The 121,896-nt window shown below is 36.1% G+C and overlaps 6 protein-coding genes and 1 long non-coding RNA gene across 10 annotated transcripts; 2 read left to right on the forward strand and 5 right to left on the reverse strand.

The window, feature by feature from the left end:
• Positions 1–43,565: 43,565 nt before the first annotated feature.
• On the reverse strand, positions 43,566–52,314 carry LOC110804195 (uncharacterized). Its single transcript, XR_008927828.1, has 2 exons — positions 51,858–52,314; positions 43,566–48,399 (listed from the first exon to the last, which is right to left on the reverse strand). It is a non-coding gene; the product is annotated as an uncharacterized lncRNA (long non-coding RNA).
• Positions 52,315–68,436: 16,122 nt separating this feature from the next.
• LOC110804188 (leucine aminopeptidase) lies at positions 68,437–75,774 on the forward strand. Of its 2 annotated transcripts, none has more exons than XM_056836808.1 (5): positions 68,437–69,092; positions 69,883–70,334; positions 71,550–71,783; positions 71,877–72,203; positions 75,427–75,774. In XM_056836808.1, exons 1-5 carry the CDS (start codon positions 68,564–68,566, stop codon positions 75,628–75,630), a joined length of 1,746 nt encoding a protein of 581 aa, XP_056692786.1. In that variant the 5' UTR covers positions 68,437–68,563; the 3' UTR covers positions 75,631–75,774. The 2 variants fall into 2 exon arrangements, with proteins under 2 accessions (XP_056692786.1, XP_021865444.1); XM_022009752.2 differs by lacking the exon at positions 75,427–75,774 and adding an exon at positions 72,757–73,276 and having other exon boundaries at positions 68,442–69,092.
• Positions 75,775–76,191: 417 nt separating this feature from the next.
• Positions 76,192–83,957, reverse strand: LOC110804186 (probable LRR receptor-like serine/threonine-protein kinase At3g47570). 2 transcript variants are annotated; one of them, XM_056836813.1, is made up of 4 exons: positions 83,137–83,957; positions 80,701–80,783; positions 77,130–77,511; positions 76,192–76,881 (listed from the first exon to the last, which is right to left on the reverse strand). In XM_056836813.1, the coding sequence occupies exons 1-4, from the start codon at positions 83,327–83,329 to the stop codon at positions 76,631–76,633; spliced, it is 909 nt and encodes a 302-aa protein (XP_056692791.1). In that variant the 5' UTR covers positions 83,330–83,957; the 3' UTR covers positions 76,192–76,630. The 2 variants fall into 2 exon arrangements, with proteins under 2 accessions (XP_056692791.1, XP_056692792.1); XM_056836814.1 differs by having other exon boundaries at positions 81,424–83,278.
• Positions 83,958–84,103: 146 nt separating this feature from the next.
• LOC110804187 (50S ribosomal protein L10, chloroplastic-like) lies at positions 84,104–85,062 on the reverse strand. The gene has a single exon (XM_022009751.2). The coding sequence runs from the start codon at positions 84,959–84,961 to the stop codon at positions 84,263–84,265; it is 699 nt and encodes a 232-aa protein (XP_021865443.1). The 5' UTR covers positions 84,962–85,062; the 3' UTR covers positions 84,104–84,262.
• Positions 85,063–88,165: 3,103 nt separating this feature from the next.
• Positions 88,166–94,411, reverse strand: LOC110804197 (uncharacterized protein YKR070W). The gene is made up of 12 exons (XM_022009759.2): positions 94,255–94,411; positions 94,060–94,163; positions 93,858–93,893; positions 92,355–92,428; positions 92,187–92,227; positions 91,697–91,768; positions 91,402–91,603; positions 90,818–90,913; positions 90,117–90,184; positions 88,817–89,015; positions 88,639–88,722; positions 88,166–88,532 (listed from the first exon to the last, which is right to left on the reverse strand). Exons 1-12 carry the CDS (start codon positions 94,296–94,298, stop codon positions 88,458–88,460), a joined length of 1,095 nt encoding a protein of 364 aa, XP_021865451.1. The 5' UTR covers positions 94,299–94,411; the 3' UTR covers positions 88,166–88,457.
• Positions 94,412–102,570: 8,159 nt separating this feature from the next.
• LOC130465532 (probable aspartic protease At2g35615) lies at positions 102,571–109,549 on the reverse strand. The gene is made up of 3 exons (XM_056834329.1): positions 109,446–109,549; positions 103,647–103,782; positions 102,571–103,159 (listed from the first exon to the last, which is right to left on the reverse strand). Exons 1-3 carry the CDS (start codon positions 109,547–109,549, stop codon positions 102,839–102,841), a joined length of 561 nt encoding a protein of 186 aa, XP_056690307.1. The 3' UTR covers positions 102,571–102,838.
• On the forward strand, positions 109,370–119,146 carry LOC110804193 (protein TONNEAU 1b). 2 transcript variants are annotated; one of them, XR_002537654.2, is made up of 9 exons: positions 109,370–109,646; positions 110,216–110,348; positions 113,992–114,080; positions 114,196–114,318; positions 116,612–116,742; positions 116,846–116,871; positions 116,962–117,118; positions 118,735–118,861; positions 119,076–119,146. XR_002537654.2 is itself a non-coding variant. In XM_022009757.2 (8 exons), the coding sequence occupies exons 1-8, from the start codon at positions 109,560–109,562 to the stop codon at positions 118,781–118,783; spliced, it is 795 nt and encodes a 264-aa protein (XP_021865449.1). In that variant the 5' UTR covers positions 109,370–109,559; the 3' UTR covers positions 118,784–119,054. The 2 variants fall into 2 exon arrangements, 1 of the variants encoding a protein (XP_021865449.1); XM_022009757.2 differs by lacking the exon at positions 119,076–119,146 and having other exon boundaries at positions 118,735–119,054.
• Positions 119,147–121,896: the final 2,750 nt, after the last annotated feature.

Raw genomic sequence — 121,896 nt, forward strand, 5'->3', positions numbered from 1 at the left:
GGTTAGGGAATTTGTCAAATGTAAATGTAGAAAAGAGGTCACACATTTACAAAAGTCATTTTACTCCAAAAAAAAAGATTTCAAAGCTTAAATATAATTAACTTTAATCAAATGAATAAATTCTCTAACGATTTGATTTAGAAAATGTTTATTTAAAGAGAATCAATTAACGAAAATAATTTGTCACTAATTCGATTTTAAAACTTAAATCATAATTCATAATTAATCTTTGAGTTTAAACAAATTTTAGGAGAACATGTCATTTAATCCTTAAATGAATTATTTTTTCAAAAAATTTAAATTGGAGTGAAATTTGATACCTTAATCCAAAGAATAGTTTAGATTACGACCAATCAACCTAAATCTTAAGTTCGTTTCAAAGGAAGTATTTTGAGAGCGAGTTTAAGACTTAAATATACTTAGCACGAGATTACGAACTTCCTAAAAATCAGAGCTATTACAACAACAACAACAACAACGATAATAATAATAATGATAATATTATTAATAATAATAATAATAATAATAATAATAATAATAATAATAATAATAATAATATTCATCGTTGTTGCTTTTTGGGCCGGCAACGGTACTCACGGCGGGTCCAGGTGCGGTGGTTTCAGGTCGACTAGGGCAGGCAAGGTTGTGCGGTGGTTTCAGCACCAATTCAGCAGTGGTTTCAGTGGTGGTTAGAGGTGGATCGTCGGCTGTTGCATTTAAACGACGACAGTTTTGGGCAGTTTTCACGGCAGTTTAGGTTCGGTATCCAGGCCATTTATCGTCAGGGTCAGTTCCGAGAAGGTTACCGGCGAATTGGGGGTTTTTGTTTCAGTGATCAGTTTTAATTTCGGCGTCCGTTTTCACTGCAGTTTTGTTCGGTTTCCAGGCCATTATTCGTGAGATCAGTTTCGAGAAGGTCTCCGGCGACTTGGGAGTTCGTGTTTCAGGCAGTTAGTGATCAGTTTTATTTCCAGCAGTTGCAAGCGAGTTATTGGTGTTTCTGGTGTTGGTGTTGGTCGTTGCTGGTTCGTTCGCGTGCTGGAGTTACCGTAGTGATTGGCGTCGTTGCTGGTTGTTGGGGTTGGCGCCGTTGCTGCTTGTAGGTGTTGCTAGTTCCGGTGCTGCTTGTGTGGTGTGTGGTTGCAGGTTCGTGGGAGCATCATATCCCACGGTGCTGTTGTGGTTTTCGTTTTGTTGTTTGTGCTTTGTCTTGCTTCTAATTTGTCCTCTTGTTGTGGTTGCTTTGTCTTGCTCCTACTTTGTCCTCTTGTTGTGGTTTTTTTGGGTTGCTGCTGCTTTTCCTGGCTATTTTGACTCTGTGATTGGTTGTGCTACCACGGGCTACTCTACTGCCTACTAATGTGGTGCGTTTTTATTGCCCATTTGTGGGTCTTAATGGGTGTCAAGATGGCGGGGGAGATGGGCTTACTAGGAGCTCTTTGATAACTCATCTTCGTGATCGTCATTGTAGTGATGATGTCGCTAAAGCAGTAACACGACACTCTCTTACCACTGACTTGGCTATTTTCACTGAGCCTGAGTTGACCTTGGGTCGTATGGGGATTTGGCTTTGCGGGGATTTTTTTAAGACGCATGTTATACGTTTAAATGTCGTCATGGTGCAGGTTCTAATTTTGTGGCCCCACCTGATAATGGGGATGGTGTTGTTCGGTTTGTGCTCTATGGTCTTTCTAAACTGCAACTCAATTCCGATGTACCTAGTCATGTGGGTACTACGGTGCAAGAGCTTGATTGTGGTTTTACCGTCACTCTTCTTGACAGATTGCTTTCTACACGTCTTTGCACCGTGAAATCCATCCCTCGTAAATGTCGTTTGGGTTTTTCCCTGGTATTGAAAGGCGCGCTTGATAAGGTGATTTGCAAGCCTGGCGACATCTCTTGTTGGGTTAGTCTTCTCGTGTTGCCTCTGTGTATCCTTCGGACCTTTAGTCCGAGGAGTAATCGGGAGTGTTCTTCTACCGTCAGGCGGCAACTGAAGGAAATAATGCCCTTGGTCCAAGTATGCATTCTATGTTAAGTCTAATAAATGCGGTTCAGTATTAATTAACAAGTTAATAATTCAGTGAGATCAAGTGAGCTGAATGCCTAGCTAGAGGCCGCTTCAGTTCAAGTGGAATTAATGATATTAATCCACAGCTTACTCTTGACTGAACCCGTAGGGTCACACAAATAGTACGTAAACGGATCAAGTATTTAATGGCATTAAATACTCCATCTATGAATATTCGGAACCGACGGATCTTGGTTTCAGTGGGAGCTAAGATCGTCACAGGCAAGAAATGAATACTCCGGAAACGATGATATTGCCGGAAACGGAAATATGGATCGTATCGGAAATATGAATATTATCCAAGTCGTAGATGTTGCCGGAAACGGAAACATGGTACGTATCGGAAAATATTGTTGGAAATGGAAATATTACCAGAATCGGAAATATTGCCGGAAACGGAAATATTGTCAGAATCGGAAATATTACCGGAATCGGAAAATAATTCCGGAAACGGAAATATTAAATATTTGTTCGAAACGGAAATTAATTCCGGAATCGGAAATATTAAATATTGTTCGTATCGGAAATAGATTCCGGAAATGGAAATTTAATCGGAAGCGTATCGTACGAATTAGCATCGGACGAGGCCTGCCGGACGAAGGCCCAGCACGAAGCCAGGCCATCGCCCAGCAAGCACGCACGCCACAGCCCAGCGCGCACAAGGCCGCGCATACGTGGGCCGCGCTGCGTGGGCTGCTGCTCGCATGCATGGGCAGCCCTTGTGGCTGCCGTGTGTGTGTGAGTTTCAGCTCATGCGAGATTCCTGAATCTGCAAGAGTCAGTGTATGATTAAATGTCTATTCCTATTGGATAAATTGATTAAGTAGAATTCATGTAGAATTCTAATTCCAATTAATTCGCATCCTACTAGGATTACGATTCCTTTTCCATAACTCTATAAATAAAGGCCTAGGGGTCATAATTTATATACAAGTTTCAAAGTATTCAAAAGTGAGTTTTTTGAGAGAAAATTAAAACCCATCTTGCCCCAAAAGTGCCGAATTTTCTGAGTACCTTAAGGGCGATTCTAGTTGGTCAATCTTAAGGCGGATCCGGACGTGCTGTGGACTTTCTACGGAGGGACGACACTTGGAGTCCTAAAAGACTTGTTCTTGTTCGGTTCGGGCGCAGCTAGGGAAGGCACGCAACAAAGAGTATGCATCTAAACTATGCTAAATGATTATGTGTAAATAATATGTTTCCTGGGTTAATGGTTGTTTCCGCATGATTTATGTAAATGTCATATGTATCATAACCTAACAGTGGTATCACGAGCCCCTTATTATTTTCATAATCTAAATTGCATGAACATGGTTAAATATTACAAATTTGCAAGAATTAAAAGGGGTGATTAATTTTCGTAATTGTTAATTAATTGCAAATTGCGTTTATTTAATTATATGTACGCAGTTTTTCGGCAGTTTCTTCATTACTCATCCGAATTGAGTGATTTTTGTGTCAATTCCGCATGTAAAAGGCATTCTAAAATTTTGACAAAAATAGTATTTTTCTGCCGAACCCAGAATTCTCAAATTCGAAGCCTAACTATGACTTTTCGAAGGTTTTAGTTTTTCGGATGCAAAATTTCGTAAATTTAAGATGTTAAATTAAATATTTGCGATTCCTGTTGATAAATCTTGAATTTTTGATTGACCTACTGCATATGTTTAACAAGTTTGAATGCCTAGTCTTGTTAATTATGCAATCTAATTTGTAATTATGATTAATTTGTTGAAAATTAGAATAATTTAGAATTAATTTGATTTTCATAATTAATTGTAATTTAATTAGAAACCTATGATTAAAAACCACCATAAAAATTGTAAATTTACGATAAATTTTAAATTTTTATGACCTAGACTTGAATCCATATCAATCGGAAATCAATTGGATAATAAATTTTCGATTTTTTCGCCCTAAAATTATGAAATTAATATTATTTATTAATTTGTCATTAATTTTAAATATAAATTTTAAATTTTTATGCGATTCGTTCAAATAACTTGCACGCACGAAGCAATGGACGCTTCGTGTTACCCTTAAGGGGTGTTGTATAATGCGGGCATGCGACGACGAGCAAGGGAGCTCGTCGCCCGTGCGGCACGAATGCAATGAGCAAGGGCGTAGTGCACGAGCGCAAGGCAGCAGCCCTGCCTTGTGTCGTGTGCCACGAGCAATGAACGGATGGGCATGGGCGAGGGGCGAGCCAAGGCAGTCGCGTGTGGGCAGCAAGCGAGCTGCGCCACAGCGCGCGCTGCCTCGCACAACAGCGCGCAGCCTCGTGCGCAGCGAGCGCAAGCTCGCGTGCCACGAGCGCTGCGCCCAGCATCACTCGCGCGCACCAGCGAGCGATCTCGCGCGCCAGCGCGCGATCTCGCGCGCCAGCGAGCGATGCAGCGCCCCAGCGAGCGATGGCTCGCGCGCACCAGCGAGCGATCTCGCGCGCCAGCGAGCGATGGCTCGCGCGCACCAGCGAACGATCTCGCGCGCCAGCGAGCGATCTCGCGCGCCAGCGAGCGAGCCAGCGCGCCCAGCGAGCGATCTCGCGCGCGCACTGCGAGCGATAGCTCGCGTGCGATGGGGCGCTGTGCGGAGGCTTGCGTATGGGACAGCAGCAGCTATGCAACGAGCGCATGGGCTGCGCGCATATGGCCAGCAATGGCTGTGTGCGTACAGCCCATGGGCGTGCAACGCGTAGGGTGTTTGCGTTACGATTAGATCGTTTTGAATGTTTAATTTGAAAATTTCAGTTCACGTAATTTTAATTAATTTTAAAATTAATAATTTGAATTAATTTCTTGGATTTTAATTTTGAATATTATAATTATAATAAATGGAATTTATTCTAATTATTTTACTAAAATTAAAATCATGAATTAATTTAAATGCGACTGAAATTAAATTAAATTTTTGGATTCAATTATAAATTTATATGAGCTTTAAATTTTAATTAAATTTGTATGTTTCCGGTTAGACTAGAAATACAATTTTATGTTTAAAATTAGTAAAGCATATGAATTTATTGGTTTGAGTGGGAGCACTTTTTAGTCATAAACTCTTGATTAGGTCTACAAATCCTTAAGGTTAAAACAACTCGATTAGAATTAATAAGGACTGAATAATTGGTAGATTATTGGTGCCCTTGATTAATTGCTGCAAATGTTTACGTGATGCATAATGTGTTTTACTAACCAGCTATGTGGGCCATTCATGATAATGAATGGGTGAATGGTATATATTGTATATGTACTGTTTTGCAGGTTATGAAGTGACTAGTATGGCCCAAATAGGATAGAAAATATGGTCTGCGTACCATTAATTTGAATGTAATTGGTCTAAAGCACCAAAGTTATTTTTCAATTCAAAATGGTCTGCGTACCATCAAATAGTTGTAATTAGTTATAGCTTATCCTATTTGAAGAAAATGGTGCCTCCCACGGAGATTTTCAAGACGGACTTTGAAGTCAAAGCTTCAAGATGAAGTCGGGCCATACTAGATCACAAATATCTTATGCATGTTTTAAGTTATTTATTGCTTTAAATATGTCTTAAAATGCATGAGATCAAAAGCTTGATTATGTTGCATGATTAAGGATTTTAGTTCACTTAAAATCTAACCAACATAGTAAGAGCCTAAAGTTCCAAACTTAAAAATTGAGTTAAAAGGTGCCATGCCAAAATATACACTTGCTTGGATATCCTTTACATCAATCTAGTAATAGTTTTCGCTCAGCGAGGTGTTACTTATTGGTCCTAAAGGGGCAAGGTACACAAATAATTGTGAGTACATGTTAGTTTTGGTGAAACTCAACGATATAAGTAAGGAGTCCTTTTATGTCGTGGCAAATTCGATAGGTTTACCTAATAAGTTCTTAGACGTACCTATCAACCAAGAATAGTTTCTAGACTATTAGCAAAAGGCTTTTGCTTACCTAAGATGTTCTAGGATTAAGTCGACAAACTGTGCTTAGTTCTTCAATGATTTTAGGATCTTGGAATCATTTTATTCACACCTGCCGGAACAATAAAATCGAATAAAATGCTAATAACTTGTTTGAATTGCATGGTTGCTTTAATTTCAAGTTATTATTCATGATAAATGTTTAGACTTTGCATGCTTCAATGTATGTTTTAATTATTGTTTATAATTAAATATCTTGCACTGCAATAAATCCTTTTAGAAAGGTAACAGTAAATTTCCTCGATTGGTAGTGAATCCAAGAACGATTCACGGAAATGAGAGAAAGTGAGCAATTTAAAATGTACGTTTCTTATAACGACTTTTATGGTTGTTTTCGATTATCAAATTCGAATGGCAAACCAATTGGTGCTTGTGAATTCAAAATACACTGTAGTTTTGAGATCATAAAGCATTGAGCTTAAACGCTCAGCTTTACCAATGGTTAACAACCTAATATCTTTGTCCATTTAATTCTCGAATGTGTCTAGTCCCTAGACATTCGAATAGATCGATGCTTAGAGAACTTTAGAAGCTTCTGGTAAGATCATCTAGTTGAAACTTAATATTCAACATAAATTAAATGTTAAGAACCTTGTTGGGTGACATTGGACATGTCTAACAAGTATAAAAGTCAACACTAAAGAATTCAATTCTTAAGACTATAAGAAAGGGTACAAGAAATAGGAAACAAGGAACAAATGAAAGGAATTTACGATTCCGTCTCTACCTATAAATTTATGTTTAAAGAGAAGTGACCTAGCAATCAAACTTCCTTGGTATCATATACCGCTTGAGGTTCTTACTTCGGTAATAACTCAAACAATGGAAGCTAGGATACACTAATGACCTACAAGTGGGAAATGAAGCATGGCAATGCTACATTAGTTGTAGGGTCATCTAGTTTGTTTTAAGTCCTTTCAAAGGCTGGAACTTAATGGCTATTTTGTTCCATAATCAGCATACCTAAAATTCTGCTTCAAACACAGAAAGACTCACATTCAGAAGAACAAAAACAATGCTTGTTTGTTTGTTTATTTGAATGAAATGGTCAATTACAGGTTGAGTCAATATGCTTGATTAAAACAAACAACTCTTTAAAGAACTTTACTAGGTTCAAATCAAACCCTTGATTTGAGTTCCATTAAATCTTTGGCATTGTTGCTTAGACCATATCAACAAGTTAACATTCATAAGCTCTATTTTGATGGACTTTTGAAAGTTGGTTGATTTCTAGATCAACTTAAGACAAGCTAGTCTTACTTGTTGAAAGTAACAAAGAATATGAACTATTGTTAGAACGCCTAGACGATAGAGTTCAAAGCTAAAGAAAGGTTTTATGACTTTATTATTTCACATGGATTTGAGTGAATATAGGTTTATTTACTCAAATGTGATATAAGTTGAATCTGTTTGGCTAGTTCAAAGATTCAAAAGTATAAAATCCACTTGGCAAGAAATCATAAAGATCTAGGTTAGATCATGTTGATGATTACTTGAGACCAAATATGATCATCAATGATTGTGTGTTGTAATTTCACAATCTAGGTCCATAAGATATGGCATATCTTAGTTGGAATAATCGAAGTCAATTAGTACTTGATTCGATCAATGACGGATCATAAAGACTTTTCCTATAATTTCTAAAACAAAATGCTCAACTACCACCAAACTAAACCAATTTCGTCAAAGCTATTGAAAAGTAATTTCAGAATATCTTTTCATAATATATCTAAAGAGTTCCTAAACTCAGTGGGAGCTTAGTGTTTGTTATTCAACAAACTAAGGCCCAAGTATAGATATATGTTTCATTGTGATGAGACACAAGGGTATTGTTTCTACCACAAATTTTTGAGAACATAATGTTTGTTTGCTCGAAATAATGTCCTTTTGGAGATTCGTTTCCAAAATGACAAGTGGGAGAAAATAGACCTCGAAAGTTTTCGAGGCGAACAACAAACATAAACGGACATTCCGGAGGCTTTTCGAAGTGCTTCAGAAAATCCGAACTTATTCTTTAAGGACTTTAGAAGTGGCTTTAAAGAATAGATATCTCTTAGAAACTTTACAAGTGCTTCAAGGAGAACAGAATATTCAAAGGACTTTCAAGTGGCTATTGATATTCTATTGTTTGATGTTCTATACCCAAGAAGGCATAGAATTCAAGTCACTGAAACTATGAGATTCTTCTATTAGATAGTAAAGAAACATAGAGATCAGGTCAATGAAACTATGAGATTCTTCTATTAAATAGTGAAGAAACCTACAACTTGCAGTCAAACTATTATCATGTAGATTAATGAGTTTGTGACTTGTAAGAAAGCTATGACGAAACCTAGATTCCCTAAAATGGTTAGAGGCCATATATAGACTCAAATGTTTTAAATGGTTAGAGGCCATAAAACATACTCAATGTTTTGATAACAAAATTAAAATTTTGTTGATTTGCAAGAATAGTTTCACATCTATTGGTTGCAAGTTTGTTTTAAGGATAAAAACCATCAAACATGGAATTGTGTTCACACACAAAGCTAGATTAGTTGCTAAAGGTTACAAGCAAATTCATGGCATGGATTGTGTTGAAACCTCATGCAAAATCGTAATGCTTAAGTCTATAATTCAAGCAATGATTGCATATTGGTACATATGGCAATTGGATGACAAAACGTATTCCTCAATCAAATGTTGGAATAAACTATGTACATGGTATGTCATAGGATTTGTGGATCCAAATAAATGCTTGAAAAAGAAAGCTAGCTTATGAAATCTAAGTCCAGATTTAAGCAAGCAATTGGGAATTAGAACTGTATTTTAATGAAGCTAATAAGTATTTTAGTTTCATAAAATATACATGATTCTTATAGATATATAAGAAGTTTAGTGGGAGTACTTAAAACTTAATTGGTCCTATGTGTATTACACACATATCTCTCTATTGTGAAATAACATTCAAATGCTAATGACTTAGATTTGAAATTATTCATCAATGATGGACCATGGCGAAACTTAGTACATACTGGGTATTAAGATCTATTTACAAAGATCTTATGATATTGTTTTGGATTAAGTAATGGCATTTACTAAATCAAACACGAAAGTCTCCATTGGAGATATTCGACCCATGTGAATAAATCTAAGTAAAGGATGTTTGAACTATGTATAAGCATTTACTAAGTTAAACATCAAAGGATCTAAATAAGATTCTTAACCTATATTATATGTCAAAGAATTTAGCTGAATTTAGTATCTACTGAAACTAGATAAGCTAAAGTTACATGAATAGAATTCAATTGGGAATTATTCTGCAAAAGAATTTATCATGTATGATATAATATGAGGATCGCCAAAAACGTATCGTATGACTTTAGGCATGACGAACATATACCAGTCTCTATTGATCTAAGTGAAGATCAACTAGATTGAGATCAAGAATACTTATGGTACTTGAAAAGGTACATAGGAATAGTTCTTGATTCAAGGAAATAAAGATATGCTAAATATTGATGCTACACGCATAAACACTGGCAAAGGATCAAGCAAGACCCTTTGGAGTTAACCATTGATAAGGACGAGCTATAGAGCATCGTGTTTTGAAATGGCAACATGGGTTGGAGACCATGAGTTGTTGCGTGGGAAATTAAAATATTAATTTCTATGTTCTAAGATACAGCTGGAAAGTCTTCCACATATCTATGAACTGCTTGGATAAGTAAATCCAAACAAAGCATCACTAGCAACCTAAATAGTTGAAGTAAAAGTAATTATTGCCTAAGAAGCAATAAAACAGGGTTGTTTAAAGTTCTTCACTGAACTTGGGTAGATCACCTGTCTGCTGGCTCGATGGTTCTTCATTGAAAAATGCGTAGAACCACTCTTGAAGCAAGAAAAACGTCTGCTAACTTGATGGTTCTTCATTGCAAAATGAGTAATACCACCATCGAAGTAAGAAAGACTAGATCACATAATAAACAAACTCGAAAAGATCTTATCATCATATCTCAAAGAACATTCGATGAAAAGGATGTTAAGATTGGCAAAGCATGATAACTAAACCTATGCAACAAGTGAGAAGCAACACTCACATTGTAGCACTGGAAATCAAGCATAGCTTTGAATTCCATGAATTGTTTTAGAAGATGGGTTTGAGGCCCATGGTTATAAAACATTGGGGTTGAACATTTATCATATATGAAATGTATTTTCATATTCCATTTAATCTTGGTTTAGTATTAAATGATGAGTCCCTTCAAATTTGACGAAATATTCAAGATAGACTGTCAGGACCAGTCCTGTGACTAAGAAATGTCTATCAAGTGAACTTGAATGTCAAAGGTTGAAAATGGTCCCTAGTCGGAGTTTTCTATAAAATTGGACGCATAGAAAACGTTAGACGATTAGAATGCAAGATGACTAGTAGTTCTGTTTCTTGAACTATGTGGACATGGCAATGTCATAATCATTTGCATAGATACTTACTTTGGGAAGACTAGTATCGGACAAGACCTATGAAACTTTACTGTAAGAGATGAAAGTCTGTCATAAGTAAATTTCATTAAATTATTAGACACTAAATCCTCAATACCTGAGTGATTTGAGATTACTTGTTTGAGAACTGGTTGCTTTGACGTTGACCAACCGTCGCACCGTAAAAGGAGGCTATAAAGGCAACGCTCAGGTAATCACCTATCAAACGAAGTCTAATCTCAAGATCGCAAGATTGGGATTGTCCTCCCATAAATCGGGATGAGATGCTTAAAAGTTGTACAAGGCCACTCGGAGAGCTAGAAACTGTGAAATGCATGGCCGTGCTCGGATGAATCATAGGCTATGATTATCTGTTTATTTGATCAGTTGAACTCTGAAACCGAGGAACACCTCTGGACATAATAAGGATGACAACTCTTACCTTATGTTCAAGAGCAAGCATCGAGCGACAAAGGAATTAGGAAATGCACACTTGTCCCTAAGGACAAGTGGGAGACTGAAGGAAATAATGCCCTTGGTCCAAGTATGCATTCTATGTTAAGTCTAATAAATGCGGTTCAGTATTAATTAACAAGTTAATAATTCAGTGAGATCAAGTGAGCTGAATGCCTAGCTAGAGGCCGCTTCAGTTCAAGTGGAATTAATGATATTAATCCACAGCTTACTCTTGACTGAACCCGTAGGGTCACACAAATAGTACGTAAACGGATCAAGTATTTAATGGCATTAAATACTCCATCTATGAATATTCGGAACCGACGGATCTTGGTTTCAGTGGGAGCTAAGATCGTCACAGGCAAGAAATGAATACTCCGGAAACGATGATATTGCCGGAAACGGAAATATGGATCGTATCGGAAATATGAATATTATCCAAGTCGTAGATGTTGCCGGAAACGGAAACATGGTACGTATCGGAAAATATTGTTGGAAATGGAAATATTACCAGAATCGGAAATATTGCCGGAAACGGAAATATTGTCAGAATCGGAAATATTACCGGAATCGGAAAATAATTCCGGAAACGGAAATATTAAATATTTGTTCGAAACGGAAATTAATTCCGGAATCGGAAATATTAAATATTGTTCGTATCGGAAATAGATTCCGGAAATGGAAATTTAATCGGAAGCGTATCGTACGAATTAGCATCGGACGAGGCCTGCCGGACGAAGGCCCAGCACGAAGCCAGGCCATCGCCCAGCAAGCACGCACGCCACAGCCCAGCGCGCACAAGGCCGCGCATACGTGGGCCGCGCTGCGTGGGCTGCTGCTCGCATGCATGGGCAGCCCTTGTGGCTGCCGTGTGTGTGTGAGTTTCAGCTCATGCGAGATTCCTGAATCTGCAAGAGTCAGTGTATGATTAAATGTCTATTCCTATTGGATAAATTGATTAAGTAGAATTCATGTAGAATTCTAATTCCAATTAATTCGCATCCTACTAGGATTACGATTCCTTTTCCATAACTCTATAAATAAAGGCCTAGGGGTCATAATTTATATACAAGTTTCAAAGTATTCAAAAGTGAGTTTTTTGAGAGAAAATTAAAACCCATCTTGCCCCAAAAGTGCCGAATTTTCTGAGTACCTTAAGGGCGATTCTAGTTGGTCAATCTTAAGGCGGATCCGGACGTGCTGTGGACTTTCTACGGAGGGACGACACTTGGAGTCCTAAAAGACTTGTTCTTGTTCGGTTCGGGCGCAGCTAGGGAAGGCACGCAACAAAGAGTATGCATCTAAACTATGCTAAATGATTATGTGTAAATAATATGTTTCCTGGGTTAATGGTTGTTTCCGCATGATTTATGTAAATGTCATATGTATCATAACCTAACAGCAACGACAGGAAGAGAGCATTGGTAATGTTATTCGTACTTGGAGTGAGTCGGGTGGTAGTATGTTGCTTTTGCGGGAAGCTTTGGAAGCTGGATCCCCTACTTTGATGGATGTTGATGAGGATCTTGATTTGGCAGAGCGTAATATCAAGCAGTGTCGTACGAAGATTTGTGATGGTCATTACACTGCTGCAGTCCGTGTTCTTTCCTCTTCTGGCGTTGCGCCTTATAATGAGGCCACTCTTGCGGATTTACAATGAAAACACCCTTCTTCTCCAGCTCCGTCCTTGCCTGATATTCATGTTGATCACCATCATCTCATGGCTACTTCTGCTATTGTTTTGGACCGGATTAGGAGTTTTCCTCGTGGCACATCTTGTGGGAGGGACGGTTTGCGAGCTCAGCACCTTATGGATTGTTTGAGTGGTGCTGCTGTGGCTGTTTCGGATGAGTTAGTTGACTCCATTTCTGCGGTGGTTAATCTCTTTTTAGCTGGGAAATGCCCTATGGGTTTGGGTGAGTATGTTGCTAGTGCTCCCCTCACCCCTCTTGTCAAGCCCGGTGGTTGCATTCGTCCTATTGATGTGGGTACTGTTTGGCGACGTCTGGTTTCGAAGGTTGGTGCTGTTATGGTTGGTCCGTCTTTGGGAAGTTATTTTGATGGTCTACAGTTTGGTGTCGGGGTTCTGCGGGTGATGAGGCAATTCTTCATTCTGTGAACCGATTGATTGAGGATCGGGGTTCTGATGTGGGTCTTTCGATGTTATTGGTGGATTTTTAAAATGCCTTCAATTTAGTTGATCGTGCGGCCATGTTACGAGAAGTTCGCCTTCGTTGTCCGAGCATTTTGCGGTGGGTTGAATTCTTCTACTCTACTCCAGCCAGATTGTATTTTGGAGAGCACACGTTATGGTCGTCTCAGGTGGTGCAGCAGGGTGATCCCCTTTGTCCTCTGCTCTTTTCTTTGGTTTTACAACCCCTGGTTTGTAAAATGAGGGACTCTTTTGATGTATGTCTTCAGGCATGGTATTTGGATGACGGCACTATTATTGGTGATACCTTGGTGGTTGGGAAGGTGCTGTTGTTGATTATGGAGGACGGGTCTTGTCTCGGGTTACATCTTAACATGGAGAAGACCAAAGTTTTCTGGCCTACAGAGGACCCTCGAAGCAGGCTTGTGGGAGTCTTTCCCCCTGATATGGCCCGTCCTTTGCATGGTGTTAAGTTGCTAGGTGGTCCCGCTAGTTCCAATCCAGCTTTTAGTGGTGAGCTTGTGATGCAGAGGGTGACCAACACCATTGGGCTTATGGATAAGGTTGCTCAGCTTGATGGTCCTCAGTGTGAGCTATTGTTACTTAGAGCATGTACAGGAGTTTCTAAACTCTACTTTGCTTTGCGTACTTGTCCTCCTGGTATCTTTGAGGCGGCTCAGCGCACTTTCGATGAGGCTCTGCGTTCTTCCTTGGAGCGTATTGTTACTGCTTCGGGGCCTGGCTTTGGTGATTGGCAGTGGCGTCTTGCCACCTTACCTTTTTCCTTTGGCGGACTTAGTGTCTATTCCGCAGGTGATGTTCGTCATTATGCTTTTCTTGCTTCTCGTTTGCAGTGTTCTGGTTTGCAGACAAAGCTTCTACGGCATGCTGGTATTGTTGGTCCTGGTCGAGCATTTGAGGATGCATTGAGTCTATATAATAGAACGATGGAGTATGACATCCTGAGTAACCCTAGTGAGGTCGTTGCCCCTAAACTCATGAAGAAACTGGCAGATATATACTTCACAAAGGTTACTGCATCTGTAGAATCCACCTTCTCTTTATCTTCTCGACAGTTGGCGTTGTGGAAATCGCAGCAGGGAGATCACACCTCTGCTTGGCTTCGTGCGGTCCCCATATCAGGTTTGGGACAGACGATGAATGCTAAGGCTTACCGATGTGTGTTGTGTTACCGGCTAGGGGTTCCTTTGTTCTCTGTTACGGCGCCATGTTCTGCTTGTTCCAGGGTCTTTGCGGGAGACATCTTTGGTGATCATGCGGTGTCATGTGCTGGCATCGTGGGTATTAAACATCGGCATAATGTGGTTCGGGATACCCTTGTTGATGTTTGTTATCGCTCTGGGATTTCGGCGCGGAAAGAGGTTGATGTTGGTCTATCTGGAGGGAACGAGGGGGCACTCCGACCAGCAGACGTGTTGCTCTACTCTTGGGATCGGGGCTGTGACGTGTGTGTTGACTTGACGGGATCATCCCCTTTGACACAGTCTGGGTTGGCTGGATTTGTCCCGGGCCGGGTTGTGGCTGATGCGGCTATTCAGAAACGGGTCAAGTACGAAGCACGTTGCAGGGCCATTGGTTATGGCTTTCTTCCGTTCTCTTTCTCTTCTTTGGGGGATCTGGATAAGGATGATGTAGCGTTGCTGAAGCGGATTCAGAAGTTCTCTAGGACTCGGGACGTTGGGGCTCGTGCTGCTGCTCATATTTTCACCAGGATAGGCTTTGCTATAGCTAGAGGAGTGGGGGCCCAGATTGTATCTCGGCTTCCCACTAACTTTTTGTAAATTAGTTGACTTTGTTAGCATTTGATATAATAATATAATAATAATTATTATTATTATTATATGATTATTATTTTATTATTATTATTATTATTTTTTATTATTATTTTTATTATTATTATTATTATTATTTTTATTTTTATTATTATTATTTTTTTTTCTTTTTATTATTATTATTATTATTATTATTATTATTATTATTATTATTATTATTTATTATAAAGAAGCGATTACACAAAGTTGGATGGGAGCCTAGCCACTAATTGGGCTCCAATACCCTTATTCAAAGCAAAACACAAACGATGAAAAAGAAAAGAACGAATGTTAGCAGCAGCCGTGTTACTCTGAGCAACCCGTGAGACCCTAGCCATGAACTCGAGGGCATCACACCCTAGTTCTCCAAAGGTGGAGAAAGAAAAAGCGATAAAACCATATCCGTTGTCTATGCACTTCGCTTCATACTTCTTCTTCTTCTTCCTGGCAACAGCATTAGCGACAGCAACCCCAGGAGCAAAAGCATTAACTCCTGGCCCGGTGAATGGAGAGATACCTGTGACATCTAAGCATACATGTTTCCCTTTGTCCCAAGAGTAGACAAGAAGGTCTGCATGACGGAGATCTCTCCCTTCCTCGGACAGAAATCCCAAAGGCACCTCCTTCTGCACCACAACCCCAGCCTGCGAACAGATATCCCCTAACACATCTCGAACCAAGTTATGGCGGAATTTCAGGCCAACATCATTACCACAATGCACTGCGTGATCCCCGAAACGATCTATGACTTTCGACGAGCAGCAAGGACAAGTAAAGTCAGGAGGGAACATAGGAATCGCAAGGCGATAACACAAAACACACCTGAATTGTCTTGGGTGCATCGTCTTCCCTAACCCCTCAATTGGGAGGGCACTAAAGAAGTCTAAGGAGTGTGCCGCTCGGTTGCTAATAAGTATAGCCTTTTCTCTGGAACTCGGGTTGTGCTGTCCCATCATCCTCTTCTCTACCATAGCAAAGTACACTGTAGCCAACTTTTTCATAAACGGGGGGGCTGGTACCACACGGCAGAGATCGAGAGGATCGAAATGACACAAATCCCGAAAGCTATTTAAAGCTAAATCACAAGCAAGGCCCAAACCAGAGTCACCATGCCCAAGCAGTCTGTTCTGGAGACCAAGAGACTGGAGACGCGAGGCAACAAAAGCATATGCGGAAGAATCATGCGCGGTGTAGACCCCAAAACCACCCAACCGAAAAGGTAGAGTGGCACACCGCCACTGCCAATCTCCAAAGCCCGCACCACCATCTACAATAATATCCTGAAGAACCCTCCGTAAGGCGAGATCAAAGGAAATAAGAGCAGACCCGAGCATATGCGGCGGACAAGTCCGTAAAGAGAAGTACAGACGACTAACTCCCACACAACACCGCAGAAGAAGGAGCTCCGATTGAGGATCATGAAGCTCAGCCACGGCCTCCATCAAACCCACAGTCTTAGCGACCCTGTCCTCTATCAAACGGCTACAAAAGTCAGCTTTCAAGCTAACTAGCCCACCCAGAAGCTTGACTCCATCTCTGGGGCGGGAAATACTAGGAGGGAAAAGAGTGGAATCGTAGCTCCTCGGATCAGGAGTAGGCCAAAAGATTTCCGTTTTCTCAACATTTAAATGCAATCCCATTGTCGGACCCTCAGAAGTGATCACCTGCAAAGCCGAAGAAACCAGAGCAGTGTCCCCAATGATGGTACCGTCGTCGAGGTACCAAGCCATGAAATCAAGATTGCATTTGTCGTTGATCAGATGGACAAGCGGATGCAAGGTAAGCGCAAACAAAAAAGGCCCCAAAGGATCACCCTGCTGAACCCCCTGGGCAGAAAGCAAGACAGAGCCCTCATAATAAAACCTAGCCGGCCGGGCATAACAGAATTCAACCCAAGGAGCGAGCGGTGGACATCGACGTCGGACCTCTCTAAGCATAGTACTACGGTCTATCAAGTTAAAGGCATTGCTAAAATCAACCAGAAGCATAGACATGCTACTCACCTCTCCCTTGGCCTCGACCAACCTGTTGACCGCATGGAGAATAGCCTCACTCCCGTTAGGCACACCCACCCCAAACTGAAAATCCTCAAGATAACTACCAACCTCCTTTCCGACCACGACAGCAGCGACCTTGGATACAAGTCTCCTCCAAACCGTCCCAACAGCAATAGGGCGGATACCCCCATCAGGCTTAAGCAAAAGCGTAAGAGGGGCACTAGCAATAAACTCACCCAAAGAAGCAGGACACTTACCAGCAAGTAACAGATTAACCACCGCAGTAATAGAGGTGGCTAAGTCATCAGCCACTGCAACAGCAGCCTTACCAAGCGCATCCACAACATGCTGAGCCCGTAAACCATCACGCCCACAGGAGGTTCCCTTGGGAAAACTACGAATCCTGCTTAACGCAACATCTTTAGGGGCCGAGACCGCCTCGACATCAGCACAAAAGGGAGGCAGGACCGGACACGGCGCATCTGGGTGCTTCTTCTCTAACTCCCGCAGAGTCTCCTCAGTACCAGGTGCAACCCCCGACGAAGTCAAAACCCTAACAACAACAGTGAAATGACCATCACTGACTATTATTATTATTATTATCATTACTATTATTATTATTATTATTATTATTATTATTATTATTATTATTATTATTATAAATCAAATGCTAACAAAGTCAAATATTTTACAAAATAATTAGTGGGAAGCCGAGATACAATCTGGACCCCCACTCCTCTGCCTATAGCAAAGCCTATCCTGGTGAAAATATGAGCAGTAGCACGAGCCCCAGTGTCCTGTGTCCTAGAAAACTTCTGAATCAGCTTCAGCAACGCAACAACATCCTTATCCAGCTCACCCAAAGAAGAGTAAGAGAACGGAAAAAAGCCATAACCAATGGCCCTGCAACGTGCTTCGTACTTGACCCGCTTCCGATTAGCCGCATCAGTCACAACTCGGCCCAGAGCAAAGCCAGACAACCCAGATTGTGTGAAAGGAGATGATCCCGTTAAGTCAACACACACATCACAGCCCCGGTCCCAAGAGTAGAGCAACACGTCTGCTGGTCGGAGAGCTCCATCGTTCCCTCCAGATAGACCATTACCAACCTCTTTCCGCGCCGAAATCCCAGACCGATAACAAACATCAACAAGGGTATCGCGAACCACATTAGCCGATGTTTAATACCCACGATTCCAGCACATGACACCGCATGATCACTAAAGATGTCTCCCACAAAGACCCTGGAGCAAGCAGAACATGGCGCCGTAACAGAGAACAAAGAGACCTCCAACCGGTAACACAACACACATAGGTAAGCCTTAGCATTCATCTTCTGTCCCAAACCTGAAATGGGGACCGCACGAAGCCAAGCAGAGGTGTGATCTCCCTGTTGCGATTTCCACAACGCCGACTGTCGAGAAGATAAAAAGAAGGTGGATTCTGCAGATGCAGTAGCCTTTGTGAAATATATATCTGCCAATTTCTTCATGAGTTTAGGGGCATCGACCTCACTAGGGTTACTCAGAATGTCATACTCCACCATTCTACTAAATAGACTCGGCACATCTTCAAATACTCGACCAGGACCAACAATACCAGCATGCCGTAAAAGCTTTTTCTGCAAACCAAAAGACTGGAATCGAGAAGCAAGAAAAGCATAATGACGAACATCACCTGCAGAATAAACACCAAGTTCCGCCAAAAGAAAAAGGTAAGGTGGCAAGTCGCCACTGCCAATCTCCAAATGTTAGGTTATGATACATATGACATTACATAGATCATGCGGAAACAACCATTAACCCAGGAAACATATTATTTACACATAATCATTTAGCATAGTTTAGATGCATACTCTTTGTTGCGTGCCTTCCCTAGTTGCGCCCGAACCGAACAAGAACAAGTCTTTTAGGACTCCAAGTGTCGTCCCTCCGTAGAAAGTCCACAGCACGTCCGGATCCGCCTTAAGATTGACCAACTAGAATCGCCCTTAAGGTACTCAGAAAATTCGGCACTTTTGGGGCAAGATGGGTGTTTGAATTTTCTCTCAAAAAACTCACTTTTGAATACTTTGAAACTTGTGTATAAATTATGACCCCTAGGCCTTTATTTATAGAGTTATGGAAAAGGAATCGTAATCCTAGTAGGATGCGAATTAATTGGAATTAGAATTCTACATGAATTCTACTTAATCAATTTATCCAATAGGAATAGACATTTAATCATACACTGACTCTTGCAGATTCAGGAATCTCGCATGAGCTCAAACTCACACACACACGGCAGCCACAAGGGCTGCCCACGCATGCGAGCAGCAGCCCACGCAGCGCGGCCCACGCATGCGTGGCCTTGTGCGCGCTGGGCTGTGGCGTGCGTGCTTGCTGGGCGATGGCCTGGCTTCGTGCTGGGCCTTCGTCCGGCAGGCCTCGTCCGATGCTAATTCGTACGATACGCTTCCGATTAAAATTCCATTTCCGGAATCTATTTCCGATACGAACAATATTCAATATTTCCGATTCCGGAATTAATTTCCGTTTCGAACAAATATTTAATATTTCCGTTTCCGGAATTATTTTCCGATTCCGGTAATATTTCCGATTCTGACAATATTTCCGTTTCCGGCAATATTTCCGATTCTGGTAATATTTCCATTTCCAACAATATTTTCCGATACGTACCATGTTTCCGTTTCCGGCAACATCTACGACTTGGATAATATTCATATTTCCGATACGATCCATATTTCCGTTTCCGGCAATATCATCGTTTCCGGAGTATTCATTTCTTGCCTGTGACGATCTTAGCTCCCACTGAAACCAAGATCCGTCGGTTCCGAATATTCATAGATGGAGTATCTAATGCCATTAAATACTTGATCCGTTTACGTACTATTTGTGTGACCCTACGGGTTCAGTCAAGAGTAAGCTGTGGATTAATATCATTAATTCCACTTGAACTGAAGCGGCCTCTAGCTAGGCATTCAGCTCACTTGATCTCACTGAATTATTAACTTGTTAATTAATACTGAACCGCATTTATTAGACTTAACATAGAATGCATACTTGGACCAAGGGCATTATTTCCTTCAGTCTCCCACTTGTCCTTAGGGACAAGTGTGCATTTCCTAATTCCTTTGTCGCTCGATGCTTGCTCTTGAACATAAGGTAAGAGTTGTCATCCTTATTATGTCCAGAGGTGTTCCTCGGTTTCAGAGTTCAACTGATCAAATAAACAGATAATCATAGCCTATGATTCATCCGAGCACGGCCATGCATTTCACAGTTTCTAGCTCTCCGAGTGGCCTTGTACAACTTTTAAGCATCTCATCCCGATTTATGGGAGGACAATCCCAATCTTGCGATCTTGAGATTAGACTTCGTTTGATAGGTGATTACCTGAGCGTTGCCTTTATAGCCTCCTTTTACGGTGCGACGGTTGGTCAACGTCAAAGCAACCAGTTCTCAAACAAGTAATCTCAAATCACTCAGGTATTGAGGATTTAGTGTCTAATAATTTAATGAAATTTACTTATGACAGACTTTCATCTCTTACAGTAAAGTTTCATAGGTCTTGTCCGATACTAGTCTTCCCAAAGTAAGTATCTATGCAAATGATTATGACATTGCCATGTCCACATAGTTCAAGAAACAGAACTACTAGTCATCTTGCATTCTAATCGTCTAACGTTTTCTATGCGTCCAATTTTATAGAAAACTCCGACTAGGGACCATTTTCAACCTTTGACATTCAAGTTCACTTGATAGACATTTCTTAGTCACAGGACTGGTCCTGACAGTCTATCTTGAATATATCGTCAAGTTGAAGGGACTCATCATTTAATAAACCACAAATTAAATGGAAAAATGAATTCCTTTCATTTATTGTGAATGATTAACCAATAATGTTTTACAAAGATTTAAACTCTAAAACTTTAAAACATTAAACAGAGACATCAAAGCCATTCTCCAATATGCTTGATTCCCATAGCTGCAGTGTGCGAGTTGTGCTTCGCTTGCGGCAGAGGTTTAGTTAATGGATCTGATATGTTGTCATCAGTTCCAATTTTGCTTATCTCGACTTCTTTTCTTTCAACGAACTCTCGTAGAAGGTGAAATCTACGAAGTACATGCTTGACTCTCTGGTGGTGTCTAGGCTCTTTTGCCTGTGCAATAGCTCCGTTATTATCACAATACAGGGCTATTGGTCCTTTAATGGAGGGGACTACACCAAGTTCTCCTATGAACTTCCTTAGCCATATAGCTTCCTTTGCTGCTTCATGTGCAGCAATGTACTCCGCTTCAGTTGTAGAATCCGCAATGGTGCTTTGCTTAGCACTTTTCCAGCTTACTGCTCCTCCGTTGAGGCAGAAGACAAACCCAGACTGTGATCTGAAATCATCTTTGTCGGTTTGGAAACTTGCGTCCGTATAGCCTTTAACAATTAATTCATCATCTCCACCATAGACCAGGAAGTCATCTTTGTGCCTTTTCAGGTACTTCAGAATGTTCTTGGCAGCAGTCCAATGCGCCTCTCCTGGGTCTGACTGGTATCTGCTCGTAGCACTGAGTGCGTACGCAACATCCGGGCGTGTACATATCATAGCATACATTATTGAACCAATCAATGATGCATATGGAATCCCATTCATTCGTCTACGCTCATCAAGTGTTTTTGGGCACTGAGTCTTGCTTAGAGTCATTCCATGAGACATGGGTAGGTAGCCTCGCTTGGAGTCCGCCATCTTGAACCTATCAAGCACCTTATTGATATAAGTGCTTTGACTAAGTCCAATCATCTTTTTAGATCTATCTCTGTAAATCTTGATGCCCAATATGTACTGTGCTTCTCCTAGATCCTTCATCGAAAAACATTTCCCAAGCCAAATCTTGACAGAGTTCAACATAGGAATGTCATTTCCGATAAGCAATATGTCGTCGACATATAATACTAGGAAAGCAATTTTGCTCCCACTGACCTTCTTGTATACACAAGATTCGTCCGCGTTCTTGATGAAACCAAAGTCACTGACTACTTCATCAAAACGTATATTCCAGCTCCTGGATGCCTGCTTCAATCCGTAGATTGATTTCTTTAGCTTGCATACCTTTTTAGCATTCTTTGGATCCTCAAAACCTTCAGGCTGTGTCATAAACACAGTTTCTGTTAAAACGCCGTTTAAGAAAGCAGTTTTGACATCCATCTGCCATATTTCGTAATCGTAATATGCAGCGATTGCTAACATTATTCGAATAGACTTTAGCATTGCAACTGGTGAAAAGGTTTCATCGTAATCCACACCGTGGACTTGCCTGTAACCTTTTGCAACCAATCTAGCTTTGAAAACTTCAAGTTTCCCATCCTTGTCCTTTTTCAGTTTGAAAACCCATTTGCTTCCAATGGCTTGGTAGCCATCTGGCAAATCGACCAAATCCCATACTTGGTTTTCAGACATGGAGTCTAATTCAGATTGCATGGCTTCTTGCCATTGCTTGGAGCTAGGGCTCGTCATAGCTTGCTTGTAAGTCGCAGGTTCATCACTTTCAAGTAATAGAACGTCATAGCTCTCGTTCGTCAAAATACCTAAGTACCTTTCCGGTTGAGATCTATATCTTTGCGATCTACGCGGGGTAACATTTCTAGATTGACCATGATTCTCACCAGATTCTTCTAAAGATCTCTGAGTTTCATCCTGAATGTCATCTTGAGCATTCTCTAGAGTTTGTTGTTCGACTCGAATTTCTTCGAGGTCTACTTTTCTCCCACTTGTCATTTTGGAAATGTGATCCTTCTCCAAAAAGACACCATCTCGAGCAACAAACACCTTGTTCTCAGATGTATTGTAGAAGTAATACCCCTTTGTTTCCTTTGGATAGCCCACAAGGATACATTTGTCAGATTTTGGATGAAGTTTGTCTGAAATTAATCGTTTGACGTAAACTTCACATCCCCAAATCTTAAGAAAAGACACATTTGGAGGCTTTCCAAACCATAATTCGTATGGAGTCTTTTCGACAGCTTTAGACGGAGCTCTATTTATAGTGAGTGCAGCTGTATTTAGTGCATGTCCCCAAAATTCTAATGGAAGTTCGGCCTGACCCATCATTGACCTGACCATGTCTAGCAAGGTTCTGTTCCTCCGTTCTGACACACCGTTCCATTGTGGTGTTCCAGGAGGAGTCAATTCTGATAGAATTCCACATTCTTTCAGATGGTCATCAAATTCATAGCTCAGATATTCACCGCCTCTATCAGACCGCAGTGCCTTAATCTTCTTGCCTAATTGATTCTCTACTTCACTCTGAAATTCCTTGAATTTGTCAAAGGATTCAGACTTATGCTTCATTAGGTAGACATAACCATACCTACTGAAGTCATCAGTGAAAGTGATAAAGTAGCTGAAACCACCTCTAGCATTTGTACTCATTGGTCCACATACATCTGTATGGATTAAACCCAATAGTTCATTTGCTCTTTCTCCAACTTTAGAGAAAGGTTGCTTTGTCATTTTGCCAAGTAAACATGATTCGCATTTACCATAATCCTCTAAGTCAAATGGTTCTAGAATTCCTTCCCTTTGAAGTCTTTCTAAGCGTTTCAAGTTTATATGGCCTAATCGACAATGCCACAGATAGGTGAGATCTGAATCATCCTTTTTGGCCTTTTTGGTATTTATGTTATATACTTGTTTGTCGTGATCTAATAAATAAAGTCCATTGACTAATCTAGCAGATCCATAAAACATCTCTTTAAAATAAAACGAACAACTATTGTCTTTTATTATAAAGGAAAATCCCTTAGCATCTAAGCAAGAAACTGAAATGATGTTTTTAGTAAGACTTGGAACATGGAAACATTCTTCCAGTTCCAAAACTAGCCCGGAGGGCAACGACAAATAGTATGTTCCTACAGCTAATGCAGCAATCCGTGCTCCATTTCCCACTCGTAGGTCGACTTCACCCTTGCTTAACTTTCTACTTCTTCTTAGTCCCTGTGGATTGGAACATAAGTGTGAGCCACAACCTGTATCTAATACCCAAGAAGTTGAATTAGCAAGTATACAGTCTATAACGAAAATACCTGAAGATGGAACGACTGTTCCGTTCTTCTGATCTTCCTTTAGCTTCAAGCAATCTCTCTTCCAATGCCCCTTCTTCTTGCAGTAGAAGCATTCGGATTCAGAAGTGGGTTGACTGACCTTCCTCTTTGCAGATTTGGCGCCAGTTTGCTTAGTTGGGCTGGCCTTGTTGCCACCTTTCTTAGCATTCCTCTTCTTTCCAGATTTCTTGAACTTGCCCCCACGCACCATAAGCACATCCTGCTTATCACTTTTGAGCGTCTTTTCAGCGGTCTTCAGCATACCGTGAAGCTCAGTGAGCGTTTTGTCCAGACTATTCATACTGTAGTTCAGTTTGAACTGATCATACCCGCTATGAAGAGAATGGAGGATGGTGTCTATAGCCATTTCCTGAGAAAATTGCTGATCCAGCCGACTCATATTCTCAATGAGTCCAATCATTTTGAGAACATGTGGACTTACGGGCTCGCCTTTCTTAAGCTTGGTCTCAAGAATTTGCCTATGAGTCTCGAATCTTTCGACTCGAGCCAGATCTTGGAACATGTTCTTCAACTCACTGATGATTGTGAAAGCATCTGAGTTGATGAACGTTTTCTGCAGATCCGCACTCATGGTGGCGAGCATTAGACATTTCACATCCTTGTTGGCATCAATCCAACGATTGAGGGCTGCCTGAGTGATCCCGTCGCCTGGAGCTTCGGGCATCGCCTCATCTAGGACATACTCCTTTTCTTCCTGCATAAGAACTATTTGAAAGTTCCTTTGCCAGTCAAGGAAGTTTTTCCCGTTCAACTTCTCCTTTTCGAGAATTGATCGAATGTTGAATGAATTGTTGTTTGCCATATTAAAAACTACAATTGAAAAGAATAAACAAATAAATAACCATTCACAGTTTCTCTTAATAAACTTAAATTCTAGCATTCATGCATAATTCAATGTTTATTAAGCATTTTATTCAAGTTATGTGTTCCGGCAGGTGTGAATAAAATGATTCCAAGATCCTAAAATCATTGAAGAACTAAGCACAGTTTGTCGACTTAATCCTAGAACATCTTAGGTAAGCAAAAGCCTTTTGCTAATAGTCTAGAAACTATTCTTGGTTGATAGGTACGTCTAAGAACTTATTAGGTAAACCTATCGAATTTGCCACGACATAAAAGGACTCCTTACTTATATCGTTGAGTTTCACCAAAACTAACATGTACTCACAATTATTTGTGTACCTTGCCCCTTTAGGACCAATAAGTAACACCTCGCTGAGCGAAAACTATTACTAGATTGATGTAAAGGATATCCAAGCAAGTGTATATTTTGGCATGGCACCTTTTAACTCAATTTTTAAGTTTGGAACTTAAGGCTCTTACTATGTTGGTTAGATTTTAAGTGAACTAAAATCCTTAATCATGCAACATAATCAAGCTTTTGATCTCATGCATTTTAAGACATATTTAAAGCAATAAATAACTTAAAACATGCATAAGATATTTGTGATCTAGTATGGCCCGACTTCATCTTGAAGCTTTGACTTCAAAGTCCGTCTTGAAAATCTCCGTGGGAGGCACCATTTTCTTCAAATAGGATAAGTTATAACTAATTACAACTATTTGATGGTACGCAGACCATATTTGAATTGAAAAACAACTTTGGTACTTTAGACCAATTACATTCAAATTAATGGTACGCAGACCATATTTTCTATCCTATTTGGGCCATACTAGTCACTTCATAACCTGCAAAACAGTACATATACAATATATACCATTCACCCATTCATTATCATGAATGGCCCACATAGCTGGTTAGTAAAACTCATTATGCATCACGTAAACATTTGCAGCAATTAATCAAGGGCACCAATAATCTACCAATTATTCAGTCCTTATTAATTCTAATCGAGTTGTTTTAACCTTAAGGATTTGTAGACCTAATCAAGAGTTTATGACTAAAAGCACTCCCACTCAAACCAATAAATTCACATGCTTTACTAATTTTAAACATAAAATTGTATTTCTAGTCTAACCGGAAACATACAAATTTAATTAAAATTTAAAGCTCATATAAATTTATAATTGAATCCAAAAATTTAATTTTAATTTCAGTCACATTTAAATTAATTTATGATTTTAATTTTAGTAAAATAATTAGAATAAATGCCATTTATTATAATTATAATATTCAAAATTAAAATCCAAGAAATTAATTCAAATTATTAATTTTAAAATCAATTAAAATTACGTGAACTGAAATTTTCAAATTAAACATTCAAAACGATCTAATCGTAACGCAAACACCCTACGCGTTGCACGCCCATGGGCTGTACGCACACAGCCATTGCTGGCCATGTGCGCGCAGCCCATGCGCTCGTTGCATAGCTGCTGCTGTCCCATACGCAAGCCTCCGCACAGCGCCCACCGCACGCGAGCTATCGCTCGCAGCGCGCGCGCGTTACCGCGCTCGCTGGTGCGCGAGATCGCTCGCTGGGGCGCTGCATCGCTCGCTGGGGCGCTGCATCGCTCGCTGGCGCGCGAGATCGCGCGCTGGCGCGCGAGATCGCTCGCTGGTGCGCGCGAGCCATCGCTCGCTGGGGCGCTGCATCGCTCGCTGGCGCGCGAGATCGCGCGCTGGCGCGCGAGATCGCTCGCTGGTGCGCGCGAGTGATGCTGGGCGCAGCGCTCGTGGCACGCGAGCTCGCTTGCTGCCCACACGCGACTGCCTTGGCTCGCCCCTCGCCCATGCCCATACGTTCATTGCTCGTGGCACACGACACAAGGCAGGGCTGCTGCCTTGTGCTCGTGCACTACGGCCTTGCTCATTGCATTCGTGCCGCACGGGCGACGAGCTCCCTTGCTCGTCGTCGCATGCCCGCATTATACAACACCCCTTAAGGGTAACACGAAGCGTCCATTGCTTCGCGCGTGCAAGTTATTTGAACGAATCGCATAAAATTTAAAATTTATATTTAAAATTAATGACAAATTAATAAATAATATTAATTTCATAATTTTAGGGCGAAAAAATCGAAAATTTATTATCCAATTGATTTCCGATTGTTATGGATTCAAGTCTAGGTCATAAAAATTTAAAATTTATCGTAAATTTACAATTTTTATGGTGGTTTTTAATCATAGGTTTCTAATTAAATTATAATTAATTATGAAAATCAAATTAATTCTAAATTATTCTAATTTTCAACAAATTAATCATAATTACAAATTAGATTGCATAATTAACAAGACTAGGCATTCAAACTTGTTAAACATATGCAATAGGTCAATCAAAAATTCAAGATTTATCAACAAGAATCGCAAATATTTAATTTAACATCTTAAATTTACGAAATTTTGCATTCGAAAAACTAAAACCTTCGAAAAGTCATAGTTAGGCTTCGAATTTGAGAATTCTGGGTTCGGCAGAAAAATACTATTTTTGTCAAAATTTTAGAATGCCTTTTACATGCGGAATTGACACAAAAATCACTCAATTCGGATGAGTAATGAAGAAACTGCCGAAAAACTGCGTACGTATAATTAAATAAACGCAATTTGCAACTAATTAACAATTACGAAAATTAATCACCCCTTTTAATTCTTGCAAATTTGTAATATTTAACCATGTTCATGCAATTTAGATTATGAAAATAATAAGGGGCTCGTGATACCACTGTTAGGTTATGATACATATGACATTACATAGATCATGCGGAAACAACCATTAACCCAGGAAACATATTATTTACACATAATCATTTAGCATAGTTTAGATGCATACTCTTTGTTGCGTGCCTTCCCTAGCTGCGCCCGAACCGAACAAGAACAAGTCTTTTAGGACTCCAAGTGTCGTCCCTCCGTAGAAAGTCCACAGCACGTCCGGATCCGCCTTAAGATTGACCAACTAGAATCGCCCTTAAGGTACTCAGAAAATTCGGCACTTTTGGGGCAAGATGGGTGTTTGAATTTTCTCTCAAAAAACTCACTTTTGAATACTTTGAAACTTGTGTATAAATTATGACCCCTAGGCCTTTATTTATAGAGTTATGGAAAAGGAATCGTAATCCTAGTAGGATGCGAATTAATTGGAATTAGAATTCTACATGAATTCTACTTAATCAATTTATCCAATAGGAATAGACATTTAATCATACACTGACTCTTGCAGATTCAGGAATCTCGCATGAGCTCAAACTCACACACACACGGCAGCCACAAGGGCTGCCCACGCATGCGAGCAGCAGCCCACGCAGCGCGGCCCACGCATGCGTGGCCTTGTGCGCGCTGGGCTGTGGCGTGCGTGCTTGCTGGGCGATGGCCTGGCTTCGTGCTGGGCCTTCGTCCGGCAGGCCTCGTCCGATGCTAATTCGTACGATACGCTTCCGATTAAAATTCCATTTCCGGAATCTATTTCCGATACGAACAATATTCAATATTTCCGATTCCGGAATTAATTTCCGTTTCGAACAAATATTTAATATTTCCGTTTCCGGAATTATTTTCCGATTCCGGTAATATTTCCGATTCTGACAATATTTCCGTTTCCGGCAATATTTCCGATTCTGGTAATATTTCCATTTCCAACAATATTTTCCGATACGTACCATGTTTCCGTTTCCGGCAACATCTACGACTTGGATAATATTCATATTTCCGATACGATCCATATTTCCGTTTCCGGCAATATCATCGTTTCCGGAGTATTCATTTCTTGCCTGTGACGATCTTAGCTCCCACTGAAACCAAGATCCGTCGGTTCCGAATATTCATAGATGGAGTATCTAATGCCATTAAATACTTGATCCGTTTACGTACTATTTGTGTGACCCTACGGGTTCAGTCAAGAGTAAGCTGTGGATTAATATCATTAATTCCACTTGAACTGAAGCGGCCTCTAGCTAGGCATTCAGCTCACTTGATCTCACTGAATTATTAACTTGTTAATTAATACTGAACCGCATTTATTAGACTTAACATAGAATGCATACTTGGACCAAGGGCATTATTTCCTTCACCAAAGACTGGCCCCGAAGCAGTAACAATACGCTCCAAGGAAGATCGAAGAGCCTCATCAAAAGTGCGTTGAGCCGCCTCAAAAATACCAGGAGGACAAGTACGCAAAGCAAAGTAGAGTTTAGACACTCCGGTACATGCCCTAACTAACAATAGCTCACACTAAGGATCATCAAGCTGGGCAACCTTATCCATAAGCCCAATGGTCTTGGTCACCCTCTGCATCACAAGCTCACCACTAAAAATTGGATTGGAGCTAGCGGGACCACCTATCTACTTAACACCTTACAAAGGACGAGCAATATCAGGGGGAAATACTCCCACAAGCCTGCTTCGAGGGTCCTCTGTAGGCTAGAAAACCTCGGTCTTCTCCACGTTAAGATATAACCCGAGACAAGGCCCGTCCTCCATAATCAACTGTAGAACCTTTCCAACAACCAAAATGTCACCAATAATAGTGTCGTCATCCAAATACCATGCCTGAAGACATACACCAAAAGCGTCCCTGATTTTACAAACAAGGGTTGTGAAACCAAAGCAAAGAGCAGAGGACCAAGAGGATCACCCTGCTGCACCCCTTGAGACGACCATAACGTGTGCTCTCCATAATACAATCTGGTTGGAGTAGAGTAGCATAATTCAACCCATCGCGAAATGCCCGGACAACGAAGACGAACTTCACGTAACATAGCCGCTCGATCAACTAAATTGAAGGCATTTTGAAAATCCACCAACAACATTGAAAAACCCACATCAGAACCCCGATCCTCAATCAACCGGTTCACAGCATGAAGAATTGCCTCACCACCCGCAGATACCCCGACACCAAATTGAAGACCATCAAAATAACTTCTTAAAGACGGACCAACCATAACAGCACCAACCTTCGAAATCAGACGTCGCCAAACAGTACCCACAGCAATAGGACGAATACCACCACCGGGCTTGACAAGAGGTGTGAGGGGAGCACTAGCACCATACTCTCCCTGCCCCATAGGACATTTCCCAGCTAAAAAGAGATTAACCACCCCAGAAATGGAGTCAAATAACTCATTTGAAACAGCCACAGCAACACCACCAAACAATCCATAAGGTGCTGAGCTCGCAAACCATCCCTCCCACAAGACGTGCCACGTGGAAAACTCCTAATCCGGTCCAAAACAACAGCAGAAGTAGCCATAAGATGATGGTGATCAACATGAATATCAGGCAAGGACGGAGCTGGAGAAGAAGGGTGTTTTCATTGTAAATCCGCGAGAGTGGCCTCATTATATGGCGCAACGCCAGAAGAGGAAAGAACACGGACGGCAGCAGTGTAATGACCATCACAAATCTTCCTACGACACTGCTTGATATTACGCTCTGCCAAATCAAGATCCTCATCAACATCCATCAAAGTAGGGGATCCAGCTTCAAAAGCTTTCCGCAAAAGCAACATACTACCACCCGACTCACTCCAAGTGCGAATAGCATTAGCAATGCTCTCTTCCTGTCGTTGCCGCCTAACGGCAGATGAACACTCGCGATAACTCCTCGGACTAAAGGTCCTAAGGATACACAGAGGCAACACGAGATGACTAACCCAACAAGAGATATCGCCAGGCTTGCAAATCACCTTATCAAGCGCGCCTTTCAATACCCGGGAAAAACCCCAAACGACATTTAGGAGGGATGGATTTCACAGTGCAAAGACGTGTAGAAAGCAATATGTCAAGAAGAGTGACGGTAAAACCACAATCAAGTTCTTGCATCGCATAATCCATATGAACATCAGAAGCAAGTGACGGGTTAGAAAGACCATAGAGCACAAACTGAACAACACCATCCCTATCAACAGGTGGGACCACAAAATCAGAACGTTGACCATGATGACATTTAGAACGAAGAGAATGCGTCCTAAAACAATCCCCACAAAGCCAAATCCCCATACGGCGGAAGGTCAACTCAGCCGCATTAAAAATAGCTAAGTCAGTGGTCAGAGAGTGTCGTGTGACTACTTGAGCATCAATATTACAATGACGATCTCGAAGATGAGTGATGAAAGAGCTCTTAGTTAGCCCATTTCCCCCGCCATCTTTACACCCATGAAGACCCACAAATGGACAATGAAAACGCACCACATTAGTAGGCATTAGATTGCCCGTGGCAGTCCCAAACCGGAGAGAGGACAACAATACATCACCGCCAAGAAAGAAAGAAAGGCAGCAACAATAAATGGCAACACCAATAATATTGCTACGAAACAATTAAACCAACACTAAAATGGAAGTACCATACAATAGGAGGCTCCACGGGAAGGTTGTTGTTGGAATGGTATACCACTGTCTGGTTGTGGTTAAGGCTGCCCAACACACCACAATATCAACCCACTGCCGTCAACAATATCAGCCCTCCGCCATCGCAACAACACCTCGACAGAACCGAACCCAAAAATATCCAACACCCCTGACAATATCACAACACCGTCACTACCACACCGTCGCGACAACACCGTCACAACCACACTGTCACTACAACACCGCGCCAACAACCAGACTGTCGAGAAAAACCCCTGCAGCTATCGAACCAACCCACCACCCCTGCAGCTACGGAACCAGCCCACCACCGTACACAAAACAATATCGAAACCTAATATTGCTGATGCTTGGAGAATAAACCGCAACCCTTGCCACACCGACACCACCACAACGCCGACACAAAATCACCTCCACTACGAACATCGCAGCCTAACTCACGCAGCCTAACTCGTCGGATATCGGAAACCACTGACTCCTGAACACCCTTACCCAAATCGCGAGAAATACTGCACCAAAACGCGAGATAACTGCACAAAAAAAACCGCCTCCTGAGACTCACACCGCCGCCTACTTTCGCCGGGAACCCTTAGCCGAACCTACTAACGCCGGTATAGCCGTCGGACGTGGAACCTGCCCCTGCACCCTAATCGCAGTTAATAATAATAATAATAATAATAATAATAATAATAATAATAATAATAACAATAATAAAAGTAGTAAAAAATTTGTGACAATAATAGTAGTAGTTAAAAAATTTATTCAAATTTAACAATTATTTTCGGTTCGGATTACTTCGATTTCGGGTGAAGATCGTTTTGGGTTACCTCGGCTTTGGCCGATCCGAGTATTGGATCATTTCGGATTAAATCAATTCAATGTCGGTTTCGGTTCGCAACAATTTAGATTTCAAGTTGTTTTTGGTTCGTTATTTCAGGTTAAAATTGGATTGTGGATCGGGGCTATCTGATCAATTTTTTTGGATCTGGGTCGATTTTGTCAGGTCCAAGAGGAATCATCCAATGTTACACCAAGAAGTATATTGTAAGAAGATGATGATAGAGTATGATCTGATCCGTTTATCGGACCCGGGTCGATTTTGTCAAGTCCAGAAGGAATCATCCAATGTTACACCAAGAAGTATATTATAAGATGATGATGATAAGGTATCAATGTTTTTAAGCCAAAACAAATGGACCTACATGTTTTGAGTCTTTCTGACTGTGGCATTCACAAATTACCTGTAAGATACCCATGTCTCATGATTACTACTCTTAGATTAGCGTAAAACAAAACATAGAATGAATCCAAATAAAATTTAAAAGTGAATAATTAATGTCAGGCGCTCAGACCTGAACCGAAGCAATAGAATTCAGTTTACTCTTACCGAATTAACCCAAATGGCCAGAACCTAAAAACTAGTTAGTTTATCCAAAATGCTATATATATCCACTGGGTATGAAATAGTTTCATATCTTTGGCTGTGATTGGTCTAAAATTTTAAATTTCAATATTATTTGAAATTTTAGATTTAAATTTTAATCCCATGTAGGGTTACTTATGTGACAACAACCAATGGGAGCGCAAAGTATGTTACTATTTGGTACCCTGAGGGTACATGTAACAGCTTCCTTAGTTTACTAAGTAAAATATTATGTTTTCCCACTACAAAAAATTGTATCTTTAACGACAGTCTAATTATGACGGGTCAAAAATCCCGTCGCAAAAGCTTTTTGCGACGGGGCTAATAACCAAACAAAGACGGGAACAACCGTCGTAAATGTCTTTAACGACGGGATTTTTCATTAACGACGACCCCCTTTTATGACGGATTCGCGACAGAAATTCCCGTCATTAATCAACGATTATTGGCCTTTAACGACGGGATTTCCCATCGTTAATGGTACAATATTTTGTAGTGTCCCATCATTATTGCTACTATTACATACTCCGTATATTATTATTTAATATTTTTATAAACAACCGCATGATCTATCCTGGAAAAACTTGATTTTGTTGTGAATCGATCCTATATGACCTGAATGTTATTGACTCGAAGTATTGACCCCAACCAGACCCGATCCAATCATCATAATTGAAGAGACTCAATCCAAAGTTCCAAACCATACGACAATACCACATTCGACGTAGGAAACTACGAATGACCCATAATAACCCAATTTAAACCCGATCCAAATGACCATTTTACCAAAATTAAAGATGTAAATAGGATTCAATCTCACATCTCGAGTTTCTTTATAGATTTACTTTGGCTTGAGGACCTTTAGAGGAGAACAAAATACGAAGTACTCCTTATGTTTTAGTAATGTTTCAAGTACCATTAAAATAGATGTTTATCTTTTGGTGGGCCAAAGAATCCGTTTGTCGTTTTACCCAAACAATGCTCCCCTTATATAGGCTCCATTTTGGGCAGTGAGACTGTGAGAGTGACAAGCCAACTCATATATATCCCCCATTTATCCACACGATTAAAATACTGAGGTATTTATCTTTGTGTCTTCTCTTTGCCTTTTATTCTTTCCCCCTTTGGCCTAGTTTTAAGAATCCGACCTTTCCTTTAATGATCTTCTCTTCATTCGTGAAGTATTTTTTTAAATGCTTTCTTTTATGTATTTTTCTGCCCCCACACTATATAACGTGTCGACTATTGAATTAGAGAATCTACTACTCCCTCCGTCCCGGAATACTCGACCCGGTTTGACCGGCACAGAGTTTAAGGGACTTGAATTGACTTATTTAATTTAATAGGTAGTAGTTGATAGTGGGGTTTTATTTTAATGTAGTTAGTGGGAAATGTGTAAAGGGGTGGGGTTGGGGGAGAGTAGGGGTTGAATTTTTAATTATTTTTTGTATGAAATAGGGGGTAGGTGGGTTAATAGGGGTGGAGTGAGAAATAATATAATATTGTTAGAATATTTCCATTTTTAGAAACAGGTCAAGTATTAAGGGACGGCCCGATAAGGAAAACAGGTCAAGTATTCCGGGACGGAGGGAGTATGTATTATATATCCGGATATATTTGTGTTTGTACCTTCTTACATTTTCTTGCTCACATGCTTTGCACATGAGCACGTAAAGGTTGTTTACTTGTTTGTCCGAAAAAGAGCACCTTATTGGGTGAGATTTGATGCTAAGTTAGTGTCATTATTGGCAATCAAGTGTTTATTGGAGGTTTATTTTATTTTCAAATTAAACTCATTTAGAGGGTGATTATAAAAGAATGCAATCAAAACTCTATAACTAGCATATGGATTGTCTTGTTTTTTACTTTATACTTCGTACTACATATTATCTACCTCCGGGCCCTATTCTCACCGTTTGGCCTGCTTGTAGCTATTAGTTTATTATGCTTGTGCTTGTTATGCTTACATAAGCCCCTTACACATTAGATTGTTGCCCCTTTGGCTTGTCGCCAAATATGAAAAAACGCGTTATATGATATGTGTCAATGTACTCGACCTGTAATACTATCCCTTTCATGGAAATTGGAAACCATGATTGTGGCAATATGTAGGGATCAACATTCGACCTTTGTCCCACACTTTAGGAGACTATTCTATTTTCTTAAATTAATGAAAAATTCAAGAGCCAAACCATGAAATCTAAGAATATATTATTAGCCCACATAACTTTACCCACGTGCCCTTGAAGGGATTTATTCTATTTGCTTAAATTAATGAAATTTTATTAGCTGAATCATGAAATCAATCAATACCTAATATTTAAAAAACATAACCATCTCTATTTCAAGGACACATAAGCAATATCATTTTGAAGACATGTGGCGGACACGTAAGCAATAACATTTTAAAAATACGTGACCTTCAATCCTCCCTTTCAGCTTCTATAACCTCCAAATTTAATTCAATGAATTAATATATGAATTATTTTCTTCAATTCCTAATCTTCTCCTCTTCTCCCTCCACCTTCCCTTCCAATGTAACTGAAATGAGTTTGTCATTAACTCATAACATCCCTTACAAATTCAACATCCCTTATAAGTACATCACTTTCAGATACTCACTTGGATTGCGTTTCTCATCCCAAACTATCAAGGCACAACTGAACGTTGTCGACTGCCTCAAGATCTCTAGTGACTTTCTATCTCTTTCACTCTATTTTAAGTTGAATTCCATTTATATGTATATATGATCGAGCAGTTGATAGTTGATAATTATTATTGAAATCAATGTGAAGAATTCAACAATAAGATATTATATCAAATGATTGGATTATAAGGTGAAAATGGACCATGTTAAACAAGGGGGTGATGAGAGACTATTTTAAATTTTTGGAAAATGGTTTCAGTTATGAGAGACGATTTTCTACAATTTTAGACAGCAAAGTTATTGATCCATCTTAGATGAAACCATTCTTTTGCGAGTTTAAATTGGCATTCTCTTTGTAAATATATGCATTCGTGTAGATTGCCGTTATTTTTTCTTTTAAGCATTATAATAGCATCTTGTGCAATTGTGCTTAATGTAACTTATCATTTTTTTGAAAAATTGTAGTTTCTCCCTCAAAAAAATAGTTTCAAGTTTCAAGTGAGTAAAAATCCGTGCGAAGAACGGACCCAAAAGCTAGTTAGAATAATTTATCACCCCACTTAAAAAACTAAGAAAAGAGTGATGGATAGCTCAGTTAGTTAGAGCTTCCATCCCGATTCCAGGTGATCCTAAGATCGATTCTCATCCCCGCCTTTGTGGCTCATTCGCACCCAAGAAAAAAAAACTAAGAAGGTATTATATGTGTCTGAAGTTACCTCAACATTGGTGAGATGAACAAACAACTAGTTATTTAACTTAGGTTTCCAACTATGTCATTGGCACCGGAGAAAGATATTCCACAAATACGACTTGTCTGAAGTGGCGCGTGCGTCTCGCCAAATTCTTTTTGAAACATACTCATTACTCACACGATACTTTTTCTAAGAAACCATATAATCAATTTGTTTTATCATCTACTCCCTCCGTCCCAAAATATAGCGCTTGTTTTCCATTTTGGTGTCCCAAAATATTGAGTCCGGATCTTCTAGAGTTTTAATAAAACTCTACAAGGTAGAGTTGTATCTAAACCATACATTTCAAAATCAATGGCTCATATTGATGAGAAAAAATAGGGGGAATTTTGGAAAGATAATATATGAACCATTGATTTTTCATTTAACGGTTGATATGCTCAAACTCTATCTTGTAGAGTTATTTTAGAACTCTAGAGGATCCAAAACCCAAAATATTATGCCTGTTTTCTATTTTGGGTGTCTCAAAATGTGGTCCAATATTTAATGTTTGTACCTAGAAAATAGTGTGGTCCAATCATTAATGTTTCTATCATGAAAATGTGGTCCCATAATTTATTATTTTTTGTCTTTTTGTTTAAAAATTAAAATAAATTGTGTACTTTTCTACTAAAGTACAACAACATTAATAGTTCATCATGTTATTTTTCAAGTTTCTTAACTTCCGTGAAAAATGTCAAACGGGCACTATATTATGGATGATGATAGAAGTACACAAGGTGTGCAAGAGCATCTTGCACACCACCACTTATAATATGCCACCTCAATTTTAAAAGATTCCTCTATTTTGAAAATTTCAAACTGAAATTTGAAATGTGTTTTGAAATTTTAATTTTGAATTTCAAATTTGTTTTAAGTTCTCAACAATCAGCAATTAATTATCTTTAATTCCCCATAAATGCAATGAGTGCATTCCCCATAAAGGAAACGAGTAACCAAAAAATCATCTAATATTTTGATCTTTTCATGACTAAAATGATCCCGTAAAATAGTTTTGATCCGCAATTAAAAAAAATTTGGTTATTTATCCTCTTGAGAAGAATCGAACACGGGTTTGCGCAGATAGAGTAGATGTTGTAACAGCTTAGTAGTGACCATTGTAGCAAGGGGTATCAGCACGTAAGTCATTGCAAACATAAATCTTTTAATCTAATTTTACCGAGTTTGAGAATTCTACATATGATTTATGTAAAGGTGAAATGATCCTTTATAATCGTAGATAATATTATAACACATTTTATAATCGTAGATAATATTATAAGACATCTAATTTTACCGAGTTTGAGAATTCTACATATGATTTATGTAAAGGTGAAATGATCATTTATAATCGTAGATAATATTATAACACATTCATTTGTTCTATCTATCTTTTCTAATCTTGGTGGTGGGTCATAATTTTGTATTATAACAAGAAGTAAACAACTTACTGGGTAGATGTTTATGAAAATGTTAGGAGTTACACATCTATTTTACTTGAGTTTTTAGCGGCGGGTGAACCGTGACTTTTAGCGGCGGCTTTAGGGTTCATTAACTAAATTCCATCCCCAGAATTTCATCGCGCCGATGCCCAAAAACAAATTTCTCTCTTCGATGATCGCCACCTTCATTTTCCTCCTCCACAGACAATAGAAAATTGTGGTGGTGCTATTTTTTGGGCGGATTCATGGTGGTTACTTGCAATTGATAAATCCCAAATTAACGAATTTGCAATTGGAATTGGAATGTCCCAAATTTATGAATTTGCAACAAATCCCTGATTAAATAAAATCAGATTTAATAAATTAACAATTTATACTGCAACATAAAATCTATAATTGCAATTGAAGTTCAGATTAATCTTGGAAACGCAGAATCAGATTTCCTTTGTTCATGCTCAATAAAATATATAATGTATTTAGAGGATCATTTTATTGCCATCTAACACAGTAGGATGTAATTGAAATCTTATCATAAAATCTATAATCATTCTTGTTGTATGCTTTGTATTGTAAATATTCAGGTGCTGATACCCCTTGCCAAGATGGTCACCAAGACGCACCTTGATTATGTACCCTGCACCCGTGTTCGAATCCTTGCAACTGCGTAACACAATATTTTTTTTAATCTGAATAGATAATTATACAGGATCATTTTATCTTAGAGAAAATCAAAAGCGAAACTGAAATAACTTATTAAAATAAATACAATAAATATATTTATGATATTGTTGTAGATGTGCTGATACCCCCTTGCCATATTGGTCACCGCAATACATTATCTTATAGAGGCCCTGTGTTCGAATCCTTGTAAATGCATAACACAACATTTTATTTAATCTGAATAGATAGTTATACGGGATCATTTTATCTTAGAGAAAATCAAAGAACTATTCATTGGACTACACGCCGAGTATGATAAACAAAAATTATGTACAAGGAACTATTTATTGAACTTCCGATCCTAAGAGTAAAGTTTTTAAAATAATTTTCTAGAGTAAATATAAATCCAATGTTATATTTCCAATATACCTCTTTGATAATAGGGACATTAAATATTCGCGTACTCCCGATAAAAGTAACAAGTTACCAAAAAATTGTACGGAGTAGAACAAAATTAGCTCAATTCTCTGATTTCTTTATCACTAAAATGATCTCGTAAATGATCTGTGACAAATTCAAATAATATGTTATTTCCTTGTAAATAATCATGGTCGCAAGCAACGAGTCTTTATCACTCACTAAAATGATCCCTAAACCCTATTATAATCTGATGACATTTTAATTTTTATCTATTTAGATTCAGATGATTTCACAACAATTATTGATTTTTCATTCAATTATAACATTTGTGTACCGTTATTCAATTAGGTTAGCATAAATAAAATATATATATAGCTTAAAACAAATCGAGATGATTTCTAAACAATTATTTAAATATGTGTGTACCGTTATAAAATTAGGTTAACATAAATAAAATATATATAACTTGATACAAATTATTGTCATACGAACATTTTCGCGTATTATTAAATATTATTTTTTACTATCAATTTGGGTTATCTTAAGATCATGACTTATATATATTTTTTTTAAATTTAATATTTATATTAATTATTTGTTATAACGAATGTTGATAAACAATATGGATAATAAATGTTGTGTTAGTCCCCATAAAAAAACTTTACGGCTGCACATAACATGAAATATAGGCGTGAAAAAATAACTCATACTATATATAGTTAAATGATACTTATAATTATATGTTGATGATTTTTACACTAAATTTAATAATTTCCATAAAAGTAATGAGTTACCCAAATAACATTCCAATTCTATAAATATGATTTTTTTTATTAAAATGATCCCATAATTGATTTGTTAATATTTGCAACATAATTTTTATTTTTTTTATTTTTTTATATATAGGACTTAGAATGAAATTATTTCTAAACAATTATTTATTTTTCATTCAAATTATAATATTTGTGTAACGTTATACAATTAGGTTAATGTAAATAAAATATACGGAGTATATAACTTAAAAAAAATTGAGATGATTTCTAAATAATTATTTATTTGTTTGTGTACCATTATAAAATTAGGTTATCATAAATAAAATATATATATAACTTGACACAAATTATTGTCGTATGGATATTTTTCGCGTATTATTCAATATTATTCTTTACTATCATTTTGGGTTTTCTTAAGATCATGACTTATATTTTTTTTAAATGTAATATTCATATTAATTAATTGTTACAACCAATGTTGATAAACAATGGGGATAATAAATTTTGTGTTAGTCCCCATAAACAAACTTTACGGCTACACATATCACGAAGTATAGGCGGTTAAAAATAACTCATATTATTCATAATGATACTATATATAGTTCAATGATACTTATAATTATACATTGACGATTTTTACACTAAATCTATTTCCATAAAAGTAACGAGTTACCCAAAATATATTCTTAATTCTATAACTATGATTTATAGTTTATTAAAATGATCCCATAAATGATTTGTTAACATTTGTAACATAATTTTTATTATTTTTTATTTTTTTATATAGGATTTAGATTGAGATGATTTCTAAACAATTATTTATTTTGATCAAAGTTTTCCGAATTTTTGGGAGTGGTATATTTTACGTAAATCTATTGTTTTTAATAGGACCACAAAATATTTAGTTTTGAACACAACAAATACAATTAACATGGTGTTAATTTTAGGAGGGGTTTGTTTTACATATAATCTCTTTTGTGTAAATGATCAAAACAATCAACTTTTTACATATAACATGATTTAGTTTCAGAGAAGGGTTTATAGTACATAGAATATGTTTTGTTTTTAAAGGATCAACTATAATTACTTTTGAACACAACAAATAAAATTCATAATGATTTTGGTTTATCAATTGAAAGAAACGTGGGATTTTTAAAAAATAAAATCCTAACCTATTGTTAAGATTCGAACACGGGTGAATGTTAGGCAAAAGCGTTGAAGTTACCACCACTATGACAAGGGGTATCAGCACGTCTACAATTGCAATACCAATTTATACGACTTATAAAAATCAATGATCCCATAAAAAGATGTCATCTTTTAAAAACATTGTTTTTGCTAGAGCCAGGATTGGAAGGCATGTTGATCGCAAATATATTGAAGTTCAAGCGGTAAAGCAATGACCATAAGTCCATGATGACAAAGGGGTATCAGCACGTTAACATTTGCAATACAAAACATTTTTATCTATATGGAGGGAGTATGATTTTAGTTCTTTTAATCATATATATATTTTTTAAATTCTGATGGTATCAATTAACAAATCACATCTTCGTATAATACAATAAAATAAGAAAATAACTTCATCACGAATGAATTAAGTCGTGAAAGCTTTCACTTGACAAATGAATTAATTTCATCACGAGAGTCTTCACCACGTCCAATTATGAACCCAAGTTGATTCCTGATGCACAAAGGGTAATTCAGATAAATTTGTTTTATTTTTATTTTTATTTTTTGATGAATAAGTTCAACAAACACGAGTTTATTTTTTGACGGAGTGTTTTAATTGTGAAATATCTTGTTAATAAATGTTGCATTTGAAGAGATCGTGTTTTAATTTGTGGGATCGTTACATGTATACTGAAATCGGAATACATACTGTTTATGAACTTCATTAGCTATCGTATCTTGTATAAAATTTTAGGTAGCCCACTATGATGTGCTGATACCCCCCGTTAAATTGGTTACTTGATTACCCTTACACTAGCTAAACCCGTGTTTGAACCTATGTGGTTGTTGAAAAATAATATATTTTTTCCCTATTCATTTTTTATTTATTTTAATGAGTATTTTTTTATACAAATTCTACAACCAAAACATATTTAGGAGTATCGTCTATACAATTTCTAGAATCAAAATCATAACTTAATCAAACAGGTTTATTGCTATACAAAAGGTTCAACATTGTCACTTCCAATTCATCATCTCCAGATTCGTAGAAGACGAATAATAGTTACATCCATTGCAATATTAACTATTTTTTCCAGCCATTGCAATAGGTCCAGCTTTTGTCACTTTCAATTCATCATTTCCAGTACATCTCAACTGAAACACTATAATAAATATGATTGAAAATCTCTTAGTAATTTCATCAAACAGGTTATATGCACCTCACTAAATCCATGGAAGTTCTTTTAATGGCAGACTTTTATATGCCTCGAAAAAAATTATAACTCATTTAGATAGTTAATGCATTCGAAAATGGCAGAAAATAGAATGAGAAATAGAAATTCAGAGGGTGGGAAAAATGAATCACATACTTTGCAGTTGCTTTAGCAATATAAACCAGAAAAATGGCTCTTTGCAGTTCTCTTATTATTAGTGGGAAAGATGAAAATTTGAGGTGAAGAGGTGTTTGGCGCAAATATGAAAAATGGGTATTTTGGAGCAATTAAATCCCGCTCAAAGAACAGAATGGCGCAAATGGCTGAAAATATTTGCCGCCCAAAAAATATATTTCAGAAAGCTTTTCCCTCTCTTTTTTTAGTGGGATTTGTGAGATGGCATTGTGTAATTGGTGGTGTGCAAGATACCTTTGCAAGATACCTTTGCACACCAAGTGTATCCCTAGCCTTTTCCCTATATTATGGGACGAAGGGAATATAATTCTACGGGTCTACATGCATGTATAACATTTCTTATTTACTCATTTTAAATAAAAATTGGTCATTTAAAAATACAAATTGCAAAAACGATATTGATGGTTTATGGTATATCATATTTTTAAGTTAAATATTGAAGGTTGTTATATCAACATTTTTACATCCTAGTATATGTGAGAAATTGTAAAACTTTCTATGCCTTTAAGTGCAGAGAATTAGATCTTCAACTCATCATATCCCTTACTCCGTATTAATTAATAACTTGTTTTCAAAGAAACATCGAGATTTGGAAACACGCATAACATGCCCACTTGTAACACATTTTTGTTTACTCCAAATATTTTATGATGCTAAATCAATAATTTCGTCTTATGTTCATTCTTAAATTTGCATGTTAACCTTGATTAGTAAAATGTAATTCATTTCTACTTTATGTTAACAACTTAGCTTAAAAGAAAACAAACAATGTAAGTAACTCTATCCATATCCTTTTAAATGACAAATTTGATAGTCGATATAAGTTTGAGTTTTGTTCTTTTCAACCTACTCTAACATGCTCGGATTCGCTTGGATAGTGCAGCTTTTGTCCAAAAAAAAAAAAAAAAAAAAAAAAACATGCTCGGATTCAATTTACTTTCGAAAAATTCGTTTAATTCAATTACTAAATATAGGGTTTTAAACCTTTTAATTCAATTACTAAACTGCAACAGAACATCAACACATCATGCAAGAATATCTATCAACTTTAACCTCAAAAATTGGTCCTTTTATTTTCCCATTTATTGGTTTGTTTGATATGTTTCATTTATTGATGAGTCTTACCCTCTTTAGCAATATACGAAGTATCGGAATACGATTTTGCCATATCTATCGGAAGAACATAATTTTTGTGTTATACTCAGTGAAAGATATATCAAAATCAGTCTAAATCTAAAGTATGCCAAAATCAATCTAATACTGTAATGTAATCCTAGTCTCCTACCAATCTCAACCAAATCAAATTTTGTTGAAAAAAGTGAGCAATTAGGACCCTTCTTTGTCACTGCCGATTATTTGTTTTTAGTTCTATAAATTTGATAGCCATGTGATAAAAGGGGAACTATAAACTTTAAAATAATCATATTCCTAATATCAGGTTGATTTTAAAAACTGACAAAAAATAATTAAAAGGTAACATTTTGTGTCACTTTTGTCAAAAATAATAGTGCCCTGCCCGTGTATGATAATATTTTAGACATTCAAAGAGGCCACTAGCCCAAATCCCTCTCAAAACGAAATCTTACGGTTATAGTTTGGGGCCCAATATACTCAACAATATAACATGCAATAATAGCATTCAAATTGTCCACACATTGTGGAAATTGAACTTGTTGTGAACCTTAAAAATATCTTGACAATGCTAACATCAATGACAACATTACCCTCTCCCTTTTCACGTCAATTCAGCCTCCCTCATATGAACAAGACCTTAATGAGTTAATGATCCATCCAATTCCAGCAAATGCAATGAGATAAAGAGGTTTGCTCTCCGACTTGCACGCGTGAGGTCAGAAGTCGAGTTTCATTCTAGGAGGGGTTTCTTTCAACCCGCCCTCTTCGGTGAGCCTTCTCCTTACTCAGAAACACAAGTTACAGCTAACATAAATACAAATGAAAACTAAACCTGCTGTTTTAATATTCAGAAAATTACGAATTTCAGAAATCATGTTTACATACTTTTACATGATAACTTGATCAACAATATCCTCTTTGATAAAATAACAGAACATGTATCCCTCAGTCACCACTCACCAGGCAGTTGAAGTGAAAAGTTTACAAGGACTTACAGTGCCATAGTGCTTTCAAGTTTCAGGGACTGATATTATGATCTCACGTCCAAGATACAGTATGGTGTGTCTGTAATATCATGACACGGGTCTTTCAATAACATAAAGAGAGAGTAAAAAAAAAATGATAAGGGATTGAGGCAGAATACAAGTGCTGCTAAATCTTTATTGTCGCGCACCAACTTCTGCACGAGTTACAGACTTACAGACACCTTCAGATTCATGGAAATAAGGCTTGTTGAACATGGTAACTAATATCCAATGGAAAAAGGCAAAAAGGACAATCAGTCGATCACAATAGAATAAACCAGATCACCCTAATTCAACAAGTTTATGAATGTTCTTTAAAGACACTCAGCACATAACTAGATAGTTGGGGACAACATCAATCTTTTTAAGTAGAAGAGCTGTTGAGATAGTTAAAGTCCTTGCTTGAGCCAAAAGTGCATCATCAGGAACAACCGCACAACTATGCTTGAGAAGCTGGCCTCCTTTCCTCTATTTGGAGGCGGCTATTGCACATACTTTGAAATTTTGTTCCTCTATCATATTGGGTAGATTGGTGATTAAAAAGAAAGAAAGGAAACTAACCTTGAAGTTGAATATTTGAGAATCTTCACACACATTAAAATGTCCAAGAATTTTGCAATTTCCATCAATGAGAGCATGCATTTTAGTAAGATGTTTTAGAATAATCTTAAAAACTTTCAATAGTCTTTCTAAATATCTTATACACAATTCTTTCAGAAATTCAGCATAGAAATAGTTTAGCAAGAAATAATTGTAATTGGAAAAGATGACACATGTAACCTACTAGACCTGTTTTTTAATTGGGTTTTTATTCGATCACAACCTCCGGAATACAATGCTATAGCTGTGTTGCTTTGCTCTCAAGTCTCAAGTCACCCCATGGGTCACCATTGTAGAACAGGATGGGGTAAAACCAAAAGTGGAAGAGAATAGCATTTGGCCCATGAGTCATGACCATCGTCAAAGAAGAGGGTGCCTAGATCCATTGATCTTTGGCCCGTAACACATCTCCTAATACCTCAAACCAACAAAGAATGTTTTGTTCGACTTGACACACATTTTGAAGTGAATAGACACCACACCACCTATTTTGTTTACTGATGCTACCTTAGAAGAAAAATACTCATAGAAGTCATAATTGAATACCCAATAATTCTATGATAAATTAGAAAACAACACAATGATTAAACTATTTTCCTGGCCTGATGGTTGTTGAGTTCATCCCATTATTTCAATTTTATACCAGTAATCAAAGCTCAAACGGTAGAGGTGAACATTCCGAAGCCATCGGATCTAAAAGTCTACGATGTTATTGTTCTATCATTGCTTTTCTTTGTAAACTGTAGGGAAGTAGGCATCCGGCCTATAGAAAAAAGGGTTACGTGTAATGAAGTTGATCCCAACGGACAGAGTAGAACGACTTTAAGTCCTCTCTCACGCAATGAGGATGTATAAAGACAAAATATATTCGATCTATTGCCTTCACTCCGCTGCAACATACTCCGTACTTCATTAGCCTACAGATACCAACGACTAATGATATGGCCCTTTTATTCACAAGAATACTTCAAAATATGTGTAAAGTCAAACAAGACATCCATTGAAGTCAAGGGATGATATTAAGGGAGTCATTTCCAAAATAAAATGAAAAACCATTTCAAGAGTGACAACTATTATGAATCATCAGTCATCACTCATCAGTGCTTGGAAAGAAACCTAAAGGAATGACGACACGACTATTTATTCCTATCATTTAAAAGAATAGCAACTTGTAAAGAGGGATGCAAATAGGTAATGGGCAAGCATAACAAAGACTAGTTTGACCTTATATATGTTACACTGGAATTATGAGTTTCCTTAAAAAAAATTCTAAAATTGGATTGCACAGATGATTTAAGTAGGCTGAGTTGTGTTTTGGATGTTTTATAGGTAGTAAATAAATAGTGTTAATATCAATATATCGTTGAGACTTGAGAGCCTTCAACAAATTTTGTCACCCTGTTGGCATTCTTCCAATCACGAAATATTGATATTTTATGAAAATCAATATAGTCTCCAAATTTTTCTAAGGCTCACAGCCGTATATTAATATTCGAACCGATTAATTTACTATAGCTTATACATTAGAAACATATTATTCACTAATTTGCAAAGAGGTTGTGCAACCACTTTGGTCTACTCAATATTGTGGAACATTTCATTTTTAACATAAGAGATGTGCAAACTAATTTGTGATAACATCGATTAACAACATTGAAGAATGATTAAGCACGAAAACCAAGCATAAACAAAGACAAGAAAAGTTTAACGTGAAAACCCGAGTGACAAGGAGATAACACACCAAATCACTAGTAGTAATGTTAATGGTTTTACAAAGAGATTATCAAGCTTCACCTCACAACTCTCCCTCATTTACCCACGTATATGAGTATTCAATTGAGACTTTCTCTCTCTTTAATCAACAACAAGAACCTAAAAACAGATATAGTATGATTATATACCAAGCAAAGAGAAAAGGAATCAATTGATTAAATCCCGCAACGTAGAGCATTTTGGTCCAGCAGAACCCCACGTGCGGACGCGCCAATGCGTGGGTGTGCGGAAGCGACAACGACTCTGCCTCCAAGCTTCACCAAAATATGTTCCATCGCAGTCGACCAACTTCAGTCGAGCGCGAACATGCCTCCACCTTATGCCTCCTCTTGCCTTAAACCAATCTCAACACTCTCAAACCCTAGCAATCTCTCCCTCCCACAAGGAGATCAGGTTAAAATGTGAGAGAACACTTTCAATGTACCTCACAGGGTCCTCCATTGATCACCACAACGTAGAACCCATTTCCTTACCAACAAGAAAACACCCAACCACTTCTTTCCACAAAAGAAGCAATAGCACCTTCCTCTACACCAAGGAAGAACTAACCCATCTCCTACACACCAAGGAGGTAAACAACACACCAATATTTCCTCTCATCTGATGAAGCAACTCCCATACACCATCTCAATCAAGGAGGCATGCACTTTCTAATCAACAAGGAAGTAAAACTGGGTCTCATCCAAACTCAAATCATCAACATCAGTTTTTCTTTGAGCACCCTCAAAAAAACCCCACCTGAATCTGGTACCCTTTGTGATACACTGCAAGACTTTGGCATTTTCACTTCCTTACAATGCTCCCACTCAAACAAGTCACTTTCTAGCTATTCTTTCACCCAACATCCTTATGTGTCTTCTTTTCAACATCACTCACGATCTAAATGCTTCTCTTCCTTTACTTGCTCATTTCTGCAAATGACGGCTTATTTGAAGCAACATATTCCTTTTTGACCCTACTTGGAGTTTCCATGGTGTATAATGCTCCCCTCATTGCTACATGACTCCATGAGCCTCCACTAAAGCTCCCTTGACACTCTTCCAAGAACCACCGGCGATAACAACCTTGTTGCCCTTCTTGTCGAGTTGACTAACAAATATCAAGTTCTTTTTCCACTTTAGAATTTACTTGACATCCATCTACGAATGAGAAGAAGCCCCATCTTGTTAAGTGGGAACTCCAACAAGTTATCATTCGTGAGTTTCACACTCATATCACGACTCCCCATGACTTTTTTTCTCACAAGAGATCTGGGGTCCTCAACCTCGAATTCCAACCAAAGAGGCAGGGATTGCGATCGGGAAATCATATTCAAGCTCCTTAGTTAGTCGGCGCTCTTTGGACTTCTCCCAAGATTTATGGAATTAAAACTCCAAAACAACTCCTTGGATAGAGTGGAATGAACAGATGATCCGAAATCAAGAATTCAAGACTCCATGGAGCAATCCTAGCATACACGCAAAGCATCATCAAACTGCGATGTCGAGTTCGCTGAAGAATCATATCTTCAAAGCTCTCCACAGTCCACACTCTCCTTTGGGTCCTGCCTTTCCAATTTTTGATTTTCGAGCAATTCATTCTCACGTGCCCCTTCTTACCGCATCTCCAACACAAAATGTTAGCACCATTCAATTTTTTCGGCCCTCTACTATTTTTTATCTCACATGCCCTTCCTTTACTCTCAAACGTGCAAGCTTTACCGAAAGATTTCCCCTTTCTCGGAGTGCTCTCACTCAATATAAAACCCTCGCACGTCAATCTTTAGCTTTTCCTTCCCCGAAGAATTACTAATGGCAGCAACTATCGTTTCTCATGGCGTAGGCAATGCCGAAAACAAGATTAACTTCATCATCAAACTTAATATCCTTCACCCATTTTCAAATCAAACAACTGGCACATCAAATAAAAAAAAAATTACCGCCAAGGGCTTTTTCTACGTACTTGATAAGGTTTTAATCAAATTTACCGTTAACTCCTCATCCTTGAGGTTGTAGGTACAACTAGAAAAACCCAAATATAAAGGATTTGTTCAAAGTTTTAAAACCATTTAACTAAATGGGGCAACCCAACCAACCCGTTTAATTATAAGGGTTGGGTCAGGGTGAAAATTTCAACCTGAAAACAATCTATTTAACCCGTTTATATAATTGAGTCAGATTCGAAGCTTTTAGGGTGTGAGTAACAATGGTGGAGAGTGGAAAGATTTGCAGTCTCCACCATTGTTACTCAAACCCTAAAACTTCAAACTCCTCCGGAGCCGGACGAGGAATTCCCGGATATGGAGTTTCACTGCGAAGAGCAAAACCAAATTTGAGCGACAACTCATCCCCACTCGTTGGTTTAATCGTGAAACTTTAAATCATATGGGTATTGATAGAAAAATGCAAAATTTATGTCAAAATGCTAGAATTGGTAGGATGTTTGAGATAAATAGTAGAACTTCTGTTCGTCTTACCTACGAATTTCTTAGTAGTTTCGATGTTTCCAAATCTAATCGGGGTGGGGATATTACTCAAGTTCAATTTCAGTTGATGAACCAAACATTTGCTATTACCTTGACCCAATTTGCATCTATGTTTGGTATGAATACTAGTCTCCCTAGAGAACCTCCTACTAGTTACAACTCTTTGGCATTGATGCATCCATCAACCCCTCCCCAAAGTATGGTAAAGGTTTATAGGATTGACAATCTTTGGGAGGCATGAGCCTCAAAATCCTAGGAGTGAGGACCTAATGATGTTGGGGAGTTTTGTGTATCGTGGCTCCATGCCATACAAGATCAATGTAGCTCATTACATGGCCCTCCACTTTTGGTCGGTAGCTAGGTCCAACTACACATGACCTATCTACGGCCTATCTACATCGGGGGGCATGATCACCCACATAGTTATGCAAAGGGTGGGGTTTGTACAGCCAGAGACCGGCGGGGGCATGATCACCCACATAGTTATGCAAAGGGTGGGGTTTGTACAGCCAGAGACCGGCCACGTGCTTGGGCAATTGAGATTACAAAGCTCTATATGAACCGCCAGGATTCGCCCGACACATAATAAGAAACGGGTCTTTAAAGACCGATTTCCATTAAATAAATGTCCTGCAACTATGCATACTACACAACACACATTAGTAATAAAAATGACTCCGAAAAGCTCAATTAAGACCAAAAGTGTACATGGGACAGAAATGAACATATCACATAGCAATCATGATTCATCTCTTTCTTCCTTGTCAACAAAAACCGATGACCATGTCGAAAGCAAAGCTAGCTCCTCGTCTTTTTCTCTCTCTATTCCATCTCCACAATCGGGTTCGTAGAATAGGTACACGACCAGGATATCGAACCGCAGCGAACCGAAACGACCGAACCCGGGTTGTGGCACGTTCCAGGTAACGTTGAACCAAACATTTTGTATCGCAAAGCTAGCCAGATGATTGAGTTATATATTTAACCTTCCACCTTTAAATAAACATTATGGTTGCATTGTATTCCAATTGCTCCTCTACACTAGAGTAATCCAGATTAATCGTGTGCAAAACATCCTAATATAGATCCCCATTATTCAGGAAGAGCACAATACTAAAACACTCACCTTACAACTATAACTACTTCCCTTCCATCTATTTCACTAGTTTTCCTTTGAATTAACATCACCCTAAAGTTTTTAAGTCTTAGACTCCAAAGTTATAACTGATCCTTAACACCTACTCTAGACTAGAGGACTCATCCACTAACACAATATGGTTAGCAAGCAACATAAATTGGGGCATCTCACATCTATACACCTAGTCAACTTATCCATATTCGCTGCAAAAAGGAATTAACCTAGGGAGTTAGTGCATGTAAAGAGGAAATTTTCCAACACTTGCACATGTTATAGCAATTGGTCTTGCAAAGACTTCGTATCAAAAACAAACTCAACATAATCCTTTCCAGTAGATCTACTAAATAAATTCTATACTAGAAAAGCGCGCTGAAGCGCGAAACTATAGGACAAAATGCTTAATTAGATCTGAGCTAAGCTTAGTGATTAACGCGCCGGAGCGCGCTTAAGCGCATGAAGCGTGCGAAGCGAAAAAAGCGCGATTTTTGGCGCTTCATTGAAATTCTTTTTTATTTTATTACTTTACATTGAAAGCTTTTTTTATATGTTGTTATTGTGTTTTGGACCACACCCTATTAATGCTTAACAACAGAAAGTGGTCCAAGAGTCCAAAAGAAAAGGAAAAAGAAGAAGACAACAGTCACAGCAGCCGGCCCTAGCTTCTTTATAAACATTATATTATATGCTTTATCTTTGTTAAAACAAAGAGTAATATATTTTTGGAAGCAAATTTGATTTTTATATATTTTTTTTGGTTATTTTAGTAAGATATATATGCATAATAGTAAAAAGCTTTAATTCTTAAAAAGTCCGCTTCACTACGATGAAGCATGCACCTTGCACTTGCGCTTAGGCTCTAGGACTCGTATCGTTTAGTGCGCTTTGCGCTTTTTTATACACTACTAAAGAGATAGACTTTTACTTATCATTTACTCTGGTAAGTATTCACACTACATTACCCTTAAACATAGGGAAGACTTACAACTGGTACTCAAAAGATAAAAGTTAATACTGAAAACCAGAAAGCCTGGACTTCGAAATTGAAGCTAAGAAAAGAATCCGAATTCCAAACTCTATAACACCAGTACATTGATCTGGTGTTTAGAAAAGTTTCTTTACTTAGAAAACACAAACACACTGATCAAGTGACGGTCCATATTAAAGATTCTAAAATTTTATTCATCGAACATAGGACATACACAATTACAAACTGATCAAGTCAAGGTATATGTCCATATACTCCAGAACATGTCTAACAAACTTAAACGAATTTTCACCACTCCTGGTTTTAAACTATATATTGATAACGAACATGTTTCAATTTGATAATGTAGTTCACACTAACAATCCCTCGAGCGAAAAACAGTCTTCCCACATTGCACACCAAAGCATCCCATATCATGAAACACTACACTAATTGAATTGGTTAATTACTTAATTAACAACCTTAAATTGGTGAAACACAATGTCGTCCCTTCTCCAAAAAATAGTTAACTAGGTTTTCTATCGTTGTTGTAGTCTAGTAAATAGCAATCTAATTAAAATAATTATTCTCCAATAAATAATTATAATCCTTAATTCGAAGTTGCTACAATAATCCAAAACAATTAACAAGATATATTTCCATGAAAAACGTGATTTAAGGGCATGAAACCAAATAAATTAACGCACTAAACTAAATTTGTTTATAATGCGACCAAGGCAGCAGGAATTCAGATTAAAAGGGGGAATAACAATAATACTTACATTTTCGGAAATCAGTGTCCCAAAATCTTCATGAAAGCAGAAAATTTCATCGAAATTGATTGGGGAAGTCGTTGATGAACCCTAATTGCAGCTCCTCTGCAGTTTGCAACGTATTTTGGGAGACATATTTTTGAAGTAGCAGAGATTTTCGAAAATCGGAAACATTCCTTAGAATTCAATTTGATTTGCAGCACAACAATTGAAATTACAGAGTTTGTAGTTGGACTTCACTTCAATTGGGAAGTATGGTCTCTAAACAATCAAGAACGTCATATACGGAGGAAAACGATGCGCTTCCCTTTAACGATTTTTTTAAAAAAACACCGAATAAAAATAAAAATAAAAATAAAAAGTATTTATATGACAAATATAGATTTAACAAAATTATGTTTCTTTCCTCAAAATTACAATCGTTAAATAGATATTGCAGTGTAAAATGTCTCTAGTATATCCATCATAATGAACAAGGATGAACTCCGCCCATATGATTTTATTGAATTTAAAAGACAACAGGTAATGGTTATTGATTAAGACTAAAACCAACTGTGTAAAATAAGTAAAATGTTTAATTCTCTCTCATCCCATTGGTATAAGGGGAACAGTAGCCTAAATAGTACTGAGTAGATATAAGTAAGTAGTAAAAGACGTTCTTACTCACACTTTTTATTGGTTTTTAGTTTTTCCTCCCTTGATGAGATTTGGTCTCAGACTCTCACGAAAAATGAGATACTTTCAAATGTAAGTTACCATTAGATCATACGGAATTAGGGGGGCTGGCGGGGGCCATGGCGCCCCCCACAATATGTTCAAGTATCAAATATGCACTATAAAGGCACATGTTTAGTATAGCTTAAGTGGTTATTTTTCTAAAAAATGGATCGAGGTGCAAGGAGGTACACAGTTCGATTCTTAGCTCCCTCAATTTTATACTTAGTTTTTTTATTTTATTTTTGTTTTTCAATGTTATAAAAATTATATGTTAAAATTTGCCCCCCTATGTATAATTTCTGATTTCGCCACTGTACTATACAGAATAGTACTTAAATAACAATTCTTGAACTATGAACGATTGTGCATCCAAAAAGCACAAGTTATGTAAAATAACATGACATTGTGATAAAAGTACATAAAATATTTTAATTTTGATCAAAATTATAAAGACAACACAACTCTCTCGCTCCGTTCTTTAACATGCTCATTACACACCCTTTATACATTTATGTACCAACTAAATCGTGCTTATTTTTTAATTTTTTTTGAAGGTAAGATGAAGTGTCCTATCGGGTCGAAATCCTGCACGGGTCAACCCGCCCGAGTTAGAAGGTTAGACACTTTGAGAGTTGGGGGGTGAGAAGGGGAACCCACCCTCAAAGTGCCCCTAGTGGGGATTGAACCCCCAACCTTTTGGTTGGAATGTGGAATCTTTTCCACTAGGCCAAGGCATTGCTTGGTAACTAAATCGCGCTTATACAACGCACGTCCCATGCAATTTATCGGAAAAGTACATCTATACATCTATACATAGTATTTAAAAAACAAAATCATAGCTAAACAAGCCACGTGTCATATCTCCTTTTCTCCATCAATTTGTTTTTATTTCAAAATATTTCTTTTGTTGTTTCTATATAGCTAATTATAAGCCACGTGTCATATTTCCTTCCGAGCGATTTCCTTCAATAATGCTTGAAGATTCGTAAATTCCCAAAATACGCTACTTTTTCACTTATTTTCCACTCTACCGTCCACGTCAGCAAGAAAATCGGTCTAATTTTTTTTATATATAAAATCTACAATAAACCGCTATCTGAGACAGAGGTTTAAAGGGGTGAACCGCTATCTGAAATAGCGGCTTACGTATTTAATGAACCGCTATTTCAGGTAGCGGTTAACCCCTTATAAAACCACGCGGTTTTATAATAAAACCGCGCGGTTTTATTTTAAAGCAAACCGCTATCTCAGATAACGGTTTATACCATTGAACCGCCATATGAGATAGCGGTGTTAGGTTATGATACATATGAACAACATAAATCATGCGGAAAAACCTTAATGCCAGGAATCATATTAATTGCACATAATCATATAATTAGTCTAGGATGCATACACTTTGTAGCGTGCCCTCCCTATGTAATACCCTGAATTTTTAAAACTCGATTAATTATGCTTAATTATTTTTATTTAGCTTAAAATCTTTTTAAATCCTAATTTCAAACTTTATTTTAATTTAACGAAGCTTTATTTCGCTTGGAATTTTAATATTGTTACACGATTTATTTTTTTAATATTTTATAATTTAATTTCATATTTACGAGCTTAAGCTACTCTTTAAATCTTAATTATTTCGTAATTATTTCGGATTTTAATAATCTCGGAACGTTCTTATTTTATACGAAAACAAAATTTATTTTTCGTTAACGATATTTTTATAAAGAATTATTTTAGCTAAACATTTCTATTTTTAGTAGTTTCCTAAAATAGCAATTAAAATTCAGAAATTTGTCTAACTAGTGAAAATTACTAAAATGCCCTTGAAAGAGCAAAAAGTTCCATTTTTCTTCTTCTTGCATCTCTCCACGTATTTCTTCACTCCCTTTCCTAAAAATGAGCCTAATTCATGCCTTGGGGAGCAAGGACTTCTCCTTCTCCTACACTCTACCTATTTACAAAATCAGATTTTTCAACCCAATTTCAATAAACCAACAAAACACAAATTCAATTCCACTCTCTTTGCTCAATCCATGATTCAGACCACCACCCCTCAGCCACCTCCCTTGCTGGTTGAATTATTTTTCGCCATCACACTCACTGTCGTCCCACCGCTGCACCTCCCTGAACCACCCAGCCCACAAATCCCTTGTCTCCCCTCTTCTTTACGCACAACCTCCCTCTCTCCCGTCATCCTGCCGCCGCGAAATAACCACCACCACCGTCGCCTTAGACGGCGCAATCCGGCAGCACCAAGCCGCCCAACCGCCTTCTTCCTTCCTCTCCTCCTCCCTTTCGTGTTCTCCTTTCTCGGCCCCCTCCCATGTTTCCCTGTTCTTCGTGCCCAGGTTCAAAAAAAAAGAGATGAGTTCCAATATTTGAACGATCCTTGTTGTTGCTCAAGCTAAGCCCAAAACTCTTAGGCCCAAACACCTCTATGTAAGTTTTCCCAATCAATTTAAGCCCTGAATAAAATGTTACTTATTTCAACAATGTTATATTTTAAAATGATTTAGAAACTACTTTGATTTAAGATTTTATAAATATTTCATGTGTTGATTTATGAAAATATTTCATTCAATGTTTTAATGAAATTTAATAAATACTTTATGTCAATTGTTTTATGAATTTATAAATTAAAAATATTTATAAAAATATTGATTTTATAATCGTCTTAATAACTAATTCAATAATTTGATACTTTGAGAGAAATCGAACTCGGAGCTCAGGAAGAACGAACCAAGGAAAAAGGCCTAGCAAATCATGGAATTGAGGTAACGGTTATTGCTAGTACCCGCAATCCCTTCGAAATGTATTTATGAATGATGTTATGAATGATTGATGTTTTATAATGATGTTTTATGATTTGCGGGATTACAAGTATGATTTGATTGAATTGTTTTACGATAATGCAGCTTTATGCAAAGTATTGATTTAATGAATTATTATTCCTGAAAGAAATGATTTTATGAAATAACGAGATTTAATGGTTTATTGAACCACCCTGAATGATTGAGTTTTTCCTGATTAATGTTCTATTAAAAGAAATGTAAACATGATAAATGAAAAGTGTAAGAACTGGTCAAGTTCTCCTGAAATGGAACCAAGGTTCCCCCTGATAAGAAGCACTGGCTTCCCCTGATATGGAACCAAGGTTCCCCCTGATAAGAAGCACTGGCTTCCCCTGAAATGGAACCAAGGTTCCCCCTGATAAGAAGCACTGGCTTCCCCTGATATGGAACCAAGTTTCCCCCTGATAAGAAGCACTGGCTTCCCCTGATATGGAACCAAGGTTCCCCCTGATAAGAAGCACTGGCTTCCCCTGATATGGAGCACTGACTCCCCCTGTTATGAAGCACTGGCTTCCCCTGTTCGTAGGAGACGTCCTACCATGTTTTCCTGTAAAGTCCTGACGACCAGAATGATATTGTTAAAAGGAAAAAGATATTATTGAAATGATGTTCCTGAAATGATATTCTTGAAATGATGTTCCTGAAATGATATTCTTGAAATGATGTTCCTGAAATGATATTCTTGAAATTAATGTTCCAGGAATGATATTTCTGAAATTATGTTTCTGAAATGATGATGCTTCTGAAATGATGATTTATTAAATGTTTTACTAAATTCTATTCTCCATGTTTATTAAATAAAATGAATTGAAATGATGTTACGATGCTAGGGTAACTCGTTACTGAGTCTTCGGTTCACCGTTTTGTTTTCCGTTTTAGGTACTGCTGGGGACCACGGAAATGAGTAGTGGCGAGGATTTCACTATTCCAAAGTTCACCTAAGTTAATGTTAAGTTGTAACAAGTTTAAGTAAAGATTCTTGATTGAGTTACGTACTTTTATTAAGGAATTAAAAAGGATTATTATGTTAATTTTGGAGTTTAATAGCTTATGATTGATAGTTGCCTTGTAATTCCCAAGAGGGAGTTACGGCATGTAACGTCCCGACCGAATTAGGTTAATTCCGCTGCTAAGTATTCCTTAATAAGTGATTTAGAGGTAGGGGTGTTACACCCTAGCTGCGCCCGAACCGAACAAGAACAAGTCTTTAGGACTCCAAGTGTCGTCCTCCGTAGATAGTCCAGAACACGTCCGGATCCGCCTTAAGATTGACCAACTAGAATCGCCCTTAAGGTACTACTATTTTCGGCACTTTTAGGCAAATATTATTTTCGGCTAATATAGGCAAGTAATATGGCTGATTTTTCTGCTTAAAAATCCTAGCTTTTATTGTTTTGAATACTTATTAAACTCGTCTATAATTTTGTGACCCTAGGCACATATTTATAGAGTTATGGAAAAGGATTTAGAATCCTATTAGAATACTAAATTAATTCATTAGAATCCCTTTAGAACTCTAATTAATTAATTTCTATCTTGTAGGATTAAGATTTAATCATAGCACGAATTCCGATAGCTTTAGGATTCGTATAGCATGCACACGAGCACGAGCACAAGCACCGCACAGCCCGCGCGCATGCCTCGCGGCCCACACGAACTGCACGGCGCCCAGCCCATTGCTTCGCAGCCCACTTGCTCCGCGCGCGCGCCACGCCTTGCTGGGCCTGGCTTTGCGCTGGGCCTGGCGAGGCTTTGGCGTGTGGTTTGATGCGTATGGCTTGCTGGGCGAGGGCCTGGCTTCGTGCTGGGCCTTCGTCTAGCAAGTCTCGTCCGATGCTAATTCGTACGATACGCTTCCGATTAAATTCCCGATTCCGGAATTCATTTCCGATACGAACAATATTTAACATTTCCGATTCCGGAATTAATTTCCGTTTCGACCAAATATTTAATATTTCCGTTTCCGGAATTATTTTCCGATTCTGAGAATATTTCCGTTTCCGGCAATATTTCCGATTCCGGTAATATTTCCATTTCCGATAATATTTTTCGATACGTACCATGTTTCCGTTTCCGGCAACATCTACGACTTGGATAATATTTATATTTCCGATACGATCCATATTTCCGTTTTCGGCAATATCATCGTTTCCGGAGTATTCATTTACTTGCCTTTGACGATCTCAGCTCCCACTAAAACCAAGATCTGTTGATTCCGAATATCCATAGATGGAGTATTTAATGCCATTAAATACTTGATCCGTTTACGTACTATTTGTGTGACCCTACGGGTTCAGTCAAGAGTAAGCGGTGGATTAATATCATTAATTCCACTTGAACTAAAGCGGCCTCTAGCTAGGCATTCAGCTCACTTGATCTCACTGAATTATTAACTTGTTTAATTAATACTGAACCGTATTTATTAGACTTAATATTAAATGCATATTTGGACCAAGGGCATTATTTCCTTCAAGCGGTTTGCTTTAAAACAAAACCGCCATCTCAGATGGCGGTTCAATGGTATAAACCGGAAAAAAAAAATTACTTTTCTTTCTCCCTTGCTGACGTGGACGGTATGGTGGGAATTAAGTTAGAAAGTAACGTATTTTGGGAATTATTGGATATTTATGCAATATTGAAGGAAATCGCTATCTCCTTCCACCCATCAAATTTATTTTTCTCCAAACTTTTTCTTTGATTGTTTCTATGTTTTACAATTTCGACACCTCTTCCACTTCATCTTCTTCATTCAATATCGATTCACTAATAGTCCAATATTCATGAAACTCTTCCACTCCAGTCCACCCCTTTGACACTCAATATTAATTCAACATATAATTTTTATATTCTTTCATCCCTAATTACACCTCTATTCACATCATATATTGTCATTAACATACCAATTGAGGTTGCTATGAGTGGTTAAGGGTATCTTGCTCCTTAACCAAGGTCTCCGGTTCGAGCCTTGGGTATGGAAAAAATCTCAACTGGGAGGGATGCTGGCCATCGAGGTACCCATGGAAACTCCCGCGGGAGATTAGTCCACTTGTCCGAAGGCGGTGGGAACTCCTCGTAGTAAAACCAAAATATATTGCCATTAAAATCACAAGTTTTCACTAATTAGAACTTTAAAAGACGTACAACTGAACAACCACTATAGCCGTCCGTTCAAAAAGCTACTCCTTTCGTCTCTTTTTGTTTTTTACGTTTGGTATTTTGCACGCGTTTTGACGACTAATTAATGTGCATTGAGATTTTTCTAAGTTTTTTATGTAAACGTGGAAAATTACGTTTATTTATAATGTTTTCATTCTTATCGAAATTATGATATTGGGAAAATGAGAAAAAGTTAATGTCCCAATGAAAAAGTGTGAGAGATTAAATGATCCAATAGATTTAATTGATTAAAATAATAATTAAATACAAATTTTAATAGAATATTAAATCATTTATGTGATAATATAAAAGGAAACGTAAAGAATATTTTAGAACACCTAAAAAAAACATAAAGAAAAAAAAAAGACGGAATGAGTAGCTATTATCAATACTCAAAGATATTCATAGTATCAAGATGCAAGACTATCCACTCTATCAGCAAGTCCAAGTCTCAATTAAAAGAGTGAAAGACAAATACAGGCAGCTGTATATGTTTCTTTAGGTCTATGACTCATGTTACCGCCTTTCACTTTCATTAAAAAATTTGCATTCACACATAATTTTCCCTTAGAATAGTAGCGTTCACATTTGAAACCCCATATAAAAACATTAACATCAAAAAGACACTACACTAGTTTAACCATAAAAATGGTCCACAAAATTTTGACTTGACTTTTTTGCTTTCACATTTGTGAAACCTTTTGACTATTATTATCACTAATCTCTTCCTTTATATAGTCACTTCCATCTTCCTTCCTTCCTCTTCAAATTAAATTCTCTCTTCATCTTCTTACAATAGGAAGGTTCACCTTCGATTCCGATCATTTGCCATTCCAAAATCATTAACAAAAATAATTATAAACATTTTTCGAAAAACTCGAAATGGGGCTTACAAGTGGAAGTTCTAGTGAGAGAAAAGAAGTGAGGCTTCCACCAAGGAGAGGAAGTATAAAAATGAAGATATTTAAGTATTTGTTGAAGAAATTATGCTTCAAAGTGCAACGAGGAAAGAAAGGAGAAGGTGGTAGTAGAAGCGCAATTGTATGTCCAACTTCATACAAGTTGGATGTATATTAGATTATTAGGCTTATACTATTGTTAAACTAATAATGTAGCGAAATGTTCCTAGTGGGAATGATGTATTGTTTACTTTCATTTCGTAAACTTTGTAGTGTATATAAAATCATTTCTACATTATTAAATTAGCTTATGCAGGTACTCATTAGTCATTACATTCCTAATGAATTGCGATATTTGACTTTTATGAACGATTTTTAGTCTAAATATATCCTGTCATAATTAATGTGTGTCACTTCTTTGTATAATATAGTTTCTAAACGGGAGTCAAATTTATTTGACGTAACCCTTTTTACTTTTATTTTTCATTCTAAATATACCATAATCTTCACTTTTATTATTTTCTTTCAACCTGTTTTTATATTATTTTGATTCAAATAAATTTGATTTTTTAAGTGTCACGTGTATCTAATCAAATTAAAATACCTATTTTGATTGCATTGACGGTTTTTTTTACGCTGCAATAATTGTAGCAACTAGCGGCGACGACGACAACTTCCGGAGGAGAGGAGGAGCATCTGAGGACAGATTAACCCATGACCCAACCATTTCTTTTTCTTTTTCCTTTTTTTTCTCCTTTTTTTCCTCCATGGTTAATTGCCCACCCTGCTGAGAGTATCTCCCCTCTACCCACAGCCGCTACAACCACCACCCTCCATCTTCTCCCGCTTCCTCTCACCACCACCACAACCACAACCACGACCACGACCACGAGTATTGTCCTTCATCTCTCGAATTTCCAAGGTTTGTTCCTTTCTACCCTAATGAACTGCAATTTCCATACGTTTCTGGGAAATTACTGGAATATTTGTTGCCGAAGGCGATAATTTGCACCAGACGCTTCCCATAGCAAAGATTCGAGGGAAATTCTCCCGACATGTATTAGTTGATCCACCGAATTCCTCCAATTCTGAATTCCATCCCAATCTTGTCGGTAATTTGCTACAATTGGATGATGTTGATAATTAATGTCTCTTAAATTTCTTTGCACCACCCATAAATTTTCATTTCTTACAATAGCTTACACCTTCAATTATCGAGATGGGAGATGGGGTTGGGGCAATGTTGAAGGTGGTGAAGTTGAGGTGAATGGCGGAAGTCAGGGTGGCAGAGATTGTAACGAGGAGAGGGAAAAAGATGATTGAGGCAGCGGAAGCCATGGAAGATTGGAAGCAGGTCGTTGGATATCTTGATTTCTGGGTGGGTTAGTGGGTTAATTAGGTTTGTTAATGGGTGGGTTGATTAGGAGTATTAATTATAGATTAACTGGGTTAATTATACGTTAATTGGTTGATTATAGGTTTGATGACGTCATGAAATATATTTGGTGTATTAAGTTTTGAAATAGGGGCACTTGATACATTAAGTATTGAAATAGGGGTATTTTATGAATTTCTGAAAGTCGAGGGGCATTTCGTGAATTATGCCAAAACTCGGGGGTATTTCATGAAAAATACGTTTTTTTTTACTTGGAAGACCTTAGAATTGAGGTGATATTTGTTTTTTTTTCCTGTTTTTTTGAGTCTTTTCATGCAATTTGTATGAAATAAATACTTTTGTTATGTACATATTGAACAAAATATAATTAACCATTTCATACAGATTGAACAAAATATAATTAACCATTTCATAAAGATTGAACATAACAGAACTAAGTATTCCGTACCCAATAAACAAAATATAATGGTGATACTAGCTCTATCGTTGTCTATGTATAGTGAAAGAACTATCGACTAATCATGTATCGGTTATTTGTTATACATTAGCAGCAATGATATAACTCATTTCTATTATGTTCAATTTGTATGAAATTATGTTTTAGTTCAAGTCGTATGGAATACTTAGTTTGGTTATGTTCAATCTGTACGAAGTGGTTAATTATATTTGTTCAATCTCTACGAAATAGCTAATTATATTTTGTTCAATCTGTACAAAACAAAAGTATTTATTTCGTACAAGTTGCATAAAAAGACTCAAAAAAACAAGGAAAAAATAAAAATCACCTCAATTCCAAGGTCTTCTAAGTCAAAAAATAAATGATCTTCGCAATCAAAATATGTATTTTAATTTGATTAGATACACGTGAAACTAAAAAACAAACAAATTTATTTGAACCAAAATAAGACGAAGTATAAAAAAAGATTGAGAAAAATAATAAAAGTGAAGATTAGGGTTTATTTAGAATGAAAAAAATGAAAGTAAAAAGGGTTACGTCAAGTAAATCATGTTGCATTTAACAACCCCTTATATTGGGTGATATTAATACAAATATCAATCTATAGGAAGAAATGGCACATAAGTGCTACTATGTACTCCATGGTTTATGTGATATAGAATTTTGGCTTCCATTTTTTTCATTATTAATATCTTTAGTTACGTATAATTACTATAAATTGATTTTTATATGTATGTAATATACATTGAAACAAATCTAACATGATTCCAACCGCTAATATGCATCATCACACATTAATTTTAAAATAATGTCAAAGCCGAAAAATAAAAAATGACCGAACCAAAATACTAGGTCAGTGTCAGGCTGTCAACTTTTTTGAACATTTAAAAAACTCAAACCAAATATACAGAGAACCGACCCAAAATTTGTGTAACTAAGTTGAGCGAATATCGCATATAAAATACCTTTATTTGAATTACGAAATAATTTTACCCTTCTTAAATTGCAAATTCTGTTTTCCCTCACATTTGACATTTCATTAAAGAAATTTTGGTATTTACTACCTTAAAAACACACCACTTTTGTATTAATTACCTTATGAAAATTTTATTGTAATTTACTGCCTTATTTTTTTTTGCTTGGAATCACTGCCATTTTACAATTTTCTCATTTTAAAATTAAATATCACTTTCGTTTCTTAATCATTTAAAGTGATTTAAAGTTCATTATTTTCCTTTTTCTATATGGATTTCATTGAGAACGACATTTCAATAAAATAATTCGATTGATAATTCACAAATATATTAAAAGTTTATAAATACTTTTTAATCGTTTTATCTTTTGCAAAATTTTAAAAGCAATGTCTCTATGGAATCCTTACACATAAATGAGAAGAATGGGTTTTAAATCACTAAAAACAATTAAGAAATGAAAGAGATATCTTAATTTGAAATGAGAAAAGCAGTGTATGTGATAGTGAATGCAAGACAAAAATAAACTTTAAGGTAGTAAATTAAATGAAAAATTTCATAGGTAGTAAATACAAAAGCGGTGTAATTTTAAGGTAGTAAATACCAAGAGATCATTCTACTGTACTTATTAGTATGTTCCTCTTCATTTTTTATTTTTGCTTTAATACGTACCTCAGTGCCTAATTGATGATTTATTTTTTACTCATGGTGAGTACACCCCTTAAACTCAACTTCAAACTCCCAATTCCGCCATGTAAATTTTCCATTATTTTTGTTATTGTACATACTTACACAAGGCTCTCCTCATACTCACTTAAGCTCCTGAAAACAATAATTTAAGATGATATACTATTATGGTATTTGTTAATAAAATAATTTCATGTCATTTTTTTCATTCTAATGCATGCCATTTTTTTCATTAAGGTATTTGACCAAACAAAAATCTTAGAATGAGTTTGTAATTTCAATACTAATTTTAAGACTCATGAAAATCTTGCGACATATTGTACAAGACTCACTAAAGTCTTGCTTCAAGGCTCTTTCTAAGCAACGCGTGGATGGTGCAGGGGCCTGCACGTAGATCTACGTGCACCTGCACCAAAACGCAAAAATATTAAAACAAAACGCACAAAAGCAAAAAAACGAAAAAGAACATAATAAACTAAACAGAAAGAACATGATAGAGTAAACGAAAAGAACATTAACCAAAACTTGAAAAGAACACTAATGTTAAAAAACCAAAGAAAAAGTAAAAAACGAAAAGAATATATTCTCTCTCCAGATAAACTATAAAAAGAACAACTATTTTTCTAAAAGAATTTCATATGAAAAATGCAACAGAAAAAAAAAATCAGAAAGAACATAATAAACTAAACAGAAAGAACATGATAGAGTAAATGAAAAGAACATTAACCAAAACCTAAAAGAACACTAATGTTAAAGAACCAAAAAAAAAGGTAAAAAACGAAAATAATATATTCTCTCTCCTGATAAACTATACAAAGAATAACTATTTTTCAAAAAGAACATCATGTGAAAAATACAACAGAAAAACAACAAAAAAATCAGAAAGAACATAATAAACTAAACAGAAAGAACATGATAGAGTAAACGAAAAGAACATTAACCAAAACCTGAAAAGAGCACTAATGTTAAAAAGCCAAAGAAAAGGCAAAAAACGAAAATAATATATTCTCTCTCCTGATAAATTATAAAAAGAACAACTATTTTTCAAAAAGAACATCATGTGAAAAATGCAACAGAAAAACAAAAAAATAAATCAGAAAGAACATAATAAAGTAAATTATAAGAACATTAACAAAAACCTGAAAAGAACATATCAAGTAAAACACTAATATTAACAAATCAGACAAAATGTACAAATATGAAAATAACATATTCGTTCCCATTTAAAATTTTATAAAAAGAACATCATGAGAAAAATGCAGGATAAATAGAACAAGATAATCAAATATTGATAATAATACTTGAAACATTTAAAAAAAACGTCAAAAAACCTAAAAAGAACATAAACCATTAAAAATAAAGAACAAAAAACTCAAAATTAATAAAAACAGAAAACTACAGGGAAAAAAGCAACATATGAGAAAGAACAACAAAAGTAAAAGAAAAGAACAATAAACAAAAGTAAAAGAACAACAAAAGAACTATTTTATTTAAAGAATGTAAATGAAAAGAACCACAAAGTCTGGAAAAAAGAACAACATTATTTTTAAGATTAATGTTCTTTTAAAAGATCTTTTTGTTCTTTTAATAAAACGACGATACTTGAAAGGACGAAAAATATATTTCAAAGAAAGAATTATATGTATGTTCTTTTAAAAGTAAGTTATTGTACTTCTAATAAAATTATTTTTAAGATTAAAACGTGTTTTAATTCCGTTATTGTATTTATCAAAAATAACTCAACACAACACTGTAAATATGTAAAAGAACAATTACTGATGATATAAAAGAACAAACAATGCCGATGACACATAAATAATATGTTATAAAAAAGAACATTAGAATTTAAAAAGAACACAGAAATAAGAACAAGGAAGTGTACCTTAATCACCCGATGCACATTCATCAGCATCATCAATATCGTTGAATCGATTAAAAAATACAAAAACCCAGCGATTTTTTTTTTTTGCTTAATTAGCTAGTTTTCGATAAACGGAATTCAATTAAAATCACATGTTAGAGATAGAATGAGGAGAAAATGTATTTCGAACTTTCTCTCTCATAAAATCTCTCTTTTGTTGAGAGAAAATAAAACCTCTCCCCTTTCTCTCTCTAAAATGTGTTTTAAAATGAGAAATGATTGAATTCAGTAGGAGAAATATTATATATATATAGAAAATGAAAAATAATAATAATAAAAAAAAAGTAGAGGAGGAGGGAGAAGAAATATAAGCAATGTTCATAATCAGTACGGTGCACTTGGTTTTTGGGTACAAATATGAAAAGAACATATTCGTTCTCATTTAAAATTCTATAAAAAGAACATTATGAGAAAATGCAGGATAAATAGAACAAGATAATCAAATATTGATAATAATACTTGAAAAATAAAAAAAAAACATTGAAAAACCTAAAAAGAACATAAACCATAAATAAAAGAACAAAAAACTCAAAATTAATAAAAACAGAAAACTACGGGGGAAAAAAAGCAACATATGAGAAAGAACAGCAAAAGTAAAAGAAAAGAACATTCAAAATCTGCGTGAATACTAATAAAAGACACAAAGAACATTACCAGTACATAAAAGAACAACAACAAAGCATAAACAAACATATTAAGATAGAGAAACTAACAACTATAAAGAATTTCAAAACAGTACCAAAAGAATTGCGAAATAATTGCGAAGTAATTGCGAAATTGCGAAATCATAATCATTAAAATCATCAAAATATATAATCTAAATACATTAATCAAAGTAATTGAGAAATCAAACTGATCTAAATAATAAAAAACACGATAACTGCGAAATCAAAATCATCAAACACATGTAATTCGTTATTTAAAAAGTTGAAAAATTATCTTCACAAATCTGATTATCAGCTGAGGAATTCAAATTTGAAGAAGAAGAATCAATAGAATTTGATATTGAAGTAGAAAAATCAACCAATATCTGAGAATTTTTCATTACTTTCTCTCTCTAAAATCAAATTTACAGTTTACCACATTTTCTCTCTCATCTTCACATTTTCTCTCTCCTCCTCCCAAATTCTGATTTCAAAATTATGAAAAATACAGGAAGATATAACCGCAAAAAGGAGCAAAAACAAAAGAACATAATAAAACACAGCTGAATAGAACTTGTTCTTTTTTTTTTAACAAAAATAATTCGTTTGTTCTTTTGTTCAACAAAAGATGTTCTTTTCTTCTCCAGATTTAATAAAAAACGCACATTTTGTATTTAATGATTGTCGTTTTGATACCAGTGTACAAAGAGCACGGTGCACACCCCTGCACCATCAAATTTGCGCTTTCCAAGACTTGGAATAAACACACTCTCCTGTTGCGCTGATGTTTGCTAGCTAGGCTTATTGCTTGTGTATGCAAGTGTTCTACAACTCTTTTATTGTTCTTTTTGTTGCTTTGTGATTGTATTAACTAATGATTTTATATCATGAGATGTTATTAGCATGTTTTAAGGATTTTTTAATTTGTAAATATTTATACTCAGTAGAACTTTTATTGCAGATTTGCAGACCTTTACATTTTCATTTTTTTTTTCAATGGCTATGTTTAAGCAAAAGTGTGAATTTTAAATCCATTTATTACCCGACCAAACTGAATCGAAACGAAAATACCTGGTACCCGAGTAAGCCTGTATTGAAAGTTTTTGATATAATTCAGGGCCGGAAAAAATACAATCTAAAATATCGATTACCCGAAATAAATTCCTAAAGGATAACCAGACTCGAATTTTTAGGATTAGATGCTAATAGCGGAATTGCAGAAAACACTTTTCTCACATCTAACAGGATCGCAAGCATACATTAATATGAATCATAATATAGGAGTTAAATTGATTTTATGCACAACTAATCAGTGTTTTGGGCATAAATTGGGCATAAACTGATTTTATGCACAACTAATCAGTGTTTTGGGCATAAATTGGGTACGAAATCGAAATTAAATTAGCTAAATAATCAGATTATTTACTTGTTAAATTTCGAGTTGTTCTTGATAATTTTCAGATTTATATTTACGTGAAAATCGAATATTTTCATTGTCTTACAAAATTTATACAATTAATCATATATTAGTTGCATAAACTATATAAACCGAAAATTTTGGGTAATAAAATCAGATTTCGTATAGAATCAATATTGTATACATCCAAAATCAATTAAAATCAATATTTTAATTTTGCATATTAATCCATATATTAAATTATGCCGTAATCAAATCAAAATAATCAAGAGTATGCATCAAAATTAAACCTTTAATCATGATCAAAATTAACGTATGCAAGGAGCTAACTGATACCATTGTAGGATTAGATGCTAATAGCGGAATTGCAGAAAACACTTTTCTCACATCTAACAGGATCGCAAGCATACATTAATATGAATCATAATATAGGAGTTAAATATACCTTTGATGCGTGATTCCCGAGTATACGAACAAGGACCAATTCGGAGACAGAACCCCAAGCGTGATTCCTCTACTTAGTCCACACGAGCACAGATCAAGATCTCCTTGCGTCGTTTGCTAGAACGGATGGAGAAGATGGAAATCTCTCTCTCACTTTCACAAGGAAGGGACGGATTTGGAGTATTGAATAAGGTTAATGATTTATTCAACTTGTGTTTAATCATATGGTCATCTCGTCTATATATAATAACTTGATAACCAATCCTACTAGAACTAGGGAACCTAGTATCCTAGTAAACCTTAACTACTCCAAAATCCTATCCAACACCAAAGACCATCATGGGCCTTGGGTCATATTGATCATATCCAATACTCTATTGTGTGTGACCTTATAGGACCCGGTTATATTAGTAGTAGCCCAATAATAATTAGCCCACAGATCATAATTGGTTTCTAGCAAAACATTATGACCACCTAAATAACCGGATTTATTAATCTCCATTATTAATCCTAATCTATATTTAGTGATTGCCATCTTGATTAAAGGACATATTCCTTCAGAATTTGCACAATCCTAACTATCGTTTTAGTATTTCACCCTAAATCATTGATTTTTTTTTTTTTAATAGGTAAGAAGAAGAAGGGAACCCTATTGAACCAGCACACCTAGCCACAGGTTAACCAATCCAGATAGGACTCAACTCTGTGACCTCCAAGTCACAAGGTGAGTTCCCCACCAAGGCACCAACTTATGTTGATTCCTAAATCATTGAATTGTTAACCACATTACTCTAGTTTGAGTCTTTTCTACTTCGTAATAGTTAGTGCTCCCACCTAGAATCATTCACAACTCACAACTTCACAAGCACCAACTTAACAAAGTATTAAACAAACATGGCTAAAGTTGGAAGTTCCTATCTAGCAAATCAAAATGGACAAGAAAAAGACATCTCGAATCTTATTTTTAAATTTTACACAAAGTAACCGATTTAACTCCAATTAAAGGATCAAGGCATTGTTTATTTATTCTCCCTCCAAAATGAAATAAAAACACACACTGACACACCAAACGCTCACTCACTCATTTCTCCACTTTCTCTCTCCTCTTCCGCCATTGTTACATGTAAAAACCTTCTAAACCCTAACTTCCCGCAACAATGGCGCCAATCGATCCACACTCATACACCGATTCAACTCATCCATTCACAACCCACATCGCACTCTCTCTCTACTTCGACTTCTCTTCCTCAATCATCCACTCATCCGCCTTACTTTCTCTCTCTTCCCCTCACACCGGCGATCTCTCCCTCGATACTCGCGCTCTCTCCATCACCTCCGTTGTCGACGCCGAAACCCTAACCCCAATTCCGTTCTCTCTCTCCTCTGAAATCGACTCCATTAAGGGGGCTCTACTGACTGTTTCTCTATCTAATCAAGCTCGATTTCTCATTTCATTTGAAACTTCGCCCAATTCTTCTGCTCTTCAATGGCTTTCGCCTCCTCAGACGTTCAACAAAACTTCCCCGTTTGTTTATACTCAGTGCCAGGCGATTCACGCTCGGTCGATTTTTCCTTGCCAGGATACTCCGGCTGCGAGGATTAAGTATTCGGCGAAGATTAATATCCCTCGGACTCTCTCCGCCGTTATGTCCGCCCGGCACGTCGAACGCCGTGTGCCTACTGCTGGTGAGATCACTTTTCTAGGTTTTGTTTTTGTTTATTTAACTTAGGTTGCCATACTTTTATTTGTATCGCAATGATCACATACGACAAAGTGACATAGGAACATTTTTATGGAGCAGAGGGAGTTAACCCTTTTTTTGGGAACCAATGTCCAAGGTCTTTCGATTATCTTCTGTTGTGTTCAAATTTGGATATCCATATCTAATGGTTGATTGGTAAATGTAAATGACTCAATGCTAAGTTAAAAACCGGTATCAAGGTCCTGGATATTGAGCTGGGATTACATAGTTGGTAACATTTGAATGGATTCCACTTATTGCATTTTATTCCAGTTGGTAATTTCACACTGAGAGAAGTAACGAATTATTCTTGTTCAAGAGTTTTTCTATTTAACATCATACTTCCGCAATAGATGCATCGTTTCTCTTTTGGACACTATTCATTAACTAACTTTGACAATTATTCTTTCATATTATGTAAAAAACAAACATAGTCAAGTGAGATCTTGTTAAATTCGTATTAATGTGAGAATTCCAAATATCAATTTTTTATAATTTTTACTTACGCGCAATTAGAGATATTAATGTTCAAAGAAGCATGTTGGAATACGTGAAAAAAGAAATGATGCATCTATTGCGAAATGGAGGTAGTATGTACTTGTATTTTTATACTGCTTACTTTCTGTTTCTAAAAATAGAGCTTTCAGAGTATGTATCTTTAATTACTGCGAATCTGCGATGCATCAGTGTTTAAGTTTAGATCAACATTATGATTGGAAACGTTTATTTCACAGGCGAGGCGGGAAGTGCATGTGATGATTCAATATGGTGTGCGGAAAATAGGGTGGTGGAAGAGTTTGTCATGGAGCAGCCAATACCACCGTACCTTTTTGCATTTGCAGTTGGAGAAATCAGCCACAGGGAGGTAGGTCCAAGGACGAGAGTGTATGCAGAGTCAGTGCCTTCAGTTTTAGATGCAGCCGCAACAGAGTTTGCAGGAACGGAGGATATGATTAGGCAAGGGGAGAAGTTATTTGGGCCTTATGATTGGGAAAGGTTTGATTTGCTGGTTCTTCCTCCTAGCTTTCCCTATGGGGGAATGGAGAACCCAAGGATGGTGTTTCTAACACCTACAGTCATAAAAGGGGATGCAACTGGAGCACAAGTGGTAGCTCATGAACTCGCTCACAGTTGGACTGGGAATTTAATTACAAACAAGAATAATGAACACTTTTGGTTGAATGAGGTACTTCTTATCCTGTTGAAAATACAGGTTCTATGCATTTCATTTTTATTCTCGTAGGTCAAACTTGCTATATAGTGCTTTTAGTGTGCGTATCATTAGGAAATATGTGTAACATGTGGCTATGGAGTGACTATGTTGCTACATGTTAGATTTGTATAGATCAAATTTCTGTAAGTTTAGTGGAGAGCACATTCTTGGTTCTTAAGCATGGTCTTGCTGAAGCTGCTAAATTCCTGTGGTCAATGCTGCATTTTTGATGAGAAAATTATATCCTGCACCCAATTGAAACTAATAGTTCAAGATTATTAACATTTAGGTGATGGATTATGAACATATAGTTTATGCACTTCAAAATTTATGATCATTTGTTTCATATATTATGAATATATAGTTTCAGAGATTACTAATACATGGTCCTTTTGTCACTTCAGCAATGAAAATAAACATATAGTTGAAGGATATAATGATTGGATTTTGGAGGGTTTTATTCCCCAAACGAATATCTTTTCATTTTTATAGGAAAATTGGCTTAGGAAATATAGGTAGAAGGGCTTTTCATGCTTTTCCAAGGAGAGATAAGTGGCTAAATTGGAAATAGGTGAGTTACGTGTATTTTCTTGTATGGGCAATTATGGATTCAGTAAGGGCAAAAAGAATCTTCACCTATTTGACAGCTACAAACTTCATTTCCCTTTCTTTATTCACCATTTACATATTCACACACTTATCAACCAGCTCCCTGCTCTGGTCATCTCCTCTAATTCCCCACCAGCTCAACCAATCCTTCACCAATTAGTTGGGAAGTATGGAATTATAGTGGGAGGAGTAGGGATGAGCTAGGTGTAGAGCTGGTTGGGAATTAGTATAGTTGTGGAAGAAATGGTGTATAAATAAAGGGAAATGAAGTTTGGAGATGGCAAAGAGGGTAAAGGTCTTTTGCCTTAAAATTTCCATAATTGTTCCTCCAATAACATACATGTCATAGTGGGTGGGAACTGATACAACTTCTATAAACTAGTTGACCTTGAAAATACATATAAATCGAGTGAGCCACTTTGGCAATTAGACCACGGATGGAATGTCTCTGAGCCTTGTAAGCTTGTTTAGTTTTGGTCCTTGAAAACTTTAACAATGAAAATTACGTGTTCATTTATAGAACTAATAAGATTGTATGTCATGTAACAACTACTAAGCTTCTCTTTTTCTGAGATTCAGGGTTTCACAACTTACGCAGAGAGGAGAATTGTTGAGGTGGTGCAAGGAGAAGACAGGGCTGCTTTAAATATTGGTATAGGCTGGAAGGGCTTAAATGACGAAATGGAAAGATTTAAAGATAATATGGAATTCACAAAGCTTAAAACACAGCAAGAAGGGGTGGATCCAGATGATGTGTACTCACAGGTTCCATATGAGAAAGGCTTTCAGTTTCTTTGGCGCATTGAACGGCAGGTGTGTTTGGTCGCTTATGCTACAAGGCTTTTCATGTGTACACAGTTTAATTGGTGAATATCTGCACTCACTAATTCTAATATGAATTTGCAGATTGGAAGACCTGCATTTGATGAGTTTCTTAAGAAGTACATTTCTACCTTTAAGTTCCAGTCAATTGATACTGAGACTTTCTTGGTCTTCCTGAAAGAAAATATCCCTGGGATAGAGAAAGAGATCAATTTGGAGCTGTGGACTGAGGGCACGGGAATTCCGCCTGATGCTCTAGCACCAGAATCCAAGCTTTATACTCAGATTGTCTCCCTTGCATATGAGTTCAGAAATGGGCGAATGCCAAAGGAAGATGAAGTTGCAGATTGGGGAGGGCAGGAATGGGAACTGTACTTGGAGTTTCTGCCTAAATCTGTTGAAGCGTCACAGGTATCATTTTTTCTTGTTCTTGAGAATTTCTGTCGTCTTTTTTATCTACTTGTTTCTTATGATTATCATGCAACACTATTCTTTGCTTATATTACTAGCTGATTACCAGCCGTTACTTATGAATTTGGTGAGATCAGAGATGCCTATTTGATTCTTGTTTCTTCACTGTAGCATAGTTATACAACTCTGTAGATTATGCAATAGTTTATTTGCATTCTTTCATGAACCTTTGGAGGTATCTTCGTCATGTTTAGGAAGGAGTAAAAACAACTGCAGAAACAAAATAAAGCGTAGTTTTATTATTAAACTTTCATAATTCTTTAGTCCATCATCAATATTATCCAAGTAAGTGGCTTCTCCATTCACCAGGTGATTTCTATCTTCTGTGCACAATCCCTTGATGTTTATCCGAGTAAGATGATATGGATAAGCTCTCCTTCCTGCTTCACACTTGTTTATGATCCCTAAACCCTGAACAGAAAACGTATGAATATCTAAGAGTTGTGTTATGACATTGCCTAAAAAGAAATAATTTGATTGATTTAACAAACAGATATCAGCACTGGATGCACGGTACCAACTTGCAGAATCAAAAGATTATGAAGTGAAAGTAGCGTTTCTTCAACTGGCAATATCATCTGGGTGCCGAGATTATTATGGAGAGGTGGAGAAGACCTTAAAGGAAGTAGGGAGAATGAAGTATCTTCGACCACTTTATACTTACCTAGTGCAAGGTCCAGGAAAGGAAGAGGAGAAAATATTGGCAAAAAGGGTGTTTGCAGAAAACCGGGCTTGTTATCACCCAATAGCTCAAGGTGTGGTAGAGGCCATTCTATCCAAGCATCTGTAAACCAAAGTGGAATCAGGGGACGGAGTTACCTGCCTTTTTACATATTGTTACTATCCTATATTCCTATTCCTATTCCTATTCCTATTCCTATGTGAGTTACTGTACTCGGTGTCGTCTCACAGTAAGGCTAGGGAGTGTGGAATTGTGGATGAGTTTATTTTTATGAAATAATACAGCTAGTTCATGAAACCAAGTAATGAACTACATGCAAATTTAATGACCACATGGCTTTAAAAAGTGCCCTCTTAACTAACGGTGTCTGACATGTTCAGATGGACAAGATATACACCAACGTTTTCAATCATGTAAGCCAGGTACAGCCGTGCAGGTTAGTAAGGAGAGGATAATCTAGACCATCGTGTCGTGACCATCGTGTCGTGTCGGGTGGGTTGGGCTTCAGGCCAATTTGTGTGCACAATTCCCATAATTCAGGTCAACATATCGGTCTTTCTAAGTCATTTCTCTAACCTTTAAAATACTCACATTTGCAACACTATGCTTATTAATAGTGTTTTGAGTCACAAATTCATGAAATTCACTATTCCTAAGGAAATGTTTTGCATTCCTTCCCTTTGCAAGCTCTATCATATTTCTTCAATCAACTAGGGTTCAAACCTTGTAAGCAACCAATTTCCACATTTTTTTTCACTTTCTCTCTTTTCTGTTTTATGATTCATAAGTGATAAATATTATATAAGGGAAAAGCTTGCCCCCAATATTATTGATGAACAAGAGTATTTATACACCCACAATTGCCAAGCAGGGCGTACGAAACAACTGGGATAAGGAAATCAAAGAGTTTCCTAAACCCACTAACCTTCCTAATACTTTCTAACTTACGTAACAACTACAACATTAATACTTTTAATACTTTGTAACTTACATAACAACTAGAACATTATTACTTTCTTAATTAATTAGGTATAACATTTAATTTTCGTAACACCCTCCCTCAAGTTTGAGCATGTGTGGGATTAAAAATGCCCAACTTGGAAAGAAGAAAATCAAATTGTTGCTTCCCAACAGCTTTAGTAAACATGTCAGCCAGCTGTGAGGAAGTGGATACATAAGATGGTTCAATCACACCATCTACTATAGCATCACGAACAAAATGGCAATCAACCTCAATGTGCTTTGTGCGCTCATGAAAAACCGAATTCTTAGCCATGTGCAAAGCGGACTGACTGTACAAAATAATGGAATAGCTTTAGGATGATGAACTCTTAAACTCAACAACAATCCCTTTAACCATTTTAATTCACATGTAATCGCGGCCATGGAGCGATATTCTGCCTCTGCGGAAGAGCGAGAAACAGTGTGTTGGTTTTTTGTCTTCCATGAAATAGGTGAATGATCTAAAAACACAAATCAACCTGTTAAAGAACGACGAGTGATGTGACACGCTGCCCAATCTGAGTCGCACCATCCTTGCAAAGTTAAATTACTGTAAGCACGTAATAGGATACCCTGCCCTGGTGTACCCTTCAAGTACCGAACAACTCTCAATGATGCATCCCAATGGTCAACTCGAGGCTCCTGCATGAATTGCGATAAGATTGGACCGAATAAGCAAGGTCCGGACGAGTCACAACTAAATAGACCAGGCGGCCTACAAGCCGACGGTAAGCCTCAGGCTCCTTCATTAACGGCCCATCAGCTAGGCCAAGACGATGATTTTGTTCAATGGGAAAGCCACACGGATTTGCGCCTAACAAACCTGCTTCCGAAATAATATCAAGAGTACACTTCCGTTGACACAAAAATAATCCCGAATCACTCCTCGCAACCTCAATGCATACATTACCAAAACGCATAGGCAATTCTGAAGAAACCTTTCAGAATTCACAAACCATAAAACACAAATAGAGAAGAAGATAAGGGGATTGGGAAGGAGAGGGAGAGATAGAAAGGGATGAAATTATAGTTTGGTATATATTCGTTGGAATCCCTGAAAACAGATATGTTGGAACTCCTTTGGGAAAAAATTAAGAAAGTGTATAATCTCATCTCACTGTGATATGATCTAAAAATGAGGGGGGGGTATAGGGATACCAGTTTAAGTTAGGATAAGAGCTTTTAGTATGCTATTATTTATCCAAAAACAATGATTTCTCAAGCAATTAACAAGAACCTTTAAAACTTGTCAACCCACACAAGACATAAGAAAGGGAAGATACTTTGAACTTCGAGTCTGTGATGGAACTGGCATACCGACACAATGCCTTTTTAACACGTTCTCTGAAAATTCTAAAAAAATATTTAGAATATACAAGATCTGCCCTCTAACCTATTCTCGAACTTATACTTTCAATTTACTTCTAAAATTTAATTTTGTGATATACTTACCAACTAGTGAAGCATGTCTATTGTCAGGTTGATCAAAAGGACTTCAAAGATGTGCTCGAAACACTAGGCACGTTCTACCTCCTAATCAAAATTAACCTAGCGAAGACTCTTTCTAGGAACATTGTTCTGCAATTGCGCCTCAAGACATTTGTTCATGAAGAAGTAGAAGAGCATTTTGGAACGTCACCTTTCCATTTGTTTAGTATGCCACGAACTAATTGTTGTGTATAAACTTTCTTTAGTTTTGAGAATTTCTATAAGAATAAGTAGCTATATGCTACATATATGTTCTTTACTAATGCCTTTTGCAAATAGGACTCTTAGAAACTCAACTAATAGCTTATTGTTATATTAATTGTTCTATCTATTTGTTTAGTTCGTTTTGCCATTTGATTTCGATATCTTGGGGGACCGCGCGCGCTAGCGCGCGGTCCAACAACTAGTATAAACAAAGGTGTAGTTTTACGTTGCCTATAACCCATTAAGAATTTTTTTTTAAAAATCTGCCCAAAACCTTTTTCAGTTCGGGTTCATGTTGATCAGGCTTAGAACGATCTAGGAAACAAATCTACAACGGACAGTCAAGGAAATTCAAAGGATATACAAGTTCTTTCAATGGAGTAATATTATCAAATTGGAACGATCTTAAGTCGGGTGGGCACATGAGATTGCCAAAATACGTACCAATCCTTTTGGACCATGACAACCGTGGTTCAATTTACGTTAAATATTACCAATACTTGTGACCGGACCTTGTGCAAATATAATGTAACAGCTGAGATGACATACTGCTCAAAGTTAAAATTGTGAAGTTTTTTTCAAGTCTTGATATGTAATTACAGAGTAGATAAATTTGATAACTAGTTTATTTTAATCTCCAAAAAGGGGAAAATGCGAGCATATGGAACCGGTGAGGCGGTAAGCACCAACGTTGTAGTCCTCGAGAAATAACACGACCATAAGTTACAATAAAAGCAAGAGAAAGAAGTAACGGTTATGCAGTCACATAACTCTCGGACATCTAGCCTGATTCTCAGATCAAACAACTGCTTCACAGTGATACAATGTCCATACGGAATTTAACTGATCGTACACTTATAATTACTTAGAACATAAACGAATACCTATCTCGAAGAATGATAGCTCTTATGCTTTGTAGTTTAATGGAGGCATCAGTTATGCTCATTCGATCCTGTGCTGACCCCAATCTCCACCACTGAGACCATGCAATTCACCTTCCTATGATTGCAGTTTCTCCACGAGTTCTGGTATCATTGATCAAGTCACCCTCGTTGTCTAGAAGACTTGGATCAATAATCTGCATCACGTTATCAGGTAAAGCTGCGCTCACGTAAGTGTGAAGGTTGAGCCCAGCTTCATTGAACATTTCTTCAGTGGGTCGTTTTCCTGTCATCATTTCTAGCAGGAATCCATAGCTGTAAACGTCACCAGCTGTTGTCGGATCAGCTCCGAGCCCATACTCTGTCAAACATCAACAAGTAATTGTCCATCAAACAAGATTAGGAAAGCTAATGATCGACTACACAAAAAAACACAGAGAAAAAGTAATAGGATGCATGCTGAGGGGATACTCAGCCTGTCCCTCAATAATAGGCTGCATATGTATTTTAAGCCAATCCTGAATAAACACAAAAATCGCGCATAGGAAGCAGATATGGACAAGAGATAGAATTCACGAGTCATTAAAGAAGAAAATATATAGAAAATACCTGGTGCAGCATAACCAATAGTCCCTTTAACTGCGGCCGGAGAACTACTCTGATTTGGGTGTGAGGGTTGTGGCAGAAACCTTGCTAGGACAAAATCTCCAACATGAGCAACCATATCAGTGTCCAGTAACACATTGCTTGGTTTTTGTTTTAGGTCACGGTGCACAATACGAACTTCACAGCCATGGTGGATATAATCAAGTGCACAAGCCACATCAACAGCAATATTTACTCTCTGAAGACGACTGAGTTTTCCGACTTCAAGGATCTCATTGTTATTCTCCTCATTCAGGTGCAACCAGGTCTCCAGGCTTTCACCATTCATAAACTCGTATATAAGAGCTTTAAAATCATTGCCCTGAATAGCTTTAAAATCATTGCCCTGAATAGTATGAGAGCAAGCAGTAATGATTCTGATGAGATTCATTGGCGTATGTTCCTTCCAATAAGTTTGCATACAGTTGGAGCTTGTTTAACTTGGATAAGTTCCCCAAAGACTCAGGAATTGTGCCAGTCAATCTGTTTAAGCTAAAGTCTAGTATTCCTAGGTTTAGGATCTTTCCAATATCAACGGGAATTGTTCCTGTTAATTGGTTACCATACATATTCAAGACGACAAGGTTAAACAGACGACTCATACCTACAGGAACATTGCCAGATATCATACTGTTGTCAAAGCCTAGGTTAACCATTTTGGTTGAGAGATTGAGCATGGATTTTGGTAATACTCCTCCAAAATAGTTAGAACAATAAGTTTGTTATATTGGAATGAAAGCACAGTAAGACAGGAGAGATTATAGAAGATAGAGGGAGGAATCATCCCAGTCAACTGGTTTGACCAAGGGCAATAAAAGAAAGGTTTTTCATCTGACCTATGGTTTCAGGAATTGATCCCTTCATCCCTCAAAGGAATTAAATGATCCAGACAAGTATTCAAAAGAAGTAAGGTTCTCAATAGTTCTAAAAATTGGTCCCTTCAAACTGTTACTATAAACATACAGACCTTTAAGCAAAGAAAGGGAGCTAAGTTCTTGGGGAATTCTTCCAACCAGATTGTTCTCACTTGGATAAGGTGGCTGGAATTTCCCCAATGAGTGAGTTGTGGTATAAGCTCAGGAGACCGATCTCAGAAGGAATTGAACCTCCCAGCAAGTTGTTACCAAGAATACATAACGAAGAAAAGTTAGGTTTCCTATATATGGGGATATAGTACCCACCCATAAATTTAAGAGGATAACCCTTTTGTGGCTGTGACCACAAATAATCCCCTCCCAGCGACAATGATGAAGAGAATGATTCCAGGAGCTTAAGGCCCCTTTTGGATCTATTTGTATCCTTCTCTTTAGGGCCAATAGTGCAAAACGGTCAGTCATGTTCCCTCCAGAATCAGAATTAATGCTAGGGGTAGCATCCACACAGGTAGAAAAAATACAGTATTGAAAACATGATGAAGAACAGAAATTTGTGTTTTTTATGAAGTGATAAAGAAAGGACAGATGAGTAAGAATCATTCATGAAAAAATAGGGTAGTTTTTTCTCATTATCCACCCCCATTTTTTGTATTGAGATGTTTGATAACTCCTAAGCTTTCAAATATATACTACATTACATCCTATAACATGGCTAAAGCTGTCTTGCACAGTAAAATACAGGTGACTAAACTGCACACTTGCTAAGTCTTCTACCAAAAAGATTCCTCATTCTTAGTCGGGGAAGGTTACAGGAGTCCTGTTAACTCATTCTCTCAACTCTGTAAAAATATGGAAACTACGATGAGGCTTTTTGACCCAATAGCCCAAAGTTTTTTTTGTTACCCCGCAATTCATGCATGTGATTGCAAAAATTCATCTTAAACCTCTACTCCTTAATTTATGTATATGGTTGCAAAAATTATAACTTTAATCACTCCAGCTCAACTTGCAATTCTTTTACAATCCACGGAACAAGAATAACAAAGGTCCTCTTATGCAGAGACTTGAATCTAGGACCACAGTTTTCAAGGATAGTAGGAACTTTACATGCTGACCCGTAAGTTCCCTTGTTTTAATAGTAATGTGTTATTTAATCTTCATTATTTTTTACCTACCCTAGACTCCTAGAGAACCCATTTGAAAAATAGCCCTCACCAACAACTAATAGGCATAAAGAAAATGGTGCACATTTTTGGTTGATTCTATTTGCTGCATCATATGAGTAAAAGACTTCTTGATGCATACTACTCCTTAGTAGCTAGTACTGAATATAACCAACAGTAGAAATATACATCTAGGGAGACAAGTATCAAGTATGGGATGCTGAAGACAGTCCATTTTGAAATTATTATTCAAATAAGAATGATGACTTCCTAGTTCCTACATACAAGTGCATAAGCTACAGAGAATTAACATAGCATATGAGATGGCCTTTTTTTTTTTTTTTAAATTCAGTAAATTGGAGTTCTCTTATTAAATGATAGGTCATTAAAAATTAGTATTGAAGAAGTAATTAAAACAAGTACATGATGGGTGTTGAATAGGGACAAGGCATGTGTATCGTTGAGTGTTGTGGTTAGCTGAGTTCACTCTCAAGTCTCAACATTATGAAACTAAGTTCAAACCTAATATTTAACAAAAATTGGAATATTTTTATTTTAAAAGAGAATATAACTTAGGAATTCACTATGACTGCAACAGCCTTAGCGTTTCGCCGTTTCCCTCAGCCATCTTTCTCTTTTGAGGACAGCTTTTCCTTCAAATTCTTTCTTACCAAAACAAAATTACGCATAAAGCTTTTTCATCGCATTAATTAGCAAGCCACTTTCAGAAATCTAAAACCGATTCAATTTCTAAGAATCTTCTATACAGTAGACCTCTTCTGTAAAAAGTTCCATCATAGAAGTGATTTCAGATATCAATAAGTGCTAACTGAACAGAATAAGTGTTTTAGTCCAAGTGTTGTTTCCTTTCTTCCATTTCTTCCTTCAACTTCCCTTAAATTGGGGTAGAAATTTAGTGGGTATCTTTTTCCATGGAAGTCACAGCCAATGGAAAGTCATTAAAAATAAGAATTCTTTAGTGTGAAGATAGCAAGAATAATACGGAGCAGCAAAGGAGGAACAAACAAAGGTGGCTAAAGAAATAATACTGTGTGGTTGACAATTATAGGTTGATTCTTGACTTGACCTTTCCTTGGCCCACTTATGTCCATGGAAAAGGAAGGATTGTGGTTGACTAAAGAGGTAATTTCCATCCCAATTAGTTAACTAAAGCAGGACATAATGCTGCCAACTCGTTTGGGTACTTTCTTAACCAAGCACTGAAGCATCAGGTCAGTCTTAGCCTGATATTGTCATAAAATTCAGAGTACAAACTGGAGAAAAAACAAAATGAACCTCACAATTAGGGTTGTCAGTTCCATAATAACAAAATTGGCAGTGTGGATTTGGAAAATATTTCTCAAGCTAAGTAGTTAGCATGCAAAAGGATTAAGTACCGTATTATGAAAAGAAACACAGAATGATAGACAAAATAGTAACGGAACAGTTTAAAGCAAGGAAAAAAAAGTTAGCGTTTCCATTAAATATGTAACTAACCTGATATTCACACTTCACCGTGAATGTAGTCTCCTTAACATGCGTTGAACTTCTATAAGCAAGCATCTCTCTTGAATATAATTCTGAAATTAACAGATGCATTATTATGTAAAATCTGATAAATAAACCTCCACTGAATGCTCTTCTACAAGAGATCATATGATCATGAAACAACCAACAATATGTTTAATTGCTTATAATATTAGACATTAAATAATCACATAATTCATCATGACACAAAATGCCAAAATGAACTCCCCCCCCCCCCCCCCCCCCCCCCAAAAAAAGTTTCAGAATTAAGGTGCATAATAGGTCATAACTAGTGCACAAGGTTCCCGCTATTTAGCGCGGGGTCTTCATGCAATTTTAAATGGGGCGAATCAACCACTGGAGTGGGATCCAGATTCAATGACTATGAAGACAAAGATTTTAAATTACAATTGAACAAAACAGTTGCAGCAAACCAAGCACTGGTACAAAAAGTTGTAGAGAATCAAGCATCTGTAGAGCAGCAATGCTTAATAAAACATGCAGATGGATGTAACTCAAAAACACTTTAGAAAATATATCATACAACTATACTATACAGTATACAAGCATCCAAAACATGTATACCTAATTGAGAATTTCAAAGACCTCACAATCTTGGAAAATCGTCAACATCCAGCTAGCACACCATAGGATACAGAACAAAAAAGGATTGAAGAATATTAAATGACTAACCTTTTATGTGAATCTTTTGCCATGGCATTCAAGGCACAAACAGAGATAAAATGCAATGAGCGATTATTTCTGGAGTTCTCTGACTCAAATTTGGGGAAGGGGGGTGATGAGTGTACAATAGCTATATCTGTGAAAATTAGATAAGAGGATAGATACCAGAGAGCGCAAAAAACTACTAGTACATAAGTAAAATCTGCAAGCTCATGGAAAATCATGTGCAACTCAAAAAAGTGAAGGATATAGATATTGGAATCCACTAATCTATCATACCGGGAAAAATATGATAGTACCAATTACCAAAAACAGGGAAGCTAGCTGTAATGAACTACAATATATGTCCCAGACTCCTTTCTCTATGCACTTATAATAGACACTCTGATTTTCTTTTACAATGTAAACGTCCAGTTTAATATAAAAAGTACCTGTCAGATGATTGACAACTATATTAGGGGAGGGAGAAGTTACCAATTAGAGCAATAGATCTCACCCAAGATATATCATGATATGAGATAATCTTATCAATCAAATAAACACACACATACACATGCTACTAAGTTTCATCATTAGACGCCATCCATAGACCACAGTCCATAGCTAACATAGAAAAAAAAAGGGCATGGATGAAAATGAAAGAAAATTTGGCTTCGTGAGGATGAATATAATAGAAATCATTGCAAAAGCATTAGACCAAAAAATACTCACATGATCACACAGTTGTTCAATACCTTTAAAAGTAATACTAATTTGACACTCAATTCTATGGAATATCTCCCTCAATACCGGCAAATATGTTGCTAGACAATAAAAAAGAACCAAGATTTGAATCTGTTGTTTGCAGGCTAGAGTTCATTTATCTAAAAAGGAAGTACTGTTTGTCTGTTCAGTTGTAGCACAACATATAGTTGGGAACAGGCATAACACAGATGAAAATAGAGACTACAAATAGGAAAGTGTCAAAGAAAATCCATATAAATTTCAACAGCTTAGTTACCCACAGTGCTCCTGTAAAACATTAGAAACATAAACAAAACAGACATAAAGATAATCAAAAGTTCATGCAGAGATAATAATCATGTATGATGAAAAGCTATCTTCCATAGTTCCATTGAACGAACCAGACACAATTAACAGACAAGATGTCCGCATACATATCAATACTTCGCCTGCAAAGAGGAAGCAATAGAAAGAGAAAATTAGATATCAGAGGAATTAGCCAAATTATCCCAGTTCTTCTTTGAGGATTATGTGGAGTGAAATCTTATTTCAACAATCACACTGCATGAGAAGGGGCAATATACTTACTCATGGGCACACCTATCAACTTCCCAATGTCAAAGTATATAAATCTTGGTAAAAGTTAACCTTTAATAGCTATAAAGAGTCTCCATCAACCATAACAAACCCAAGCACAAACAACAAAAACAGAGCTTCCAACAGATGCGCACTCAAACAAACATTAGTAAACAAGAACATAGACAACCTGAATAGAATTTGATAGCAATATCCCAATATAATAATTGGAAAACTACATAACATATGAAAAACCAGGGACACTTTTTAGATTGTGCATTAGCTACAAGAAAAAGTGACGAAGAAGGAAGTTCATCTTCCATAACAAAAATCTGTCTACCATACCAAGTTAGAATAACATGTCAGTTTCAAAAGCAACCATGTATGACATTCTAGGAATGCCCAACTTATTAGATCCCTTACCATTAATCTTCTGCAACACCTCTTTCACTTCTCTTTTCCATCCTCTCAGATATCTGGACAGACTGACAAACATAACTACAACAGTAGTTTGGTCCACAGTCCAAACGCCACAAGGAACACAGCACGACGAGCTCCTGGAAATCCCTTGGTTGTGCTCACGTAAACCAGCCCTTCTTTCAGCTCCTTGGCCCATTTTCCTTTACTTCCCTTTTTTTCTAAAGGAATATATTGCTTAAATATAGCAAAATTCATTATCTTCCGTCTCGAGAGTCCTGGATTAGAACTCTCAAAGAGACCAAACACCTCAGCATAAGTTATAAGTTATACTCCGTAAGTTATAACAGCATCTCAGTAAAAAAAAAGCAACCAAGGATAACATTCTTGGAAAACCCAACTCACTAGTTTCATTTCCAATTTATCTTCTGCAACACCCATTTCACTTTCTTTCCATCCACTCACATATCTGGAGAGAAAGACAAACAAAACCACAACAGTAATTTTTTCCACAGCAGCACAGTACACAGAAGCCAAGTAGTGGGGCATATAAATCGTGGTTTCTTTAGATAGTAGATACTCATCTGCATCTAAGCATCACAACCATTTTCTGGTCAAAGAAACACTGCATTTAATAATTCTCCATTTCATTACAGCAGCAATATTAGAGCCAATATCCCAATATGAGGGGCCAGCTACATAATCAAGATTTTATCTCTGACGGTCATTGACAAAGATACTCTCCCTCCACTCCCTCCTATCAAGTGCTATATGATCATATAAACCCAACTTTGTTAAGTTGATTAAACATAGTAGCTCTTATAGCAACAATGCCCACACCGGATCTCACCCAAAATGCGTGAATCATAATAACAACCATAGCCAACAATAGGATCAAACAAGTGTACTACATACTACACCAACAAGAACAAATAACATGCCCAAGAAAAGCCAATATACAACACATAAATCATAGCCAAAAGTAGTTTGGTTCTATTCATTAAAACTCATAATACAATTCATCATTTTCCAATTCCCACCTCTACAAATTCTCCACTACTAACATTAAAATCAAATAAACATTAAAGACAGTTAAAAACTTACAACAAATAGACAATAAAAAGAAAACCTCTCAGCCTTGCTGCTGCTCATCCTCAAGCTTCTTAATATAAGCCTTCAAAAGAAACACCAAATCCCTAGCAGGAGCCTGCAAAGTACCCACAAGAGCACTTCCAGGACTCTTCAAAGAACCGAGCAATTTCGCGAAAATCTCAGCCTTTGAAGGCATTGTCTCCAATCTCTTGACCTCACCAGGCCCATAAAACTTACCCTCAAAACAAGCACCAGTGAAGTCATTATCCTCAAGCTTCCTCTCCTTCTGGAAAGTTCTATAAGGCTTAATTGCAATTGGGATTTCTTCAGAATGAACAAAAAGCCAAGCATTCATGCCTTTCATACAAGGTTTAATGGCTGCCCATTGTGTGTCCTGTACTGCTTTCTCAACAAGGGTATTTTTAGCAACAATTAAGGTTGTATTTTCCGGGAGTGCTTTCCTGAGATCTTGGAATTGCTTGACAGTGAAACCCTTGTAGTTGATTGCGGCTAAAAGGTAGCAGTTTTCGAGGTGCTTCTGTACTGTTTCCACTGTTTCTTCCTTCTTTGTGCGGCTGATTGCAGCGGTGATAGTGGTGGTGGTGGGGTGTTTGTGGGTGGTGCGGGGGAATGTGAGGTTGTTGGGTTTGAAGGGGTTTGGGTAGACGGAGGAGAGAGAGTGGGTGGTGGTTTTGATGGTGGTCGGAAGAGGTTTGGAGAGGAAAAGGGTGGACTCCATTGTTGTTGAAGAGGATGAGATAGAGAATGGCTTATCTATTTCTCCTTTTTCTTTTCCCTATGGAATTAATTTGCAACGCTATTGTTTTCTAATGTTGTTCAACACGGCGGATTAGACAGATTTTCACTTTGGACTAGTGAGGTCTCGGACTCTCGAGCGTCCAAGCGTATGCGCTGTATGGATTGAGAGTCTGTATACGATATGAAATAACTTTGATAATATTGGTTTTAATTTTAATTAGTAATTTGACCCGTACAATGCACGAGAGCAATTTATAAAGTGTTAAAATAACTTACATTGTTCGACATACAACAATTTTAGGTATTATGAAATTTTAAATTATTTACGTAAATTTATATATTTTGTTTATTGTAAGATATAAATATATAAATAAATAAGATTTAAGGTTATTACTAAATTACCCGTCAAATAAAAAGGTTATTACTAAATTAATCTAAATACTATTTAGAGAAAACAATCAACAACCGTGATAATATGCTGTACAATATAATATCTATGATAAAACAAATGGTTATTAAATAATCATAATAAACATTGACAAAAATTGAGATTTGGCCATAGAAAATTAAAGAAGATACACGCGACACATACCTCGGGAAAATGTATATGATGATATTTTTTTTGTTGAAAATGATGATGATATAGAGTTGATGGTGTGGTGATATGATGAAATGGTTGATAGTTCAATTTATTTATAAGGAATGCAAGGAAGATTAGAGGTCGATGGCTTATAGTGATTAGATGTTTAGTTTTCTCTTTTTTGTAGTTAAGAATTTAAAAAGACTATTAACTTATATAAAGTAAGTATTAGTGTTTAATGTCTATTGTTATTGTTATTGTTATTGTTATGGAATATTAGTTGATTAATATAGTTTAAGTTAGTTTATTAAGTTATGATTATTTATTGTATGTTTTGTTATGTGTGTCTTTTGAGTTGTTTATTTAATTAATTAATTAATTTTAATAAGGGTGTCTTTTGAATTTTCTCTATTTTAATTATAAAAAATGTAGAAAAAAGGTAGATTGATGGGGTGATGACACTTGTCATTTTGTCACCTATGGTTACAGTTTTTATAGACTAGGTATAGATTTTAATTTTTAGTTACACTTATGTTCACGCTAGTTCATGTCATGGTGCATCTCGTCATGGATGAGACACACTACAACTCGTTATTGTACATGGTGTGTCACATTTAATTTTATGGAAAGTATAAACGAGTTTTGGTCTAATGGTTAAGAAATAGTGCATGTGTACGATCATATGTTCGAAACCATCCCCCCCCCCCCCCCCCCCCCCCCGTTTATAGTTTGTATTTCCCTTGTCATTCATTTGCAAAAAAATGGAATATTTTTTTATTGAAGCACGATACGACACAACAAAATAAGTGAAATTTGGCTTAACCACAAGTGCACGAGACATGGATTCAGGTTATGCGTGAGCCAAGCTTTTGAGAAATCGTAATACACTAATACGACAAAAAAAGATAGTACTCCTAGTAGTATAGGTAGAGAGTCTGGCCTAGCAAGCCTCAACGAACACAAATTCCGCATAGCACAACCTAGAAGGCTAGAACCTTATTTGCTTTGTATGTTAAACCCGTCATTATTGACTCGACCTAAAAATGGCCCAACGAATTTGGGGTTTGAACACAAAATTAGGAGCCAAAACTCAAAAACAAACCCTAAAACCTGAAAATTAGTAGCATATTCAATCTCAACGACCCAATTTGACCCATTTCGTCGTATTACAATTTTTATGATGATCATTGTTGGTTGAGATTTACATAAAGCTACCCGGGTAATATTATGAAAATGAATTATGAAATAAATGCGTGCAACTTTATTAAATTTCAGTTCACATTGCTTCATATTAATAAACTTGATAAATCTATTTTTAATATCAAGTAAAAAAAACATTGACCTTGCATAGTTCAAATTAGTTTTGTCGAATATCTATTAGCATTTTGACTGTGATTATTGTTAATTTCGAGATATATCTTTGAATAAACATCAGAAAAGAGATATTGTATTACATTGTCAATCTCTTGTGAGTTTTCTTTTCATCCAAGACAAATTAAGACGCTATTGAAATAAAATAATAAAGATAATTTTTTTTTTACTAGAGGTAATAATTTTCTTTTACTACATTACTTTGGCATGCTAGTTTGAAAAAAGTCCTTGATGAAGTGAATTATTTTATCTCTTAATGTATGTTCCAAGTTTCCTACGATAAATTGCTAAGTGGATCATGTATATTTGAAGACACTTTTGACAGCCAATTAGACACATATATTTTCTGGTCTGTCAGTTGCACGAGCTTGTCAAATCACATACAATTCGGTCGTCGATATTTGTCCACTTGATGCATGAACTTATATCCCTCGATAATCTCAAAGAAGAAAATTATGACAAATTAGATAAGAACATTTCTGGCTTATGCAGGGCAAATATAAAAAAAATTGTAATAACTAGATCATATATATATACTTCGTATGCGTAAATAAATTAAGCAAATGTGAGTATTGTATCAATTGATTTTCGTATTATTAAGTTAAATGTATATGAGTAATCACCTGTAATTATATAATACTATATGTTCACATAACAACGTAGGATGAACTACATTTCAAATATGACCACCAAGAGAAAAACAAACTCCATATTCTATAGCTACTAATTACTAATAGATCTTCTCTTGCACATGATAAATCTACAGTTCTTGCTCATATTCGGGTGGAGATGTAACATTTTCAGGTTTTTCGTGACGCTAGGGATTCTACTTTAAGCTTTTTACATCTCCAAAAGAGTACCTGTTTTGTATTGGCAGTGGAAAACTTTTTAGCTCTGCATTGCATCCTTTGAAGCCATATTGGTTTTTTGTTTGTTAAAAGATGGAAAAACATTTTCCATTTTAAAAGAAGGGAAACCACTTTTCCTCCTTATCTCCCCATTTCACCTTCCCATCAATTTTCACCCATCTTCTCTCATTTTCCTATTTCTATTAAAAAAATTTGTAAGAAACCAAACAAAGAAAACAGTTTGAAATTGCATTTTTCCATGTAAAATCATTTTTCACTTTAAACGTTTATGCCCAACCAAATGAAGCCTAAGGGCACACGTGGACGCACAACCAACGGGAAGAGCATTATTGTCAGATATATCATGCTGACACACCTTTACATGTACGAATTTAAAACCCAAATGTATCCTGTATTTATTGTATTACAGAAATTCATGACCACAGTTGATGAATTTAACTACCAACAAAGTCAGATATGACCAATTGTAATTACAACATATACCCATATCAGGCCACAAATTTGAGGGGATAATTTCATCTTCTACAGGCACAAAGAGATGATACAACAATTCGATAAATGGATGTAATTTATATTTGCATTAAAAAGAATGATATTCGAGCCTGTAAATCAGTATAGGAAGCATAGTAGAGCTGCTCCATAGCATTTAAAATTAATTAACCAGATGTACACACTGAAGAGAATTCCTTCTCCAAGATGTAGTCAACAGCATCTTTCACTGTATCCACAACCTGAGAAAATTTTACCAATTAAACATTAGAAACTTCAGTTTCTTTACGCTTATAAATATTGTAATCCCTAACACCATCTATACATTCTGTTACTAATTCAACCTACCAGATCTGCGGGATACTCTTTGTGATTTCCTTTGCCTTGGAACAGACCTGTTCGCGTCAAAACAGGTATCCAAGGATCTCCAGCCTGAAAGTTTAGACAAATAAATTTATTCAGCAAAAAAAACGTACGTCGAAGGAAATGGAAGTCACCGGTCAAACGATAGTGCAAAGAAACTCACCTGTCTTGCGCCTTTTATGTCAACTGATGGATTATCACCCACCATGTAAAGAGCTCTGAAATAATCTGATTGATTATTGTTCAATTGAACGTCAAAATCTGTATGGCAATGAAGCTGTCTTAAAGTGGCCTCTGCATTCTTGAAAGCAAGAGGCTCAGGTTTTCCATAAATTATGCACTCAAGTGGAGTGTGGTGAACTCTGCATCAAATGTATAAATAGATTACTCTCTGGAGATGCAAATAATCCAACTCAGTTTGACAATCCATTTCATTAAAATCCAGAATGTATTCACAACTTGCACTTAGGTTCATGCTAATAAAGTAGATCATTGACCACCAACTACACGCGTCATCTCTCCTTACTCTAATTCCCTATTAAAGGTGCATGTTGTCAATAAGATGATCACATTTCTCTCCAGGGATACAGGAAAAACACCGAGATAATTTCATTCAGCCCAAGCTCACATGCACAAAGAACTCTTTTAGCCATTTATTCTCTTTGGCTCTTTGCTAATTCTTAGTAAGTAATAGTCTACACTACGGAGTACTTTATAATCCGTCCTGGAATATAATCACATTGTCAATTATCTCCTCATATTTGTAGATTAAGAAGGTTTGATCAACATTATTCTCAGTTTATAACGAACTTTTTTAATAATGGCTACTTGATTGGGTATTTCAACGTAGTCAAATCTAACCACTACAGATCAGATGATAGTACCCTGTATGGTGGTATACTGATAGTGTTTCTGTTTCATGATCATCTTCCCTTCATTGATGGTTGCCATCAACTAGCCGGGGTTCTATCACCCACTAGATTTTTTTTGACAGGAAATCAGCTAGTGCATTTTATTACTCAAGAGGACAGAATGTCCATTAGTACATACAAAGAAACCTTTTGCAGGTAATGACAGGGACTGCAGAGTGAAGAGGGGATATTAATGCGTGTTAAAATCTTAACAAACCATATTGCAAAAAAGTAGTTTTAGAAGACAAATCATCCCAAATACGAAGTATATATTATACTATATCATTTTATTCTGGATGGGAATATTTCATAATCCTAGTTTATTATCAAACCTATCTGATAAAACCTTCATATCAAATCTCTATCATGAGTATCATAAACCCCCGTATAAAAGATTTAGTAAGAAGAAAACACCAAGACCATGACGGATCTCACCAAAAAAGAAACAGGTATCAAAGAACTCAAGTTGTCTATATGAGTAGGAAACAGCTAAACAAATTCTCATATCGTTCAAATTTCTCAAAGTTCAATGAGATTTAATCGCAGAATTACCTGTTGAATATACTTTCCAGTGCAATCCTAAAGGCACCCACACCGAGACGTTTGGCTGGAAATGCAGCCTAACATTGGCATTGCCACCAAAGAGATACATTAAGATACCATAAATTTTACTTTTTTGGTGAATAATAGGGCTGAAAACTAGCCTTGTTTTGGGCCTGTTTTCTGTACCTTAACCAATTTCAACAACAATCAGTATTGATCAATAAATCTCTTTAACCTAGCAAAAATCAATTCAGTGTAGTACAACCACCTTAGTTCAGTATAATCAGTATTGTCGTACAGTTCAGTAATAACAAATATCCTTGATAGGATCCATTTGTCAAAGTTATCTATCAATAGGCAGAGGGAATAATAAACTGAGTAATCATTAGCCAATAAGAGGAAAACACAACGAATAAAAAGCTGATGGACTAAAGTTTCCTAAAAGCTGTGTGAATTTGAAATAATGTGAGCCAATTGAAACTGTTTGACTAAACATGGGAAAACCAATATTTGTATGCTTGATTGTATTCATTTCATTTTGAGGTCAACCATAGCTGAAAATCTCCAGAGGTTAGTATCTCTATTTTCTTACACTATCTGGGGAGAAAAAAGATTCCAGTCTTACTTTCCCTCAGAAATTTTCGAGCAAACATTCATAACATAATTTTCCCAAAAAATGATGACGACAAAACGATTCAGAAAAAACCAACCTGGTATTCAAGATCATCAGCTGCAAAATATAACGCTGGTTGACCTCCATTCTCCTGTCCAGAAGGGCTTCCAGTTCTTAAAATGTCACAAAGAACCTAAACACGAGAAGATCCAATTCGGAAGATGAATTCAGAGAAGAAAAAAATCTAGGAAGCAACGTCAATTTAGAGTTGTGGATGGGAAGACTTGAAGGAAACCTCAACTTGAAGGCCGAAGGTAAGAAGATAATAAACTGCAATATTTAAGTCAAATAAAATTGAATGCAAGACAAGCTTTATGTACATATACATAAATTATATTTGTTTCTCTTAGTAGTGTACAAATGTTAAAAATAAAGGTTAAGGAGCCCTTTATAGGAGATAGCCCAGTTCTTTCATGGTGATTGTTTAGCTCAATGTGTTTTATCTGAGTTCTCTATGTTATGGAATAATTCCTGGTCACATAACTGAGAATGAGGGTATCAGCAGGAAGCCTAAATACTTCAGTTATCAGTTCTTTTTAAGGCCCTCGAATCAAATTTAACTGCATCTAAGATCAGACTTCCTTTGTGAAAGAAAGTCGCCTAATGGGGAAAAAAAATCACCTGGATGTCCCTGCCCCAATCTACAGGATCACTAACAACAAACGCTGCCTTCACTCTCTCTCTGTACACATCACAAGCAGAAGCTTTCTTCATCAGGGTACTGCTTTGATCATTCTTAGGCATAGTTGTCCAGTTCTTATACTGTGATACAGGATCAATATCCTTAAAGTATGATGTGTATTCCTCTATAGAGAACACTTTACTGCGAATGCAAATGGCATATCATTACAGGGGTCCAAAAGATGCAAGCTACCACAAGAATTAAAAGGAGAAGCATCTAGATACAACAACATACTTGAAACCATACTCACTCATAACCAAAGCAGGGTCCCCCTTTCCAGTAGCGACAATGAGTTCATTCTGATACCTACACCAATTGAAGTTAATGGATAGAAATTGCTCGAAATAAGAGGGATGAAATTCGTTCAGAGATTATTCATTATTGTAATTTGACAAGTTAAGAGTGAAGTCAGATGTATTTGTGAGAGGGAATATCACAAAAAAAACTCATTCACTCAGTAGTTTTACAAGTTGAAATAAGATGTACTTTATGTTTTAACAAAATCCAAATAAACAACAAAGATATTTACATCCTCATACATAACATTTCAATCCCTTAGTTTCACTTCTACTGATTGACATAGTGATATGTGAGTATATGACACATTAGTTAAAATAAAAAATTAGAACATGTGTACATAGAACGCATCATCAAAAAGTGAAAACAATGTCTAACATATTACGATAACGTGAAAAGCCAATGCAAAATATAAAGACAAGCCTACCTTCCCAATAGATTCCTAAACATGGAATGGCCTTGTACAACCTGCAGTAGATAAAACAAGAGGAAACTACACCAAAGTCAAATCAGCAAAATGGCTGTCCCGGAAGGATGGAGGGAAAAACTCATATAATCTATGTAGAACATGATTGATAGAATGGAACTAAACTACCTGAGAAGGCAAAATATTCACTCCTAGAAGTTCACTCAACTCTAATGCTCGCTTTGATTCTGGCAAACCACCTCCTATCAAAAAATAAACAGTTCACTTCATGAGTTGCATTCACTTACACTTTGTTGGATAAGAGAAAATGGAGAGAAAGAGAGGGGGGGGGGGGGGGGGGCAAGTTCCGTTTTCCCATGTTTTGAAAAGGGGTTGGGGGAAGGAATGGGAGGGAGACGAATGGATCCATTTTCCCTCCCTCTTTAATAAACATTGTCCCTCCAAAATTGGAGAGATTTGGAGGGAAAATGGAGCCCAACCTTCCCTCTCCCTCTCCCCTTCCTTTCCCTTCTATCTTGCTATCCTAACAAAGTGTTACGGTGTATTTGATAGAGAAATACGGAGGGGAGAAAAGGTGAAGGATTCATTTTCCCTTACGGCATGCTTGGATTGAGGGTAATGCATTAAGGTGGCAATAAAAGTCAAACTAAAAAAAATAAGGTAATTGAAGGTGATGATGAGGGGATGAAGTTGTGCCAAAGAGAACAAGCAAGTGTTGGTAAGAAGAAAAATTAAAGGAAAGGGGGAACAAATACCCTTGTTATGTGCGGAATAGTTACCCACCATCCCACTAGGGTGATATTACCCTCATTTGGGGGGTAATAACTTCCCCCTTCCTCCCTTCTCCTCACAACACCACCACTACCACAACTTCTCATCACAATACCACCACACCTCCCTCCTTCCAACCACCTCAGTTCATCTTCATTATCCTTTATTTATGGTGGTTTGACTTTTGTTACCCCCATAATCCATTACACCCAATCCAAGCATACCCTTATTTGGATATTCATGGGGAGACGGAAGGGAAGAGAATTTGAAAGATCCATTTCCCTTCCCATGTTGGAAAGATTTGGAAGGAAGATGAAAGCCCACATCTTCTCTCTTCACCTTCCTTTCTTTTCTCTATCCTTCCCTCCCGTCCCGTCCCTTTCCTTTCATAATAGATATCCAAACACAGTATTACAAAATTCCATTTGCATAACCATTTCAATAAATTTAAGGGATGCTCCTCCTGAGAATTTTAGCCGCATTGTCCCAATTCCTTGTAATTAAAGATTTAACACGATTTCACCAAAATGCCATAAGAAATAGCTATATGATCTGTGGTCTCTCTCCATTACTCAAATAAGTGAGGCCGTTTCAACAAAATCCATCATAGTTCCTCATTATGCCAGAAAGCAAGTACTCCGTATTATTTTGGACAATGCCGGAAAAACCATGTGACTGTCTAGGTAACATACAAGATTTTCTCCTCAAGATTGTGTTTGTTATAGGGGAATATTTACTTCCAAAAACTAGTATTCTACTTAGCAAAAGAGAACAACAACAATTTCCAATTCCGAACAAAATTCCCACAACTATTAAAATGAATAACACAAGGCACACATCGTACAAAATGAAATCGTTAATTAACAAAGAAACCAAAGAAAAGTAAGTAAAAAGTTATACCATTCGTCAAGAACAGAAAAGGAACCTTCATAGTACCTGAAATGTTGATCATATGAGGTATTAAATTTAATACTAAATACACCCTCCGTCCCAATTTAATCCATCACCTTACTAGTTTAAATTACACTATCGAAGTCAACTAAACTAACTAATACATATAAGAAATGTAACTAATGTTGTTTATGTTTCATGAAATACTCACCATCTTTATGGTACAATCTTTGGATTGCTTGAGCAGCGCCAGCAATCGGAGCACGGCCGCGAAGGATGACACCATCAATATCAAATGCGATTCCAAAGGGCAGGCTGAGACAACAATTAGGAGTTCACCATTAGAGAAGAGGAAGAAAATAAGTTATACAGGAGAGAGAAAATTGGCAGGGGATGAAAGTCAGACCCTTTGAATTGGGCGGAGTTGTGCAGAAGAGGCTGAGAAATCATGGATGAATGCTGCCGGAGCCCGTGCCGTGGTGTACGCCTGAATGGTCACTTTTGGAGTAAATTGCATTTTTGTGACTTCCGTTTTATAATCGTTTGACTCGTACAAGACTACAAGGGCACGGCTAGTCTTAGGATATACGGAGTAGGATATTTTTTTCTACACAAATTCTTATTTATAATGGGTGTACAATAAATATTGTACACTGAAATAAAAGTTGACTCAAAATGATTAAAAGTTATATTTATATATGTAAATGATAAATTTTTTCATTTGAAAATTATTTCTTCAAAATCACTAATAATATATAAATTAATTATTTAACCATTTAAAATGTTTATCTATCAACTTTTTAATTTTATAATATAAAAGTTACAGAAAAATAGATTAAAGTTACAAAAAACTGCATAAAAGTTATCTTGGTGTACAATAAATTATTGTACACCTTGTGCGCGCAAGACCTTTTGTTTTTTCTAATATTTTGGTGGTTGGTGAGTGTTCATATTTAGTTTTTATGTTTTAATGTTATACTTAGTAACAGGAGTTATTATGTAATGTAGTCAAAATTGGTGACAACTACATTAAAATAGTTAACCTATGAAAGGAACTAAAACATATGTATTTTATGGATAAATTAGTGATGTTTTTTTTAGACAGATTTGAAACCATGGTCGTACCAACCCTCAAACCCATAACCTTTGGGTTATAATTTGTAAATATTACCACTAGGCCATGAGGAGGGTTGGTATAAATTAGTGATGTTAAAGATATTACATGTCTTGTTATTTATACAAGACTTATACGAAAAATATTTGCTTGGAGTCATTGCATAGCACCCGTAAGGATAATTCAGATAACTCGCCTAGTTTTTATTTCCTCACAAAAAATAAAATAAAAAAAATACAAGAGTTGTTCCACAAATATAATGTAGCCACATGAGGAACGTTGATGCTAATTTCATAATGCGTGAATTTGTTCAAGCCCAAACTTGAACCTCGCTATATAAGTCCTAAAATACATCATCCACTATAGTCATGCATGTACATATATGTAACCATTAAAATGTAATCATACTACTACCTCATAAATCATAAGAAAATACAGTACAACTAAGTGCAACTATAATAAAGTACTTCGTATGATATTTTAACTGATATTCAAATCAAGGAAGGATCTATAAACAATTTTTTTGAGCGTATTTCTATCATCCATCTCTAACATATACATGATGTGATTTGACACGTAATACTCTCTGTAGTAACTACTAGGACCATTAAACTCAAGTAATTTCACTTATAATTTGCTTGCAAAAAAATATTTGAGTATGGTTTAATAAATTAGACGCCACCAAAAGTATAATTGTGAACCGAAACAAGCTTAAATTGTTTTGAATATGTATGTAAATCGTTTTATTCAAATGTTGAAACTTCACTTTTTATAAAGAAAAAACTAGAAGGTGAACCACTAGCATCAATCTTAATCTCGTCAAACTTTCCCTGTCTTCTTCAACTGATAATTGATCCATGTTTTCGCTAATATCTGTCTCGACAAAGCCAAGGCAAGATGATGATCGACTCTTATGTTTTAGCCATTAGTAATATTGTACTCTTGTATATGCATTTAAAGCCGCATTTGACACTGGAGAAGGTCAACCTTTCTCTTTGAATGAACCATACATGCTAAAGTTTCAATGGTAAAAGAAAAAATTTATAACAAAGTACAACAAATAGAGAGAATTAAAATTTGTACCAAAATTCTAAATGAACAATGACAATACTTTTCTAAAACTCGGTGATTCAATTAAAAAAAACTCAATCAAACAAAATAAAACATAAATAAAACCCACGAAAAATTATCAATTTTAGGTAATACCAAAGACAAAACCACAAAAAAGTACCGCGTGTGATTTTTTGCTCAGCGGTTATATTCAATGGTTTATTTTTCTTGATTTCACAATGAAAAATTAAAAATTCATCCTTAATTTTTTATCACTCACCTAACAAAATAACAATTCAATATTCTCACCAATCAATCTTATTAATAGCTAACTTATTGAATCCAAACCACCCCTCAAAAACTCCAAACGTCTCGAATTTATCTACTTAATGAATCAATTAATTGATATGCTAAAATGGTGCAATAAGTAATGGAGGAGAAGAGTGGGATTTCAGAAACGGATAATTTTTCCATATGGAGAAACGAATTAATTTTCAATTTTAACAATAATAAATAAAAACATAATATATATTTTTAAAACATAAAGGATAGTAATGACACGTGTCTTTCGAGGTACAAATTTTGTTGAGACACATGTCGTCTTGTAAAGTTTGGTTTTCTTTTTTATAGACTAGGTATAGATTATTTGGTGACTCACCTGTCAACTTTTTATCATTTGGGGATTACCGACCACCGAAATTCTTTCACGGAAGGGTATGTTATTTTTTAACTTTAATCCGTCGCATTTGGTATGGCACTATGGCAAGTTGACTACATCGTATCTCTATTATATAAGTGAACAACTGAGTTTATTTTAGTAAAATCACTTTTGGTGTCCCTCTTGTATTTCTAAAATACCCTCCACACTTATAGATAATGACATCCTACCCAACAGGAAAAGCCTAAAGAAGCATTTTAATCAATCTAGCCACTTAAATTCTTGCCACTTAAAATTTTAATCAATCTGCTTATATGCGTTCGACTCTATATAACTTATCTATTTTTTATATCCGCACGCATCGCATTTATAATTATATATTTTACATGTTATTTCATGTTTAAATGTAATAACATAAATCTGTTTCTAATATTCGCACGCATCGCGTGCATATAAGACTAGTACGTCTATAATCTATCTCTAATACAACGATCGATCTATAAACTGGTTGCCAATGAGCTCTTGGCCTAATGGTTAAGAGCTAGCGAGGTCTTGTGTACAATAGGTCTCAAGTTTGGTTCCTCCCGCCCACATTGACAACCTAGTGCTATTGTCCATTTCCGTTGGAGCCAAAGATTTATTTGTTCTTTTGGTTGTGGGATGTAATGGAATTAATCAAAATGGCTCTTAAAACCTCTTCGCTTCATTTCCATGAAGTAGAAGATGGTCGTCCCGTTATCCCTTTTGGGTCAATTATTGGAAACAACCTCCCTGTATTCGCAAGGGTAAGGTTGCGTACACCCGACCCCCCCTTACCCCGCTTCTTGCGGGAGTCTCTTTGAGGCAATGGGGTAATGATAATAATAATATAGTCTTTTGTGCTAGTCTTGCAAATAAGGGCATTGTAGTCCCTTTTCATGCTACTAATGACATTAAAGCATGATTTACCTCGAGTCTTAAGACATGACATGTGTTTCGCCTAGTCTTAACTCCAAACATAACAATTCTTAACATCAAAGTGAGTTTATCTTGGTAAAACTTTATAAGTTTAAACCTTGAAAAAACAAGATTCGATTTAAGACTCAATGTGTGAGTTAAACAAAATAATAATAGGTTTTGACCACAAGACAGACAAGCAAAAAATGCCCAAATGAAAAGAATGCCTTTGAGATTCAATCATAAAGTACATTGTCTCAGTTGTATCTAAAGCCCCCCCCCCCCCCCCAAGTGTTTAAAAGGGGCTTCCCTTAAGCCTTATAGTGCAACTTCTTCTAACAACTGCAAAGGTGTGCCCTGGAAAAAATGTTATAGGGGGCGGGACTGAGGTTGTTATTTGTGTGAAATATGCTTACTTTCAAAGGAGTTTTCATTCAAACAATCAGGTTGTTTCAACAAAGGATGGTGGTTCTTCCTTCTCCGCAAAGTGATTGCTTAGGGACTCGCCGATTAGTGCTCTTTGGAACAATTGAGCAGAAGCTTCTAAATCAGTGCAGGGTAAATCAACAACAAGAGAATGGTCATAACATGAACTTAAATATTACTTAAATGGCTCCACCTCTTGCAAAATAACAGGAGAACCAATACTCTCATTTAGATGCATGACAGTGTTAAAGTAATCGTTTTGAGACATTATGGCTTTTGAATCATTCCCGATACCCGAGAAGGAATCCAAGGAATGCAAGGACGCGAGGATATAGCAAGTAAGTAGCAAGATTCACCCTTTAGAATCGAATACAAGAAGCTCGCGACTTTAGTAGAAACAAATAGTAGTAAGCTCTCGATGACGAATACACTTGTGGTTAAGACAAGTCTTGCATCCCCTATTTAATGCAATAAATCGACCTGACACCCCATTTTGTTCATTAATGTCTTTGTTTAAAAAATGATAAGAATAAAGAAAAAAGACAATATATTTTATAATTGAAAATGACCTAGTTTTCATCAACCGCTCTTGGCCTTTCTTGAATTAGGTGGTCTCGCTTTGAAATATAAAGGTTGTCTTAGGCTGAGTTTAGGAATTCTCTCTCTCGAGAGCGCTGACTTGCTTACTTGGAATGAGAGACAGAGAAAGGAATAAATTGGTATTGGTATCGCTTTGCCTTGCTTGACACCTTCCCTCTGTGTGCTTTATTTCCTTGCATGGACAACTATTAAGAATCAAACATTACCTAATAATAATAATAAAAAATACTTCATATTATATTAATTGAGATGTCTTAAATGAATTTAGGGGTGAAAAGCCAAATAAGTCGTAGAAAGACATGGAATATGATTCAGACAAGACTCCCCACGAACTTGCTCTAATATAAGTCATTTTAGTTAAGAAATAATTTATTTTGTGTACTATTATATTAATAACATAATTAAAGTAAGTGTATTGTTGACATAAATCATTATTAATGTACCTAATCCTTTCTCCGTTTTAGAAACTTGCAAAGGTTTGACTGACACACTTTCCGATTCGGACAAGCTAGTGAATCGGAAAGTGTGTCAGTCAAACCTTTGAAAGTGTGTCCTATATATATATAGGACCAGGTTCTGGTGAGAACCTCTCCTAAGATAAGAACCGTATTATAATGAGAACCTCTAATAATCGTTGGATTAAAAGAAAATGGACGGTTGAGATCAGATCTCGTGATTTCTTTTCTCCCTTTCGATTGAACTGACATTTTCGATCCCTTCTTCAACCCTCACCTCGATCTCTCTCTCCTCAGCCGAATTTCTCTCTCCTCACCGAATTTCAAGCGCACTCATCTCTCTCCTCAACTAATTTACTTCAAAATACACATGAAAATCGAAAATTATGTCATAATTCCGCGAAAAAATGCAGAAATTTTGAGGTAATTTTACATTCTTTTAATTTTGTTCTTTTTATTGTTTTTTAGGTCGAATTTCTCCTAAGTTTGCTCAAATTTTGGCGAATTTCGCTCAACTATCTGCAACTTTTGCTCAATTTTTTGCAAATTACACCACATCATTTTAATCCTATTGTTTTGAAGAATTCACAGCTTGAAAATTGCATTTTCTGGTCCCGGAGCTTCGTTTTTCCGTCGACTGAACTTCTAAGGTAATTTAACCTAATTTTTGTTTACTTTTGAAGATATTTTGTTTACTTCTCAATGTATTAAGTATAATTTTGAACCAATATTTTGTTTAATTTTGAATTTAATTGTGAGTTAATAGTCAGTTTTGGTTCTGAATTAGCTGATTTAGAAACTGTGTTAGAGAAAATTTGTGTGTAAAACTGGAATTAGCTTCTTTAGAAGCTGTTGTAGAGAAAATTTGTTGGTGTTGTTCAGTTAAGGTCGGTTGGTGGGAGTTGCTCTGTTATAATTTTGTTGCACTTAGTGATTATCTAACTCAAAAGTAAAGCAAAAACTGAAAAAAGTAAATAGAAATGATCTAAAAGTACACAAAATATGTCCCATAACCCATATTATCCACAGAAAAATATGTCCAGGTAGTGAATCAGTCAACAGAAATAGCAAGGGTACGTTCGTCATGTGTTGTATCAATTTCTCCAACAGGTTTGGAATTGAAGTCATATATTAAGCCAGAAAGTTAGGCTCATCTTAATTTTCCAAATAGTATTTTCAGAAACAGAATCTCCTCTTATTTTCATCTCAACAATAACCAGTTGTCCAGTTAGCTCAGTTAGCTGGTTAATTTCCATCCTGGCTATGAAATTCCCAATTGGTCCAATCAATTAAGTCCACCACACCATCCTTCTTCCTCGTGTGTATCTTTACATTCAGCTCGGGTGCAACTTCCTCGATGGTGGCAATGATCTCATCCTCTGACAAAGCTGATAAGAACTTCTCACTGTCCTCGAAGGGTTGTAATTTTAGTTGAACAACCCTGTCAAGTCAAGTCCTGAAGTGAAAATGATCAAGTCAAACGCGTTGAGTGGAGTACTGGTACTTGCCTCCCCTTCCACCACTTGTTGTTCTTTTTGTTGTTGTTGTATAGCAGGGGGTTTCATAGAAAAGAAGCCATCATCCAAGTCTTTACGATCTTTGTCATGGTAAAACTGAAAATCTAGTCTATCAAATTCGGAAAAGTTGCTCTATAAGGTTTTTTAGTGAAACTGATCCAGTACTTGATTCGAATACAAGGTTGCATTTGGGTTTTAGTGATTATTTTGGTTGCACCGGGCATTGATTGTCTCTATAGCTCTAGGTGAAGTCATTTTACTGAGGTGCAGTTGATGAGTGCAACTGAATAATAAGCCAAGTTCAACTCTCATTTCCTTTTCTTCTCTTCTTGTGATGATTGAAATTTTATTGATTTTCTTAAACCTATTAGCTCAAATGGTAGAGCACTATGCAAATGCATAGGGGATGTAGGTTCGATTCCTACATAGGTTTTCTTTAAAAGTACATCAAAAAAACTCAAAAGTAAATAAAAGAAACTCAAAAGTAAATCAAAATATCTCAAAAGTAAATCATTATAACTCAAAAGTATGTATCTCATAAAAATTCAAAAGTAAATCAAAATATTTCACTGAAGGCCTCATGCAAACTGTTCAAAGTTGATTTTCCTTATTACTATCCTGATCTACTAAACATCAGACCCTTTATGAATATATGTGACTTTCGTTGCATTATTAATAAGAAGTATTCAAAAAGTAAACAAATAAAACTCAAAAGTAAATAATTTAAACTCAAAAGTAAACTAAAAATCTTAGAACTAATCAAAAAAACCTCAAAAAACTTATTACAATCAAATAATTCAAAGTGGCAAATGATCGAGCAAAGAGTCATTGACTTTCATCTCTTACAATATGAAACAAACTATAAGAAAGAAATATATGGTCGGATGTCAAAAGTAAAGGTTTTCAACTTAAAAGTAAATAAAACAATACAAAAAGTAAATAAAGATAAAAAACTAGAAAACTCCGATTATTGGAGTATATAGGTTAAAGTAAAGGTTTTTTCAATTATAAGTAAATAAAATAATAGAAAAAATAAAGACAGACCTTTCCCTCAAAAAAAAAAAAGTAAAGGCGAACCTACGTGGGATTCGAATTCACATCTTTTGATATTGTACCAATGGGCTAGTAGGCTAGTTAAATAAAAGTAAAGTAAAAACCAAAAAAACTTAATCCTTCTCTATGCATCATTTGCACACATGTTGGATGGAAATTCTAAGGAAACTCATCATGTTGTCCCGATTCGATGAGGTGGTGAAATTAATTGATCAATCTTTGGAAAGACCTGATATGGTCTTGATCGATGAAGATGATGCGAGCAACCTGAGTAATATGTTAATTGATTCTGATTGCTTCATGGCCCTAAAAACAGTGTTATTGCTTCCATATGGAACAATACAAGTACATTTGCAACTCTTAGATGCATTTGTGATGTTCATGCCCACCAACACTGAGGTTTCAATAGCAAAGAGGTTAGCCATGATGAACTCAGCCTCGTTCAAGTCCCTTATGCAGTTATACCTACTAAAGCCACAAATAAGCCATGGTGTCACATTCCATTTGAGTACAGTCAATACAGAAAAAGAAATGCAATCTATCGAGGTGATTTACCACATCCCCTTCATTTTTTTGTTAACAACCAAGTCTCCCGCTCCCATCCAGTCTTGCACTGCGCTACTCCAGCAGCTACAAGTCTTCCCACTGCAGTTCGCTATTATAGATCCAATCATCCAAGTCAGACCAAACCAAAGACACTCACCTCAACCATAATAAGCTTAAGAAAACACCAGCAAAAAGCTTTAGAACTCTCATTTTCATAGCAAGAAAAGCCGATTGATTCTCAAAATGTTATAGAGCTAAAATTGAAACCATAAAAACTGGAAACTCAAAAAGTAAACGAACCTACGTGGGATTCGAACCCACATATTTTGTGCTTTTGCACAATGCTCTACCAATTGAGCTAGTAGGCTAGTGTTTTTAAATAGAATAAATAAAAGTAAAGCAAAAACCCAAAAAAGTAAATCAAAATTATTCAAAAGTAAAGGCCCGATCTTCAAAAACAAAAAAGTAAATCAAAAAAACAAGCAGCCAGGCAGCATCATCAACTAAAAACCTACTGAAACTAGAACAAAAGCCAAGAATCCAACAAAAGTCAACTTTGGCCAACATGCCAAAGAGTCAAAGGAACTCTAAAAATAACACACATCAGTGAACAACTACTGCAGCACAGCACTACATCAGAATTGAAGGTGAGAGCAATTAGCTGATTTAAAGGAGACTTTTCCCTCTTCAAGATCATACCCTACAAGAAAATCCATCTGTGCCAAATTCCCAAAGATAGCCACTTCAGTTGCTGGTATCATTGCAAAACACACCATATCTTCCTGCACTTTAACAAATGTATTTGAAGGCTTGAGTTCGAGTTCTGCCCCAGCAAAGCGCACCTTAACAATCGGTACATCCATATCTGCATCATTCTTATAACACAATGACATAATTCCTTCTGGATCTTCTACCGGTTCAACTTTAATGTTTTTCTTCAACTCTGCTTCTAAATCCTGATAGAATTCCTCAAGTAATAATGTTAATGTTGTTCCTGAATCAAGTATAATATTACCTTCCTCAGCATACTTTGCTTTTGTATTTGAAGAGGTTGATCTTTTTCTATAATCAAAATCTACATTTCCAATTCCAGGTCCTAATCATCATTTTCAATTCAAATTTTGTTTACTAAAATTTAAAATCCTTAAATTAAGCAATCAAATCGCCGATTAAGACACTAAAACACAGAATTCCTGAAACCCTAACTTCAACAATTAAAATCGCAAATAATTGAATAAATCGGATAAATTGAAACACAATCAAAAAATGGAATACGTACCTGGAGAATTGAAAGAGGAAAATCGCAAAGGTACAGGAATTAGAGGAATCGGAGATGAACAAACCCCAATTTTAGCAAACAAAATTGCAACAACTTAAAAAGAAAGAGCAAACAAAGTGGAAAATACTGGAAAATAAAACATTTATAAACCCTAATTTACTTACTTTCACGAAAAAATGATGAATGAGAGAAGATGCGAATGTAAGAAGTACAAAGCTATGAACTGGGTGAACGTGAATCGCAGAGGAGAGGGGATTTGCAGGAGGAGAGAGAAAACGGGGGAAGAGAGAGAAACGAAAACTGAAAATCGGGTTGAGGGGGAGGAGGTCATTCAACAATGCGATATTACCAGATTACCCTTAATTTTTGATTTGTTCGGGTGAGATGTGGATCGTAGGATTAAATTGATCGAGGGCTGAGATTAGTTCTCAGTTCTCATCTTAAGGGTTGATTCTCACCGGATCCTGATTATATATATATATATATATATATATATATATATATATATATATATATATATATATATATATATATATATATATATATATAATTGTAACTTAACAAATTTCTTAAGTTATAAGTAAAGTAGTACAAAAAATAAAGTTTTACATAAAAAAAGAGAATTACTCAAAAAATCAATTCACTAAATATTATTCTCAAACCGCATACTATATAAAGAAATCTAATATATATGTACAAAGGGGAGTTTTTTCAAGAGATTTCGGAGCGGCACATAGGATTGTCCAGTCACAAAATCATTATTGTTTTTTATTTTAAATTACTATAAGATAAAAATGAATTCGAATACTCCGTATTATTGCATTTATCCTAAAAACAGATAAAAACTTAATCAACAAAAGATAAATATATTAGGTCGTTGACTAACTGCAGAAAACCAAGGCATTACAAGTCATAACACATTTCAATACATTCATTATTCGACAATGCAATCGCAATTAGTATAATCAAAAAAGATTTCAAAACAATGAATTAAGTTGAACAAGCACTCAAGCATTAACCTCGAGTTACATCAAACCCTAAATTAAGCCAGAAAAAGAAAAAAGTGGAGAATGGATAAATAAATAGAATTTAATCAATGAAACCAAAATACTAACACATACAACTAGTCGGTCTACCATATCTAATTTAGTCAAGTTTTAGTATTTATTTATTCAAGTTTTAATATTTATTATTATATAACATAAGAGCATAATTTCAAGTCTCTTAAGTTTTTTATTTGTGCTTTTCTTACTTACTTATACTCCGTATTCTGTATAATGTATTCGATTTACAATAGTGCAAAAAAGTACTTTGTAATATGTTAATTATGAGCCTTGATTTATTCCGGAGTCATGTTTACATGTTGGAAACTTATATTTTGCCATTACTTTATCATTGTTGTTTTTGCGATGACTCATCCAATGACGGTACGCAAGAATGCACAGATCAGATTACAATCATAACAAATGCATATGAAATTATCATATTATATTTAAATATTATGATTTAAGAATTATAAAATAAGTAAATACGTTTAAGCTAGATAAGGAAAATTGAACTTTTGAAAAAATAGATTAAAGTGAGTATTTACAAAATAAAATTAAATACTTTTTTTTTTTATCATTTATTCAAAAGATAAAAGCAGATATATGATAATAGAACTTCATATACAAATAATGCCAACATAATGCATCAACTATAATGAAAGTTTGGATTATAACTTTAGATGGTTATAGGCGGGTGATGGATGAATAAAGATGGTGAAAAATCAAATAATAGAACACAACATATATTAACCGTGCATTGCACTGGCTTCAAACTAGTTTAGAAGTAAAATTGAAATGAATATAAAAACAAACTACATGCAACACTAGCCCCGGATTCGTTCGGACCACTAACTAGTTTGATTTTCATATTTTAGTAAGAAAATATATTTAATAATGCAAAATTGTTGTTAATCCCAAATCCCAAACCTTTAAAATGCATGTGTTTTGAGTACTATGCTTATCAATAGTGATATGAGTGAAGATTCCTTGAAATTCACTATTTATAAGAGTAAAATTTTAAAATCTTCCCTTTGTAAGCTCTACATGCTTGTTTCCTTTGGTCTAAGGTTCAAATCCTACCATCAACATTCCCTTTTATTTTATTTCTTATTTTGTCTTTCTTTCACCTTCTATCTGATGACTTGATCCGTTTTATCATTTGTTTTCCCCTTACGTTCTTTTTAATAATTTATTTATCTTTGTATGCGTAAATTATATATTTATAAATGAAATATCGGACTATTTCATTTGCAAGGTATTATTAGAAACCATAACATATTTACTTAACATTTGGTAAATAATTTACTTCTCGTCTAATTATTCAACATATTTACTCTATTATTTTTAAGAACTAGATTAGATCCCGTGCACGCACGGATTTTGATAAATTTTTTCACAAAATATTTAACAGAATGTCTCCCAAACTACTGCATAGTTATAACATTTTTAACATGTTCGTTTAAATTTATTCATCTAATATTATTATTTAAAATGCTAATATGGTAATTTGACCAAAATATTGAGTGATATATTTTCCATTATATTAATATAGCAATTTGACTAAAATATTACCAATTTAGAATAATTATTATTACGCCGTATCTATTATTGCCATAATTTATAAACTAAAATTTGTTTCCATACATAAATATTTTATAAAAAAGGTAGAAAATAAATATAAAATCAAACAAATATATATTTTTGGGAAAGTGTTTTTGGCGGGAAAAAATCGCACGAGGAATTGACACTTGTCATTCCTGGTGTCTCTTTTAGTATATAGTAACTAGTATAGGACCCGTGCGATGCACGGTTTATATATTTTAACTTTAAGTGCAAAGTTAAATTAATTTGGAAAAAAGAAACATATATAGAAAAATACGTAGATTATTTTATTCTTTTTCACGCATTACCCATGATTTCATATTAGGTATAAAAATCAGTTATCATCCTATACTATGAGAGATGTCAATTCTAAACCTGAACTGTTGAACCCGTTGGGTTGGTTCGATCGTTTAGAACCCAGACCGTTAATAACTCGCGAGCTGGAACCCAAAACCAGATCCGATTATATTCAACCCGAACCGACCGAAAAATATTAACCCAATTAGATTTGAAACCCGATAACAAACCATTCCAGCAACAACCAAAACCGAATGGATCTGAAACCCGTTAATAACCCAATCCGCTTCAATCCGAACCGTTGAACCCGAGGAAAACCCATTGACAACCCGAACTGTTTTAACCCGTAACCCGCTTAATTGGAACCATTTACAACTCGTAACTCGTTTGATTGGAATCGTTTACAACCCATAACCCGTTTAATCCCATTACCGATTTTAAATTCTTAACCCTTATAAAGTTAGTTATTGGCTTTGTCCCAATTTAACAATTTAACATCCTATATTCGATAAATAATCAACTTTTGGCCTGCACATCCGCACCCTTCTATTATTCTCATCCATACCCCCTCCATCAATGATAGGAATGATTTTCATCCCTTCCAATCCCCGTTTTGAGAGGTGCAAAATAAAATGCATCCCCTCTTCATCACCCTCCCCCGTGTATCCACACCCGCCTCAAACCCACCCCTAGCCTCAACTTTTTTTTTTGTAAGACAATTTTGAATTTTAAAACTCTGTTCTAGAGTATTTGACAATTCTTTTGTTTGATTAGAATAATTAAGTAAATAAGCAAAAATTATAATAGGAAAGTTATTAGTAATTTTTTTATATATTCATAACTAACGTGGTAGAACCTTTAATAAGTGTTAGTTATGCATATTATATTTGGTAAAAAAACAATGAACCATTTGATATTACGATTCTCGGCCCATATTTTCGAAATATACTATTTGCGTGAGATTATACGGCTGTAAAATATTTGATGTTATAAATTATTGTTAAGTTTAATTATTTATATTAAAGGAGAGGTGAATCAATGAGTGATATTTGTCATCACTACATTGATTTCCACTTTTTTAGTATAATTTTTTATATTATAAGATAATCAAATAAAAAACAACACTTGTCAGCACCATGTAATAGATTTGGAGTTTGAGGGGAAAATAACGTATTGTGTATTAAACTATTTATACATAATTATAAGAATCTTTAAAAATGACAATCTTAGTAAGTTACATTTTTATGTTATATTTTTAGGATGTTTATTATCAACACAATAATATTTATATTGTCAATCAATAATATTTTCTTTGTGCATATTTTTCCTTAAATAAAACAAACAAATTTTGACTAATATTTTTAATTATTTTTTATATTAAAAGAGAGACGAATCATGGAGTGACATTTGTTATCATCACATTGATTTCCTCTCTTTTAGTATATTGGCAAATTTGCTAAAAAGGACCTTTTAAAATTCAAATTTTACGAGAAAGCACCTTATATAATTTTTTTTGTGAAATCACACCTTAATGTAAATTATTTCGCGAGAAATGACCTAAGGGAAATTTTCAGCATTGACTGAGATTTTCCGGCCATTCACTTGCACGTGAGCAACACGTGTGTCTTAAGTTGGCTAAAGACAATGATTTTCCCGAGTCTTGAATTTTCAAACTTTATTTTATTTCGATTTTTTTTTTTTCAAATTTAGGTTTTAAAGCTTAGAATTTTGGAGGAGAATTGGGTGTGGTTAGCAAAATAAAGCCACACGTGCTTCTCACGTGCAAATCAATGGCCGAAAAAGCCCAGTCAATGCCGAAAACTTACTTTTGGTTGTCTTTCGCAAAACAAAATTACGTTAAGGTGTGATTTCACAAAAAAATATTATATAAGGTCCTTTCTCGCAAAAAAAAAAATACATTAAGGTGTGCTTTCACAAAAAAAGTTATATAAGGTCATTTCTCGCAAAATTTGGGTTATAAAAGGTCATTTTTAGCAAATTTTCCTAGTATATTATATAGATACTCTGTATTATGTAGTCCGTAATAGATTTTTATTGAGAGATAGTTAGAAAAAAAATATTTTAATTATTTTAAAAGAGAGGCCAATCAATGAGTGACATTTGTCATCACCACATTGATTTCCTCTCTTTTAGTATATTATATAGATAGATAGTGTTATGAGTCACAAAATGGTGAAATTCATTATTACTAAGATTTTTTTTTATTCTTTCCCTTTATATGCTTTATGTTGCTTGTTCAAACAACGTAGGTTCAAGCATTGTTAATTACATATTTTTCCAATTTCTTTTCTTTTCTTTGTTTCACTTTCTCCTTTTCTGATTTAATTTTACGGACTAATTTCAATATATCGGGGGACGCGCGAACAATTAGTATTAAAAAAATATGGGGAAAATTTGCTAAATACAACCTAATAAAGTTCTCTATTTGCCAATTACAACCTCAACTTTCTAATTTTGCCAATTACAACCTTAAACTTATACATCCATTTTAAATTACAACCCGAAATTATTTTCCGGCAAAAATCACCGAAAGATGATGTCATAATGTTATTAAAAAAATAATTACATAATTTCTATAAAAAAAAATTATATTGATAAATAAGAATTAAAACAAAAAAAAATAATCGATTTTTTTTATATATAGATATTATGTACTTCGTATTTATTTTTATAACGTTGTGACATCATTTTCCGGTGATTTTTGCCGAAAAATGGTTTTTGGTTGTAATTTAAAATAGATGTACAAGTTTAAGGTTGTAATTGGCAAAATTAGAAATTTGAGGTTGTAATTGACAAATAGAGAAGTTTATTAGGTTGTATTTGGCAAATTTGCCAAAATATGGAGTAACAAATTTTCTTTGTTATGTTCGTTTTAGGCAAAAAAAAAATATAGATTAAGAAAAACAAAAACAAAGCTTGGTTATTTCAAAAATTGAAGACAAAACACAAGCTGAGCTGCTATTCCAGGCATCGTCCTCCTTCCCCTTCTTCTCTCACTTCGGAAGCAAAGCAAAGCCAGAGTTCAAAGAGTTCGACGCAGAGAACTTGAGGAGAGAGAAAGACGACGACGACGACGACGACGACGACAACGAAAGCTTCATAAACTCAAAAATGGATGATTACACCAGAGAAATGATGGACCTTAAAACCCTCGTCACCCGTACCCTTGAGAAGAAAGGGGTTCTCGCTAAGATCCGAGTAATTAATCTTTAATTTCCCCCCATTTTATTGATTTCGTCCTAATTATTTTGTTTCTAGCTAAAAGATTCAAATGTAGGGATGACGAATTGCTTAGGATGTTGTAATTTTTCAATGCCATTCGTGGATTTTTCAATTTAGGGTTTGGGAGTTCCGCAAAATCGAATTGATTTCTCCAACCGATTGATGCTACCATCCATTTAGAAAATTTGATTTTTTTTCCTTCTTTGTTTCGGTAATTTTGATGGGTTATCGCCTAAATGTTACAAGGTTGTAGCTAAAAAGGGTTAATTTCGTCGGTAGGTTGAATTTCTGTATGTTAGAAGCTAAATTTGCTTTCGTGTAGTTATGTTAAGCTGATAACCTATCTATGTATGAAGTAGCATCTATAATTTGATAACTTAAGCTTTATATTCTATTATAATTTTGTTGTAATTGTTTGTTGCTTTGAATATGTGCAAAAGTGTTTAGATCTTTCTGGTGATCATGCCTTCATTTTTCTTTTCTGTTAATTAGATGTGGCGCATCCATGGTTAATACGTGGCTAATTGTTGTATTGGTCTGACTAGGCTGAGCTTAGAGCTAGTGTTTTTGAAGCGATTGAGGAGGAGGATCGAGTTGTTGAGAAGGATGAAGGGCTGCCAGCAGCACTATTGGGTAGCTGCAATGATCGCGCAAAACAACTTCATGCTTCCCCTTCAGGTGGCTCATGAAACACTCCTATTGTGTAACCTTGTCATTTCTCTTTTGATTTCTGATATTGATTTGTTGGTTCGCCGCTATGATGAATTGTGATTATCTCTTTCATTATGTTTTTCTACTCAACACAAAACAGTTATAGGAATTTTCATGGTTGTGGGAGTTTCACCTATGCAGGAAAGAAAATCTTTCTTTGGGTAGTCTTACTTTTTTTTTTTTTTGGGGTGGGGTGGGGTGGGGGGTGGGGTGGTAGTTTCAGTGGTGAGGGAAATTCTAAATAGAGGAATTGGTGTGGCTCATTTGCATCTATTTCACGAGGCTGCTATGGAGATTTTGGGTCATCTAGTTTTGAAGTGTGATTAGGTATTTTGTTTCGGGAAACAGCTAAATTCGGTTGATAAGATTGTACATTACGGATACTCTCTTGATGGGAGTGGGTAGAAGAAGAAACAATAGTAGTTAGATGAAAAGACAATGCTAGGGGTTGTTTATTTTATTTATGTTGAATACTTTGAAATGAAGGAACAATTGACTTCTTGAAATAAAGATTCTGTCTTCTTGGGAGTTTTCCAATGGCCACCCGCCACCGTGCGTAGAAGGATTTGGCATTTGAAAAATCTAGGTGTAGATGCTGGATGTAAACATTTATGAATATAAGATTGTTATGAACTGCAGCCATCGGATTCATAGGTTTCTGAAAAATTCTGGGTTACTGTTCAATATTATCCAGGTTAGTTTCTGAGGGATCATGTAGGGATAGCCGGGGAGTTTGAACTTAGCATGTGATTGTCTAGGTAGAACAACAGCTGGGTGGTAATGGCAGTTGTGAGAGAAATTCTAGTTAGAGGAATCGATGTGGCGCATTTGCACCTTTATTTTTGAGGCTACTATGGAGTTTATGGGTCATCTAGTTTTGAAGTGTGATTTTATGTATTTTGTTTCTAGAAACAGCTATGTTCGGTGGATAAGATTGTATGTATGTTACAGATACTCACTTGATAGAGTGGGTAGATGGCGAAACAATAGTAGTTGGATGAAAAGACATCATTTCCGGTTGCTTAATTTATGTATGTGGAATACTGTGAAATGGAGGCATAATTGACTTCTGAAATAAAGATTCTGGCTTCTTGATAGTTTTCCATAGGTTACCTGCCACCTTGCATAGAAGGATTTGGCATGGGGAAAGAGCTAGGTGTAGATGCTGAAAGTAAACATGTACAAATAGTGGGATTTTATGAACTGAACCCATCTGATTACAAGCTTTCTGAAAATCTCTGTTTTAGGGTTCAATATTATAAAGGTTAATATCTGAGGGATCATCTAGGTATAGTTTGGGAGTTGAGACTTAGCATGTGATTGTCTAAGCCTCTAAGGAGAGCAGATGGGCAATGCATTGATTACTGGAATGATGAGTACTGTTAAAATTGTTTTTAAAATGATAAGCTCCAAAAGCAAAGGTCAGGGTGGGCTATTCTACCTGACATTTGTTTGCTTTGCTGACCTAGCGTTCTGTCTTGCTCAATTGTTTTTCTCGTGAGGAGTCCTTGTTCTCCTGCTGTATTTTCTATTCTACTGGTTCAAAAATATATTTTTCTTGTAGAAAAATTGTTTTCGGAACTATTTACAGGAAAATTTAGGAAGAGTATTTAACTTAATTGTAACTCAAGCACCTGTAGAAGACTCTGATGGATGGAAAGTTTATTTTTATCATAATTGATGCTAGGAGGTTCTTAGTAAATTTAAACTGGGACCATGTTTGTTAACCATATGTATTACGGGGGCGGTATAGCAGCTGATTGCCTTGGTGCATACATTCAATGTGCAACGTTCGAGTGATGTAATATTCCTCAAGTTGTTGTGGACCATATTCCTGGTAGTATTCTCATGTAGCTTCCTCGAATGAATAAGTCTCTATTATCATCTTGGTATAACGTGACTGCATTTGAAATTCTCATTCTCATTCTCTGCACTTGCCAATCTTGTAGATATAACTGTTCTTTGCTGTGAATAATAATTCTCATCTAGGCTGGTTATATATTTTTTTTTGCATTTTTAACTATATAAGATGGTTTAGCAAATGGAATGAATCTGGTAGATAACATTTTGCCTCATGTTACTATTAAGTTTACTTGCAGAGATAAGCTTCTTCTAAGAGGAGTACTAGAGTTATTTAGCATTTTAGATCATCCAGTTGAGTTTTTTGTGTGGAAAAGTTTTGAAAGATGGGGAAGGATGAGGTAGCATATTAAATTTACTAACACGATATTATACTTCCTCTATTCTTTATCTATTTAAACATTTTACTCTTATCGATGCACAACTTTGACCATTAATATATTTGATTGTCTTTTTAGTAAAAATATAAAAAGGTTATATTTTTTGAAAGTATATATCGAGACGAATCTAACAATACCCCACATGAGTATATTTTTTTTTACGTAAAAATCACAATCGACGGTCAATGAGAGTGTGAATATTTCAAAAACTCGAATGTTGCATGTGAGGGACAAATGTCAGTGGTAGTAGTGCTCGTTTTTTTTCCCATTTTTCTTTGTCACTGGAGTGATGTGTTGACTTATGCAGTGCTTGGGGGTTGGTGTTTTACAGTGCATGACATTGTCTAAAGGGCCTAGGAAAGTAGGGAGTAGGGGCTCAGATTTTGTTTCAGGATTAAGTAGAATTATTTTTGGAATGTGTGTTTATATAAGAAGATTTAATCGTGGTGGTAGGCTGGTTGCCATGTTACCTCCCTTTTGTGTGCAAATGTTTATAAATAAGTTAGACTTCGTGGCATTGCAATGAGCCTAAGGATTGATCTGATGCTTAGATTATTCAAGGTTCAGCTAAGAAAAATCGTTATAGAGTTGATGGTTGCTACGTTTCTTTCTGATTTCCCCCCCTTATTTTCTATGGAGTATATTTTTTGGAGGGTTTGAGCCTTTGAGGTTGAATTTTGTAGAGGGGATACATAACTTAGCTAGTGAAGCCAGGAATTAGGTTCCGTTCTATTGGACTTATTTTGACTGAATTTATACTATCTGAACTTAACTGAACTTATTTTGTCTGAAATAAACTTATTTGTGTGTGAGAATGTCTGAAAAAAACCTATTTTTTTGCTGAACTTATATTATCCGAACTTATATTATCTGAATTTAACTGAACTTATTTGAACTTATTTTGACTTAGACTTTCTGATAATCGCCGTTTTCTTCGTTGGACTTTCAGATTAAGAGGAAATTATTGGTTTGCCTTTTGTTCTCTGGACTTAGAGGGCTATATGTCACAGTTGATGCCAGCTAGTTGACGTCCATTAGAAGGGTGTCTTGTTTGAATGGAGTTCTGATAATGTTTGTTACAATGTGGTTATTGATATGATGGATTGCCATGGTCTCTTGGTGAGATCTGTTTCAAATGTCAGCATCCTTACCTTTGATTTAGCATGATAAACCATGATGAAATTAGGATTGCACTAAAATGACGATTTGCTTTATCAGAAATTGAGAATGTCTTTATGTGGTTATGGGGTACCGGTTGTTAAACTGTACAATTATTTGAAAGCAGCATATTCCTTTTGATGCAGAATATTGGAATTCCATATGTAACTTTCTTCGATGTGTAACTTTAGTTGATCCTCTGTCAAATGCAGGGAGGCTTTTAACTGCTCTAATATGTGAATACATGGACTGGGCACAGCTTAATCACACGCTTAAAGTTTATCTTCCAGAGTGTAATTTGGTATCTCGAACCATCTTTACCTTTTTGTTGCAGAGTTTATTAGAAGAATATAAGGGCCACAAGCCTACCTTCAAAATACCCATTCTTTATGTGCTTTAATTGTTTTGTTTTGCAGCCGAAAGATTCCTGGAAATCTGAGTTGAAAGAATTCAGCAGCAAAAATGGATATGATCTTAGCAGGAACGGAGAAAGTGGTCCAGTGCTTTTAGACGTTCTTGAAGGATTTTTGAAGTTTGAGGTATGGTTGATGACTTGAACCTTTATGCTTTTGGGATATGAAAACATTTAGAAACTATTGAGAATTTGAGATTGTATATTTCCTCTTTCTAAGGGATTTTTCATTACGAATTCTTTTCTAGAGGTCTAGTATTTCTAGTATCTTAAAAATGGTTGTCACTAAAATATATATGTTTTTATTCGTAAGGAATATCGTAGACTATTAAATGCAAAAATTGAACTTCTTTTCTTAAGCTTGCTCTTTCTACCTCTAATTTAGGTACAATTATTTTCAATATAAATTAATGTGGGGTATATTGGAACAATATACACTTCTTTAATACTTTTGTAGTCCGTAGCAATGACAATTTGGACCTTATAACGTAATGTTCATTACTGTTGGTAAAAATATAGAATCATACAGGTTTTCTATTCGATTCTCTTTTTCCTTTCATATGAGGTATCAATCTTTTTCTATGTGGTATTCGTGGTATATGGATGATGAGAAGCATGTGATATTTTCTATCTGGGTTCGCATGGAACTGATTGAAGCAGAAGCCAAGAGGCAGGGACGATCACCTTGGATGGGAGGACTGAAGAAGGTTCAAATTGATCTATAATCCAAAAGGATGTGGAGTTGAACGGAGATGTCCCCATAGAATTAAATTAGGTTGGTTGAAGTGGAAGAGTGCTTACATGCCCCATAGATTGAATGAGAAATTCTTACCTGCACTATTATATGCTACAAAATGTTTGGCCTGTGAAACAATGTCACATTCATAAGATGGAATGTGGAGGAGATGCGTATGTTGCATTGGATCTGTGGCCACAAAATAAAGGATTGATTAAGGAATGAGGTGATTAGGAAGATAGTGGGGGTTACACCGATTGAGAACAAGATGAGGGAGAATCAACTAAGGTGGTTTGGCCATGTAAGACGGAGGCCAAATGATGCACCCGTTAGAAGTATTGAAGAGTGGCAGACGTATGACATTGTAAGGGGTAGGGGAAGACCAAAGTAAACATGGAAGAGGGTGATTGAGAGTGATATGAGTTTATTGGGAATCGCAGAAAATATGGCGTTAGATAGGGCGGAGTGAGTGGAAGGAGATAATACATGCCCACGACCCAACATTCTTTTTCATCTCCTTTTTTTTGTCCTATTTTCTTTGCAAACTTCGCTTCTGTCCCAATTTTTATTTTGTTATATTTTTCAAAACTATTTTTGTCTTTTCTCTAAACCAGACAATCTTGTTTTCGTGTTCCCACTTTTCCGTGCCTCGTGTCTACTCTTTTTACCATAACCTCTTATTTTTCTTTTATTTCTCTTACCATGGTTCATGTAGACGGTTCCTTATAATGGTTCATGTTAGCCGACCCCAATCATTTCGAGACTAGGGCTTGGTTGTTGTTCCTTGTTTGCATGGAACTGATGGCAGTGACTGTGTACTTATTCAAGGGGAAGTAGTAGAAAAAAAGCATAGTTAAGGGTAAGGTTACTTTTATGGGACAGATTTTGCAAGGCATAGTCTATGTTAAAAGTCTCTGTTGAATATCCTAAATGGGCTGGTGTCATTGGTGGGGGCCACAAGGTCTTCTAAAAGAATGTGCATTTTTATGCTGTATTGTCAGGAGCCACAAGGTCTTCTAAAAGAATGTGCATTTTTTTGCTGTTATTGTCAGGAGTCACAAGGTCTTCTAAAAGAATGTGAATTTTTATGCTGTAATTGTCAGGAGCTGGATGCTGAGCTCTGGAATAATTGAATCTCACAGTTGTCGTGTAAAGAAATGACTAGGGTATTCGAGGTGTCAGAATTGCATGTTACACTTTGCTCGATCCTTCCTATATGATGAGACTAGGGGATGTTGTCTGAGGAACAGGGGTTCTTGGGTTAGTCTAAATTAATTATTGTTGGAACCTGTAGTCACTTAACTTGAGATCATACAATACACCTCTTTTCATCTTTTTTTTGCTGTGACTTTGGGTAGATGGAAAGATTAAAATTTACTTGGGGGGTAAGAGGTGATCTCACAAAAATATGGAGTAGTTAAGAATTACTTGTTTCAAGTATTTGGAGGTTTTGATATGCAACCTATGTTCTTAGAAGGGATTAGAAGTCAGAGACATGTGTTAATTTTTTATTGTAATAACAGTGTTCCTAATTAATTGAATGTATAGACTTATAGAGAGTAGGTAAATGCTAAAATTTACAAGTGCAAGGACCATTCCTTGTCTTCTTTTCTTGCTAGTATCCTATTGGCCTATTAACTTATTAAGTATTAATTGTATTTATGCTACTGGCCGACTTGTGCAGAATTTAGCCCAAGTGCGAGGCGGTGGAAGGAGATTGACTACTGAGAATGAGTCTTCATCAAATGTAGAGCCTCGTAACATCCGAAGACCATCATCATCATCCGTTGCTGGAGGCTTACCCCCACTAGTGAGGTACTTACACTTTAACCCTCTCTCTGATACATGATATGTGCTTTTTTTAAAATCATGTTTTTGCTTCTTCAACCTCTGCTTTTAATGTGTATACTTGTGACAGGTCACATCCAGGGTCTCAGGCATCTGGTAAGTCAATTTGGTTTTTCCTGGAATCCTGTGACATGTCTTGTTCTGTTTTTTGTTTACCCGAATTGATGATATTTAATCCCCTTTCAGAGAGGAGAGCAGGATCTTCAACATCTAGTTACAGGAAAGATGATTATAACTGGAGATATGATGGAGAAGAATTGCCAGAGGATGTGATTCGTGCTTCAGCTGCTCTGGAAAACTTACAATTGGATAGAAAAACCCGTAATCTAACTTCTTCATGGAGGTCTATCTCACCTTTTCTCTAGTCTATTTTAAGTTTTTCCACCTCAAGGGCTTACCTATTTGCTGGATTGAGTGACCCCTTAGAAGCTTAGTATGTGTTTTCTTTGTCATCTAGGGGTCCAGAATTGTTTTTCGGGGAGTTAAACACTTGCATCTTTACATGCTAACCCTGATGGCCTTGTGATAATTAGGTGATAAGACCAGGTTTTGTGTGTGTTTGGAATAGGTTGTATACATAGGTTGGATTTGTTGAAGCCTAAATGCTGCTCGCCTGAGTCACCTCCTATTTAGACAATTAGCACTTTTGGAGAGCTATGTCTGAAGTCTGGACCCTTCATTTCATTTTACCTTGAGTACCCATGTTACCCTGTTGGTTACCAATATATGGGCACTTGACACATTATTTGGACAAAAGATTGTCAACTTTCATAATATGTCTTTGAGTATGGGACCTGAACATTTATCTGTGTCCAACACTAGTATTCGAGTCTTGAATAACATAGCTGGACTGATGGAAAGAACACCTTGGAGTGTGCCGGTGGTGGATTATGGTGCTTTCTCTGTTTCCATTTTCTACTGAAAGAAATAAGATTTTAGGCCATTCAATGCATTCATTGTTACCTTTTAACTCCTACCTGTTTTCCTTCCCTGCCCCACCCTTTTTCTTCCTCCATAACCATTATACCAATTGGCGAAACCGCTAGTGCTTTAACACCTTGGCGAAGAGGTTCAGTAATTTTAGCACTCCATGGTGTCCATTTCTCTTTACCTCCATTTGATTCTCTCTCTAATTCTCCTGGAGGCGGCTGACTCTCAGCCTAGGCTCGCCCATTGCTTGATAAAAAAATAAATAAAATAACACTTTCTGATGACTGACACACCCTTTTGCATAATTAAAAGTTTCTTTGTGAATTTTTTCCTGAGTCTGAACTGTTGGTTAAATTGTATCTTCTTAATCTGCTAAAGGGGTGATTTATGATTCAAGTTGTAGAATGTGATTGGAATTTCTGAACCCCTGCATCAAGTTTGAGGTAATGATCCATATTTAGGAGGGTAGAGGAACATTTCTAAGATCGAATTTGGAGAAGTTGTCTTTTTTTTCAACTCTGTTAAAATTGATTTTATTTAGTCTCGACCTGTGAATCGAAGAAGTTTGTATGCAAAGGTTATTAGCTTACCTTAGCTAGGAAACTGGAAACATCATTCTGAAGGAAGAGACTTGAGTCACTTGACTGAAGTGAAGCAGTGAAACACTGAAACCAACCAATATCTCTCTGGGAGTTGGGCCATAGGATACAAAAAGGACCCCTCTGCTAGGCTAATTGCCTCTTTAAGCAGCTAAAGGATTTGAGTAGTGAACTAGTGATTATTACTGATATCATATGTGATTCAAGTTGCAGAACCTGATGTTTCTGATTCGTGTTCAAATTTGGTAAACTTCCTCCGGATTTATGATCTGTAGTGTCAAATGTTAGTTTGTTAAAGCTATGTTAGTTTTTCATTTCACTTTCCTGCCCTTTTACCCCAACCGTAAAACCATTGCAAAAATTGGTAATCCATATTTATGACAGACATTAATCTTGAGATCTCATTTTGAATTCCTGAACTTCGTTGCAGGCATGGTGGGGATGGAATCTCTGAGGATGACGGAGTAGATCACATGTAACTGTGTACCACTATTACTTGTAGTTTACGTCTATCTGTGTGCTCCATCTGCGAGTATCATTGTGATTAGTTTATCCAGGTAGTGAGTTTTAAGATCATATATTTGGTGAATTTGGAATGTAATTTATTTCTTTCTATTGTGTGGTTCTCCAATCTAATTCAGAATGTATGGCCTCCTGCCTTTGAACTTGTTGTAGCTCCTTGTTCTGTTGCTTCTTTTCTTACCTGTAAGTATTGAGCTCGTGATTTTTGCGTGAGTGATTTGAGCTCCATTTATTGTGTGCATTTGATAGGTATAGTTATTGAAAGGCGGTTCCTTACCATTTTAAGTTCAAGGACGAGATGAATTTGGGCAAGACCACTATCTTCGTGCCAATTTTGTGTGTTGTTTTTGTTCTCTGTTTCATGTTACTCTTTTGTATTTTGATTCAACTGTGTATTTTATTTGAAATTCTGATATAAATTGGCAGTAATCTCCCTAACTGCTTTGGTTACTCCTTTATTCCTACCCGCTGGCAGTTCCTCAACCATCAAGCTTATGTCTGGGTATTAAAACCTCGTTTGGACTTGATTGACCGAAGAACAATTTATCCGGTCTCCGGAAAAAAGTCGGTTTAGTATTGATAGAACTATTTGTACATACTTTTTCGGGAAAAACATCAAATTTTGCCGATTACAGGACTGAAGTTTATTTGAGGATGAAGAATTAGAGCCTCTAATATTTGTACAGCTACTCCTACTCTAAACAATTTCAAGCAAGATTTTGGAAACATTGGTACGCTCTGCTCTTAGGCCATATAATGTTTTTGCGATATTAGATTGGTGAACACCTTAGTCATCCATCCATCAACTAATTTGCAAAGAGAAGAGGGGTATGGGTGGTTGTTGTACGTGGACCTCCATCCCATCATATTGGGTCAGCCCAAATAGAGGGTAAATTTGTGCCAAAATCCGCTACTTCGGGTTAAATTAACGGGCTTTCTTGGTCATTTTGAACCGGGCCAATTTTTATAGCTCAAATCAGTTTTGAGGTGCCCGAAACCAATTAATTTATTTAAAAATCTTGTCGGGCATGGAAACTAAACCTAAAATATTTGCCAAAACCTTGGGATATTTTGGGTTCGGTTCCATAGGACAAATCTATAATTGTAATAATAATAAGGATAAATTATTTTTATCCCTTATAAAATTAAAAAAAGGAATAATTGATTATAATAACCCAATTTTTGGGAATTTCTCTTTTATTAATCCCACACACGACATTATTAAAAGGAAAATTTGTCAAAAATGATCTTTTAAAACACAAAAATTGTGAGAAATGACCTTTTAAAAAAAATTTGTGAAATAAGGCCCAATTGGAATTTTTTGTTGTGAATCAGGACCAAATGTGATTTTTCGGTAGTCAACGACTACTTTCCGGCGTTGACCGCCACGTGACACGCACGTGTTTCATTTTAAACGATTTTTTTATAGCACTGCCCTCCATTTTCCCCCCACCCCTTTTACTACCTAACTACCCAGAAACCCAAAAAAAAAGCTTCGCTTTTCTCTCTCTTCACTACTCTTCTGTTTCCTTCCTCTTCACCTTATCAATGGCAATCTCTTCACCTCATTAACCACATCCCGTGTCCTACCCTTTCTCTTAGTCAAATTCATCCTGTATAAGAGAATCACAAAAAATTAAGCTAAAGAACCCTAGTTTCAAGATTCCTAAAATTGGAGAAATGAGAGCAAAAAAATTGGGGCTTTTAGTATTACCTCGTACGAAAAGGACAGAAAAGCAATCGGGTTGTGCGAATTTGATTGATTTCAACTGAGGAGAAGAGATTCGTGCTTGGAATGAAGAAGAAAATGGGGGAAGAGCAGCAGAGCAGGAGAGAGAGATTCGATTTTTTGTTTAAAAGTTAATAAGTTAGTTGGGGTGGGGAAAAATTTGGAGGGAAGTGTTTTTAAAAAAAGAAAATTCGTTTAAAATGAAACACGTGCGTGTCACGTGGCGGTCAATGCCCTAAAGTAGTCGTTGACTACCGGAAAATCACATTTGGTCCTGATTCACAACAACAATTTCCAATTGGGTCTTATTTCACAACTTAAAAAAAAAAAGTCATTTCTCACAATTTTTGTGTTTTAAAAGGTTCTTTCTGACAAATTTTCCTTATTAAAATCAATTTTTCCATCAATTTTTTTAACCAACTAAAAAACTAAAACTTGAATTTTACTATCTAAAAAAATAATTTAAAACTTATTATTTACCACCTAAATACGAAAAAAATAGATGAAACCTTTATATGAGGCTCACTAATTCAATTACCCTCCAGTTTTTTACACTCCATGTGCGTTTTTCTTTAATTTCTTCACCCTCCACTCTTCATCGTCATTGAATTTTGTCAATTTTGTGAATATCGGGGGGAGGAAATTATGTGAATTTATGGAAGAGAAGGAAGCAGGGGAAGAGAAGAGAGTTAAATACATGAAATCGTGGAAGAAGAGAACATATCAGAAATATTACCGTTATTGTGACCCGCATATAACATTTTCATCAAATTTTTCATTTTTCAGATGGTAAAAAAATAAGTTTTAAATTTCTTTTAGGTGGTAAAATACAAGTTCTAATTTTTTAGGTGGTAAAAAATAAATTTTTGATCCTTTTAGATGGTAAAATAAAAATAATCTTAATAATAACAATAAACAGTATAAAATTGATAAATCACTGAAAATATTAATTTGGTAATAAATTAGTTAAAACCAAAAAGTATTTACATGAATCATAGGTACATTCTCCAACTTTACAAACCACGTCAACAAAGGCAAAACATCGAAACATCCAACACAAACGAAAACAAAGAAATACAAAAGTTGGACTCCTGTTAGCACCCACTAAAGTAATCAGATCTCGAAATCTCTTATAGTACCACCCAATTCTAAAAAATACAGATTGCATTACCAAACAAGACATCTTATCAGCTTGCTAAATTGGAAAAGAGCAAGTGCAACAGCACAAAGATAAGCAAACACAACCTCTGTATAGAAATACAAGCTAACAACCGACAGGAACCACACATACAAGCTACGAAAAAAACCCACCATAAAACTTAAAACTCGTTCTTACCACCT

The sequence above is a fragment of the Spinacia oleracea genome, chromosome 1 (genome assembly GCF_020520425.1).
Source record: "Spinacia oleracea cultivar Varoflay chromosome 1, BTI_SOV_V1, whole genome shotgun sequence".
NCBI classification, from domain to species: domain Eukaryota; kingdom Viridiplantae; phylum Streptophyta; class Magnoliopsida; order Caryophyllales; family Amaranthaceae; genus Spinacia; species Spinacia oleracea.

Bases quoted from the DNA above. Each gene is read 5' to 3' on its own strand.
- LOC110804188 (XM_022009752.2), top strand. From the start codon at position 68,564: ATGGCGCCAATCGATCCACACTCATACACCGATTCAACTCATCCATTC. The intron at 70,335-71,549 runs GTACTTCTTATC...TCTGAGATTCAG, and splicing joins AACACTTTTGGTTGAATGAG to GGTTTCACAACTTACGCAGA. The intron at 72,204-72,756 runs GTATCATTTTTT...TTTAACAAACAG, and splicing joins AATCTGTTGAAGCGTCACAG to ATATCAGCACTGGATGCACG.
- LOC110804186 (XM_056836813.1), bottom strand. From the start codon at position 83,329: ATGGGCCAAGGAGCTGAAAGAAGGGCTGGTTTACGTGAGCACAACCAA. The intron at 80,784-83,136 runs GTAAGGGATCTA...TGTTAATTTCAG, and splicing joins GGTGTTGCAGAAGATTAATG to AATTATATTCAAGAGAGATG. The intron at 77,512-80,700 runs GTTAGTTACATA...CATACTATTCAG, and splicing joins CGGTGAAGTGTGAATATCAG to GGCAATGATTTTAAAGCTAT.
- LOC110804187 (XM_022009751.2), bottom strand. From the start codon at position 84,961: ATGGAGTCCACCCTTTTCCTCTCCAAACCTCTTCCGACCACCATCAAA.
- LOC110804197 (XM_022009759.2), bottom strand. From the start codon at position 94,298: ATGATTTCTCAGCCTCTTCTGCACAACTCCGCCCAATTCAAAGG. The intron at 91,769-92,186 runs GTAGGCTTGTCT...CAATTGGTGTAG, and splicing joins TTTAGGAATCTATTGGGAAG to GTATCAGAATGAACTCATTG. The intron at 90,914-91,401 runs GTGATTTTTTTT...TCTCGTGTTTAG, and splicing joins ATTGGGGCAGGGACATCCAG to GTTCTTTGTGACATTTTAAG.
- LOC130465532 (XM_056834329.1), bottom strand. From the start codon at position 109,549: ATGAAGCTTTCGTTGTCGTCGTCGTCGTCGTCGTCGTCGTCTTTCTCT. The intron at 103,783-109,445 runs GTGAGAGAAGAA...CCCGATTTTCAG, and splicing joins GGCTTTGCTTTGCTTCCGAA to TTTTCGTTTCTCTCTCTTCC. The intron at 103,160-103,646 runs GTAAGTAAATTA...GAATTCTATCAG, and splicing joins TTCATCATTTTTTCGTGAAA to GATTTAGAAGCAGAGTTGAA.
- LOC110804193 (XM_022009757.2), top strand. From the start codon at position 109,560: ATGGATGATTACACCAGAGAAATGATGGACCTTAAAACCCTCGTCACC. The intron at 109,647-110,215 runs GTAATTAATCTT...TGGTCTGACTAG, and splicing joins GGGTTCTCGCTAAGATCCGA to GCTGAGCTTAGAGCTAGTGT. The intron at 116,872-116,961 runs GTAAGTCAATTT...ATCCCCTTTCAG, and splicing joins TCCAGGGTCTCAGGCATCTG to AGAGGAGAGCAGGATCTTCA.